A 135,820-nucleotide genomic window follows, 5' to 3' on the forward strand; every position below is an offset into this window, starting at 1 on the left:
ATCCTGCTGGCTCAAAGCCTGAAGGCCAGCCAGGGTTTCTGCAGGTCTTTTCTGAACTTGCATCCAACCCTGGGCACCCATGTGGCCTTCTCTTGATTCCCAGGTATACATGGGGGCTTTAAAAGTCCTTATTCCCCCACATATCTCCTTTCTTCCCAGGCCTTTGGTCTATTTCTTGTTCTGACTGTTTTGTCCCTTGCCCCAGACTGCTACAGCTAATACTTGTGTCTTTGAATGCTTTTGGTAAAAGCCAGTTGGGACGCTACCCCACTCGTGGGAACACTCTGAGTTGGGTGAAACAAAAGTAAGCCTTGCCCAGTCTTTTAGAGAGCCACAAGATAAGTTTAAACCCACAACTACAATTGTTTGAGAATATGGTCTATATTGCTCCTTTTGGCACTAGCAACTTGCACCAGGAGTATATGTAGACTGCCATCCTCATTGCTGCCATCAATCTGGGGTGTGGGGAATTGTAGTGGGTGCTCTCTCACCACAATGCAGTAGCTTTTGTCTTCACTAAGCCTTCCCTTGGTTGTTTATAAGTGTTTGACTAGAATCCAAAGTTCTATAGAAATTATTATGACAGTTTTTGCCAGCTCATTAGTTGTTTTTATGGAAGGACAGAGTCTTAGAGTATCTCACTCCATAATTTTTGGTGATGTCACTCCTTAATACACTTTCATTTGAATGTGTTTGGACATAAATACATAACTATGTAAAGATATAATAAAATCGTCATGGTGGTATATACCTATAGTCCCAGCTATGCAGGAAGACTGCTTGAGCCCAGGAGTTTGAGGTCAGCCTGGGCAACATAGTGAGACCCCATCTCTAAAAACAAAATTTTTTAAAAGATATAAAATGAAAGGCTTTAACTTTAATTTCAAAATATAATTAGTCTTGGCATATTAAATATCATATCAAAGTTACCATTTTAACAAACTAACAATTTCTTTAAGTAACAGTCATATACATTTTCTTGTGTACATATTTGTATTTTATATAATTATTATACTATTCATAGTCTTAATTATTTTTATTGTCTCCTTTAATGTAAGTAGCCAACTTTTGTTTTCTCTAGACCCAGAGAAAACCACTAAGCCAGAAACCAAGAACTATCTAGCTAATTTTCTCTGAGTACACTTTTTAGATTTCCTTTTTAAATTTAAAGGTAGCAAAATAAGCAAATAACATCATCCAAAGCACTGGAGCATTCTGCTAACTTATGACCGTTTTATAATATATAAGGGTGAATTGAAACTATATTTAGCAACCAAGGTGTTACACATTTTTGCTTAGAAACCGTCCAAGCATCCAAAAATTGTTTGTCAAAGAATTCAACCTAATATTTAAAAACTTAGCAAATGCTAACTAAAGATCTGGAAATTACAATTTTAGCTAACACATTAAACCCTTATGATCTATAGAATTATAAGAAATTTATAAATGTAAATCCTTTTAAAAGATATGTCATTAAAATTTCATTTAGTGAAACCCATTTTATATTTTGTAATAATCAACATTCTGCAGAAACAATAACTTACTTGAATCATGTGACCAATATAGGAAATTCATGAAGTTTAAATCTTGAGAAGTTTGGCTTTAGTTATATATAAACTAGAACACTGGCTTGCATCAATTTTATAGATTTAAACCAGGAGAAGATAGTCTTCTTATCTTGTAACTATAGTAACAAAAGCTATTTTTTAAAAACCTACTTGTCTATATTTTTTAAAGTGGGAGAAACACAGTTTATTAAATTTTTTCTTCCTTTCTCCTAGACAACATTTGTGACTATTTATCTCTACTAGATATTCCTGGAATATGCACATGACAGAATGATTTTTTTGATCAATTATCTTTAAAATTTCCCATTGCTTGGGGAAGGACAGGATAGAAGGGGTGGGAAAAACAGGAGACTGGCACTCTGTATCTGTCACTTCATCCTGACAATCTCCAGCCACTGCCCACCCCTTCCCCAACCCCTGCTGGTCCTAGTGCCTGGGAAGCCTGACTGGTTTCATTTTAAGGTAGCAATTAGGCAACAGGGGGAAGGTGACTGTACCTTTTTGCTTCTGCTACCACTTGGTTTCAGTTGTTCGGTATGGAAGAGTGCTGACCGTGAGGACAATAATCAGTTGGTGAAATTCATGAACCCCTATGGTGTCTGCCTGGGCAATGTTAGAGGGCATTATGGGCTTTTGAAAGTTCTACCATCATGCCCAGTTCCCATGAGCCTTTGCCCATCTCAGTGAAGGTGGGGGACGGTAGGGTGAAGGGAAAAAATAGTGGCTACTAACTTAGACAAATGGACTATGTGGCCATAGAAAGAACAATAAACCTGGTACCTGGAGAAAGAATACCTTAGTCCTTATGAGGTGTGGGGAGGGGGAAAATATTTAATGCTTTCTTTTTCCCCTAGATCTAGCACTGTAGCATCACAAAACAATCACACGGGATGCCTGAGTCAGGCAGCAGCTACAATTGGCAATACAACCCTGCTGCTGGGTTTACCATCCCCATCCTCATGCTATGAAAACAGAAACATTCATGTAGGCATGGCTAGATTTGAACTATTTTGCTGTGTATGACACCCTCACAATAGCAGGACTGTTCAGTTATACCTGACACCCTCACAATAGCAGGACTTTTATTTAACTTTTTATTATGTATATTCTCAAACATACAGAAAAGAAGAATATAATGAACTCCCATCATCAGCTTTAACAATTGTCAACATTCTGCCAATCTTATTTCATCTACCTCCCCAACTTTCTTTCTTAAGTACTTTAAAAGAAAATCCTGATACTCCATTTCATGTAAATATATGTCAATCCTAACCCTACAAAAGTTAATGCAATACAAATAGAACTACAATGTATAAATGAAGGGATATACCTGTCTTGTCCCATTCATTTGTTAAAGCCAGATAGCTAGGCACTATGCTAGGTGTTGGGCATATTAAAAACATAGCCACATGAGGACAGGAGAAGACAGAAAGTTCATATGTTAAAAAAAAAGAAAGTTCATATGTTATTAGGTGAATAAACAAATACAAGACTTACTGCTTTTAAATGACGATGATGCTGATAATAGTATTTATGGATTACTTACTATTTTAAGCCCTTTGCAAATGTTAACTTATTTATTCTTCACAATCATCTTCTGTGGTAAGTACTATTACTACAGATGAGGAAATTGAGACCCAGAGAAGTGAAGCAACTTGCAGGAGAGAGTTCAAATCGTATGTGGTTGAGCTTGAATCTGAGCAGTCTGATTTCAGAGGCTGTGCTCTAACTTGGGGGGGGGGGGAGGGAAAGAAGAGACTACTTTAATATTGTAGTAAAAACAATGCTATTTGTTCATCAAACCATTTCATTCTCTTTAATGAAGCCTTTAATATATAGGCACACAAGAAGACCATATTTCCCAAGACAGAAGGAACCTGGATCTCTGAGCTACTACTAAGAAGACAGCCTCCCATCAGGTACATCTTTATTAAACTTTGTGAGCATGAGAAATGAACTCTTACTGTGTTAAGTCACTGAGATTTTAGAGTTTGTTTGTTATGCTAGCTAGTATAAATTATACTAATGGAAACATTTTAATTTAAATTTTTAAAATTATGAAATATTTAAAAAATATTGAAAAGAATATATTAACAATCATATCTCTAGCCCAAATTTAATAATATTGTCACATTTCCTTCATGTTTTTAAGAAATCCATTAGATATAACTAATAGCTAGTAACCAATAAAGCATCATCTCATTCCTTATCCTTCCCTACAAGTAACTGAAGGTTATATATATCATCCTCACTTACATTTTTTACTTTTACAATATATTATAGAGTATTTTGTGTGCTTTTAAAATGGACAGAAGTGATATCAAAAACATTGTTTTTTCATTCAGTATTGTTTTTGAGATGTATCCATGTTGGTACATGCAGCTCTAATTCATCTGAATAGTTATACAGAAATATACTAATTTACTTCTCCATTCTCCTACTGAGGGACAGTTAAGATTGTTCATGTTTTTCTGCTTCTACAAACAATGCTGCAATGAACTTCCTTGTACACGTTTAATATAATATAGTCAGGAAGGCCACTGTGAGGATTTTCTCATTTAAGCTGATACTTGAAGGATAAGAAGCCAGCCATCTGAAGAGCCAGGAAACAAGTATTTCAAGTGTCTGCAACATACCATAACATATCTGCAATGACAGGGAATGGCATGTACTAAACCCAATGAAATTACAGTAAGGGAAAATGTGGCAGGAGATAGGGGTAGATGGAGAAGCAGGCAAGGGCTACTCTGTTAATAGCTTTTGAGGCCACAGTAAGAAGTTTGGGTTTTATTCTAAATGCAAAGCCATCGTAGTGTTCTCATTTCTTCTAGGTTGGTCAGACCACACCCATGGTATTGTGAGTTCCTTCCCTCAACTTCACTGTGACTGTAGCATCTGTTGAATGAATGCAGTTACTGCTTTTGCTCTCCATTTTGGAAGAATTGATTGCAATATCTTATAAAAAGAAAGAAAAAATTACTTTTCATTTCCTTTCTCACCTTTTTGTGTCTGAGGGACAGCTGTACATAAAATGAAAACATATTGTATCACAATTTCATTTTTCTTTTTGAGACAGAGTCTCGCTCTGTTGCCCGGGCTAGAGTGCCGTGGCGTCACCCTAGCTCACAGCAACCTCAAACTCCTGGGCTTAAGCAATCCTTCTGCCTCAGCCTCCCGAGTAGCTGGGACTACAGGCATGCGCCACCATGCCCAGCTAATTTTTTCTATATATATTTTCAGTTGGCCAGATAATTTCTTTCTATTTTTAGTAGAGACGGGGTCTCGCTCTTGCTCAGGCTGGTCTCGAACTCCTGAGCTCCAGCGATCCGCCCGCCTCGGCCTCCCAGAGTGCTAGGATTACAGGCGTGAGCCACCGCGCCCAGCCCACAATTTCATTTTTCTATCAAAGGGGCTTTAAACAAAATGCCCTTTTTTCTCCATGTTTTGCAATCAATTTGTTATTCCTTTTGTTAAAATCAGATTGACCTCATGAAAGATCAAAAGCATTTAAGTCAATTTAAGAGCTGAGAAAATATCATGCTGCTAGTTCTGAAACTATCTGAGGTGTGACAGAATCAGGTGATCACCAAAAGAAAAACAACTGAAAAAAAATGAGTGAAAGAAGTATGTACCTATACTACAGTGTCAAGTACTGTACTGTAGGCTTTAAAATGATAAATTATAAACTATTTACAAAAGTAATGGTTTGAATGTGGTTATTCCTTTAGTAACTCAGCCACATATGCTAATATTTTCTCTCCTTCTTCATTCATTTCTTCTACTAGTCCTTCCTATGTTTGCCAAGTGGCTATATTATCTGATTGAGAGATGGGAAATCACCCCACTTTACCTTACCTCCCTGATCTCCAATAATTCAAGCACAGCAAGTCTCAGTCCTATTGCTATATTTTCACCCTGTTTTTATTTAGAACATTCTTTCTGATAACTAATACTTTTCCATTTTTAAGTATATGTATTCAAACTCACAGAAATTTCAGTAAATTCTAATCTGATTGATGTGGGTGAAATTTTCTCTTTTCTAAAACAACACCCCACCTGTTAATTTTTTCTTTTACTTGCAAGTTGGTTGTACTCTTTCTAGGTAAAACCTTACTTACTGCCAAACAGAATGAATATCAAAAGGCATGGTGTTTAACTGTGTTTAATATATGCAATAAGGCAGAATTAAAATCCTATCAACATCACATAGAATTAGAATCTCCGTGTTGGAAAAGACCTTAAGGACCATCTTGTACAACCACTTATCTTTTGTGTCTTCATGACAACCAGGGTTTCTTTTTTTTTTTTTTTTTGAGACAGAGTCTCACTCTGTTGCCCAGGCTAGAGTGAGTGCCGTGGCGTCAGCCTAGCTCACAGCAACCTCAAACTCCTGAGCTCAAGCGATCCTCCTGTCTCAGCCTCCCGAGTAGCTGGGACTACAGGCATGCGCCACCATGCCCGGCTAATTTTTTCTATATATATTTTTAGCTGTCCATATAATTTCTTTCTATTTTTAGTAGAGGTGGGGTCTCGCTCTTGCTCAGGCTGGTCTCGAACTCCTGAGCTCAAACGATCCGCCCACCTCGGCCTCCCAGAGTGCTAGGATTACAGGCGTGAGCCACCGCGCCCGGCCCAGGGTTTCTTAACTGAAGTCAATATTGCTTTCAAAAGATAGAGGGAAAAAAATTCGATAAAACAAGTCAAAACAGCTGCAAAAGAAATGGTCCCATTCTATTCTCAAAAAGATGAAAGATAACAAGTGTTGGTGAAGACATAGAGAAAAGGGAACCCTTGTACACTATTGGCGGGAATGTAAATTAGTACAGCTATTTTGGAAAACAGTATGGAAGTTCCTTAAAAAACTAAAAATATTTGGGATGAATGTATGAGTTAAAAAAACTAAAAACAGAATTACCATGTGATGCAGGAATCTCACTTCTGAATATATATCCAAAGAAATTGAAGTCAGTATGTTGAAGACATGTCTGTACTTCCATGTTCATTGCAGCATCATTCACAATAGCCAAGACATGGAATCAATCTAAGTATCCATCAATGGATAAATGGATTTTTTTAAAATACAGAATATATACACAACGGAATACTATTTGGCCTTAAGAACAAAATTCTTTCATTTTGACAACATGAATGAATCTAGAGGACATTATGATAAGTGAAATAAGCCATGTACAAAAAGACAAATACCACATGATCTTACATATATGTGGAATCTAAAAAAGTTGAACTCATAGAAGAAGTAGACAGTAGAATGGTGGTTACCAGAGGTTGAGGGTGGGCAGTAGGTGGGGAAAGGGGAAATGTTGGTCAATAGGTACAAAGTTTCAGTTAGACTGCTTTTGAATAAATTCTGGTGATCTATTGCCCAGCAAGGTGACTATAGTTAATAATAATGTTTTGTTTATTTCAAAATTGCTAAAAGAGTGGATTTTTTTATTTTTATTTTTTTAATTTGAGACAGAGTCTCACTATGTTGCCTGGGCTAGAGTGAGTGCCGTGGCGTCAGCCTAGCTCACAGCAACCTCAAACCCCTGGGCTCAAGCAATCCTCCTGCCTCAGCCTCCCGAGTAGCTGGGACTACAGGCATGCGCCACCATGCCCGGCTAATTTTTTCTATATATATATTTTAGTTGGCCAGATAATTTCTTTCTATTTTTTTTTCTTTTTTTTAGTAGAGACGGGGTTTCACTCTTGCTCAGGCTAGTCTTGAACTCCTGACCTTGAGCGATCCACCCACCTCGGCCTCCCAGAGTGCTAGGATTACAGGCGTGAGCCAGCGCGCCTGGCCAAGAGTGGATTTTTAAATGGTATCGCCACAAAGAAACAAGTGTGTCAGTTGATAGATATGTTACTTAAACTGATTTGCTCACTCCACAATATATACATGTATCCAAGCATCACATTGTATCGTATAAACATATACAATTTGTCAATTAAAAATAACATTTTAAAACCTGTTTGTTTCCTGAGGTAGCTTGCATAGGGATGAATGATAGTCTCTGCCTTCCAACAACTGCACTTGCAGGGAGTATAACTGATCCTAATGCATTATTTATTTATTTTTTTGAGACAGGATCTTGCTCTGTTGCCCAGGGTTTAGGGTACAGTGGCATTACTATAGCTCACTGCAACCTCAAACTCCTTAACTTAGCTCAAGGGATCCTCTCATCTCAGTCTCTCTGATAAGGAAAATCCCCATCTATTACTTAGCACAGCAGCCATCTGAGACCCCCCACCCCTCAGGGAAGACCCACATTAGCATAATATTAACCTAACACCTGGCACATCAGCATAACACTAAACCTATTACCTGGTGCAGCAACTAACCTAACCTATTACCTGGAGGGATCACCCCAACTTAATAAAAATGGGAAAAACTGGGTAGAGGGTAGCTCAGAATTTGGTGGCGAGACCCCTCTGAGCCCCCGGCGAATAAATCTTGATTCTCCGGACTCTCCGTGTGCTGCTCGGTTTGCCCTCGGGACCACTGGCTGTAACACTTGCTGTAACATCCCCAGTAGCTGAAACTACAGGCACATACCACCATGCCTGGCTACTTTTTTTTTTTTTTTTTTTCAGTAGAGACAGGGCCTGGCTTTTGTTGCTCAAACTAGTCTGGAACTTCTGGCCTCAAGCTTTCTTCCAGCCTGGACCTCCCAGAGTGCTGGGATTACAGGCATTAGCCACCGCCTGGCCTTTCCTAACGCATTTTGATAAGTACCATAACGCTGATATTCCGTGTAAATGTGCTTTAGGACCACAAAGGGAGGGAACAAGTGATTTACACTACAGAGATTACACCTTCAGAACACAGGTGAATGGCTTTCAAGAATGACAAATAATTACACAAGTGAACGACAGTGTTAGTATTCTAACCTTAGGGAACAGCACGGGCCTCTCTGCGTCTCTTACATCTAAGAGTTAGAGATGAAGCTGCAAAAAGATGTTTGAAAAGGGTCGCAGCAACTGACGCTTTTAACAGTGAATCTGGGGCCGGGCGCGGTGGCTCATGCCTGTAATCCTAGCACTTTAGGAGGCGGAGGCGGGTGGATCCCTCGAGGTCAGGAGTTTGATACTAAAAAATGGAAAGAAATTATCTGGCCAACTAAAAATATATATGAAAAATTAGCCGGGCGTGGTGGCGCATGCCTGTAGTCCCATCTACTTTGGAGGCTGAGGCAGGAGGATCACTTGAGCCCGGGAGTTTGAGGTTGCTGTGAGCGAGGCTGACGCCACTGGCACTCTAGTCCAGGGAAAACAGAGTGAGACTCTGTCTCAAAAAAAAAAAAAAAAAAAAAAAAAAAAAAAAAAAAAAAAAAAACAAGAAAAAAAACAGTGAATCTGTTAGCTGCACATTACAATCACCCGGGAAACTTAAAAAAATCCCCAAACCCAGACGTCCCACCATATCAATTAAATCTGAATCTATGGCAGTGAAACCCATAGGCCTAAGTATTTTTTTTTTTTAAAGCCCCCCAGGTGATTCCAAAATGCAGCCAAGGTTAAGAATCAGTTTTAAAGCAGGCGCAAAAAATTAAACTTGGATTTTGAGAGGAAAAAGTGGCGGTAAGCATACAAGACTAACTGAGAGTCCCTGAGGGCAGGGCGGCTACCCCAAGAGCAGGGACAAAAACTGAATGAGAGCCTTGAACTGATGGGATTTGGGGGACTGTAACAAGCTCAGCATATACCTAGCTCTATTAAAGTTAAGTTATTCTGCCAGCCGCCCTGTCCCTACCCCCAATCATATTTTCTCGCACCTTTTCCCACAGTTTAAAAAAAAAAAAAAGACGCAAACGTCCTCTCTCCCACGAAATGCGTCTCGGACGTCTGCGGGAGGAGCAAAGGCCTGAGAAATCACGAGAGGGCTGCCACGGCATTTCTTCGCGATGCCAGAACCAGAACTCACGAACATCTAGAGAAGGCCTTCCCGGCCGTATTAGTGCCTCACTTAGAGAGCGATGATCGATTACCTCAAGGCAAATTGTCGCTTTTAAAACGCTGGGGGCTGGAAGAGGCAGAAAGGGAGAGCGGCGAGGGGAAGGGCGGGACACCTGCTGACGTTCGCAGTGACGAGACCGGCTCCGCCCGTCCCCTCCGGTCGCCGCTTTCCTGCTCGCGCCGGCTCCGCCCTACTCCCACGCGCCGCTGTGCTAGACAGAAGGGAGAAAAGACGCAGGCTCTGTCGGAAGGCCTCCCCCCGCGGGTTCCCCTTCCGTTCTGCCAAACGACTTCCGCTTTGGGCCGTCAACCCGAACGTTGCGGCTCCCTGGCGAAAGGGCTTCTGAGCAGTCGCGGAGACGCAGCGTCTCCTCTGCCGCTACCGCCCCGCTTCGCCACCCCTCCCTCCCGTCACTGGGGCCGGCGGGCTCATCGGTACATGCAGGCGGGCTTCCGCGGTCGGCGCGCGGCTTCCTGTTCAGAGGCGGTCCGGCGATAGGCGTTGGCTACTCTGCCCCATTTGGCGCGGTGACCGAGCTCCCAGGAGGCTTGAGAGCCACATCTTGTGCCGCTGCGCCAAGCCCGACCCTACGCCACTATGGCCCCAGTGCAGCTGGAGAACCACCAGCTGGTCCCGCCTGGAGGCGGCGGCGGGGGCAGCGGCGGTCCCGCATCAGCCCCAGCTCCTCCTCCTCCCGGAGCCGCCGTGGCGGCGGCAGCTGCCGCTGCGGCTAGCCCTGGCTACCGGCTGAGCACGCTCATTGAATTTCTGCTGCACCGGGCCTACTCGGAGCTCATGGTGTTGACGGATCTGTAAGTGCCGCGAAACCAAAGCCTGTTCCCGCCTAACCGGCTAAGAGGTTTGCGCTTCCCTCTCCCTAAGAGGCTGCTGCTTTCTCTGCTGGGCTGCTTATTCTAAAATTTATAACTCTTGCGGTTCAGCAGAGGGAGAGGAGACGCTTTGTATTTGGGGTCTTTCTGGCGACAAAGCAACCGAGACTTGTTAATTTTGCGTGTTGTTAGACTTTCACTGAAGATTGAGATTTTTGTCCAAGTTCCTAACAGAACTCTTTGGTTTCTTGGCTGGAAGCTTTTTAGTCCAAAGCCCAAGATCGTAGAGTTCAGGGTTTAGGGATACATAATATTCGAGCTTTAAAAAAAAAAAAAAAACGTCTTACAGCTTCTCGAGGATACATTTTACTTAATGTAGGCTGTAACTGTTTCTAAATTTGAATGCATGAGATACATTGTATATAAAATCCAAAATTTTGAATTTCCAAGTATTTTTTTCTGACAAATCTCTGAGAATGTTTGAGATCTTCACGAATTTACTGTAAGTAAAATATTTTTTTGTAATTAGCCTGTTATTTCTTGGAGTATGAAAGGAATTTATAAATCACCTAGTTAGTTACCCATAAAATGCCTTGGGGCATGATTAAGGTGTTAATCCCTTCAGAATACAATCAGAATTCACTAATGATTTTCAGTATGTGAAGAAAGGGCACTATAAAATTTGGGGGCTCTGTTTTACATCTTCTAACCCAGGTTCAGAAAAAGTAAATCAGAATTAGTTTTTATCTAGATTAGTTTTTATCTTTTATCTATTGCAAGACTTCAGATCAGGGTTATCAATTGAAATACATTAGTATTTAGATACTACGCTGTAAAGTGTCAGAGTTATTTGTTACTAGAGACTGTTAAAATATTTGTTTGCATATGACTGAAAGAATTAGAATAGGTTCCACCTAACTCCTGTAAAACAGCATTCTCAGTTTTGATGTACTTTATTGAATGGGACAGAAAGAGGTAAAGAAGCCTACCCTTGTCTAATATGAAATTTAAATAGCTGTTATGAATAGGGATTATTGTAGTAATATACTTCTCTGTACCATTTATTGTTGGATTTCATCAAAATCCAAGAATATCCATGAGAAAGTTTTGTGTATGTGAAGGTCACCTGTCCTATATAGAGCTGTGGGAAAAAACAAAAACTGCTGCTATTAGTGGTTCTGTAATTTGCTTTTCCATAGGAGATGGGTAGAAATTTCTCGAATTATACTTTGTTCATTTTACTATTTTAGGACTTGGTTTATGAAGAGAGAAACATCTGTTTATTGCTGTAGAATAAGTATATAGTCTACATCCTTTATATGATGATGATTCCCATATTTATATCTCCAGCACAGACCTCTCTCATGAACTCCAGACTCTATCCACATGCCTACATTTCAATATCTAATGGGCATTTCAACATATCAAGTCCAGAACCAAACTCCCAATTTCACTCTCCGCCTCCCCACCAAAACTTCTTTGCTATGTCACTAAATAGTATCTTCCATTCTTGCTGTTGTTCAGACCAAAAATTTTGGAGTAATTTCTGGCCCCTCTTTCTTCCCATCCACACCCAGTAGTACATCAGCAAGTTTTGTCGTCTCTGACTTCAGAATGTGACCACTTCTCAACACTTGCACCAAGTGTTGGTCCAAACCACCTACCTAATCCTTCACCTGTGTTACCATAATAGTCAGCTCATCGGTATCTCTACTGCTACCCTTGCCCCTTGTCCCCCTACAGTTTCTTCTCCATAAAATAGTCAGGATGATCCTTTTAGAATATCTCTACTCAGAAACCTCCAATGGCTCCCCATCTCACTTAGATTAAAAAGGTTTTATAATCACCTGTAAATATGGTGACCATAAAATTTATGATCCAAACCAGGACACTTTTGAGCATGAAAGGTAAGTGCCTGTGGTCATCTTACCTTTAAGACTGTACATGATCTGTCTTCTCTCCCTTACCTCTTTAACTTCATGTCCTAAAACTCTCCTTAATTATTCTTTTCCAGCTATATTACCCTTGATGTTTCTTGATAATGCCTGGCATGCTCCTACCTTAGAGCCTTTGCTCTTTCCCCAGAAATCTGTGTGGTTTGCCTTCTCATTTTCTTTAGGTCTTTACACACACAACTTATCAGAAAGACTTTCTCTGACCACCCATAAAATAGTACTCTGTCTCTTCACTCTGTCCATCTTACTGCTCTTTCTTTGCAGCATTTATTGCCACCTGACATCATTAGTTTGTTTTCTGTCCCATCCCTCCCCACATAAACTCCATGAAGACAGAGATTTTGATTTGTTTGTTACTTTCCCCGTTGCCTAGAACAATGCCTGGCACATAGCTGGGGCTTAAGTATTTATTGATGTAATTCATAAATGAATGAAATTTTAGAATTGTCATAAACCAATATATGGTTTGATAGAAATAAGACTAAATGTTCAATAGATCAGTAGGATGACTATAGTTTACAATAATAATCTGTTGTACATTTCAAAATAGCTATAAGAGAATAATTTGAATGTTTCTAGCATAAAGAAAAGACAGATATTTAAGGTGATGGATATCCCAAGTACACTGATTTGATCTTTACAAATTATATGAATGCATTAAATAGTACATGTACCTTGAAACTATGTACATCTTTTGCACATCAATAAAATTGTTAAAAAAAAAAAAAAAAAAGAATTGTAATTGTAGCACTCTGGGAGGCCGAGGTGGGAGGATTGCTGGAGGTCAGGAGTTCGAGACCAGCCTGAGCAAGCGAGACCCCATCTCTACTAAAAAGTAGAAAAAATTAGCTGGGCAACTAAACATAGAAACAAAAAATTAGCTGGGTGTGGTGACAAATACCTATAGTCCCAGCTACTTGGGAGTCTGAAGCAGGAGGATCGCTTGAGCCCAGGAGTTTGAGGTTGTTGTGAGCTAGGTTGATGGCACTCTAGCCCAGGCAACAGAGCAAGACTCTGTCTCAAAAAATAAATAAAAGAATTGTCATAAGCTGTGGAGAATTTAATGGTAAAAGTCACTGTTGCTCTTGATATAGGTATATTAAATAACTTTTTCCACTTTTGATTTGTGGTAACCAAAAGTAGTTTAAGAACTTACTAGGAAAGTTCCTAAATGGTGTATTTTTCCTTGTTCCAGGTAGAAACTGTCAAAAGATTAATATGTTAATGTAGAGCCAGTGTTCTAGGTATGCTTTATAAGAGTCTTTAGGGACATGGTTACTTATTTCTCTGCAACGTTTTATGCTTGTCTGTGAGCCATTGAATGTAAAAATGACAGTCTTGTCAATTTTTAGGTGGTTTGGTTTTGGCCCCAGATTTCTGTTTTTTTTCCCCTTCTGCTTATCTACTTCCCTTCTCCCCCAACATGTATGCTTGAATCCTAGAGTTTATTCTCTGCCTTGACTTTTTAGGGACCTAGGTTCTTCTCTTTTTAAAAAACTTTTTTTTAATTAAAATCAGAAAATGCCAGGATCTCAGTCATGTAAACCTATCTTATTGCACTTTGGTGTAAATAAGTTTCTGTGCCTTACTTCCAAACATTAGCATTTTAGGGTTTTTGCCCTAAATGGTGGATTTCCTATCCATAAAAGATTTTTAGGGGATATACATACATAATGAGTGCAATGCGTGCACCGTCTGGGGTATGGACACGCTTGAAACTGTGACTCGGGGTGGGGGCCAAGGGCACTATACGTAACCTAAGCTTTTGTATCCCCATAATATGCTGAAATAAAAAAAAAAGAAGAAGTTATGACAGCTAAACGTACCATGGACAAATACATCCATTAACTAACATTTTAGTAAGGATGCACCGGGAGTGAGTATTCAAGGGAAAATAGCTCGAGCAAAGGAAGCCATGGAAATTCATCAACAGAAATGTTCCAATTTTGGAAACATGTCAGATATGGCACCATGTGTGAGATGGGATTTCCAAAACTGCTGCCGAAGGTTGAGTTTTCTTAGCCGGGCTGGGACTACGTATCCTTTCATTACATCAGTATCTGCGGTATTTGAAATAAAAGTGATCTCGCTGAAATCCTTCATTGTCATCACGCCCAAAGTGACTTCGAAGATGACTCTGCTCTGAATCGCGCTATCCTCCCAGAAAGGTGCGGCAAAGAGGCAGCTTCTGAGGTAGTGGGACAGACAGAATTAATTACCTTCCGCTGGGCATTCCCTGTTGGGTGTCATTGGTTGCTTGAACACATTTTTATCACATTTGTAACTTTAAACATAGCCATGCTGGTGGCGTCAAAAGGACACCTAACCCACAAGCATTTTGGCTACTTTCTCAATAACAGAGTAAAATAAAGTAGTCTTAACAACAATAACAAAAAAAGATTTTTAAATAGATTAGGAGGAATAGGGGAAAGGGGAGGCAGGCAGCAAAATCTGTCCTTTGTCCCTGAAATGATACCACCTCTGACATTTGATGATCCTTTTAGGGTCTCTGGGGCAGGTGGAAGGAGCTAGAACAATGATTCCTGTTCTTTCTACCCATAAAGGTTCTAGTTCCACCCCCGACCCCAGACCCATCATTCTCATTCTCATTCTCTTGAGAGAGAGGACAAGGGCTGTGGCTTCTCAAGGAGTCTTCTCAGGAGCTTTGGCAGGTAAAGGAACTTGCCAGAGGCGTTTTTATTTGCAGTCTTCTAATAGGGCCTTAATTTCTGTTTTATGCTTTTGGTATACTGGCCCTTCTAGCCCCTACCTAGTTCCTTTTATCACTCTGATCATAAATTTAGCTTTCATCCCATTGTCTACCCTAAGAATAGTAGATAACTACAAACCAGAGCTCATTTTAATAGTTTTCCCTCCTTGTACTTTGAACCTCTGGAAGTAGTTTTATTATAGTTTTTCTGTTCCTGTGGCACATGGAAGATCTAAGCGACTGGGCATGTATCTTCAAGAACTGATAGATGTGGGGTAGGCATGAGAGTTGTTCAGGCCACTTAATCTTGGACCATGGGATAGAGATTAACAGAATGGTGATTCAGGAGGCAGATCAGGACCTTTCTAAACATCAGTCGATGTGAGAGTGTTAAATGATATAATTTATCAGGGAAGAAGTTGACATTTGGTTGCTGGCTATCAATATTGGAGAACTAGCAGAAAGAAATCAAAGCCCTATTGGAGCTGTTTAAAAGTAATACAGGCTGGGCATAGTGGCTCACACCTGTAATCCCAGCACATTGGGAGGCTGAGGCGAGAGGATCACTTGAGGCCAGGATTTGAGACCAGCCTGAGCAACATAGCAAGACCCTCTCTCTACAAAAAGTAAGTTAGCTGTGCGTGGTGGCACATAACTGTAGTCCTAGCTACTTGGGAGCCTGAGGCAGGAGAATTGCTTGAGTCCAGGAGTTCTAGGTTGTAGTGAGCTATGATTGTGCCACTGCACTCCAGCCTGGGCAACAGAGTGAGGCTGTCTGTCAAAAAAAAAAAATTAATGAAAAAGATAATACAAATCTTTTCATCTAACCACCATGCAACACTATAATTACTATAAAACCCTTGACTGGAACTGGCCCTTTTGTGTGCTTCTAGTTTTGCCCATTGTAACAAAGCGTGGAGGGATTATTGCTTGGAAGCAAGGTATCCATTGGATACAGGGAGGCTAGCAACTAAGTAGCACTTCTACATCTGTGACCATTTTGGTCTTAAAAGAATATTTTCTTTCACTCTCTGATATAGTGTGCTAATGTGATATTTGGGCTTTTTAAGTGTTTGAGGTTCATGCAATTATTTTTGAAGCATTTTGAATGGACAGAAATGTTCCTGTGTTGGTTTTTCTCTTACGGCCATATTGCTGGAAACTCATAAAAAGTAGTTAGCCACAGAAGCCTAGTTTTTCTGAACCACTAAGCTATTTAATAGTGTCAAAGTAAAAACCTAAATTATCACATTCTGATTAAGGTGATATGTATCATATGTTTAATCAATTTCTTTTTCTCTTCTTAGACTGCCGAGGAAATCTGATGTGGAAAGGTAAGTATGAAAAAGCCTTAAATCTTTCTATTGATTGATCTATGAGTGTGGGTGTGTGGATATGGGTGGTATAGGGCTGTGGATTGGAAACCTAGACCTAAAGAGCCTAGGGTGATTTTTCACACCATGTGTTTAGGGAGTCCTGGGAAGTGTAATCTCCTCATTCTTGACAATACTTGGTGTGAGACAAGTTCTAGACCTTTTGTTCTACAAACCTTTATTGAGTGACTGACCTGGTCAAGTCCCTCAGGGGGATAGGAAGATACAGAAGATACAGTGTATAGTGAAAGAATCTAAGGAGCAGACTGGCTTTAGAAAGTTGGCTTCTAATTTACCATTTGCTACAATGATGCTATTAGATATGTTTAGAGAATTGACATTTGCCTATTGCTATTACTGTTTTATAGTTGAGAAAATTTTAGTTCAGTTGGAGTTTGGGGCTTAAGACTTAACTAAACACTAGTATGTTTCCATAGGCTAAAAGAACAAGATAAATTAAGGTTTCAGAGACATCATGTGATGGAGATTTAAATTGTGACCACAGTATAGGCTAACTTGACTGTATCTGTGGCACTAATGCTCCTTGGTTGATTTATTTGTTTAATACCAAGTCAACAGGGGAAAGGGGAGGATTTAGCATTCATTAGTGGCCACACTTTACTGCCAACCCCATCTGACCTTTTTGGTAGAATTAGATCAGAAAGCTAGAGGTGGAAGAGACAATTGAAGCATACCTGTGTTATGGTTTGGTTGGTCAGTTTTAAAGGAAGAAAACATTAAGTCAAGGGTTCGTTCTGTCTGCTCTGGGGTAGGAAGGGAAACTGGGCCTTTAAAAAACCGACACATGCTCCCTATCACTCGAGACAGCATGATATCAGCAAACCATGTTATGATAATTTACAAATGGGGACATCTCCATTCTAGTAGAGAAGTGCATTTGGAAAACTGAATTAACAATGTACAAGTATGTTTGCTCTGAGAGAGAAGCAAAAACCTCATATCCTCTGTAAGCTGTTGGTGAGTTAGAGTGACAATACTGAGGTTCCTTGCCCTGAGGTGGCTGCCAGATCTTAATGTACATTTAATATTTCTTCTGTGTCTCAGTCTTGTCCATGATACTCTGCTTATTTTATGTCTTATGATCCTTCAAAGACACTGACAAAAGAGTCATAATTGTGCTCTTGATTCTTCTTTTTGTAGTACCACTAATCATATTGCTAGCAGGTCTTCAAGGAAGGCTTTGAGGTTGTTTGTATGCTCTCTCAATAGGAGGTAGACTGTGTAGCCTTTAGTCAGGATTGTACTTCAGTAAAAACTTTATTTTGGTGCATTGCATCATGATGGTGTTATTGGCAAGATGCAGAGCTATGGGTTGGATCTGTAGGTCATTGAACAACTGTACTAAGATTAATAGGTCAGAGTCCATTTGGAGGGACATTGGTGTTCTGCTGGGTCTTGGCAGCAGTCCTGGCCTGTTGATTATTTTTTTCAGTGTCTTAAAGTAAATTATGAAAGGTATTTTTATCAGTTTTATAGCTGCTATGAAGTTGAGAGGTCTAGCTAACACATTGATTTTGGGACTTTAGGAGTAGATAATAAAAGTACTGATGAGTATTGGGGAAAAAAAGCATAGTAGTAGGTATAGCATAAAAATAGATGTGGACAGACCTTCTACATTTTATTTTTAGTACTCAACATACTTTAACTTGCTTGGATAATTTTTAATATGTCCAAGTTTGTCATTGAAATTAGTTTGGTAAAGAGTTGCATAGTTAAGGTCTTTAATTATTTAATTTTTTAAATCATGCTGTTGCAAGATGGGAAATGGGCCCTTGCTTTTGTAGGAAGAATAGTTTCAAGCTTTGGCAAAAATCTATTTTAATTCCCTTCTCTTACCAAAAGGATTACTAATTATTAGTTAAATTACTCCTAATTTCAGTTATGAAATTCATAATTCATAGCTCTTAATAATTTGATCCCCTCTGTGAGCCAGTTAACTTCTGCCATGTGTCCATGAACTTAGTATATTTTAGTAAACAACTTTTATTACAATATGAAACTAATTTTAAAATGTGATTCGTTGGTAAAACATTCTGTCGGGCTTATTATTCTGAGGTGAAAAATAAAGCATTATGCAGATGGTATACAAAACGACAATTCATATTTAGATAAATATTTTAGGTGGTTCATTTTGTTGTAGTAGTTATAAACAAAGATTGATTTATTTTTTGGCTCAGATGAAATAAATTGTGAAATACTCTTTCTAAAATGTTGGTTTATTAAGAGTTGTTTTATTTTATAGGAAAATAGAAATAGTGCAGTTTGCTAGCCGGACACGCCAACTCTTCGTTCGATTATTGGCTTTAGTAAAATGGGCTAATAATGCTGGCAAAGTAGAAAAATGTGCGGTGAGTTAAACTTTTGATTTTACTTTGTATAAAATAATGTTTTGAATGCCATAATAGACATAGTTTCTAATTTTAGCTTTATGTCTACTGATTTGTTTTGAGTGACATTACTTATGTGAGTAATCATATTTCTTTGTGATAATATATTTCTGTGGAAACTTAGAATTTGTTTATGGAGACCTGATCAGAAAGAAGAATAGGAGCTATCTGGAGACATCATTATATGAGGAGACTTTAGATATGAAACTGGAACTAAAGGGGGGGAAATGATTAGTTTATATTTGTATGATTTCTTAGAATTTGCAAGGTTCTCCCTTAAATTTTGCTTATCGATTCTTGACAACTGCATGAGAATAGCAGAGTCAGTATTTTCTTCCTATTTTACAGATGAAGAAATGATAAGGTTCCAAGAAGTTATGTGGCTTCAAGGTCACAGAGGTGATAACAGCACTTACGTTTGTTTATTCATTTACTAATTCTCCAAACCTCAACTTAGCACAGAGTATAGCGCACGGCTGACGGGGACTTGGATAAGGCACTGTCCCAGCCTTCGAGAAGCTCATAGTCTTTTGACCTTTGAAATCACTCTTTTGAATTCGAAGAAGTGACATGGAATGAAGTGTACCAAAGATGCTAAAAGCTACCAAAAAAAAAAAAAAAAAAAAGCTTTATGCTATGTTCAAGAAGCATTCAGGAGGAAAAACATCAGTAGGGATCTTGTGTTAACTCGGGGAGTATGATGTGGTGTTAACAGATGAAGCACAACAGTTACTCCTGTTTTACTTCAGTTCCTTCTAATGAGGAGAATGAAGTTTGTATTGAAAAGTGTAGAGTAATTATCATAAAATGAGTAGTCTTGAAATAATGAGAGCATTTACCCACTTTCATTGAGGTTAACTCTGGGCCCAGTTCTGCAAGGCCAAGTAAACTAGCCACAGTCAGTTGTATTTGGGAAGCTGAGGGGAGTAAGAAGAGTCTCTAAATAAGCTGGACATTGATGCTCACATTCCTTTTTTATCATTCAGTCGTGTAATGGCATTTAAAATTTTTATCAGTTTTTGTAGGTTAAAGCAGAAAAAATAATTTTTGTTGGTTAAATTATATTTGAGTGATTTTTAAAATTTCTTAAGTTTATCAGACTTCCTAGATACATTAAAATTAGTAGCTACCCAGTATAGAGGTATCATAATAAATTTATTTTTAGCACCCTGTCAAGCTAAGATGAAAATGTTTTATTAATATGGTAATTTTTTTATTTGAAAATCTATAAGTGTTAGCCTATTCCATAAAATTCCACTTCGGAAAGAAATCTACAAAATCATTTTTCTGTGCATGATTTCCCTGACATCTCACCTCAGTTTTAGCCAGCTGCATTTGCTTATTCTCTGTTCCACTAGGTTATCTTATCATTGGACATCTTATGTGACAGTTGCCAAAGTGAAAGGAGAAAAAAGGTTATGAAGAAGTTGAGAAGTTTAAATTCTAGAATGCAGATTCCTTCTTTTGAAACTTAAAAACTGATTTTCATTGAAGTTAATGCAGCCCTGGCAGCTAAGCCAGTGACAAGGCTGGAAGAATTCTATAGGACACATCCAGCCACACATCTTCTGACTCTAGGAACAAGCTAATATCATCCTTCTATATAACGTTGATCAAAGGTTTATTGAGGGGGAGAATATTTTGTACCGTGTATTAAGTTTTTCTTGTGGGGGGTGAAGTTTCCATTTACTCATCTGTTATTATCTGTCAATATGATTGGGAAATTAAAGTTTGTAAACAGAAAGTCTTGTATGCTGTAAACTATTATTCAAAGGATAGTTTTTGTCATGAATATTAATAAACAGGCTTATTCCAAGTTTATTTATCAAAAAGTTTATAATTCACTTCACTGTTTTGGAAATCTGGGCACCAGGTCTAATGAATCTATTTTGGCTGCAATGAAGAAGAGAAGCATGGTATCATATTTCTGAAAAGCCTACATTTTCTTTTTATTAATTAGTTAATTTGGGGTAATAGTTCATTAAAAATGTTCAAATTTTTAGTGAAAAGTTAGGTATCTGGTGTTAAATTCCCAATTATACCATGGGTATTTAAATTACTTGTTTGATAGTACTGAGCTGTGATTCAATAACATAATGTCCAGCAGAATTTAAAACACTTGGTTTTGATATTGAACCATATTGTATTCATCTTTCACTAATTCATAGTATAGTATTTTTCTATTCATTTTTTGAATTGTTAAATTATATTCTAAATAAAATCTTATACCAAACTTTTGGCATTTTTATTTTGTGAATGTAGGTACAGGTGTGTTTATATCAGGGATAAAGTCCGTCAACTGTAGAATTAGAGGATTGTTCGTGTTTTGATACTTATGTTCTCAACTCATGATTATTTAACTAATCTCATTAGAGGTTCTTAATAGATAATGTTCCTTAGCCATGCCAGACATATTATGAGTGTGTAAATCCAGTTTATAGAACTCTAATGGTAAAACAGTCTGGATAATGTTTTGTCTAAGGAAAAGAGAAAATATCTCTCATTCTCCTAGAGCTTTTTTAAAAATGGCTTTATTGAGATATAATTTAAATACCATATAGTTCACCCATGTAAAGTATACAATTCAATGGTTTTTGCTTTATTCACACATATGCACAACCATCACCACAGTCAACTTTAGAACATTTTAATCACCTCAAAAAGAAAACCTGTATAGCTATCACCCCATACCTCTCCTTTAGCCCTAAGCAGCCACTAATCTACTTTCTGTCTCTGTAGATTTGCCTATTCTGAACATTCCATATAAATGGAATCTTATGTGTTCCTTTTTTTTTTACTTTTAATTTTTAGAAACAGGGCTGTGCTCTGTAGCCCAGGCTAGAATGCAGTGGCTCACTATAGCTTCAGATTCCTGGGCTCAAGCAATCCTCCTGCCTCAGCCTACCCAGTAGCTGGGAGTACAGGCACATGCCATCACACCTGGCTAATTTTGAAATCTTTTTGTAGATATGGGGGTCTCACTATGTTGCCCAGGCTGGCCTCGAGCTCCTGGCCTCAAGTGATCCTCCTGACTTGGCCTCCCAAAGTGCTGGGATTACAGGCATGAGCCATGATGCCCGACCTGTGTTCTGTTTTGAGTGGTTTCTTTAATTTAGCAAGTTTTTTTTTAGCATCATGTTTCCAAGGTTCATTCACGTTGTAGCATGTATCAGTATTTCATTCCTTTTTATGGCTAAATCACATGGATACATTAATACTACATTTTATCTGTTCATTAGTTAATAGGCATTTGGGTTGTTTCCAGTTTTTGGCTATTATGAATAAAGCTACTGTAAATAATCATGTCCAGATTACTGTGTGAATGTATGCTTTTATTTCTCTTGAATATATACCTAGGAGTGAAGTGGCTGGGTCACATGGTAATTCTATATTTAATCATTTGAGGGAACTGCCAATCTGTTTTTCAAAGTGGCTGTACCATTTTACATTCCCACTAGCAATGTATGAAAGTTCCAATTCCTCCACATTCATGCCAACACTTTCTATGAGTCTAGCCGTTCTAGTAGATGTGAAGTGGTATCTCATTGTGGTTTTACTTTGCATTTTCCTGATGAGTAGTGATGTTGAACATCTTTTCATCTGCTTATTGACCATTTGTATTTCTTCCTTAGAGAAAAGTCTATTCAGTGTTAAATTCTAAAGGAGATTATTATTAATCATATTAACAGCTGATATGTGAATACTTAAAAAAAAATGATCATAGGGACCTACATGGATTCGCTAATAAGTTACTCAAAACTAAAGTTTTATCTTTGTTAATTAGATTTCTAAGTCAAAGGAATGTAGCTAAAGCTTAAGTATTGTGTTCAGTGAGGTAGTTCAGAGAGTGTTTCATTAATTATTCATGTTTAAGGTGGAGTGATGTGGATTAGATAAACTGTGGCATCCAATAGGGTTGGTGCATGTCTTGCTGGAGGGAGGTATTTGGTACTGTTTGACCTGGACTTTATTGTGTTAAGCAATTTTATAGTGAATGAAGGGAGATTTGGGATGGCCTAAATATGAGTAAAAGCCAACTCAGAAGTTGAGAGTATAGCAGTGTCGTGGCTGCTAATAAGTTAGTATTGGTAGCATTGATAGAAATCGATTGTACTAGTCATAGGTAGCATTTCTACTGGACTATGCTGTACACTGGGTCTAACTTAAGTGTTAGAAGAAACTTTTTTTGGTTTCAGCTTCTCTGATTATTGACTTTCTTTGGGCAAGTGTCTTAACCTAATCCTCAATTTTTCTCATCTCTAAGGTGATATCAATAGTAATTATCTAGTTCTGTTTCCCAGAGTTGTGAAAATCATAGTAAAATAAGCATGGAAATACTAAGAAAATGTAGAGCATTGTGTATGTATGATGTGCTATTAATTCTGGGTGCCAGGTTTAAGTTGGCCCCTGTGACAGCCTGTTTGAAGGACATAAGAGAGAAGACTAAGTATTGTTCTAGAATAGAACTAGAAGATAAAAGTTTAAAGGAGGTAGATTTTCAGCTCTCTAATCTCTACTAGTTCAGACATCCTTATGAAATGCATTGAGTAGAAAACTGATTGAAAGGATTTCTGTATTAGGGATGAAGTTGGCCTGTATTTCATAATGGACAACATTTTTGAATGTTTCCTATGTTCCAGGCACTATTCTAAAGGTTTTATATGCTTTTTTTTTTTTCATTTTTTCCGATTAATATAGTTGTACGTATTTTGGGAGTACATGAGATATTTTGATACATGTATACAATGTGTAATGATCAAATCAGGATAATTGGGATATCCATCACCTCAAACATTTATCTCTTCTTTTTCTTGGGAACATTATAATTCTTCTAGTTATTTTGAATTATACAATAAATTATTAACTATCATTGTTCTTTTTATGGCTAATTTTCCATTGTGTATGTATACCACATTTTCTTCATCCATTGATGGACACTTAGCCAAGATATGGAATCAACCTATTATGAATAGTGCTGCAATAAACATGGGCATGCAGATATCCCTTTGATATACTGATATCCTTTTTTTTTGGATATATACCCAAGCAGAGGGATTGCCGGATTACATGGTAGTTCTATTTTTAGTGTTTTGAGGAGCCTCCATACTATTTTCCATAACTGCTGTATGACTTTACATTCCTACCAACAGTGTACGAGTGTTCCCTATTTTCCACATCCTAACCGGCATTTATTTTTGTCTTTTTGATAATAGCCATTTTAACTGGGGTGAGATGATATCTCATTGTGGTTTTTTCTTTTTTAAAGACAGAGTCCTGCTCTGTGGCCCAGGCTGGAGTGCAGTGGCACAATCATAGCTCACTGCAACCTGGAACTCCCAGGCTCAAGTGATCCTCCCGCCTCAGCCTCCCAAGTAACTAGGACTACAGGCATGCACTACCATGCTCAACTAATTTTTAAAATTTTTCATAGAGATAGGATCTCACTATGTTGCCCAAGCTGGTGTCGAATTCCTGGACTCAAGCAATCCCCACCCTCCTTGGCCTTCTAAAGTGCTGGTATTACAAGAGTGAGCCATTGTGCCTGGTCCCCTCATTGAGGTTTTGATTCGCATTTCTCTGATAATTAGTGATGTTGAGCATTTTTTCATATACCTGTTGGCCACTTGTATGTCTTCTGAGAAATATCTTTTCAGGTCTCTTGCCCATTTTTTAATTGAATTAGTATTCTTTTTACTGTTTGAGGTCCTTATATATCCTGGTTATTAATCCCTTGTCAGGTGGATAATTTGTCAGTATTTTTTCCCATTCTGTAAATTGTCTCTTCATTTTGTTAGTTGTTTCCTTTTCCATGCACAAGCTTTTTAGCTTGATGTAATCCCATTTATCTATTTTTGCTTTTGAGGTCTTACTCAAAAAGTCTTTGCCTAGACCAGTGCCCTATAGCATTTCCCAATGTTTTCTTGTAGTTTCATAGTTTTGTCAGAATCCCGGATTTTGACACCAAAGATGTCAGGATGGAGTCTGCCCTTGGTTCTTGGTGTGCTCTTGGCCAAAGAATGATTAGACACAAAGTATCAAGTCCAGACTATTATTCCGGTCCTCTGACTCCTTTCTTGGAAAAATCACCAGCCAGGCCAATACAACAGAGTAACCTCAGGCAGGGAGCAGTTTCACAAGAGCAGCTCTTTAATGTAGAATAAAACGGGTCTGTCTCCACCAGTGGAGAGACAGACCAATTCATTCACTCACTGACTCACTCACTTTCTTCTAACTTCTCGGATTGTTTCCTTTTATTGCCCAGTCTGGAGGCGGGCTCTTGACAGGTGTAGGCTGTTATCAAATGATCAACAGGTGTCCTCAAAATTCCATCTACATATAAGAGTTCACTCTAAGATAAAGCCCACCTGGATGGGGGGTGAACCGCAGTGCAGATTCGAGCTATTGGTATATTAATTACCCTTATGTTACTCTAAATCACTTTCTAAATCTTAAGCCTGGGCTGGGGAATTGCTAGACTGATAAAGCATTCCTCCTTTCCCAATTGCTCATGATAGGATTCAGGGTGGGCCAACACCAAAATGGAGTGCCTGCCCTTATCCTTCTTCCCAGGTGAAGCTATTTGGTGCTATTTAAAACAGCACCAAAAAAGGCAACCCTTGTCTCGAGAAGAGCTGGAGATCCTGTCTCCCTAACAGTTTTAGGTCTTACATTTGAGTGTTTAATCCATTTTGAGTTGATTTTTGTATATGGTGAAAGATTGGGATCTAATTTCATTCTTCTTCATGTGGATGTCCAGTTTTCCCAGCACCGTCTGTTGAAGAGACTGTCCTTTCCCCAATATATGCTCTTGGTGCCTTTGTTGAAAATGAGTTGACTGTAAGTGCATGGATTTATTTCTGTGTTCTCTATTCTGTTTCATTGGCTTTATGCATTAACTCTTAATCCTGAGAACTTGATGAGGTTAGGAATCATTATCATCTCCATTTTACAGCTGAAAAACAGGTACAGAGAGGTTATTTGCGCAAGGTTACAGGGCTAGTAAGTTGCAGAGTTAAAATTGAGACCAAGGCAGTCTAGGTCTACGAGTCCATGCTTTTAACTACTTTCCATTACTAACAAACTCTAGAAGTCTGTAAGAGTAAAAAGCATTTTATTCTGTTTACTTGTCCTAACTGTTGATATTATGTATGTATGATATTAAGAATGAAGAAATGAATTAGAAAGCTTTTTACTTACGGTGACAGGAAATTATTGTTTTTAATGTCAAATACAAATATATTAAATATTCTTTCTTCAAATTCCTGGCAGAGGTTTTGAAGAACTATTTTGAAATATGTAAAACTTATATTAATTCTCCTTGAAGTTTACTTTGGAATGAATATATGTTATTTAATGTGAAAGGCAGATAGCTTTCAAGGAAGCTTAATACATTTACCCTTTGCTTTAAAGATGATCTCAAGCTTTTTAGATCAGCAAGCCATTCTGTTTGTGGACACTGCTGATCGACTGGCTTCGTTAGCTAGAGATGCTCTGGTCCACGCACGCCTGCCTAGTTTTGCCATCCCATATGCCATTGATGTGCTGACTACTGGGTCTTACCCACGGCTGCCAACCTGCATTAGGGTAAGTGCTTTGCCCCTGTACTCCAAAAAGTTGAAGGCTTTGGCATTTGATTCTATTATTAATATATTATTAAGTAGCCCAGCAAAAAAAATATTTTAAAAAAAGTAGTTTATATAGTTTGCTTTTTTCTCTACAACTAAAATTGTGTGTTTTTTGAAATACATTGGGGCCAGAATGTGAGTAGGTATCAAAATGGGTGAATCTTTTTTTTTTTTTTTTTTTTGGCAGAGGTGAGCAGATGTGCAAACTTAACGTCTATTTCAGATGTGATAGGGCTGCATGCTAGTTGCTTTTTGAAAGTGTTTTAAAAATTTATCGTTGTGGTAGTTTACTGACTTGGTGCTATATTATATTTTATATTTTAAGAAGTGGTGGAAGTCATCTGGTAACATAAAATTGGTTCATAAATGGAGCATTAAGAATATCATTATGGTCTTAGCTAAATGACTGGTAGAATCATTGGCACTCTAAAACATGATAGTAATGGTCACTATTATTTGATGTAGACTGCAGAAATGAGTGTTGAGGTTTTCTTGGGTAACGTAAGAAAACCTTGTATAAAAACAAACAAAAAAAATCCTTCTTTGTACGTTATTTAAAATTAACTTAAAATTTTTTGTAGGATAAAATTATCCCTCCAGATCCAATTACAAAAATTGAAAAACAAGCCACACTTCATCAGCTGAATCAGATTCTTAGACATCGGCTTGTAACCACAGATCTTCCTCCTCAGTTAGCAAATCTTACAGTTGGTATGTAACTGCAATTTATTTTTTAAAGATTGATTTGTTAGACTATTTTCTTAAACAGCTTTTTGGGCTTTATTCAAAGAAATACCATGAAGTTTTGACTCACAGTTTTGGTAGTATTCAAATCCATGACTTGTCAAGCGTATCATTTCTCTTTAGTATCTAGACAAGCAGTGCTGGTATTTGAAGCCTGAGAGTGGGTGAGATCACCAGGGGCTGGAGGAGAGAAGAGGTCTCAGAGTTGAGCCTTAAGAAAATATTGCCCATTTGTCAGAAAAGTTGCCTTTGGTTCTTGATGACCTGGAAGCTGGCTACTACTTATTTGGGGACCACTGAATTGTTTGCACATTTATGAAAGAACCTTCAATCTATTTAAATTTCTTGTAAGCGAGACTGAAAGTTCTAGGTCAGCAGGAAGCTGTTTATTTTCTAGCAAAGTATACCACCACTTCTACTTTTTCTTCTTCTAAAAGCAAATGGTCGGGTGAAATTTCGAGTTGAAGGAGAATTTGAAGCCACATTGACTGTAATGGGAGATGATCCTGATGTTCCATGGCGTCTTCTCAAGCTAGAAATTCTAGTTGAAGATAAGGAAACAGGAGGTAAATCATAAATACTGATTTAAATCATAAGTATGGAGTTAAGTGTTTGATATTTTTATATTATTGAAATATTCCTGCAGGATAATATAGCAATTTATCCTGTAATTTGAAACAAACTTTATGATAATCACAACTACCTACTGACCATCGAAGTTTCAGTGTTTCTGAGTATAATGTTTTCTAGTTTCCATATATAATTTCAGTTCTTTTGAAAAAATTCATTGTTAATATATGCTTCCTTAGTTGGTACTGTAACACGACCTGTACACCTTTCTAATTAGCTACTTTCTTTTCTCATGCCAATGGAAGATGGACGAGCATTGGTTCATAGTATGCAAATCAATTTTATCCATCAGCTGGTACAGTCTCGGCTTTTTGCTGATGAGAAACCTCTTCAGGACATGTACAACTGCCTACGTATCCTTCTGAAATTTGAGGCATATATTTGTAAGGATTTTGTGTCTCCCTCCTCCCCCAGCCCCCCACCCCCCATTTTTCATTTGTCCTTAGTCCTGAACTGTAGCAGCCTAAATCCCCCCACATTTTGGGGTAGAAATAGGGCTGGGGAACTGGTCAATGTGAAGAAAAGGGATATGTCTATAATCCAGATTTAAAAGTTTACTGTTGACTTTCCAGGTAAAAACGAAAAGTTATTAGTTAAAAATAGTACTAATTGGGGGAAAAAAATAGTACTATTTGGTCAATCCATAATCTCTAAATTGTGATACATTAAAGGGCAACCTAGGCCTTATGGTTTGTTTATATTGGTTGAAAATTAAATCTAAAACCTTTTTCTGAAATTATGCCACAAATTATAACACTTTTTAGAATGAGTCATCAGAGAAATGAGATCCCAGAAATTTCCTTCATAGCCAGTTTTGCAGGAATAGAGCCTTTGTTAAGTGAAGTTTACCTGTATTTGACTGATTGTTAGAGTAATATATTGTATTAGATTTACTTAACGAGATCTATCAGATTCTTTCTGCCTATCACTTCAGTTAGAAGTGTTACATTCCCAAACTCTAATGTTAATCCGAGAGCGGTGGGGAGACCTCGTGCAGGTGGAAAGGTATCATGCTGGAAAGTGCCTCTCCCTCTCGGTCTGGAAGTAAGTAAAATTGGTTCTGGTGGATTCGTGCTATGACTTATAAATAAATACTTGTTTTGTTTCTCTTTTTCTGTCATACATCTGATTTATTTTTTATTTTTATTTTATTTTTTTAATTTATTTTTTTTTTTTTGAGACAGAGTCTCACTCTGTTGCCCAGGCTGGAGTGAGTGCCGTGGCGTTAGCCTAGCTCACAGCAGCCTCAAACTCCTGAGCTCAAGGGATCCTCCTGTCTCAGCCTCCCAAGTAGCTGGGACTACAGGCATGTGCCACCATGCCCGGCTAATTTTTTCTATATATATTTTTAGCTGTCTATATAATTTCTTTCTATTTTTAGTAGAGATGGGGTCTCGCTCTTGCTCAGGCTGGTCTCGAACTCCTGAGCTCAAACGATCCGCCCACCTCGGCCTCCCAGAGTGCTAGGATTACAGGCGTGAGCCACCTCGCCCGGCCAGTCATACATCTGATTTAATATGCAGTTGACCCTCGAACAACACAGGTGTGAACTGTGTGGGTCCACTTATATGTGGATTTTTTTCAAACAAATGGGGATTGATTCATGGGATGCAAAACCCATGTATGGGAAGGGCTGACTTTTCTTATATGCAGGTTCCTCGGGGCTGACTGTGGGACTTGAGTACGGAGTATGTGTGGATTTTCGTATGCTCGGGCAGAGGAATGGGGGGATGCCCTGGAACCACCCCTCCCTCATCCTGCATATAACAAGGGATGACTGTATGCCATTACTATGCACCTCTAGTAACATGCTTTTGTATAGTAAGGTCCCATAGTATGGCATAGACCACATAGGACATCTGTAATTCCTTTCTTAGAACATGGCATGTTTTATTTTTTTTATTTATTTTTTTTTTTGAGACAGAGTCTCGCTCTGTTGCCCAGGCTAGAGTGAGTGCCGTGGCGTCAGCCTAGCTCACAGCAACCTCAAACTCCTGGGCTCAAGCAATCCTCCTGCCTCAGCCTCCCAAGTAGCTGGGACTACAGGCATGTGCCACCATGCCCGGCTATTTTTTTCTATATATATATTTAGCTGTCTATATAATTTCTTTCTATTTTTAGTAGAGATGGGGTCTCGATCTTGCTCAGGCTGGTCTCGAACTCCTGAGCTCAAACGATCCGCCCACCTCGGCCTCCCAGAGTGCTAGGATTACAGGCGTGAGCCACCGCGCCCGGCCAGAACATGGCATGTTTTAAATACATAGACATTTATGTTTGTACTAAGACTTATTCTTAAAATGTTTGAGAGATTAGTTTACTCTGGGCTTATACCAAATTCTTAAAAGACCATTAGGTTAGATTGTTGGGTACAATTTTTTTTTAACACGCATGCTTATCACAGTTTCCCTTTTTGAATTGTACCTTTTAAAAACTGTTTTGGGGGAGGTAATCAGTAACTGGCTGTTTACAGTCCTTGATTCCTTGTTTGGACTTTGCTTGATTCCCATTTTCTGTAAAGGAATCAAAAGTGAATAGATACCACTTAGAAGACAGGTTGTTTTGTTTTGGTGTTCTTTTGTGTGTGGGGGGTGTGTGTGTGTGTGTGTGTGTTTTATTTTTAAATTCTATGTTTTTTTTAAAAAAATGCAATAAATCAAATATTGTATTGGATTACAGAATAGCTGTCTTTCCATTATTCCCACTACAAACATTGAGGGCCTGCCATATTCTAGCCTCTGACTAAAGTGCACAGTAGATTGTCTGTATTTTATTCTAAAAGTTAGCAGGCTGTGTTGAAAAAAATTCTTAATATTTCTTTTTTTCTCTTCAGTCAACAGGTTCTTGGGAGAAAAACAGGAACAGCATCTGTTCACAAAGTTACAATTAAAATTGATGAGAATGATGTTTCTAAGCCTTTACAGATTTTTCATGATCCTCCTTTGCCAGCTTCTGATTCCAAATTAGTAGAAAGAGCCATGAAGGTAAAAGATATCAATATATTTTAATGTTGGTTTGATTAAATAAATATAATTTACCATTTATACTTAAAATTTTAGCACAGATTCTTTAAAATACCTTATTATTCCTAAAACCCTTTATGAAACTTATTTTAAGTGAACATTATACTTCATTTGTTGGGGTTTTTTAAATATCTGACACTATAATGTGTAATTTTTATGATCTTTTAAATTTTATAATTTAGATCAGATCACCATTTTATTTTTAAGGTCTGGCATTTTAGCGTTATGATAACTGATGTATATAGTATCTTCATCTATACTCATCAAAATGTTAGCTATAGTTTTTAAGCTACCAATACCATATAAGTTAATTTTTTTTTTTTTTTTTTTTTTTGAGACAGAGTCTCGCTTTGTTGCCCAGGCTAGAGTGAGTGCCGTGGCGTCAGCCTAGCTCACAGCAACCTCAAACTCCTGGGCTCAAGCGATCCTCCTGCCTCAGCCTCCCGAGTAGCTGGGACCACAGGCATGCGCCACTATGCCCGGCTAATTTTTCTATATATATATTTTTTAGTTGTCCATATAATTTTTTTCTATTTTTAGTAGAGACGGGGTCTCGCTCTTGCTCAGGCTGGTCTCGAACTCCTGACCTTGAGCGATCCACCCGCCTCGGCCTCCCAGAGTGCTAGGATTACAGGCGTGAGCCACCGCGCCCGGCCCATATAAGTTAATTTTTAACTCAATACCATATAAGTTGATTTTTAACTTTATCTGAGTTTGCTTTGTTTTGACAGTTAACACTTAATCAATGTGATTCTAAAAGGAAATATCTTAAAGCACAGTAATTTATTCTCAGGCTTTAAAAAAATGCTTATACATATGATTCTGTTCTTTTTATTTATGCAGATTGACCACTTATCAATAGAGAAACTCCTGATTGATAGTGTCCATGCAAGAGCTCATCAGAAGCTCCAGGAACTGAAGGCCATTCTTAGAGGCTTCAATGCCAATGAAAACTGTAGGTACTTTTAAGTTGACATTTCTGTTTTTCTTTTGTTGACTATACATTTTTATTTTATGAAGAATCTTTCTCAATATGACCTTTTTCCTGATACACTGCTTTTGTTGTGGAAGCTGCGTATTTCTGCATTTTAACTTGTGATCGACCAAACTTGTTCTGATTTTCTCCTTATTTTCTTCTTACTTATTCAGCTTGGCCTCATTTTTTAAATATTAGCCTATTGTCTCTTTATAAAACTTTTTTTCTATGAAATGGAAGCCATTTTAACATTTTAATATGAATCTTCTTTTAGTTTTTCTTCAAATGATAAAGCAGTATTGCAAATACTTATAATGTATTTATAAAATATACCTCTTTGAAGCAGAATTTAACCCCTTTTTAAAAAATTTTTTGAATTGTTAATACATTACCAGGGATCAAAATTAATGCAGATAAACACACATAGTGAAAAGTCTTCCCAGTTTAATCACTAGTAAGTATATTCATAGTTTTGAGGGACAGTCAAAATCTTTGAGAAAGTAAACTCTTTCATTCTGGGAATATAGTTTCACAACATCATAATAAGCACATTCACTCTCCCTGCCCTCAATTGTTTTGGGCCATGATTACCTTGTGCCCAAAGTGCGTAGTCTTTAATTAAGTGAGATGATGTAAGTCAAGTGCCTTGTAAGTAGGAAGTCTTAATAGTGCTAGTAGTAAAGGTACTGCCTTTCATCATCACAGAGGCCAGCTCAATCCATTATACTTAAAAGAGCAGCTTCTTAGGTGTGTACTAGTAAGCCTGGTTTAAAACCACTTTGACAAAGTAGATAAAAATTCTGCTTGAAGAAAAGACAGAAAGAAAAATAAATTTGTATTTAGAATACATATTCATTCAAGGAAAGTGAACGATTAGAGGTGAAAAAGGGTCTAAGACAAGCCAAAGCATTAGTTTATATTTTTAGAGTCTTAAGGAGAGGGACAGCTTAATTTAACAAAAATGTGAATATGAGCCTAAAAAAGAAAGAAAGGATGTGCCAGAAATCTGGTGAATGTATTGGTTAAATCTTTCTTGGGGTGGGACATGTCTACTACCCTCATCAAGGTTTAACGTTAGATTCATCAGCACTTAATTAATTATGAGCTTCAGCAGACTACTCTTCTCCCCTCTTAATCCCTCCAAGATGTTGAATACAGACCTAAAAATTATGATCAGAAAGTATAATTGAAACACTCATTGGGGTTAGAAAGGCCACTACCCCCTTCTTTGTTCTTTTTTTCTTAACAGCTTTATTGAGAATTCACATACAATTAACTCATTCAGTGGTTTTTAGTATATTCAAAGAGTTGTGCAACCATCACCACAATCTAATTTTAGAACATTTTAATCATTCCAGAAAGAAACCTTGCACCCATTAGCAGTAGCCACTCCCCCTTTTCTCTATCTGTCTTTCTCTCACACACACACATACCCCCACTGTACCCTACCCCACTCCTGGCAATCACTAATCTATTTTCTGTCTCTGTAGATTTGCCTATTTGGATATTTCCTATAAATGGAATCATATAATGTGTGGTCTTTTGCATAGTGTTTTTAACATACTGTTTTTGAGGTGCATTCATGTTATAGCATGTTTCAATACTTCATTTTTATTGTCAAATAATACATTGTATGGATATACCACATTTTGTTTATCCATTCATCATTGATGGACATTGGGGTTGTTTTCCCTTTTTGGCTATTATGGATAATGCTACTGTGAACATTGGTGTCCAGGTTTTTGTGTAGACATATGTTTTCATTTCTCTTGAATGTATACCTAGGAGTGTGATGGCTAGGTCATGTGGTAACTCTTCGTTTAAACTTTTGACATGTTTCACACCACTTTACAATCCCATCAGCAGTGTGGAAGGGTTCCATTTTCTCCACATCCTCACCAACACTTGTTATAGTCTGTCTTTTTGTTCTAGCCATCCTATTGGGTATGAAGTAATATCTTATTGTGGTTTTGACTCAGATTTCCCTAATGATTATTGAGCATCTTTTTATATATCTTCTTTTTTTTTTTTTTTTTTTTGAGACAGAGTCTCACTCTGTTGCCCAGGCTAGAGTGAGTGCCGTGGCGTCAGCCTAGCTCACAGCAACCTCAAACTCCTGGGCTCAAGCAATCCTCCTGTCTCAGCCTCCCGAGTAGCTGGGACTACAGGCATGCACCACCATGCCCGGCTAATTTTTTCTATATATATTTTTAGCTGTCCATATAATTTCTTTCTATTTTTAGTAGAGATGGGGTCTCGCTCTTGCTCAGGCTGGTCTCGAACTCCTGAGCTCAAATGATCCACCCACCTCGGCCTCCCAGAGTGCTAGGATTACAGGCGTGAGCCACCGCACCCGGCCTATATATCTTCTTTGTAGAAATGTCTATCCAGATCTTTTGCCTATCTTTATAATTGGATTATTTATCTTTTTGTTGTTGAGTTGTAAGAGTTCTTTGTCTATTCTGGATATAAATCCATTTTAATACATCATGATTTGCTAGAATTTTCTCCTATTCCATGGGTTGTCTTTTCTTTATGGTATTGTTTGCAGTGCAGAAGAGTTTTAATTTTGAGGATGTCTAATTTATCTGTTTTTTCTTTTTTCGATTATGCATTTGGTATCATACCTAGGAATCCATTTCCTAAACCTGAGGTTATGAAGATATACTCCTGTGTTTTCTTTTGAGAGTTTTACATTTAGCTCTTACATTTAGATCCACGATTCATTTTGAGTTAATGTTTGTGTATGGTGTGAGGTAGAACTGCATTCTTTTGTAGGAGGATATGCAGTTTTCCTGGTAACGTTTGTTGAGGACTTTTTTCCCCTATTTAATTGTATTGTCACCCTTGTTGAAATTCCCATTTTTCCTGGCTACTTGGGAGGCTGAGGTGGGAGGATCCCTTGAGCCCAGGTGTTCTAGTCCAGCCTGGGCAACACAATAAGACCCTGTTTCTTTAAAAAAAAAAAAATCCCCTCTTGTTTTGAAAGAAGATGTTAAGCATTTTGCAATCTTAATTTTTTGTAGTTTTTCTTGTTTCTAATTTTTCTAAATAGTAAAATTCTAAAATTTCATTTGTTGTGGTTCCAGAAAATAGGAATTTGTGATCTTTTGATAGGCTCTGGTTTATTTTAGTATTATCTGTAAACAAGGCTTAGTAAGAAAAAAAAAACTCGGTATGATTGCTCAGGGAATACTTAAATTACTTCGAAAAATAAACTCTGAGCATGTTTTCATAGGAATGGCTTCATGCACCAGTAATCTGAGTTCTGAAGATTTCTCTTTAGCAACATTTTGTAGAGATGTCACTGCCTGGGTAGTCAGAAGATCTGAATTCAGCTTCATGCTCTTGAACAAAGTCATTTTTAGGGCCCCATTCTCCTCATCTGTAATTTGAGGACATTAGTCCAGGCTCTTCCTTGATCTCTAACTCTAGTAGGAGTATGCTACAGCAGTGGTTTTCAAGCCTTAGGTGTTTGTAGAATCCTAGGTGTTAGAGAAAGGTGCCTCAGGGACTATGATTTGAGGAGGGTGGAGAAGCTTGCATGTGTGATTGGTTCCCCTAGTCCTGCTTTAATCAGGACAGTTCTGGAAATGAGGACTGCTAAAGGAAAGGGTCTGCTGACCCGCCATTTTAGGGCATGTACTTTAACTTGTCTTTTAAATTAATGTTCATGCATTTATACTCTTTATATAGTCTTGATCCCTTTTGTGATGGGAAAGCGTGCTTTATTTAGTAAGTTTCTTTACTGGGAGCAAGAACTATAGTTTGTTTTTGGAATCCCTTAGTGCAGCAGTCCCCAACCTCTTTGGCACCAGGGACTGGTTTCATGGAAGATGGTTTTTGCATGATGGGGAGGGGATGGTTTTGGGATGATTTAAGCGCATTACATTTATTGTGCACTTTATTTCTATTATTATTACATTGTAATATATAATGAAAGAATTATACAACTCACCATAATGCAGAATCAGTGGGAGCCCGTAGCTTGTTTTCCTGCAACTAGATGGTCCCATCAGGGGGTGATGGGAGACAATGACTGATCTGACAGGAGGCAGAGCTCAGGTGGTGATGTGGGCAATGGGGAGCTGCTATAAGTACAGATGAAGCTTGCTGGCTCACTCACCTGCTACTCACCTCCCGCTGTGTGGCCATGTTCTTAACAGGCCAAGGACCAGTACCATGGACTGCTACTGTACCAATACCGGTCTGAGGCCTTGGGGTTGGGGACCTCAGCCTTAGTGCAACCACCTTTAATCAGCTGGCTTTTCTTCCAACTCCTAACTGGAATAACCTGAGGAAATGAGTAGCTCAGAGAATGGAGCACTTCAAGGGAGGGCTAGGGGAATGCACAAGACTGCAGGTTTTGGATAGCCCAGGTGGCAGTGTGTGGTTTTGTAGGGGTGCGAATGGCTTAGGGAGAGGAGGCAGAACTTTGGAGAGCGGTTCAAAAAGGCAGTGCAGGGCACTAAAAGTAACTTGAGATATGGCCCAGTTTGCAGCAGTTCCTTTTCTTTGAGACGTAGTCTTGCTCTGTTGCCCCGGGTAGAGTGCAGTGGCATCATCATAGCTCACTGCAACCTCAAACTCTTGGGCTCAAGTGATCCTCCTGCTTCAGCCTCCCGAGTAGCTGAGACTACAGGCACACATCATGACGCCCAGCCAAGTTTTTCTATTTTTTGTAGAGAAGGGGACTTGCTCTTGCTCAGGCTGGTCTGGAGCTCCTGAGCAATCCTCCCACCTCAGCCTCCTAGAGTACTAGGATTACAGGTGTCATGAGCCACTGCGCCCGGCTATCTTTTTTATTTTTATTTTATTTTCTAAAGCCAGGGTGTTGCTCTCTTGTGTTGTATTTGACCTGTCAGCGCCAGTAATCAGGGCATCATGATCAGTTTGTAAGCTGTGAACCACACACTGCCATTCCTAATTGGGCTTCGTTGTTTCTCTTTAGTCTTTATACTTTATATTGCTGGCTATTGGTCCATTCCTCATCTTGTCTTCAATAAATGTTAGGGAGAAATAAAAGAGGAGATATGTATATATTCTTGCTGGAGGAAAAAGCAGCAAGTCCTGTCATTTTGTACTGCCTTTAATTCCCCTTCCTTTATTTTCTTTGTAGGTTTTCCCATTTTTGGATACTTTAAAAGCCATTGCCATTAAATGCTTTAGGGCCTTGTATATTTTATTTTCTGTAAAGAAAACTATAGATGTTGATGGTCATAAAATACGTTTATTGGTATACATCAAATTATTTTGTATCTTTTGGACTATGTTCTCTGTATTCTCTGATGCCCTATTTTTCTAAGAATTCTCAATTTTGATAATTAGATTGAAATTATAATTATTATGGTATTCCAATTCCCAGAGCTAGTTTTACTTCCTTGCTACACTTTAGAAATGGTGTTGCTTTAATGAATATGTTCCTACCCCATTAGGAATCATAACAGTATCAAAATGTTTTAAAAAATCAACAACACTGTTTCAAATCTGTAGTAACTTTTTATCATACTAACATAGTAAGTTCAGCAAAACATCACTGATTTGGACTAATTTGTAACACTGGTCTGAATTATAAAATATTACAAAAGAACTTTCCTATTTGTACCCTTTTTTTTGTGTGTGTGTGTGTTGAGACAGAGTCTCACTTTGTTGCCCAGGCTAGAGTGAGTGCCGTGGCGTCAGCTTAGCTCACAGCAACCTCAGACTCCTCGGCTTAAGCGATCCTACTGCCTCAGCCTCCCGAGTAGCTGGGACTACAGGCATGTGCCACTATGTCCGGCTAATTTTTTCTATATAGATTTTTAGTTGTCCATATAATGTCTTTCTATTTTTAGTAGAGATGGAGTCTCGCTCTTGCTCAGGCTGGTCTTGAACTCCTGACCTGGAGCAATCCACCCGCCTCGGCCTCCCAGAGTGCTAGGATTACAGGCGTGAGCCACCGCGCCCGGCCTGTACCCTTTTTGTTTTTTCAGGTGAAGAGTTCTGCTATGCCTGCATGTTAAACATTTGTATACAAATATGTATTAGATATACAGGTTGAGTATCCCTTATCCGAAATGCCTAGTACCAGAAGTGTTTTGGGTTTTGGAATATTTGCACTTAAACTTACTGGTTGAGCATCCCAAATCTGAAAATCCAAAACCCAAAGTGCTCTAATGAGCCTTTGAATGTCATGTGAGCACTCAAAAAGTTTTGGATTTTGGATTTTCAGATTTAGGATACTTCACCTGTACTTGAAAGCAATTTATTTTTGTCTAATTAAATATGTCTCCTGCAATCTTTCACTTTACTAATTTGTATGATAATTTGTTTGTGTAGACAGTACCAAGGGTAATGTCACCCATTTGAATTATTGCAGAGTCCTAAGAGGTTTTGGTTTGTTTCTTTGATTCATAAAGGAATACAGATATGTACATTCATTGAGCACTTTGCTTTATAAAGCACCTTCACAAACTTGTCATTTCTTCCTCTGAATGACCTGTGGCATGGAGGGGAAGGTTTTTGTGGTCCTTGTTTGACAAAGTAGCACAGAGAAGTCACGCCTGGTAGAAGACCTGCATCAGCACTCTCTGCTTCCCCCACCCCCGTCTACCTTTTTTTGTCTGTGCTGTAGCTTTAGAGGAACTTGGTAATAAGAAGAAGATATTCCTTTTACAACCTCTCAATCTGATCAGCACTTAATGTGTTTTCAATGCTTTGCTCGTTTACTGGATTTTTTTTATACCAACTTGTGGGATTAAGGGAAAAGTTAATTGGGCCTGGTGGAAATACTATGAAACTTTAGATCAAGTATATTGTCAGCTTTGGGGATTTGTGTTTAGCAATTGCCTACGTTCTTATTTTATCTGTGACTGGAAAATGAGGTACACAAATGACTTGAAAAAAATTTTTTCCCTATATAACCAATAATATTTAATAGTTTTCAAGTGTTTCTTTAAGCACTCAGGCCCTAACCACCAGAAAATCTCTTTTTATGAAGAATGGCATTGAAAATCATTAGGCCATACATGAAATTTGTTGTTTACCAAATAATTTTCTTCCCATTATATCAAAAAGAAAATCCTTAAAAATTAACTTATTAGTAACTACCAAATGAAAGTAAAACTAGAACTCAGCTCACTGATGGGGTTGAATTTTCACTAGCTATTTTAACCCATCTTAAGGAATCTTGGATTTTTTTTTGCTGTAGAATATGAGACAGGTATGTTTGTTTCAAGTCAAGTTGAAAATTACATTCTTCCTTTTGAGCTACTAATTGACATAATAGTAGTGTTCCAAATTTTACAAAATCATATTTTTCCTCTAACATTCAGGATCCTCCAATAGTTGGTTTGTTTATACTTACTAAGAAATAATTTTTCTGGGAAATATTTAGATAGAAAAGTAATTTTTAATTCTTAACTATTCAGCTTCTATAGAGACAGCACTTCCAGCTCTTGTTGTTCCCATCTTGGAGCCCTGTGGTAATTCGGAGTGTCTGCACATTTTTGTAGATCTGCATTCTGGAATGTTCCAATTGATGCTTTATGGACTTGGTAAGTTACTAAATGATATAATCACTCAATATAAGAAAAATATTTTTAACAAAAGCCAAATATTTTCAAATGTTTTATTTTTTCAAATAAAAATTTTCTGCCATTAGGTATTAGAGGGGGTGATGTATGTAGTATTAAAAGTAGGTATGGAAATAATAACTCTGGCTGATGGCAGTTTCTTGGGCCCTATTTTGACTCTACTTTGGATTTTCTTGTACCAGAAGTTAAACTTCCCGATATAAAATGCATTCATGTTTTTCTTATGTAGAAGCAGTAATGCTGATGGTTGGTTTTTTAGGTTAACTTATCTATCTAGTAGCTCAATATCTATTTTACCACTAATAGTTGGATGATATGGAAATGACTACAAGGGATTCTAATGTCCTTTATGGCTAAAGAACATCTTTATGACAGTAGAAACATCTAAGATGGCTTGGGGTACAGAGTCCTAGAGGAAAGAATTTTTTTCTGGCTTAAACACAATAGAAATTAAAGTTTGATTTCTAACTTGTTCTGTTACTGAGTTGGTGTTCCGAAATGATGAAATACTAGGAACTTAGTCTTTTTATATTGCTATTGGAACAGCGTTCTTGAATATATTAGCACATTTGCCATTTGAAATTAATATTAAGCTAGGCAAATTGAAAATAAAGGATTTCCTGGTTATATTGTATGGCTATTTTCCTATGGGCTGTTCATGGAAAACTAGATTCACTCCTTTGAATGACATCACATTTATGATGGCTAAATGGCACATTTGTGAATTCTTTTAACTATGATTTCAAACCAACAAGGCAATTGTTGTTTTTTAAAACTTTTTCCTTTGACTGTTTTTCTGATTATTAACATAGTACATATGCAAATAAAAATGTGAACACATAATAAGGAGAAAAGCAGCAGAAAATAGTCTTTTAGGGATGTATGCTTGTCTTAGCGGCTCAAGCTGCCGTAACCAAATACCATAGACGAGTGGCTTAAATAACAGAAGTTTATTTTCTCATAGTTCTGGAGATTAGGAATTCAAGATCAAGGTACCAGCATGGTTGGTTTCTGGTGAGGGCCCTCTTCCTGGCTTGTAGATAGTCACCTTCTCACTGTGTCTTAACATGGGTGGGAGAGCAAGCTCTCTGGTGTCCATTATAAGGCTACTAATCCTAAAGGCCCTACCCTCATGACCTCATCTAAACTAATTACCTCCCAAAGGCCCCTTCTCCAAATTACTATCATATTGGGGGTTAGGACTTCCAACATATGAATTTTGGGGAGACACAGTTCACTCCTTAAGAGTGAAATTCTTCTTATTTTTTCTATACATTTTTTTCATTAGTTGGAATCATTTTGTATCTCGCTTTTTTGGTGAATATTCTATTTATTAGTACTTTCTGGTGTCATTAAAAATTCTAAAAGAAACATAATCAGCAAGCCAATCTTCAGCCAATAGCTCTTGCATATGCCAGAGACCATTTGTGTTTAGTAAATAAACAAAGTGGAGTTTTTTAGGTTTTATAATTTTTGAGGTTCTAAGTCTAGTAATATTAGGAGTTTTAGATACTTAAAATTTAAAAATACTAATTAACTAGACTAAAAGTTTGGGGAAATAAATATAGGCAAAGACTTAATTCATGTGTTTGTTACTTGTTCTTTCTGCCAGTGTACATTTGCTATTAATTAGTTGTCTTATCTATAGCTCTCCCTAAATGTTAAAGAGGGAAAACAAATTAGGTTGGTTTATATCTAATGGTGCATTTAATTAAGTTTTTCTCTGACTCAAAAATAATGTGATTTTCTGCCTAAAATAATAATTTTCATTTAAGTTTTAGGCTACCTAGATAAAGATACATTTCTCATGCAAGCAATTACTTAATGAAGTGCTTTATTTTGTAGACCAAGCCACTCTGGATGACATGGAGAAGTCTGTGAATGATGATATGAAACGGATCATTCCCTGGATTCAGCAACTTAAGTAAGCTTATTTATTTAGCTCAAATTAAAACTGGAAACTTATTTGGACAGGATATATTTCTTTTCTATCATTATTCTTGATCAGTCAATGTCCTTTAGGGTTATGACATGAAACTTGAGTGCCTTTTGGTACCTTAGAATCTAAATTCTCTTGGAATAGATCCAAGATGGCGGTGCCTCATATCAAATTCCCCTCTAGAACAAATATAGGTGTGAAGGGCATAACACTCAACTTTCATCCTTGCCACATTTTCTTCTGTACAAGCACTTTTCAAAATCGCTAACACAATGAATTTTATTATACCAAGTGTTTTATGTAATAGAGTCTTATTTGTTCTTATCCAGGATAATCTTCATGGTACGAATCTACCAGCTGACATTTTCAGAACAGTCATTTCTGCTTCTCTAATACTGTTATTCAGTTTGTCTCAAAATCCTTTGAATGCTTCACACTGTTAAACTAAATAAAATTGAAAACGGAGCTAGAAATAATTGTATGGGGTTTCATTACCACCCTGGTACACAAAGGTACCCTTATGGCAACTCTAACAGATTCTCTTTTAAAATTAATAAATAAAAGTTCCAAGGATAAAAATAAATTTTAGAGATTAAAACCAAAACTGGCAAATGGAAATGGGAGAAGGGGGAAGACTAGAAGACCAAAACATTTTTTAAAAGACTATTTAGTGGGATCCATTGTTTTTGTAATCTTTTTGCCTCCTCATTCTCCTTTTGCCAATTTTGGTTTTATAAATATTTGAAGAATTCAATATAATCAAGTAAATTTTTCATTAACAGGCAAGATTTTTAATGTCAGTAGATAGATAATATATGAACCTTTTTTTGGAGGAGCTATTTAGTTTATCTGAGGAAAAAATAGTCATTAATCTAGATAACAATTTCTAAAATTTTTAGTGTTTTAGCATCATTTTTGTGCATTTTGGTTAAACAAGGAAGGTTTAAATACCTGTGTCATGCTTTATAATTCACATCTTGCATAACTTGAAGTTGTTTATCTGGTAATTCCAGCTATCAGAAATAGGAACTAAAACCAGAAAGCTAAGTCCCAAAAGCCTTTAACTTATCAAAATGTGTGTCTGTACTTAAACAATTTATTTATAAGAAAAGTCCTGTAATTGTCACTTATCAATAGTCCTTCTCAAATGGTATACGGTGAATGACCAACTTTATTACTAATCTATCATGGGACATTATTTTTTTCAAACTACCTTGAGATATAATTTACATACCATATAGTCCATGCATTTTAAGTGTACAATTCAATGATTTATAGTAAATTTTTTTGCAACCATCACCGCAATCCAGATTTAGAACATTTCCATCACCCTAAAGAGATGTCCATTTATCATTAAGAACCATTCCCAGCTCCAGACAACTATGAATCTATTTTCTGTTTCTGTAAATTTGCCTTTTCTGGACATTTCATATAAGTGGAATCATAAAATATGTGGTCTTTGTGACTGACTTGTTTCACTTTGCATAATGTTTTCAAGGTTCATCCATATTGTAGCATGTATAGGTACTTCATTTCTTTTTATGGCTGAATAATATTCCACTGTATGGATATACCACTTATTGTTCATCCATTCATCAGTTGATGAACGTTTGGGTTGTTTTCACATTTTGGTTATTATGCATAATGCTATTATGAACATTCATGTGCAAGTCTGTGTGTGGAATTAATGTTTTCATTTCTCTTGGGTAGACATGTAAGGAGTGGAATTGCTGGGGCATACATACAGTAAATTTGTTAACTTTTTAAAGAAGCTGCTAAACTGTTTTTCATGGTGGCTGTGCTTTTTACAATCCCATCAGCAATGTGTGAGGGTTTCCATTTCTCTACTTTCTTGCCAGCACTTGTTACTGTCTTTGAATATAGACATCCTAATGAGTGTGAAGAGGTATTTCATTGCAATTTTAATTTATACTTCCCTAATGACTAATGGTATTGAGCATCTATTCATGTGATTACTTTTTAAAATAATATGCAATAAAAACAAATTCTAGAAAAAAGAAATGAAAGAACATGTACAAAATATAAGCCCTGATGTTTTTTATCAAAATCAACAGATGTAAAATTATACTTTAATAAATATAATCAGAACAAACATAGGAAAAAAGAAAGTTATAGAAACTGCACATTCTTCATTGAAAGTGTACATATAGGCAATTAATACAGAAAATCATTTATTTTAGACTCAATATTTTTTTTGTTCCACAGAATCATACAAAACAAAAAGTCAAGAGTGAAATTTTTATTTTTTAGAGACAGGGTCTTGCTCTGTCACCCCAGTTGAAATGTAGTGGCGCCATCATAGTTCACTGCAGCCTCTCAAAGTCCCGGGTATTTCAAGTGATCCTCCTGCCTCAGCCTCCCAGGTGGCTGGGACTGCAGGCACACGCCACCATGCCTGGCTAATTTTTCCTTTTCTTTTTTGTAGAGACAGGGTCTTACTATATTGCTCAGGCTGGTCTCAAACTCCTGGCCTCAGTAGTCTTCCTGCCTCGGCCTCCCAAAGTGCTAGGATTACAGGCGTGAGCTACCACGCCTGGGTCAATGTTTAGAATTTTTAATGTGACAAATGAGCTTGTTTCTTGCTTGTAACTTGTCTGGGTTGGAATAATGATAATGCTAATCATGAGAGCTAATATATATCTTAACCGTTGCTGTTTTTCTTTTAATAACATACATAGTAGAGATACTCTCACAAGGGTATATTGATGAGAATTGAAGTAAAAATTTGAAAGCAGTTAACTTTTATCTAGAATGACGCTAGTTATGGTACATTTTCAAAATTTATCTTCATTCCTTCATCAGTAGCCAGGTTCCAGCATTTGATCCTATAAAGTGGTAGTTAAATTTTTCTTTCAATGAAAAGATTGGTTTCCAGATTGTATACACTTTTGGGTAACAGTTGACAAACGACCCTTAAAATGTCATATATTATAACATGGCTTTACTACGTGTTTCTTGTATACAGTTTGTATCACATGCAGCTCCCCACACAAATGCAACAGCACCTTAACTGGTCAATACCCTATTCATCAAGACAAGTCTTCTGATCATGAGCTTGGATGATGTGGCATTGTTATGTTGCTGTGAAAATTCTTATTTTCTGTAGTTATTTCATTGTGCTTCAGTGAGTTTGTGAACCAGACATTTTATCCGTTTTTTACATATTTTATTATATGGCATCCTAGCCCCAAGAATAGATAATCAAGTAAAGTCAAATAAAAGATTTATTTGATTGCTTTTTACTGTAATAAAAGCATCAAAGTGAAATCTGGCAGCTTACCTGAAAAGGAGGAGGGAAAGAAGTTCATTAATACTTACTAGCACCTGCTAGGTATATTAGATACTTTACATATACACAATATAAAAACTGGGGCTATTCCAGTGATACCAGAAAAACCATAAAAACTGGGGCTATTCCAGTGATGCCAGAAAAATAAGGTACTTTTATACTTACATTGTTTTATGAACACATGGCATTTTATAAAGCAGCGGTCCCCAACCTTTTTGGCACCAGGGACCAGTTTCATGGAAGACAATTTTTCCATGATGGGGGATGGGGGAGGTGGTGATGCCTGGCCCCATTTTCCTGATAGGACATGGACCGGATCTGGGCCAAGGCCTGGGGGGTGGGGACAGCAGTTATAAAAAATGTTAAAATTAGTTTGTGCTGTCTTTAAACCATAGTAAATTTGTCATTCCATATAATAAACTAATATAATGCCTTGGCCTTATAGTTAATTTTACCTTATAACTAATCAGAATCATTCATGTTGCAGTTTAAACTAGAACTAACAGTCCAATATAAAAGTATTGAGAAATGGTTCATCATTATGGTCATGTGTCCTTTTAGTAGTTCAGTTAAATTTCAATTAACTTTTTTTTTAGTGGTCTTTATAAATCAGTAGCACACAGTTAATCAGAAAAGTCTGTAATTTTATGTGGATTATTTTTTTTAATTCAGGTTTTGGCTTGGACAACAACGTTGCAAACAATCTATAAAACATCTGCCTACAATAAGCAGTGAAACATTGCAGCTTTCCAATTACTCAACTCATCCTATTGGAAACCTTTCTAAGAATAAACTGTTCATTAAACTTACCCGCCTTCCTCAATACTACATCGTAAGTATGCAAAGGGGTGGTTTGAGGTGATTGAGTTCAGTAATTCTGTTAGTATCGTGAATCATTAATTTTTAAATTTGTAAATGAATTTTACTGAATATTTGGCTTTGATATAGTGATTCTTAACCCAGGGGATAGAGGTGGGGGAGGGAGGAAAGTCATGTCTCTTCTATGGAAGAGCTGGGAAGGAAAAAAAAAAGAAAGTCATGTCTCAGTTGCAGAATATAAGGTATACTCCCATCTGTTACTCTAGAATCTCTCCTGTAGTAAGGCCTAGTTTCTGATTGGAATGAGGCATCTTTTCTGTAAGAAGAAAAAATTTGAGAGCAACTGCTATGAAGGTTTGGAGATGTTTTATCTCTCTTCCTGCCTCCCTTCTCGCTAGCTTCCCTTCCTCCCCAGACAAGAAAGCATCACACTGGTGATGTAACCTCAGGAAATGGAAAAACAGTAAAATGGACACTTTTTTGGTGTCCATTTTGAAGATGTTTTGGTGTCAGATAAACTCATTTGGTTTCAATTGAATATTAACTTGACTAATGCAGCTTTTTTATTTTATTTTTTTATTTTTTTATTTTATTTTATTTTATTTTATTTTATTTTTTGTTTGTTTTTCAGCTCATTAAGGGGGTACAAAAGATCAGGCTATATACATTGCCCATGCCTCCCCATCCCACCTAATGCAGCTTTTAAAATGTGGACTGGCAGAAGTAGCTTTATTTTCTCATCCTTAATTGATTGAAGGCATATTCCATTTTATTGATTGCATGTATCTTTCAGTGTACAGTAAGGTCCTTTCTTATTCCTTTTCACTCTTTCTAGGTGTTTTCCAATTAGTTTCTTTGAGCTCTTTGAATTGATGAAAATTTGCAAGAATTTGAAATATGACCTCACCCTGAATGTATTTTCTTGCTTGTAGAAACTTCTGTGTAAACCAAGTAGATACTTTTGGCTAAGAATCTAAGATACTGGCCGGGCGCGGTGGCTCACGCCTGTAATCCTAGCACTCTGGGAGGCCGAGGTGGGCGGATCGTTTGAGCTCAGGAGTTCGAGACCAGCCTGAGCAAGAGCGAGACCCCATCTCTACTAAAAATAGAAAGAAATTATATAGACAGTAAAAAAAATATATATAGAAAAAATTAGCCGGGCATGGTGGTGCATGCCTGTAGTCCCAGCTACTTGGGAGGCTGAGACAGGAGGATCCCTTGAGCTCAGGAGTTTGAGGTTGCTGTGAGCTAGGCTGACGCCACGGCACTCACTCTAGCCTGGGCAACAGAGTGAGACTCTGTCTCAAAAAAAAAAAAAAAAAGAATCTAAGATACTTAAAAAATTTTAATTCAGGATTGTTGGTTGAAGGTAATGGGAGTGAATTTTAAAACATCAGCTATGGCACTAGATTTGGTACACCACCAAAGGCTATTGTTTCAGTTCTCAGTTTGCTTGGTCTACATGTGAAATGATAATGCAGAATATATACATTATAACCAAAAAACTGTGAGCATACAAAGATCTCTTATACTTAGCCACATACAAAATAAAATTAAAATGGTTATAATTTATTATTTTCTGACCTTATTTGGCATCAATAAACAACCAAGCTTTAGTGTCAATGACCAGTGATTTATTAAAAAGCAATAATTTGTTTCGTGTGGTTTAGACCAAAACTGAATGTAGGTTACTCTCCATCTTCCAGATTTATCACTTAGGCATGATACATTCATAGAAGTGGAAGGAACTACTACCAATGGACATTAAGAGGAACAGAGGAAAGGCTTGCTGCAGTTGATTTCTCTTTCAATGTCTTTCTGCCATTTTATTTTATTTTATTTTTGATTAGCTTTATTGAGGTATAATTTACATACAGTAAAAATTCAGACTTTTTAGTATGAGTTTTGATAAATGCATACAGTTGTATAACCTCCATCTTAATCAGGACACAGAACAAATCCATCACCTCCCAAAATTCCCTCATATTGCCCCTTTACAACCCCTGCCCCCAACCAGTAACCACTGACCTGTTTTCTGTCTCTGTAGTTTTCCCTCTCAGTCTAGTTTCTTTCACTCAGCATAATACCTTTGACATTCATCCATATTGTGTGTATGATAGTTCTTTCCTTTTATTGCAGAATAGTATTCTGTGGTATAGATGTATCACAGTTTGTGTTTAATCAGCCATTTATTGAAGGACATCTGGGTTGTTTCCAGTTTGGGCCAATTGTGCCTAAAGGTACTATAAACATTTGTATAATAGATTTTTGTGTGAACATAAGTTTTCAGTTTTTTTTGATAAGTAAGTAGGAGTGGTGGTGTTGGGTCATATGATAAGTGTGTGTGTAACTTTATTGGAAAATGCCAAACTGTTTTCTAAAGTGATGTATCATTTTGCATTCCCACCAGCAATGTATGGGAGTTCTAGTTGCTCCTCATTCTTGCCAACAACTGATATTATAATTTTTTTTTAATTTTAAGCATTCCGATAGGTATGTGGTGGTATCTTATTGTAGTCTTAATTTATACTGTCATGATGGCTGAGGATGTTGAGCACTTTTCATGTGCTTACTTGCCATCTGTATATCTTCTTTGGGGAAGTGTCCATTTTACCTTTTTTCCATTTCCTGAGGTACATCATCAGTGTGATGCTTTCTTGTGTGGGGAGGAGGAGAAGCCAGTGAGAAGGAAGGCAGGAAGAGAGACAAGAAAGAGGTGTTGGTCAGGAGTTTTTCTCATGGCATTTATTTCTGTCACTAAAGTATTTAGAGGACTTTTCTTAAATTTTAGCTAGACCTTGTAAACGGTAAGAGCAAGGTCTCTGGAGGCAAACTTCTGGGATCAAAGCATGAGTTCATCACTTATTAGCTGTGTGACCTTGGGCAATTAACCCACTTTTTTGTGCCTCAGTTTCCTGATCAGAAAAACAAAGATAGTAATACCTAATTCAAAAGCTATTGGGAGGATTAAATGTGTTAACATGTGTAAAGTACTTAGGACAGTATCCGGAACGTAGTAAGCTCTGCATCAGTGTTAACTGTCATTGAGGTTGTTCTCCTAACAATGACCATATTTTTCAGTTGAAAAATTAAGATTTATTTTTACATATTTCCAGGTATGAGAGATAGTTATTTTTTCTCTGTCTTAGTAATGAAATTTTTGAGATGTTTGAATGGTTAAGGGAAATAGCAGGGCAATTTAAAATAGATACCATTCTAGAAAATCTAGCAGACCCATTAGACTTAGGCATAAATGACTATCAAGGAACACCTAATGCTAACAGTTTAAGTGCTCCATTTGCTGTACTTTATTGTTGCTTTTACTTTCATCATTCTTCTTTGGTCTCATCAATGTTTTTGAAAACATTATATATTTACTAGGAATGCTTTCTTTGACATCATGCTTGATTTGTCCTTGTTTTTTTTTTAAAAAAAAAAAGACATCTACATTAGGTTTATAATTCTGAGCGTTACTTGATATAAGGAAGAAAATATCTGACGCTTCTTGTTTCTCTGAGTCTTACTTCTGATTTGGGCCTTTTTAGGTTGTAGAGATGTTGGAAGTTCCTAATAAACCCACACAGCTGTCGTACAATTACTACTTCATGTCTGTGAATGCTGCAGATCGTGACGACAGCCCTATCATGGCACTGCTGCTGCAGCAGTTCAAGGAAAACGTCGAGGATTTCGTTTTTTGTAAAAAAACAGGAAAACAGACCAGAACCAGTACTAAGCGCAAGGTATAGAAATGAGCACAGAATTTGTGTGTCTTAACTTTGTGTGTATTTACTTATTTTTAATATGGGAAGGAATCAGATACGGTTTTTAAGAGACTAGGCAGCAATAAGGCTCAAGTGACAATTGTCTACATTTTATTGAAAATACCTCTCTTTTTTTTTTTTTTTGAGACAGAGTCTCACTCTGTTGCCCAGGCTAGAGTGAGTGCCGTGGCGTCAGTCTAGCTCACAGCAACCTCAAACTCCTGAGCTCAAGGGATCCTCCTGTCTCAGCCTCCCGAGTAGCTGGGACTACAGGCATGCACCACCATGCCCGGCTAATTTTTTCTATATATATTTTTAGCTGTCCATATAATTTCTTTCTATTTTTAGTAGAGATGGGGTCTCGCTCTTGCTCAGGCTGGTCTCGAACTCCTGAGCTCAAACGATCCGCCCACCTCGGCCTCCCAGAGTGCTAGGATTACAGGCGTGAGCCACCACGCCCGGCCAAAAAAAAAAAAAAAAAACCTCTCTTTTAATTAATAATTATCCACCATTTTCCACAAGAGAACTTGTTAAACACACAATATTTACTCCTAAACTACCAGTGTTAAGGTCAGTATTTGCTCAATAAACATTTGTTGAAAGAATATAATAACATTTGTTTTGGGTAACCCTGAGCTTTATTTCAGTAGTTTAATCACTTTAATGAGTTATGTCACATGTACTTCTTTACCTACTTGTATTCTTTACTTAAATTCTAGTTGTCTGATGATCCGTGTCCAGTAGAATCCAAGAAAACCAAACGATCAGGAGAAATGTGTGCCTTCAATAAAGTTCTAGCTCACTTTGTCGCTATGTGTGATACAAATATGCCATTTGTAGGACTTCGGTTGGAGGTAATTTTTTGGAACAATTCTGGATACCCTAAATGAAAAAATAATTTTTAAAATGTGTTGCTAAAGTTACATGGATTCCACTGGGAGAACCAGAATGGTTGTGATCCTATTTGTTTTGGGAAGGCTGGGGTTGCAATCATAGCATCCCATGGTATATATGTAAAACATGACTTAAACTATTTCATCTCTCCAATTCCAGATTCTGGGCCTTTTGTTCTTTTTGGAAATGAAAAGTAAATTCTTCCCAATTAAAAAAAATGGACAGCTTTTAAGAATTAACATCTTTTATAACTTTTAGTAGAAGCATTGTTTAAGCCTATCAGTGATGGTTACTTGATAAAGATGTGGCTTATTTTTTGAGTTGGTGAAGCTATGCATATTGCTTCAGCACTAATAAAACTGGACTCTTTTCTGAGAAGCAGATAAGAAAGAATATTAAACTAACCTTTTGTCACATGGAAGAAGCAATAAACATATACACAATTAGTCTTTCAAGAATATACAGTTGTGATATCCAGCATGATCCCAAACATGAAAGAGAGTTAACAGAACCTGTATTTTTTATATTTCCAAAAAGGGGTTTGGCCAAGGATTTACAGCCCTTCAAAAATGATACAGTATAACCCTAATTATTTCTCTCTAGTTTAAAGTTTTACTTTTCATAAGAATCCCCTCCTCTGTAAGTTATTAAAAATGAAGAATAGACCTAAAAACGTGGAAATAGACTTTTTCAGTTGGGCTAATGATGATGGCTTTGGGAAAACTTGTTGAAAATAGCCTTCAGGCTTTAGAACAGGAGCTGGCAAACTTTTTCTATAAAAGGCCATATAGTAAATGCTTTAGACTTTGGGTCAACTAGTCTCTGTTTTAGCTACTCAAATCTGTTGTTACAATGTGAACCAGCCATAGTTGATATTTAAACAAATGAGCGTAGCTATATTACAATAAAACTTTAGACAGTAGGTTGAATTTGGCCCATGAGCTGTTGTTTGCTGACCCCTGCTTTAGAAGGCTTTGGGATTTGTGGGCAGAGGAGGATAAGGTATGAAATTGTGAAGAGCCCATAGAAAAACCCAAGCCCAGAAATGGGCACCTAAAAAAAGTACTCATGACCTTGATGTCCCAGATCCTAGAACTGTGAGCTTGATGAATATCCTCTTGTCTGGGTACTGGCCATAATAACTCCTAAACTGTACAAAGTGCGTCCATGTTTCCCATGCACTTGACTGTATTCTTGACTCCTTCATTGCATCATTTGGATTGATTATATGACTGTCATTCAGTTACTACCTTTGCAATGGGAAAGGAGGATAGATACATGGTGCCAGGGCAGCGCAATGCATCTGTCTTCTCTCCCTCTACCCACAGGTCAGAATTTGTAAAAATGTGCCTTTATAGGCCCACATAGGCTAAAGACTGTAGACATAATGTCCTCTCTATCCTCATTCTCTGTATTCCTATACCTGTTATACACATAAGATACATAAGAACATTCTATAGTACTTGATTTAACTCAATCAACCTCTTAATACCTTACCTGCTTTTTCTTCTCTCAGTGAAAATTCTAGCTATGTTAAAGACAAAAGCAAGCATATTTTTTGCTTAAAGTAAATTATAACAACATGTGAATAACTGAACTAATCTTACCAGGGACGTTTGTATCTCTGATTGATAGAATAGTGGCAACGTTTTTTAGCCGTCCCACACTTCGCTTCCTTTTATTTATTTATTTATTTATTTTTGAGACAGAGTCTCACTCTGTTGCCCAGGCTAGAGTGCTGTGGCGTCAGCCTAGCTCACAGCAACCTCAAACTCCTGTGCTCAAGCGATCCTCCTGCCTCAGCCTCCCGAGTAGCTGGGACTACAGGCATGCGCCACCTTGCCCCGCTAATTTTTTCTATATATTTTTAGTTCAGCTAATTTCTTTCTATTTTTTTTTTTTTTTTTTAGTAGAGACGGGGTCTCGCTCTTGCTCAGGCTGGTCTCAAACTCCTGAGCTCAAACAATCCGCCTGCCTCGGCCTCCTAGAGTGCTAGGATTACGGGCGTGAGCCACTGCACCTGGCCTTCGCTTCCTTTGAATCTGAACCCCTATTGCCTATTTGGTCAGCAGCTATTTTCCTAAACCTCTGCCTTTCCCAGGCCCAAAGAGCAGGGTTCACTCAAATACTTAGAGTTCCCTTAAATCCTTTCCAGAACAAGATGGGTATAAATAACAAATAGTGTGTCATAGAAGACCTGGGAATATCTGCCAAAGGCAGGCATTTCTTTGTTAGATCAGATGACTTTCTGCCATACCTTAGTAACTTACAGTTCCATGGAAAGGGTTTCAGACAAACCCAGGTTCTGAATCCTCCAATTGGGAAAGAGATCTTATTGGGTAAATGCACAAATTGGAATCTTTTCTTGGGTTTCACACAGGATATAGTTTAATTGTTAAAAATAAAAATATATTTCAGAAAAGTTGTAAACTAAAAAATATTGTAAATAATTAGAAATGAGATATGACTGTGATTCAAACTTTGTTTTGAATAAACATAAGAGAATTACACAAGAAAACCATTCTTATTTTTTAGTTGCCTCATTTGGAACCACTAGAATTGATTCTAGGTTACTTTTGGCTCACTGCAAAAATCAGATCAGTCTCGTGAGTTTTGAATATTTGCCACCCGTGGGAGTATTTTTTTAAGCTAGATGCTCCGAGACAGCTTTGAGTTTCACTGGACTTAATGTAGTTTTCCAGGAAATCTAATCATGGGGATAATGCTCATGCCTTTTATGTTGTAACTTTGGGAAAGAATGGCCCTAGAACAGGTGCCATGAGAACAGAGACAGTAGTACTTAGAAAAGGTAGTTTCCTTTGTAAAATTGGTGATCTGATATAATTGTTTTTCTCTTTCTAGTTGTCCAATCTGGAGATTCCACATCAAGGAGTGCAAGTGGAAGGTGATGGCTTCAGCCATGCAATTCGCTTATTAAAGTAAGCCCCTTTCATATGTCTCACTTGGTTCCGCACATTGCAGTCATACTACAAACCTGTTTCTCTCCTTCTACGAGACAGCATAAAGCAGAGTTCAGAACCTGTGGGTGTCCTGGATTTCTGCTTAGATTTAATAAGGTCTGGGGGAAGATTCCCTTTAACCTATGGAATGGCAATCCAGCACCACTTGGTATTTGGGAATATCTTTGCTCTACGTTTCTTTGATTTATTCAACATGGAAAGAGGGGCAGGGGGTAGTGGGAGATCCTAATGAGGGGTTAACTGCTAATGTGAAGACTGGGAGAGAGGAGAGAGCTCTGTGTCCTGGAGCTAAAAGGAGTTCAGCATGGCAGGAGGTAGGAGAGATAAGGTTGGAAATGTAAGCAGAAGGAGTCAGATCCTTTAGGCCTTTCTGTGTGTCCTTAAGCAATTTAGACTTTATCCTAATGGCACTAAGAAGTCATCAGACAATTTTAAGCAGAAATTGACATCATTAGACAGATGTTTTTGCAGCTCAACCTGATGGCAATATGGAGAATAAATTGGAGAGAAACAAGACTGAAGTAGCAAAACCAATTGCTGAAATGGTTCACGCCAGAGTTGCTGGTAGCTTAGATTAGGGTAGGTTCCATAAGGACTTAGGTGATAAAATATTCATGGGTTGTGATTAGACTGGTGTTGGAGGTGAAAAAAAGGGAGAGGTCGCAAAGATTATTCTTGGTTTTATCTGGGGCAAATGATGGATGGTGGTGGTGTTTTCTGAGATAAGGGCTGCTGAAGATATGGGTTTGAAAGAACTTTGCTCAGTTTGAGGTGCCTAGGCACCCTTTGGGCAGGCAGGGATATGTCTCAAGCTCAAGTAACAGGTCTGGACAAGAGAGGTAGACATCACCATGGTGATAGTAATTGAGCTGGGATAGCAAATTAGATCTCCAGGAAAGAGTATGCAAAAGGAGATGGGCAGAGGGCTTGGTTCTACATGGACAGAGGACAAGGAGCCAAAGGATGCTAAGAAGTAAAGCTAATGTAGTGCATGTGCTTTATAAAGTGACCCAGTATGGACTTGCAAAGCTAGAGTACCCTCTAAGAGATCAGCCTTTTTGGTCCAGAAAACAGGGTTTTGGGGGAGAAGGGGGACATTTTATTGTTTTTTAGCTGTTGCTTAACAGTACAAATTACATAAACAATTTTTATTTATTGAATTCCTCTGACAAGACACAGCAGCTCTGCCATTTAAGCAAACAGGCTTTACTGTTTGTTAATGAGAATCAGTTTATTTCTGTGGAAGACGGAAAGGGCTGGCAAATAGTGTGCACATAACCCATGTGACATTGGTGCTCACTTTAGATGCTAAAAAATTGAAGAACTAGAATAACTCTTCTTCCTGGCTAACTATCTTAGTACCATCTCTACAAAAAGTTTTTTGGGGAGGGGAGAGCGCGCACACTGGTCCTATGATGGAAACCTGTAGAAAAATGTAATGCTTTTAATTGCATTTGGTTTTGAATTACTTTACCTAAAATATAGGCTATTATTATTATTTTTTTTTTACTTTCTTGGCACCCACAGATAAGTCAATGATGTTAACATTTGTGTTCTATTCTCTTAGTTGTATTTTTCATGGTTTGTAAGATTTTTAAAAGATGTTGTTCTCAGCATTTTTACAAGAGAAATTTCAGAGTCTACTTTCTTCTTGAACTCTAGAGAACTCATAAAGATTTCTACCTAGGAAGGAAGTACTTCATATTTCTTAGCTTCATTTTATAATAATTTTTAAAGAAAGTCTTTAATCCTGGCTTTTGTTTTCTTTATTTAAAACTGAAAATATATAGAAATGGGTGAGTTAAAGATACTTGTCCAATAAATACTGTCTATTATTAGGGTAGGCTATAGAAGTGAAGAAGGAGAAAGTAAATAATAACATGATTTTATTAAATTAAAATCCTGCCTAGATCTAATTAGTATGTAAGTACGCTAATGCATTTAATCTTCAGAAACTCTTTTAGTCCTAGATAGATTAATATTAAATAGGAATATAAATTGATATATCAGAGCTTCAAAATTGTCAGATTTTCCTCCTCTTTACTGAAAATATGTTCTGTTCTTGTTCAACTTTATCTCCTTGAAAATCTGTTAAGCAGGCCTCCTTGGTGCATCTCTGAAATCATAGTATCAGATATATCATAGTAAACCCCTTCTATTTCTGTGGTTCATGGACCTGTTTCCTCGTGCAGATTCAAAAAGAGTCTTGATCCTATGATACAAATGAGGCTTGGGACACAAGTTTCAAGTGCAGCATGCTCATGGTGCCTAGTCTTAAGAGCAAATCTCCCACCTTCTTCTGAATTTGCGTTACAGTAACAGGCAGTGGTACTGGTTCGCTGGCCAGACCCACGAGAGTTTTTTTTATCTCCTCCATTGTGTTTCTTTGCCTCCTGTGGCTTGTGAAGATAATGCACAGGCACAGCTCTTTTATGCAAGTTGTATGACTCATTTTACCCTTCTGCATACACATGTGCATCCTTTATGAAACCCTGTTCATTTTCTTTTTAGGCACACTTGTGCTTCTTTTACTAGCACTTTCAGTGACCTCCCTGCTTTTGCACTGTGGAGCCGTAATGTGATTAATGATGTTTGTAAAACCCCTCAGAACAAAGCTGACACAAATCTGCCCTAGAAGGCCATAGCCTAGTTCCTAGTTTGTCCAGTTCTCAGAAAAGTCAGGAGAAAAATCAGTCAGGAGCGGCTATGTAGATAGAAAAGTTTTTGAAATGGTAGATATTTTCAGATAAGGTTAATCCATTTTCCAGAAAATGTCTTCCTCGGTTCTTAAATTTTGGCTAACATACTATTTTGCAGTAATAGTATTTTGCAGTAATAGTATTTTGCAGTATTTTAAGTTTGTAACAATTTTGTCAGATTTCCTTTTGGGGAGCCTGGGTTTTGTTTTTTTTTTCACCTCACATGATCATGCTGGGAGGATTAAAGTTACAGTTTATTTTTATTCTCTCTGTTGCATTCCTAACCTTAAAAGCAAGTAAATATTTTGCAGGTTCCAATTATATCTTTATCACAAATTATATCTTTATCACAGATTAAGAAAGTGACAGAAGGTACTTTCAGTGTCCTGCTGTCCCTGAAGTCATAAGTTAAAAGGCTTACATTTACCTTAGTTCTCACTTAAAAACATGCTGGCTTCTACGCTTTCATTTTCTAACTAGATAGATTTCATGAAAAATCCTGTTTTATTTGAATGGAAGATAATGTGCTGCATTTATATTTTCAAACTTGAGATTTAAAAATCTATCTAAATTAGCTACTTTCTAACCCTTATGGAAAAGGTTATGTTGTGAGGGTTAAGGGCAGGCAAGTCCTCAGTATACTTGTCAAGTTGAAGAACATATGTGCAGTATATGCAGTTTCTATGATTACCCAAAATACAGTTGGACAGAATCTTTCTGGTGGTGGTAAAAAGTAGGTAGATACGAAAGATTAGCTTTTGAGAAACTTTACAAGTTGTATATTGAAAAGGAGCTGCTAAAAGTTTTAATTAATTGAGAAAATATCAGTCTTACATTAATTCTATTTTTATGCAACCTGTAGAGCTTATTTCCATCCTACAAATTTTATTTTTTACCACATGCAATCTCTGTCTCTTTTTTACTATCTTAAGTTATTTATTCTAGGTCAGTGGTTCTCAACCTCAGGGCAGTTTTGCCCTCCTGGGGACTTTGGCAATGTCTGGAGATGTTTTTGATTATCATTAGCTGAGAAGAGGGCGTAGGAGGTGCTGTTGGCATCTAGTAGGTAAAGGCCAGGGCTGCACAGGACAGCCCCCACAGCAAAGAATTATCCAGCCCAAAATGTCAGTATTGCTAAGATTGAGAAACTGTGTTCCAGGTGTTATATTCTGAATGAGAGGACTGAACCAAGATTTCATATTTCCAATTATTTTTATTGGTTTTTTTGCTTTGGTATAGATATCATTATACCAAATCTGAGAAGTAACTACCTTCCCTATGAATTATGGGTTAACTGGTAATTAAATAATATATTATGTTATATCCGTTATGGAAATAAATCATTAACAGCTAAAATATATTAATATTACCTTATAATATTTTATGACAAATGAGATAGTTCATAAAACTTTAGAAGGAAAATGGATAGATAGGTATTTTTAAGACACTAAAGCTACTACATTCCTCTTGGATACATGATATATATGTGACAATATATATGTTAAATGAGTTAACATGCATAAGGCTCCATCACAATAAGGGTACCTCTACAGAGGAGGAGGAGGTGGCGAAGAGGGGATAATGAACCCAGAATTTCATCATGGCAATTCAATCAGTCAGTAACTAAGATTTGGTTTCACTGCAAGGGGGAATTAACATACATGAATACCTGTTGTATCAGCCACCATAAGCACTTTCTCTGTGTTTTGTCATTTTTTTATCAGTAAACCATAAGGCAATTCTTTTTTTTTTTTTTAAGGCCATTATGTCATAGTAGTTTATAATTATTGTATTTTTGAGGTAAACATTGCTATCATATGGTGATCCTCTTTAACATAAGGTAATTCTTTATCTACATTTTATAGTTGGGAAACAAATTCAGAGAGGTTAAATGTGGCTGAGTCAGAATTAGAGTTCAAGTCTCTGACTCCAAAGCCTTTATTCTTTGTACTGTATCATCCTGTCTTCAAAGAGTGATTTTATAAATGTTTTGTTCCTCTTAGCTTTTTCCTGAGGATGTTCTGGATTTTATAGAAAACTAGCATTCTTGATTTTCATTCTATAGGATTGTGGTCTTTTTAAATAACCAGATTTTGGATATAAAGACAAACATCACCTTGTTAGAGTTCTAATCCATGTTGATGTGAATGGAAATGGGTTAAATACTATTAATTGCTGTGAGTTGCTTCCTTCCTTCCTTCTAGGTGCCTAGAAGTAGAGTTTGATCTAAAGCTCTAATGTCATACCCTGCCCATCATTGATTGTGTACATTGTGCTTTGTCTTTCTTTGTAAAGTACACTTCATATGCTATCTTTCATCACCAGAATTCCTCCCTGTAAGGGTGTAAATGAAGAAACCCAAAAGGCTCTGGACCGCTCTCTTCTCGATTGCACTTTCCGATTACAAGGCAGAAATAACCGCACATGGGTGGCAGAATTAGTGTTTGCAAATTGTCCACTTAATGGCACTTCTACTAGGGAGCAAGGTGAGATGTTTCACGAATTTTGACTTTCCATATTTCTGGGGGTTTTTTTAGTATCGATTACTATTAATCTTCTCTTTTGATCCTGTAGGACCATCCCGGCATGTTTACCTGACATATGAAAATCTGTTGTCTGAACCTGTTGGTGGTAGAAAAGTGGTTGAAATGTTTCTTAATGACTGGAATAGCATTGCACGATTATACGAGTGTGTGTTGGAATTTGCACGTTCTCTACCAGGTACATGTGATAATCTTCCTTTAAAATTAAAAAAAAAAAAAAAAAAGCTAGGCATGGTGGCTCATGCCTGTAATCCTAGCATTTTGAAAGGCCAAGGAAGGAGGATCACTTGAGGCCAGGAGTTCAAGACCAGTCTGAGCAACATAGCAAGACCTCATCTCTACAAAAAATTTAAAAATTAGCTGAGTGTGGTGGTGTGCACCTGTACTCCCAGCTACTGGGGAGGCTAAGGCAAGAGGATCGCTTGAGCCTGGAAGTTGGAGGCTATAGTGAGCTAGGATTTCGCCATTGCCCTCCAGCCTGGATGACAGAGCGAGACCCTGTCTCCAAAAAAAAAAAGCCCACCCCACCCCCCGCCCTTTCATAACTGAAGAGGTAAGACATGCGCATTGTTAAAAGTATGTTGAATTAAGTGTCCCTTTTACCTCAGACTTTAATTTCCTTCCCCCAGAGACAATCACTGTTAAGTTTCTTTTGTTTCCAGAAATGTTTATACACAGATATGCCATATTATTATAATAGTATTTATTTACTTTGTACCATACAATATAATAAACAGTTTGCTTGTGTTAACTCATTTAATCCTCACAATCACCCTATGAGATAGGTATTCCTCATTTAATAAATACAGAAAACAAGTCACAGAAGGTCACATAGCTAGTGAGTGGCGGAGCTGCTAGACTGCTAGACTGTTTCATTATATCTCACCCGCTGCCTTGCCGCCCACCCCCCCCCTTTTGTAGAAATGGAACCATACTATTTATGCTGTCACTTTTTTTAAAAAAAAAACAAAATTACTTAGAGACCTTTCCATCTAACCATATATTGCCAAAATGCCCTCTTATTCAAATTTATATTTTAAAATTTTGTATGTATAATATTAATCTCATTTTTATTTCCTTTCTGTTTAGACATACCTGCTCATTTAAATATTTTCTCAGAAGTTCGTGTTTATAATTACCGAAAACTTATCTTGTGTTATGGAACCACCAAGGGAAGCTCAGTAAGTATGAATTAAAATGCTGAAGTTCCTCTTGTATAAATCTTTTAAAAATCAGGAATTCAGGCCAGGAGTGGTGGCGTATGCCTATAATCCTAGCACTTTGGGAGGCCAAGGCAGGAGGATTGCTTGAAGCTGGGAGTTCGACACCAGCCTCAGACCCTGTTATCTACAAAAAATAGAAAAATTAGCCAGGCATGGTGGCACTTACTTGTAATCCCAGCTACTCAAGAGGCTGAGGCAGGAAGATCGCTTGAGCCTGGGAGTTTGAGGTTGCAGTGAGCTATGCTGACACCATTACACTCTAACCTGGCAACAGACTGAGACTCTGTCTCAAAAAAAAAAAAAAAAAATCAAGAATTCAAAAAACATGAAAACCACCTTAAAATAAGTAAGGGCGCAATTAAAAATCAGGGATCAAATGGCCAATTTTAAATGCTTTATTGTTATACTATAGTGTACTATAATGCTTAACTCTTTAAAATTGAAACCAAAAGTAATACCCCCTGATGGGGTACATGATCTTGAAGAGTTTTGGATGAGGTAATGTACTTTGGGTGCTTATACTTTTTTCTTCACTGATTCCAAATCTGCTTGGCTGTGTGATCATTACAATGAAGATTATGTATGAGTGGTTATGAACAGTATGGTATGTTTTTGCTTTTGGCCACATGAATGTTAACAGTGTTTGATCTTAATCTTGAATGTATTCCCTGTAATCTACAGTTTCTTACTTTTTTTTCCCTACCCCATATGTAAAGTCCTAGAAATTTGGTATAAAAATGGAGCCAGCTGGCTTCTCTCTGGACTCTTCCACATCAAGTAATGTCAGAAATTACTTGAATGTTTGAAAATCTAATAATTAACTATATGCATCTGTGTTGAGGGCAGCTTCCGTCTTTTTTATGATAGTGCTTCTTAGTTGATGGTACCGAAAGTGTGACTCTTCTTCAATTCAAGAGAAAAATTAAAAATAACACTAATGATAATTTTCAAATAAAGTTCAATCAATCAAAATTTTTTCTTTAATGCCTTCTTTTTCTGTTTTATTTAGTAGAAGAGGACTGACATGCTCAGGCAGTATACTGGTCCATGTTAACAGCACATCTGGAGTTTGAATCTAGTCTTATTTTATTACTTGTTTTTCAAAAACCCTCATTTAGATTTTTGGCATTTTACCTTTTAACATTTTTTTCTTCTACTTGAAATCTCTTACTTTCTCAGTTTCTGAAACATGTACTCTCTTGGATTTAGATTAGTATCCAATGGAATTCCATCCATCAGAAATTTCACATTTCTTTGGGAACCGTTGGCCCAAACTCAGGTTGCAGTAACTGTCACAATACCATTCTCCATCAGCTTCAGGAAATGTTCAACAAAACGCCAAATGTGGTTCAGTTATTACAGGTAATTAAGTTTATTTTCTGTCTAAAAATAAGAGTATTAGTGTCTCATGCGAAACTCCTCAAAAAAATCATGTGAACTTGTCTTTAATGACTAAGGCTGGTGACTTTGCCTTTTATATCTTGAATGCTTTAGGGGGAATTTTCCTTGATTCAGTGTGGACATACTGATCTAGTTTGCATTTTCTTCAAGGGAACGTTTTATGGAATGTGCCAGAAGGACATTGTCTCATTCGTGACAATTACACATTTTGAAAATTCTGAGGTTTTAGCATTTGTACAGAAACTGGTTGGTCTCAATTGCGTTTGGTCCTTGTAGGTACTGTTTGATACTCAGGCTCCATTAAATGCCATCAACAAACTCCCCACTGTGCCAATGTTGGGCTTGACCCAGAGAACCAACACTGCCTACCAGTGCTTCTCCATTCTGCCACAGTCGTCCACCCACATCAGACTGGCCTTCAGGAACATGTATTGCATTGATATATACTGCCGGAGTCGAGGTGTCGTGGCAATACGGGATGGTGCCTATAGTCTTTTTGATAACAGCAAATTAGTTGAAGGTTTTTATCCTGCACCAGGACTAAAGGTAACAGACTTTAGTGTTATAACATGAGTAAACGTGAAAATGATCTCTAAAATAATTCCTTTGAAGGGGAAATCATGGGGAGCAGCAACAAATTCCTGTTTAAACTGAGTAAGTAGCAATGTTAATTCATCATCGTTCTGAAGGACCTAAAAGTTCTGATACAGTGCTATGTCTTTGTATACGAGATGGCTAAAAGTCGTTTCCTCTATTTCTTTACCCTATGATGAGTAAGGTGAAGATACTGAAGAGAGTCATATTTGTTTGCTATTAGGAACTTTAAAAGTAGTCTTTATCATTGATTATCAAAAAGGTTTTGGTCATCAGTTCGACTATGATGCTTTTTTAAAATGTAAGGTCCTGGACCACAATCCCGGGAGATTCTGGTGTGATAGCTCAGTTATGCGTGTTTATAGTTTAGAGTCAAATAGTTCCAAAAGGCTTGTTTTGAAAAATCGTCTCCTGTCCTGGGCAACCTACTCTTGCCATTTTCCTGTTCCCCAGATGCTGCTGTTTTCAACTCTTATATAGCCGATTCTCTTGGTATTTATATCCTTATGTCTAAATAGCATGCTTACATGGCTGTTAACTTTTTGGTTGGGGACATTATCTGATTCTCACAATGGAAGATGAGGATTTAATTCTTTTTGAATTAGTTTTTGTGTACACTTTTCCCCCTTCCAGTCCACTACCAGTATGTAAACACATTGTTCTTTCCTCCTATCTTTATAACATAGGTAGCAATTTTGATTAGATTGTTTTCTGTGTTTGCATTGTTACGAATATGTAGGTACTGCTACTCTAAGTTTACTATGATTACATTTCTTTTCTTGCTCAACATTTTATTTTCCTGGGAATTAATTCGCTCTTTGTGTGTGTATGTGTGTGTGGGGGGGGGGATTGTTTTGCTTTCTCTTGGGGTTTTTTGTTTAGTTTTCTTACTCATTCAGTCTTAAACTCTCTCCCACTTACATAACTCTCCCTTCAGTACATTACATATCAGTTACCTTATTGGTTTCATCTTGAAGAAATTGAAGAAATCTCTTTTGACAGTCCTCTGACCTGATCCAGTTTGGACTGGTAGCGCTCCATGCCTTTTGCACAGTTTTGACTTGGAATTTGCAGAAGGATGAAGGGGAGATTCTTTCACTTCTCTCTTGTGTTGCAAGCCCTGTGGCTTAGACCCCACTTTTTTTCCTTGGTTTACTTCATTGTTTTAGTGAAGAGAAGGTACATGGGAGGTCAGTTTGAGGCCGTGAATGTCGGAAAGCATGTTTAGTTTACCCTCATCTAATTGAAAATGGCTATGTGTAGAATTCTAGGTTGCAATCATTTTCTGTAAAAATTTTGAAGGCATTGCTTCATGGTCTTCTCAATTCCATTGTGACTCTTGAGATGTTTAATGCTGTTCTAATTATTGAACCTTATGTGACTTGGGTGAGCTCTTTCAGTCTGAAAATTTACAATCCTTTTGCTCTGGGAAATTTCTTTGCATTATTTCTCGATTCTTCTTTGTTTTCTCTGTTAGCTCTTTCACGTACTCCTACTATTCTGATGTTGGGTATCCTGGACTTATCCTCTAATTTTCTTATCTCTTCTGTTTTTTGTCTCTTTGTTTCTGGGAGATACCTCATTTTTTTCTTCAAATCCTTCTATTTTTCATTTCTGCCAAGATTTTTTTTTTTTGCCATCTTTTAAAAATTTTCTAAGAGCTCATTTTTGTTTCTAAAAATTCATTTTGTGACATCCTGTTCTTATATGGCTACATCATCTTCTCTTACCTCTTTTCTTCCTACACAATCTCCATTTTATCTACCTTGCTTTTGGGGAGAGTTTGATTTCTTTCATGTTAGTGTCTCTCCTCAAATGTTAAGTGACTCTTAACTCTCTGCTCTTAGTTAAAGGTAAGACTGACTGACCGAGGTCTTCATTGCAAGATGATCTGCTTGGGCCATTTCTTTGGGAAACTCCTGATGTCAGTGGCTTTAGGTCTTTTTGTTGGGCTGGTATGAGTATCAAGAGTATCCAAGCCTTCTGCGTAGATGGTATGCATCTGGCTCCCAGTTTTGGAGATGTCGAATGAAAGAAAACTAATTTTTGCCAGTTTCAGTATGTAGACTTTAATCTCCATTTTTAATATAGTACTCCTCTCAATTGATGGAGTCTTCTAAATCAGAGATCCTCCTCAAGGGTAGGAGAGATCAGCTGAACTCAGTGAGAGTGACAGAGGATCTGGGTGGGTTTAAGTGTCTCTTAAAGGGACTTTCACCCAGTCCTTCTGTTTTTAGTCCCACTTTCACTCCCATTTTCAGAAGTATATGGTGCTGCCAGTTCCAGAGTGTCTCAGGGATCTGGATGGAAATAGCTTTGCTTCTTGGCTTGCCCCACAGCTTGCTTAGGATACAACTTTTTCACATCAGATGGTTCACTTACCACTCATCCGCCTGCTTTGCAGCCTCCAGAATGTGTTGCTATTTTTTCTCCCATTCTTTTTGTCTTTGTGACTTACTGCTTTAAATTTTCTCTTCAGTAGTTTTAGTGGGTTATTGGAAGAGGACGAAATGTATGTTGTGAACCCATCATTTTTAATTAAAAGTCAAACTGTGTGCTTTTAATAGCTTTCTAGTGATTCTGATAAGCTTATGATATACATTTTTGAAGACTGGGAAGGTGTGGAGAGTGTCAAAAGAAAGAGAATCTGTATATGAAATAGAAACTCTGGTAGCCTTGCTCAATTTTTGATGACATATCCTATAACACAAAGCTGTTCCACTCTTGATGGTTCAAGATTAAATTATATAATATAAAAAGGAAAAGGTTGGCTTAGTTTCTTATTCAGTTTTTCTGACATATTTTCTAGCTTAAAAAGTGAGAGCTTTCACTAAATGGGAAAATTTCCAAGCATTGAAGTTATGGCCAACATACATGTTTTCATTTTTCCTCCTATTTCTGGGTCAGAAGTTAAGAAGAAAATGTTTTGACCTGGTGGTAAGAGGTGCCAGGGTGTACTTCTTTCTTTGACTTTTTGCTTGCACGATACTTCTTATTTGATATGATTTTTTTTTTTACTGAAATGTTTTTATTGTTAATTGTTTTCTGCAACTTACCTCTTCCTTCACAGTTAGCAGTATCTCGTCTAGGTTGTCCTAATAATGGTTTTCAGGGATGGACATAATGTTTGTGTCTGTTTAAATACTCTCAATGATTAAAAATATTTTACTGAAGTTAGGTAAACTAATCTAAATTTTACCTGTTTATATCCACAGACGTTCCTGAATATGTTTGTTGACAGCAATCAGGATGCTCGAAGGAGATCTGTAAACGAGGATGATAACCCCCCTTCTCCTATAGGAGGAGATATGATGGATTCTTTAATATCACAACTCCAGCCACCACCCCAGCAACAGGTAATGTCTATTTGAAATTCCAAATGGTATCACATTTCTGTAACTTCACAAGTTCTACGGGTATCAGGGCTTCTTTGTTGAAAGGCAAAGAGATCCTTGGTGGGCCCAAGATGCCCAGGAATTTCTTGTGAAAAAATAGTTACAGAGGGAGACGAGGAGACTTGTAGTGATGGGAAGTGAATAGTGTTGGAAATAGTGTTAACCTCAGACACTCAGATCACCCATGCACTTAAAATGATGTTACGTAATTCCAAGGATGGAAACATTATCTGCAGGATATGAGATCTTTGGAAGAGCATCCTCACCGTGTCTTGAAAGGTAAGTGTTATTAAAGTAGAGCACAGTGAACTAAATATCTAGTAAGGATCAGTAGGGACTCCTACAGAGAACAGGTATACAAATTTCCAGGGTTCTGTCCTCAGACCATTTGGATAAGCCACATTATAGAATCTTAAGAGCTTTTAGTTCTATCCTGTCACCTTCACATGTCTGAGAGTTGAGCAGGCCCCTAGGTCAGTCATCCGCACACTGACCCTGCTTAAATAGAGGGTGACCAGTGATCTTTTATACCTTCAACAGTCCCATATGACTCCCTAGCCCGGAAAATACTTGTTGTGGCTGTGGACTCTGTGCTGGAGTCTTCAGTAGCTCCGTTTTTAATTGTGTGTGAACATACAACCTGTAGGCAAAGCTCTTTATTTTTATTTTTATTTTTATTTATTTTTATTTTTTTTGAGACAGAGTCTCACTCTGTTGCCAGGGCTAGAGTGCTGTGGCGTCAGCCTAGCTCACAGCAACCTCAAACTCCTGGGCTCTAGCAATCCTCCTGCCTCAGCCTCCCAAGTAGCTGGGACTATAGGCATGCACCACGATGCCTGGCTAACTTTATATATATATATATGTATATATATATATATTTTTTTTTAATTGTCCATATAATTTCTTTTCTATTTTTAGTAGAGACGGGGGTCTCGCTCTTGCTCAGGCTGGTCTTGAACTCCTGAGCTCAAACGATCTACCCACCTCGGCCTCCCAGAGTGCTGGGATTACAGGCGTGAGCCACTGTGCCCGGCCTAGGCAAGGCTCTTTGGCACATCTTTTAGATTTGGTTTACACTGCTTCTATGCAGAAGCTTTCATGAAACAGCATTGCTTGGAACCAGCTTGTGCTTGTTTTATTGTCTAGCTTCTGATCTGGCTGCTTAGTACCTGTGCCTTTCCAGTGTTTACATCTTTGACAAAGTACTAGATTCTTACCAGAAGGGAGGGTTTTGTAGAAGGTGTATTGTCCCTGGCAGCTATTTAGGGCTTCTTGCCTTGCTATCTATTTTCTTTCGTGACCTTCATGAAAATGCAGGGAAGCTCAGTAAAACCCCATGCCTCCGTGTAGCCAAGGTGTGAGGCTCCTGGGACAGACGTTGACTGAAATGAGGTACTAGCCCTCTGAGGATGCTGGGCTATGATGTTAGAGAAGTGCCTTGGCCCAGCAGATGCCAGAGCAATGTTTTTTGTTGTGGAAGCCACTTTCTTGCATTGCAGGTCTTTTCTTTACCTGATATGGATCAGGAGATGAACCGTGTCTTTCGGGTGAAAGAAGTAACCAAGATGGGCTGGCTAGTGATGACAGCCATAGTGGGGCCAATGTTATAGGGGGAATGGAGGGAGAATGTTATAGGGAGAATGGAGGGGAATGGAGGGAGAAGGTCCATCATGCTCTCTCCTCCTCCCCAAAAAAGTCATTTATTGGCCCCTCTACAATGATTTTTTTTTTTTTTTTTTTTTGGAGACAGAGTCTTGCTCTGTTGCCCGGGCTAGAGTGCTGTGGCATCAACCTAGCTCATAGCAACCTCAAACTCCTGGACTTAAGCAATCCTTCTGCCTCAGCCTCCCGAGTAGCTGGGACTACAGACATGTGCCAGCATGCCCGGCTAATTTTTTCTATATATTTTTAGTTGTCCAGCTAATTTCTTTCTATTTTCTAGTAGAGATGGGGTCTCACTCTTGCTCAGGCTGGTCTTGAATTCCTGACCTTGAGTGATCCTCCCGCCTCGACCTCCCAGAGTGCTAGGATTACAGGTGTGAGCCACTGCGCCCGGCCTCTACAATGATTTTGATGACTAAAAAAAATCATAGTCTGACACAGAGCGTACAGTGCTGGTTTATTACATAATCTGATTTTACTCAGAGATCTAAGTACCAGTGGCATTTCATATTGAATGTGAGATTGTTAACTAGGAAAACAGTTACAGGCTAAAGCAGAAGGATTAGAAATGTGTAGATGGGAAAAAAGTAGGATATTCTAGAAAAGTTAGAATAATTTCTCACTTTGTGAAAACTTTAGGAATTTTCTACTTTTTCTTGCTCTGTATCCAACCTGTAAGTAGAGCTTTTTGTTTTTAAATTAAAAAGTTTGACCTTTAATACCAGTAAGAATTCTTTTAAAAGAATATTCATCTGCTATGGCTAAACATCTTTAGTCAGTGGCTTTGGCTTTAGGTACTGTTAAGGATGGAGCATTTTATTGAACAGTTTCAGTTTCAATTCTTTTCTGTTTACCAGATATTTATTTTATACTCTTAATTGTAAACCATTAATCTCCCTGATAAGGCATTTGTGAGGAAAAAATGTTCATAAAGGGATTCATGTACATTTTGCTTGATGTTAACAGGTAGCTTTTCTTCTTTTATATAAAATACACAGTTTTACTCCATAAGCTAGTCCATGAGAAAGGAAAAGAAGAAAATATAAAAGCTTAGGAATATCATAGTTTTAATTATAAGGTAGCACGGCTTACATCTCCAAAAAGAAAAGTACATTGTACATTATTGGATAAAATAATACAGGTGAATATATGATTTTGTAGCTTATGAGTTAGCCTGAATTCTATAATTTCTTTAAAATAGTATAGGAAGAATCAGTACCAAAAAAAAAAAAAAAATAGACAACTCAGTTTTTTTATTTTTATTTTTTCTTTGAGACAGAGTCTCGCTTTGTTGCCCGGGCTAGAGTGAGTGCCGTGGCGTCAGCCTAGCTCACAGCAACCTCAAACTCCTGGGCTCAAGCAATCCTCCTGCCTCAGCCTTCCGAGTAGCTGGGACTACAGGCATGTGCCACTATGTCCGGCTAATTTTTTCTATATAGATTTTTAGTTGTCCATATAATTTCTTTCTATTTTTAGTAGAGACGGGGTCTCGCTCTTGCTCAGGCTGGTCTCGAACTCCTGACCTTGAGCGATCCACCCACCTCGGCCTCCCAGAGTGCTAGGATTATAGGCGTGAGCCACCACACCCGGCCACAACTCAGTTTTTAAAATGGGTAAAAGATTCAAGGCATTTCACTAAAGAGGATGTCCAAATGGCCAGTAAACACAGAAAAGCTATTCAGATACCATTTGGCATCACAGAAATACAAATTAACACACAGTGAGAGGTCCGGGTAGGCAGCAGGTAAGAAACCTCTACATTCCCCCAAGGCCCCATAGACTCTGGAACTGTGTATTTTATATATATATATATATAATTTAAGTTATATATGTATATGTGTGTGTATAATGAGATTAACCCAGCACAAGAAGAAATGTAGCACTTGGGCAGGGGACAGAACCACAATTGTCGGGGGAAATTGTGCTCTGAGTGCCTCAAGAAAACCAGATTTCAAAAGGAAGTTTGTTTTTAATTGTTTTTTTTTTTTTTTTTTTTTTTGAGACAGAGTCTCACTCTGTTGCCTGGGCTAGAGTGCCGTGGCATCAGCCTAGCTCACAGCAACCTCAAACTCCTGGGCTCAAGTGATCCTTCTGCCTCAGCCTCCCGAGTAGCTGGGACTATAGACATGCGCCACCATGCCTGGCTAATTTTTTCTATATATATTTTTAGTTGGCCAGCTAATTTCTTTCTATTTTTAGTAGAGACGGGGTCTCGCTCTTGCTCAGGCTGGTCTCGAACTCCTGAGCTCCAGCGATCCACCCGCCTCGGCCTCTCAGAGTGCTAGGATTACAGGCTTGAGCCACCGCAACCAGCCTTTTTAAAAATTTTTTTTTTTTTTGAGACAGAGTCTTGCTTTGTTGCCCTGGCTATAGTGAGTGCCATGGCGTCAGCCTAGCTCACAGCAACCTCAAACTCCTGAGCTTAAGCGATCCTCCTGCCTCAGCCTCCCGAGTAGCTGGGACTACAGGCATGCGCCACCATGCCCGGCTAATTTTTTCTATATATATTTTAGTTGTCCATATAATTTCTTTCTATTTTTAGTAGAGACGGGGTCTCACTCTTACTCAGGCTGGTCTCGAACTCCTGACCTCGAGCGATCCACCTGCCTCGGCCTTCCAGAGTGCTAGGATTACAGGCGTGAGCCACTGCGCCCGGCCTAAAAATTTTTTAAAGAAAAATAATTTTATGCATGTCAACATAGCTGGCTAGATTATTTAGGATTTTAAAATGATCCTCTTTGAAGTTGATTTGGATTAATAGCACTGTGACAACAAATGTTGTATTTTACTAAAAACAAAAATGTGAGATGACACTCCACACCCACAAAAATGGCTTTAAGAAAAAAATTGATAATTCTTGCCAGCATTTGGTATTAGGGGCAACCGAAACCCTCATTTACTACTAAAAGGTCTATAAAATGGTACAACTACCTTGCAATAGTGTTTAGCAATATTTCAGAGTGCTAAAGCTAAACATGCATACCTGTGATTTCACAATTCTACTCTTAGGTGTACATGTAACAGAAATGCATCACAAAACATAAGAATGTTTATAGTAACATTATTTATCTAAAAAATCATGAACAACCTAAATATCCAGCAACAGTAGAAGGAGTGAATAAATCAGCCTATATTCATACAGTGGAATACTTTACAGAAATGAAAAAATAGGCGAGGCGTGGTGGCTCATGCCTGTAATCCTAGCACTCTGGGAGGCCGAGGCAGGAAGATCGTTTGAGCTCAGGAGTTCGAAACCAGCCTGAGCAATAGCCAGACCCCGTCTCTACTAAAAATAGAAAGAAATTATATGAACGGCTAAAAATATATATAGAAAAAATTAGCCGGGCATGGTGGCGCATGCCTGTAGTCCCAGCTATTTGGGAGGCTGAGGCAGGAGGATCTCTTGAGCCCAGGAGTTTGAGGTTGCTGTGAACTAACCTGACGCCATGGCACTCTGGCCTGGGCAACAGAGTGAGACTCTGTCTCAAAAGAAAAAGCAAACTATTGCTACATGCAGCACCCTGGACAAATTTCACTGAGATAACGTTAAGCAAAAGAAGCTAGGCGCTATAGAGAGTACACTCAGTATTCATATGGAAGACAAACAGAGGCAAAACTAAGCTTGAGTGATGGAAGTCAGAATGGTGCTTACCTTTGGGGAGGCAATAAAGACCTGGATGGCATATAAGGGAGACCTCTGGGATGCTAGTAAGGCTCTTCAGTATCTTGATCTCTGTGGTATTTACATTTTTAAAAATTGATCAAACTGTACATTTAAAATTTCTGTACAATTTGTGATTCAAACCTGAGTTTTTAAAAGTAGACGAGGAAGGTAGATTGTCCTTGGTGTTTTATTACTAGAGATGAAGATAAAGGTGAGTAGAGTAGATAGATAAAGGTTATACTACCATATTTCATTGACTCAAAAAACGTTGCCAGTTAAAGTAATATGCCATGAATTGAAAGACACAACTTGATTTCTGCAATGTTAGAATATGGGAGAAAAATATCTTAGAATGAATGAAATGGTAGATAAATGATGCAGATAAAATCAGTGATACGGTAGATAAAATGAGCAAAAAACATCTTGAGGTATAGGAAGCGATGGCATCGCAAGGTCAGGAATGAGTATGTTGCTACTTTTAAAACATTGTGAAGAGTTTTTAAAGACTTGTGTTGTTGATGTATATTTTGCACACTTTCATAACTCATGTTTCCTATTTGGTAACCAGTGACGTATATAAATGTTAACACTAGCTATAATTAGGGAAGGCCATACTCTTATACTATCTGCAGTTGGCCATTTACCAACATTTAATTTTCTTCTTTGCAGCCATTTTCAAAGCAGCCAGGCACATCAGGCGCTTATCCTCTTACTTCACCCCCTACATCTTATCACAGCACAGTTAATCAGTCTCCCTCTATGATGCACACACAGTCTCCAGGTAAGATATTACTTATTCTCTTGTCATGTTCAATTTTCAAATCCAAAACACACGTACATATAACACATTGAGAAGCCCTATGTATCTAGCCTCAGGCTTCAGAGAGATTTTCCTTTCTAGTCTGTGGCTAGATAGTTGCCATTCATTCATTATGGCAGGGTTGCGAAATCTGTGTTCATGGTTGAGGAGCACTTTAAAAGGTCTGAATTAAGTGAAGGTGTCACCCAGAGCCAGGCTCACAGCACAACTTCAGGGAGTGCTAATCATGACATGATCTATGTGAGACTGTTAACAAACTCTAAGTCCTGTGGGCCAAATGCTGCTCACCAACTGTTTTCATAAATAGAGTTTCATTGGAACATAGCCACACCTGTTTATGTAGTATCTATAGCTGCTTTTCTGAAGAGGTTTGCCAAGCCCTGGTATATGTGAAGGGTAGCCTGCCCCAAGCCCGAGAGTTGGACAGTGCACAGCCTGCTTGTCCAGACAAAATGGCTTTGTCGGTGGCCGCATGAATTGTCCTATAAAAGTTCTTGAGTATGCCAACTTGTTACTTTTAACTGAATGATTCAGTGGGATATCTTGAGGACTTGTTCTGTGCCTAATATTGCCTGGTCTTGAGGATTCAGCAGTGAGCCAGATACCAGCCCTGCTCTCAAGCTTACTATCTAGCAAGGAAAATGGGTGTCAGATTTCTTGGGGAGATTACCCCTTGCCTGCCAGGTCTCATACTTAATCTGTTCTGCATTAATCATATTTCCAGAGCATAATGATGGTTTCTTAAAAATAAGTTTTAGCGTAAAAGATGTGATATGTGATGTGGGATGTACAATATAAGAAATAATTTTTAAAAGCATATTGTAGTAAAAACCTTTTATTTACTATAAATATATTAGTCCAATCAACATTAAGTAGTTTTGTACCAATTGAAGGCATTTGGGCTTATCAGAAAACAGGACAAACACGAAAATACATAAAATCCTGATTTTTGAGTGACAAACCTGACGAATATATTTGCTTTTAAGTTTTCACATTGAAAAGCAGAATTTGCAATGCATACTTTTTTCCTTTATAAAATACAAAAAAATCCATATGTATACATGTATGTATATATGAGAAATTTGTATTCAGCAGAACCTGCTACTTTGCAGATGTGAAGTGTAGGTACATCACCTGTTAACCAGCTAATTCCATTTGTAAAATGAGAATAATGTAAAACTTTTTGCTTAGAGATGGGAGAATTGAAGGAAATAATTCACATAAAATGTTTGGTCTGGACCCTGGCAGAAGACATATGCCTCTTTGACCAGCCCATTACAATCCGCCCTATTGCCCAGATTGGGCTAATGGATACAGCACTGCCTAGGCACTCACATCCTGGCAAATCCCACCCCCAATATATGTCTCAGCCTCAGCAATTCAAATTGCTCTTCAAATTACTTTAGTAGTGCGTTTTTTTTAAAAAAATAGATCTCCATTTAAAAAAAATCTTTTAAATTCTCTTTTTTTTTTTTTTTTTTTTTTTTTGAGAGGCGGTGTGCTTCCTCTGTTTAGATTCCTAGATAAAAAGTCTTCATCTGTAATGCACACAAAAAGTGTGGTGAGTCAGAGGGGGTCTCTCAGACTTGTGAAAGAGCATTTGGCAAGGGGGTTTGATTATTTCTTTTCTGGAGATGCCTTGCTTGCCTACCTCCCCTCAATACTGGTTAAGCTGAGACTTGAAGGATGTGTCAGAGTTATCCAGGTGCAGGAACACAGATAAGGAGGGTATTTCAGGTAAAGTGCTAGGGGTGTGTGGAAGCCGAAGTCCCAGAGGAATGATAGACTGTCCCGCATGAAGAGACAGGGCTCTGTTCAAGATTTTGGCCTTTATTGTATGGGTAGTGGGAAGCCATTGAGGGACTTTAGTAGGGGTTGGTCTGGGTTGTTTACACAACTTAGAGACAAGAGTGGTGGAGGGGCAGTTGTCACAGGGAGTGCTCTTGAACCTGTTGATTTTGCAAATCCCTGAAGACTTCCAAATACCCTGTAGGCATATGAGCCTGTGGCTCATCAGAGATAGTTGAACCACAGGTGATAGGCTCATTGAAGCCAGAGTGGGTAGGCAAGCTCAGGCCCTAGTAGTACCTGTCTGTCAGTGGTGAAGGAGCACCTAGGGAGGAAGTAGAAAAACAGGAGAAACAGGATCATAGAACCCCAGGGGAGTGTATCTTTTAGGATATGAGTTGAGATTACTTTTGCATAGTAGGAAGGGAAAATAATTATTTTGAAATAGTTACAGTAATAGACAGGCATATAGTGCTTACTATGTGCCAAGCCCTATTCTAAGCACTATACCTATTTTCTCCTCACAGCAAACTTGTGGTATAGGTCCTATTATTATCCCCATGTTTATGGAGGAAAACTTGTCCAGATCATACAGCTAAATAAGTAAATATAACACTTAAAGGTTAATCAAATTGATCAACATATGTATTGAATGTAAGGCATTGCTTTAGGTATTATAGAACATAAAAATATGAAATTATCTCAAATAACATAGTAATCCACCCTTATCCATGGTTTCAGTTACCCAAGGTCAACTGCAGCCCAAAAATAGACGAGTACAGTATAATAAGATATTTTGAGACAGACAGCATGAGCAAGCAAGTTCACATAACTACTATTACAGTCTATTATAATTGTTCTATTTTGTTACTTGTTATTGTTCATCTCTTTCTGTGCCTAATTTGTAAATTAAAATACCATAGGTATAGGGGAAAATAGTGTGTATATAGAAGGTTTGGCACTATCTGAGGTTTCAAGCATCCACTGGGTGTCCTGGAACATGTTCCATGGATAAAGAGGGGACAACTATAGTAGAGAATTTGAAACCTGATATTAAAGATAGTTATGGTAATGTAGCAAGTATTTAAATGTTGCATTTATTCATAGTTTTGGTAGCCATAGTTCCCCCTTTCATAATCCTAAATTAAAACTAGACTTGTGGCTTTGCATACTGTGTTTAAATTCATGTCTCCCAGTTTTTTTATATCTCCAATCTAGGCCTTTCCCTTGAATTTTAGCCCCGTATTTTCTAGCTATTCAGCATTTCCACATAATGTCTAGTAGATGGCTGAAACTAAATTCCTGATCCCCTCACCCACCAGTGCTGGTCTTCCCCCAGACACCCCAGCTGAGTAAATGGCATTCCCTTCCTTCCTGCTACTTGGGCCCAAACTCTTAAGAGTCATGCTGGGCTCTTCTTTCTTTGATACTCTCATTTAGTCACTTACCAAATAGTTAGCTCTATCTTCAGAATTTATGTAGAATCCAACCACTTTTCACTACCTTAACCTCTGTCACCCTTGCCCAAGCCACTAGCCCTCTCTCAGCTGGATTATTGCAGTCACCTCTAACTGGTTTTCCTACCCGTCTACCCGTTCCCTTGCTCTATAGTCTGTCCCACAGCAGCTAAGTGATCCTTCTGGGACAGAAGTTAGTTCATGACTCCTGCCCCAAGCTCTGCCCTGGCTTCCCATTCATTCAGAGTAAACCCTGAGTCTGTAGAGTGGCTTGCAAGTCCCCATGTGATCTAGGCCTCACCCCTCTACCCCCAACCTCTCTGGCCTCCCACTCCCCCCTCCCCCTTGCTCACTCTGTTCCAGCCACACTGGCCTCCTCCCTGTTATTTATAACTGCTTCCACCTTTGGGGCTTTTGCACTAGCTCTCTGTTCGCCTGGAATATCTTATGCCCTGGACATCCTCATGCAGTATCCCCCTTCATTTTCTTCATGTCTCGGTTCACATATCCCCTTCCTTAGGTCTTCTCTGATTGCTATATATAAAGAACGGTACCCACCTCCACCACTGCACAATATCACCCCCTCACTCTGCTCTATTTTTCTTCATAGCACTTACCACTACCTGACATATATTTGTTTTTCTTATTCTACTAGAATGTAAACTTCAGGAGGGCAGGAATTTTTGTCTCTTTTGTTAACTGCTGCATGCCCAGTGTCTATAACAGTGCTTTGTATGAAGTTGGCATTCAAGCCTATTTGTTGAATGAGTGAATAAAAAGTACACCAGATATATTTTTTTTCTCAGTCAGTCAATATAAAAGCTAGAATTTGGGCCCATGGAATTGAGCATTCTCTTTCGATAATGAAATCTTTCCAGTTTTTCTTAGCACTATTTATGGGAGCTTTACTACTTGCTTCGTTAGTCTGTAGGGAGATTTTTAATTTGGGGTCCTTGGACAGGACATAATACGTGTCCTGCAAGATCATCTATAATTATTTTCCTTTATTAGGAAATCTGCATGCCGCCAGCTCCCCCAGTGGGGCTTTGAGAGCCCCATCACCAGCGTCATTTGTTCCAACTCCTCCCCCATCCTCGCATGGAATCTCAATAGGACCAGGGGCCAGTTTTGCTAGTCCACATGGTGAGTCCGTATATGGAAATCGCTATAGCATAAAATCTTGACGTGAAAATAATTTTGGTTGAATAAATTATCTTACTGTAAAATGAGCACTTGTCTGTTGAGGAAATAGCAAAAGTATTGCTCAAGCAAAAAGAAAATAAATTTTTCCAAACCCCACCATGCAGAAGTAATGACCAGTTAGTCTGTCTCTGTTTTGGACTTTCCCTTTCTCTCTGTCTTCCTCTCTCTCCCTTGCTCTGCCTGGCTTTTCCTGTCACGCACTCCCTGCTTGCCTGCCCTCTGGCAGCCCTGTTGCTCTCACTTGTTCCCTAACCCATCTGCTTGTCTCCCCTCTCAAATACCTCCCACCCCTTACCCACCCAGCCCCCGCCAGAATGGGTACCCTACCGTATGAATTGTTTTGAGATTTGAATTTTCTTTACCTTTTGAACTCAATTTTATTTTGAATTGATTCAAATAGATAAAGAATAGAAGAGGCAGTCAATCAAATGTTTCCTTTCTGTTTCACCAGCCACATAGTTCCTCTTTGGAGACATTTAGTGTTACTAATTTTTTATACATTCTTGCAGAGCTGATTTATGCATACACAAATCATGTAAGTGTTCCCTCCCCCACACACACCCCACAGCATACTGTACATAGTGTTCAGAGCCTTTTTTCATTTCATATATCATGAATACCATGCCATATTAGAACATAAAGAGCTTGCTCAGTTTTTAAGCTATGTAGCATCTGTGATTTTTACTTCTTCTGTTAATATTTGTGGGAACATTTCTGTCAGTAAAAACTCTACATCATCATACCAAATGGCTTCATAGTATTCCCTCGTCTGAGCATACCATGATTTAACTGCTCTCCTATTATATGTTTAGGATGTTTTCACTTTTTTCACAATTAAAAGTGGTGCCATCTTTGCTCACATCCATGATTATTTCCTTAGGTAAGTTCGGAGAAGTGGAATTGCTGTCTCAAAGGGTTTGAGAAATTCTAAAGCTTTTGAAACATATTGCAAATTGCTCACCTGAAAGGCTGTACCAATTTCCTATAGCATCATATAAGAATGTCTGTTGTCCTGCATCATTGCCAACATGGGGTATTATACATTTTTTAAATCTTGGCCATTTTGATAGGTGAAAAGTATCTATTGTTTAATGTGTTTCTTTGAGTATTAGTGAAGTTGAACCTTTTTTTTGTTCATTGGTCTTTAGTGTTTCTTATTTTATACCTGCCAGTTTTATATGTTTTGCCTATGTTCTTGTGTTTTTCTTACTAATTTGTAAGATTTTTTTTTTTTTTAATATCAGTAAAGACCATTTACTTTCTTTCTTTTTTTTTTTTTTGGAGACAGAGTCTCACTCTGTTGCCTGGGCTAGAGTGAGTGCTGTGGCATCAACCTAGCTCACAGCAACCTCAAACTCCTGGGCTTAAGCAATCCTTCTGCCTCAGCCTCCCAAGTAGCTGGGACTACAGGCATGCGCCACCGTGCCCGGCTAATTTTTTCTATATATATTTTTAGTTGGCCAGGTAATTTCTTTCTCTTTTTGGTGGAGACGGGGTCTCGTTCTTGCTCAGGCTGGTCTCGAACTCCTGACCTCGAGCGATCCACCCGCCTCGGCCTCCCAGAGTGCTAGGATTACAGGGGTGAGCCACCACGCCTGGCCCTACTTTCTGATATATATGGTAGAAGTATTTTCTCAGTTTGTCATTTGGTTACAAAGGGGTATAAATAATATGTTGAGGTATATACAGGGTGAAATTTAAATACCAAATTGTTCAGGAAGTTGCTGCTTTCAAAACTTGATTCTTGGTTCACTTCTTAGCGTAGCCTTTACTAAATAAAGAAAATAGAAAGTTTCCCTCTCCTCATCCTTCTTTGAGTAGAATGAAAATATAATTTGTCAGGGTTAGTTTAAAAGTATAATATTTCTGCCCTCGAAGAAGGTTTGCAATTGCTTAATATTTTCAAGCATATAGTCGCATAAAGTAGATTGTTGCATATTACATATATTGAACCTTGGGTGAAGGTAAATTTTATCCTTTCTCAGACTTTTTATTTTTCTAATTCTTGTATCATGTTTAAAAGTACATTAACTACACAAAGTAGAGATTCAGGTGTGACATGTTAAGCATCAAGCTTCAGTGAAGCATCTTATTGAAAAAAAATATTATTACTCTGTAAGAGTTTGAATGTGGTCACAAGAATAGAGACATAGACCTTTGGAACAGGACTGAGAATCCGGAGATGAAACCATCTGCATGTGGTAATCTAATCTTTGACAAAGCAGACAAAAATAATTTCAGTTATTAAAGTACAGGTTTTCAGAATCATTTATTTCCTTTTTTATAGGAACTCTTGACCCTAGTTCCCCATATACTATGGTGTCACCAAGTGGACGAGCAGGGAACTGGCCAGGGTCACCTCAAGTGTCTGGCCCCTCACCAGCAACACGCATGCCTGGAATGTCACCAGCCAACCCATCGCTACATTCTCCAGTTCCAGATGCTTCTCATTCCCCTCGAGCTGGAACAAGTGAGCATCAACATTTTTATGTTCTTTTTTAGTATAACTAACAAGTGACCTAATTTATTCCATCCTCATTTGAAAGTCATGACCTACTTGCTGAGTGGGGATACTTAATAACTTAAACTTTTATCCATTTAGTAAATCAGTTAACAAAGTTAATTTGCAAAGTCAGGCAAAATGTAAGAAAGGAGGATATCTCCTCAAGAAGTAAGTCCAATACCTTCTCATGACTGCTAACTTTTAACTGCCATATGGGACCTTAAAAAATACCTTAAGTTAACAAAGTTATGTAAATTGTAGGAAAACCAAATTGTTTTTCCTCTGACCTCCGATCACCAAGAAGTATGTGGGGATTTGTCCCTACCAGCAACCAATCAATTCTGCAGTGGACACCACCTGGGTGTCCTCCAGTTCAATTCAGTTCTGACACTATCTACCTGAAGATAGTGTCATATCCCACAGGTTGACTATCCCCCGCTTCAGATACCAATTGCAAGCCCCAGGTTGTTTTACCTGTGCTTCTGACAGAATAGCTACTAACGGGGGTTCCCACAACCCCCTCCTCAGGTTCAGTTAATTTGCTAGAGCAGCTCACAAAACTCAGGGAAATACATTTACTGGTTTATTATAAAGGATATTACAAAGGATACAGATAAAGAGATGTATAGGGCAAGGCATGTGGGAAGGGGCACATAGCTTCCATGCCCTCTCTCGGTGCACCACCCTCCAAGAACCTCCACATGTTTAGCTATTGGGAAGCTCTCTGAACCCTTTTGGGTTTTTATAAGGCCTCATCACGTGGGCATGATTGATTAAATCTTTGACTGTTGGTGATCAGCTTAATCTTCAGCCCCTCTCCCCTCCCTTGAGGTTGGGGGTTGGGGCTGAAAGTTCCAACCCTCTAATCCTGCCTTGTCTTTCCTGTGATCAGCCCCTGTCCTGAAGCTAATTAGGGTCTGCCAGCTACCAGTCATCTCGTTAGCATACAAAAAGACACTTATCCCTTTGAAGATTACAAGGATTTTAGGATTTATTTGCCTAGGAGATGGGACAAAGACCAAATATATATTTCACAATATCACACAACACAGAAGAGAATTGTACAAATATATTGGTTAGCTTTTATTGCATAACTTTTAGTGGCTTAAAACAATCATATATTGGCTCATAATTCTACAGGTTGGCAACTTGGGCTGAGCACAACTGGGTGATTCTTCCAGGCTCTGCTGGGCTCACTCATGGTGTCTGTGGTCAGCTACTGGGTTGGCTAAGGGCTGGGTGGTCTAAGATGGCCTTGGCTGGCAAGGCTTCTGTGCTCTGTGTGGTCTCCTACTTGATCAGGGGCTTGTTCACATGGTGGCTAGACAGGGTTCCAAGAGAGGGGTTGGAAACCTAGGTTTACAACTAGCCCAGAGTCACTTCCACTGCAGCAAGTTGCAAGGCCAGCTAGATTCCAGGTGGAGAAATGGACTCCACCCTTTGAAGGAGTTGCTTCAAAGTCATATTGCAAGGGGACCTGGATATAGGAAGAATAATTTTGCCTGTTACTGCTAACAGGGTGTTAACATATGATTGTTACACCACAGGGAGTTACTAAAACAGTACAGATTGATTTAGAATATCAAAGATTTATAATGAAAGCAAAACAGGAAACAGTGAGATGGCATGTATTCGTAAATGAAATGACATGTTTTCCTTCCCAAAAGGTTCCCAAACAATGCCAACGAACATGCCTCCACCTCGTAAACTACCTCAGCGCTCTTGGGCGGCATCCATTCCTACCATCCTCACTCACAGTGCCTTGAACATTTTACTGCTGCCCTCTCCAACGCCAGGCCTTGTGCCCGGCCTGGCAGGTAGTTACCTTTGTTCTCCACTTGAGAGATTCCTTGGATCAGTCATCATGAGAAGACACCTTCAAAGAATCATTCAACAGGAAACGGTATGGGTACCTAATGACCTTCTAAGTGGTGATTGTCAAAGGCAGGATGCTAAATTGTCCTGCAGGATAGGATCTGAACTAAAGTAACTTTCCCTTACTTCTTTTAACCAACTTGTTAGAATTATGATTTTCACCTTACCCTAGCATTAAAAATGGACTCCATTATTTTCATTTTTATTCTTACATTGACATATTTTTGCATTTTATAGTTTGCTGGGCTCTGGCTGCCATGTCATGTGGCTAACATGAACCTGAAGATAGGTCACTACAGTACATAGGACCAGTGCACACAGGATCGGGCCTTGCAGAGAATAGCAGATGAGTAACTGTTTGCCCTCTGGACTGCTCTTGAAGGCAGGCTGATTTTGAATCTGAGTTTCCATTAAAATGAAATTACTGATGATCACAAGGATGAAAACTGCTTTTTAAATGCACGAGAACTTGAATATTTTTAAAACCCTTATAGAAAAAGACTTCTGTGGTGACACCCATGTGAAATAGTTCATAGTTGAGAACACCAGTTCTAGGGTCAGATTACCTGGGTTTGTAGCCGGGCTATACCACCTGCTAGTATGTGCTGGGGCAGATTTCTTCACCTTTCTGATAATAGTATCTGCCTAATCGATAACAGTTGTGGAAATTTGAGATACTTCATTAAAGCTCTTAGTATAATGTCTTGGCATTCAGTACATACTAGTTATTTATAATTATTATTATTGATTGATGTATATAGGTATTAATGAGGTAGTCAAAATGGTAAATGTTTAAAATATCCACTCCAGGGTTCGCATGAAGGCATTTTGCAACCTTTATATTCAGATTTGGAAAAAAAAAAAAAAAAAGTTAAGTTGAATAAATTACCATTCCAAATGGTAATCATCAGACCTGGGATCTAGCCTCAGCTCTGCCATTTACAATCCATGTAAATTTTCAGCTCTTTGAATGTCATTTTGCTCAGCTACATAATCAATGTACTAGGCTAGAACAGGGGCCAGTAAACTATGGCCCTTGGGGCAAAATCCTGCCCACCACGTCTTTTTGTAAATAAAGTTTTAGCAGAACGCAGCCACACCCAGTCATTTATGTATTGTCTATAGTTGCTTTCTCGCTATAATGGCATCACTGAGTAGTTGTGACAGAGACCGGAAAAAGCCTGATGCTTTATAGAAAAAGTTTGTCAACCTCTGGGCTAGAATAAGGGCCCAATCCAGATTTAACCTTTTGTAATTTACTCTTTATTCTTTTTTTCTAATGTGCCATTTTTTTAAAAAAGAACTTATTGTGGAAAATGTTCAGCGTAAAAGTAGAGAGAATAGTATAATGAACCTCTATACTGTCATCATCCACCTCCAACAATTACTGCATACCAATACTGTTTCATCTGTAACTCCTCCCCCTAGATTGTTGCACAGCAAATTCCAGACGTCATTTCATCCATAAAAGTTTTGCATGTATCTCTAAAAGGTATGAGCTCTTAAAAAAAAATAACGTGTATCATTCGTATACGTAAAAAAAATTTCTTTATCATCAAATATCTAGTGAATGTCCAGATTTCCCAAGTTATATCTCATTTTTTACAGTCTGAATCAGAACCCAAATGAGTTATTTTTAAGTCCCTTTTAAACTGTCAGTTCCCTGCCCCACCCCACCCCAATTTCTCCTCCTTTCTCCTTACACAATTTATTTCTTGAAGAAACCAAGTCATTTGTCCTATAGAGTTTCTTAGTCTGGATTTTGCTGGTTGGTTCCCTTTGGAATCATTTAAAATGTTCTTTTGGACCCTTGTGTTTTCTGTCACATCGGTCTGGATCAAGCTACTAAATGAATTCAGGCTGAAGTTTTTTGTTGTTGTTTTGCAAGAATACTTCATAGGTAGTGTTATGTTTTTCCATCAAGAGGTACATAATGTCTCATTGCCTCTTTTCCTGATGTTGCTAGCAGCTGATGCTCAATGCCTAGGTGCCTTTGTTTTGGAACTGGTATCAGCTTAGTTATATTCCTTTTGAAACAATTCTCCCAATAACCTCTTCATTTTCTCTTTGACTTACATGTTAATTTGTTGCATCCTTCTTGTTTTGCAGCTGCAGCTGATAAATTCCAATGAACCTGGAGTGATCATGTTTAAAACTGATGCGCTGAAATGCAGAGTAGCCCTGAGTCCCAAAACCAACCAAACACTTCAGCTAAAAGTGACACCTGAAAACGCAGGACAGTGGAAACCTGATGAACTTCAAGTTTTGGAGAAATTCTTTGAAACAAGAGTATGTGTTTAATAATGCATAATTTTTAATATAGTTAATGAAACAGAACGGTCAAGGCAAAATGAAGAGTAACTTGCTTTTATTTATCCCTGTAGGTTGCAGGACCACCATTTAAAGCTAATACGTTAATAGCCTTCACCAAGCTGTTAGGAGCTCCTACACACATCCTCAGGGACTGTGTGCACATTATGAAGCTGGAGCTGGTAAGTTACAGAGAAACACATACTTTTCTAGTAAAGATCTGTTTGAGGAGGTTAGAGTTGACGGGAGCAGTGTTTATTGGTCTTCATTCATTTTTATGTACTTCTATTTTTCTCTTAAATTCTTGATGTTTAACTTAAACTGTGTCATTGAATAGGTAACACAATTCTGGTGTGTCTTTTGAATTTAAAACAAGATGATACAGTGAGACATTTCCCATCAGTCCCTGTCCAGCCATCCTCTGTCCAACCAGAGTTACCAGTGGCTTACTTCTCCTTCCAGGGATGGTCCATTCATCAAACGAAATACTTTTAAATGAAATCATTTACACATCCTCTTTTGTACTTTTTTCTATTTTTATTATGAAATATTTTATATATATACATTTACAATATAAATTTTTAAAAATCTGACTCCCTACCTTTGTTGGTTCTAGACTTTGTGCCCTCTGAATAGCTGTTAAAACTGAAGTACTAAGTCAAGCAGGATGCTCCATGGGCAGAGGCTGCCTTCGGAGCACTGGGCATCCGCTTTTGGTTTGTTTTTGGCCCTTTGGGGACTTCACTTAGTTTCTGCATAGCTCAGTCTACATTTGTATTAGTTTTCTAGGGCTGCTATAATAAATTACCACAAACTGGTGGGTGGCTTAAAACAACAGGAATTTATTCTCTCACAGTTCTGGAGGCTAGAAATCCTAAATCAAGATGGAAGTGGGTCCGTGACTTCTCTGAAGGGTATAGGGGAGAATCTATTCCATGCCTTTCTCTTAGCTTCTGGTGGTGCCAGCAGTCCTTGTTCCTTGGTTTATAGATTCATCACCACAATCTCTGCCTCTGTCATCATGTAGTGTTCTCCCCATGTGTGTCTCTGCCTGTGTTTCTTGTCCTCTTATAAAGGACAAAGGCCATATTAGATTAGGGCCCACCCTAATGACCTCATTTTAACTTGATTACATCTATAAAGACCCTATTTTCAAATAAGTTCGTATTCACAGATACTGGGCGTTAAGACTTCATATCTTTTTCAGGCACACAATTCAACCCATGATAGTATTTGAAAAGATGCCTTCCCACCCCCAGTATTTGTTAGTGTTTGTGGTAGAAGTGATTTCCAGAATATCTAGCTTGACATATTGCTTGAAACAGAGGAGCATCTTGCTTTGTTCACTGAACAAATCTTGGAGATCTCTCCATATCAATATAGATAGGGTAAAGGGTGTCTTTTTTTTTAACAAAGCTTAGTATTTCATTATATGAATGTATTAAAATGTCTCAGTAGTCCCCCTCTTGATGGTCATTTTGGTTGTTTCTAATACTTTGCTGTTAGAAACAGTGCCACAAAGTCTATGGCCACACCACCCTGAACGCGCCTGATCTCGTCTGATCTCGGAAGCTAAGCAGGGTCGGGCCTGGTTAGTACTTGCATGGGGGAAACAGTGCCACAATAAAGTGCCTTTTTACGGATGTGCCAGAGTATATCTGTAGAATTGCTGGGCCAAAGGATACTTTTAATTTTGTTAGATATTGCCAAATTGTTCTCCACAGGGGTTGTGCCACTTTATGTTCCCACCAGCAATTTATGAGAGTTCCTGCTTTCCCACATCCTTGTCAACAGTTTTCTCAATCTTTAGAGTTTGGGTCTTTCTCTTACTGATTTATAGGAGCTCTGTGTGTATTAGGGAAGTTAATAGTCACTTTTTAACAGTGAAATGTAGCAATACTGATTTTGTATCATTGTAACAATGTAACCATCCTTCCTGGTTTTGTATCATTGTTAAAGAGACTCTTCTCACTCCCAGATTTTTGAAATAATCCTCCCATAGTCGCTTCTAATACTGTTAAGGATTCATTTTTTTTTAAATTATTTAAATTTTTGATCCATATTAACTTCATCTTGGTGTCAGATGTGAGGTATAGATCCAGCTTTTTCAGATGCCCATTTATCGGAAAATGTCTTTTCTGTTTGGAGAGATTTTGAATTCTTCTTTCTTCTGAAAGTATACAGTTATATAGATGGAATCCAGGTGGCAGCTGATTTTTTCAGTCTTACAGTAGTCCTTTCATTTTAATGTTTCTAGTGTTGATTTGAATAACTTCAAATACCTCACTCCTTTTTTAAGTTGATGTTTTACTGTTCATATCAGGGCAGCAGTGTTCTTTGCTAATAGTCTCAACATTTGCCTTCAGATCTGATAAGCTGTAGGAAACATTATTTATATCAAAAAGAAATCCAGTTGAGTTTTTAAAGGAGTAAATATTTATGTGGCTAAAATAGCACCAGTGGATATAATTTAAAATCATTAACACAGTTTGACTAGTTTGTTTAGGGAAGGAGTTGGAAATAGGACTGGAAAAGTCTAGATTGGCACCAGTTAAGAAGGGCCTTGAATGCCAGGTGTTGGTCCTTAGTTGGGGGGGTGAAGTTGGACAACATGTGTCACTAAGTGTCACTGAACATTTGTGAGCTTAGTTAGAACCATGCTCTAGGACTTGTGTCTGACAGTGGTATAAAGATGAACTGGGAGAGGCAGCCACTAGATAGAAGGGACCATTAGGGGGCCACAGGAGAAATAATGAAACCCTGAGCTCGGTGGCCTCAGTGAAAATAGAGAGGAGGGAATAGATGTCAGAGACACTGCAGAAGCTGAATCCATAGGCCTTGGGAATTAATGAAGTGGGAGGGAAGGAAGGGGAACATATTCCATAAATCCAGAGTTGGCTTTTCAGTGAGCAACTTCATGTATATATTTCTTTTGAAAAAATAGGTTATCAACTTTTTGTTCTTTTAATAATGGGCTGTGAAATAAATTCTAACCTTTTAGACTCACCTTACTGGAATATGATTTTAAATGTTCATATGACTTTATCATGATTTTTTCCCCTGACAGTTCCCTGACCAGGCAACACAGCTAAAATGGAACGTTCAGTTTTGCCTGACGATCCCGCCCAGCGCACCACCGATTGCACCCCCTGGGACGCCTGCTGTGGTGCTGAAATCCAAAATGCTATTTTTTGTAAGTACCACCTGGCATCTGTGTATGTACAGAGCTTCTGAGGAAAAAGTCATGTGAGGATAATAGAGCAACTTTTGAATAACTGTGTAAATTATCTATTGCTGCCAAATACGGGCCAGGATTCCTTAATCGTTAGTTCAGACTTCTTGGGATCCTGGTTCCTTTAGTAAGAACAGAACTTTATTGAACTAGGTAATTGTGTGACACAGTTGCATCTTAACCATAATATTCAATTGTTTGTCACATTTCTTGTCATGTTTAATTTTCTTTTGCTTTACCATATCTTAATCTGAAAGTACAGTAAATGACAATACCTTTGATAAGTTTAGACAGATGCTTTATTTTCTTATGCTCTTATGTTTTTATTCTCTTTGTGTGTGTTGTGTGTCTCCAGCTTCAGCTAACTCAGAAAACATCGGTCCCTCCCCAAGAACCTGTTAGTATTATAGTTCCAATCATTTATGACATGGCTTCAGGTACAACCCAGCAGGCAGACATTCCCAGACAGCAGAACTCTTCTGTTGCTGCTCCCATGATGGTCAGCAACATTCTGAAGAGGTTTGCAGAGATGAATCCACCACGACAAGGTACATGACCAGTAGATAATATTTTATTGCATATATGTTATCAAAGTTCTTTTGAGAGAGACTCTCTTCCCCTCTCCTCTTCTCCCTCCTTACCCACTTCATGCGCCAATCCTAGTAGTAGAGCTCTGGTTGCTGTGGCCCTCTTAATGTCTGCCTGTCGCTTTCTTCCTTTCTCACTGGTTCTTCATTTTTGTCCATTTCTCTGCTGCCTGGACTTTATTTTTGTTAGTGATTTACTATTGGGACTGACCCAGTTGCTAATGCCAGAAGCTTGTATTTATAGCACACATTGCCACAAAGCCCTAGGTTAGGATGATAGAATTTTCCATGGCTGTGAATTCCTGCGCTACCATCAATACCTGCCACTCTGTACATCACAAAGTTGAAATGCATGTTGGTTTCTCATATTTCATGGTTCAATCATGAATAGAATAATACCATTAAAAGTTCTGTATCTTCTAAATGTTTTGTGAAGAATAAACGCTGATACAAATGGCATCACTGCTTTTTTGGGCTTCTTATATAAGTGTCAGGTGGGTGCAAGTGAACCTTTTCACCAAGTGCACAATGAAGCTCTCAAACTGAACATTTCCGAGGAAACCAGAATGTTTCTAATAAGATAAACAAAGTCCCTTCAATACTGGAGTAGCCTACGCTTAACATGTAACTCCTGGCAGTGCTAAATTTGGGGTTACAAAAGATAAAGCTCAGCAAAGAGAACTTTTCTTCCATTTTGCTCATTTCTAATATTAAGGAAATTTAAATTAAATTTAAATTTTTCTTATTTCTAATATTAAGGAAGTTCTCTATCTCTGTTTAGAATAGTTTGATAACAGAATTATGTCTTTAAATGAGGGAAAGTTGTTCTCTGAAACATTTTTAGGTACTACAGCGTCAAAATTTTACTAGAAATAGGAATCATGAGAGAAATGATATTTTTAGCTGTTTGTTTCCCCATATTCTATACATAGGCAAGTTCTCACTTTATAAGGAATACACTGGGCAGTAGAGAAGGGTATGCTTCTTTTGTTGTAAAATTCTTCTACTTAAAATTTTCTGCTTTCATCCTTTGACTTCTCTCTTCTTTCAGCTAAAACTAGTACTCAAGAAACAAAGTTTAAAGCTATCAGAATTCTCAAAGTAGCAGTCCAGTAGAACTTTGATAATAAACAACATTCCTTCACAAGCAGATGACTATCATTATCTTCTTATGTGTTTTTATGTATTATGTCTTGTGGAATTTAAAATTTAAAAGAAAATGTTTTGATCCTATTGGGATCAAGCAAGTTTTTCTATCAATAATGAAAATGTGTTTTTTAAAAAAGAAACATAATTTCTCCTTTTATTTAAGAAATTGTTGAGATATTTTGGAAGTGTTTTCCTTTTTTTTTTTTTTTCCTTCCCCTTGGCTGAGCAAACCTTTGGATTTCCTTTTTTCCTGCACCTTAATTTTCCAGTAGTTGGAGAGAAGGGCGGCAGTAACTTGCACAGGATCACTGCACATCCTGCCCGTTGCCGGAAGGCCACAATTCACATGAGGTCTTCAGTTCTCCCACTTTCAGCCACTGTAGTGTTAGACCATGCTCTAATGGAAGGGATCCAGCTTTTGGTTTATAATATTTAAATATTTGTAAGATTTACAAGAAGCAAGAGACAAGAGTATTTGGTTTCTGAGCAAAGGGGAAATTGAGAGGATGAATCATCAGCACCCTACCCACCAACAAATCCTGTTTGGGATCATTGGTCCTCCATACTTCTGCTTCCCTCCCCTCCTCCCACACCCATCACTTCCCCCCTGGTGAAGTGCGTTTAAGAAAAATTACTTTATTTTTGCCTGGGTGAGGTGGCACGCACCTGTAGTCCCACCAGCTACTGGGAGGCTGAGTCAGGAGGATCGCTTGACCACAGGAGTTTGAGGCTGTAGTGAGCTCTGACCATGCCACTGTACTTCAGCCTGGGTGACAGAGTGAGACTTTCTCTCTTTAAAAAAAAAAAAAAAAAAAAAATCACTTTATTTTTATATTTAATTGATTTTAATGTTGAACTCCAGAAATTGACCATTTCCTTGAAATTTGGGAGAAAATTCCAATAGATGTCATAGACCTGCACTGTCCAATATAACTGCTACCAGCCACATGTGGCTATTTAAATTTAAATTAGATTTTAAATTCAGTTCCTCAGTCACACTAGCTGCATTACAAGTACTCAATAGCCATGGCACACATATGCAACATTTCTATCATCACGGAAAGTTCTATTGGACAGCGCCGTCATAGACATTTTTATCTAGCCTTTAACTTAACATTAGAAGGACACCACTGAAGTTGTAACTAATGCATAAATATAAACTAGATCTCTTCATTAGATCCAAAATGCATAAGGAGTCAGAAGCCATAAAGCCCAACCTCAAAGGCATATACGATGCTGCAGTGTTTCTGGACAGAAACTCTAGGCATATCTTCTTAAATTCAAACCTAACTGGGACTTGCCCAAAATTTACCCCTGAGAGAAAAACAAAACCCAAACCAAATATAATCTGATATTTAACACCACAGCTTAATTCCCTATAATCTGGGCAGCTAAAAATTGTTTTATTTTGATCCTTAAAGTTCTTACTAATTTTAGATTTAATTATCCCTTCCCCCACCGGTGTGTTAACATCATCTTTCCTGTATTGCGAATAGCTAATGACCATTTTTCTCTGTTGCAGGTGAATGCACAATATTTGCAGCTGTTCGTGATTTAATGGCTAATCTTACACTGCCCCCTGGTGGGCGGCCATAGACACTATTGTTTTTAAACCAGGAAGGCTGACAAATGAGACAAAACAACAAAAAAAAATCTGAATTCAGCCTTCAGTTTAAAAAAGAAAAAGGACTTTTTTTTTTTTCTTCTTCTCCTTCTTTTTTTTTTTTTTTTTTACTTTAAGAGCTAAATATTCTAAACTGGCAGAAATTTTCAGGGTGCACTTCTTTTATCAAAAAGAGCATCAATCTTTTGTATAGTGAACTTGTATAGTGTGTTTAAATGGGACACATTTTAAGCTAGGAAATACATCACTGTCTGCTTGCCAGTAACAGATTTAATATTCTGTTTTATACTATAAAATTATGAAAATGCCAATCTTGTTTATTTAATTGTTTTCTTATGTTTTGGGTGTAATAGGATCCTTTTTTGGTTTTTATTTTGTTTTTTAAGGCAGGTCTATCATTTTTGAATACTGTAAAACTGTGATAAACTTTATATTGAAGCTGTATTTTAATATGACCACTTTGAATCTTACATGAAAATGTTCTGGGAGTTGTTATAAACACATCCCAAAGGAGCGATATTTAACGAAATTAGGTTAAAAATAAAAAAAAAAAACAGTGACACTCACTTGTGTATGTACAAGCTCTATAGACTTCTTAGGGCCTCCCTTCATCTTTAACCTGTTGGGGCCAGTAATTAATTTCTAATAATGTCTGAAATTTGACCAAAAACATCTGCTTCTTTAAGATTAATTTAATTTCTTCGAACATTCCTAACTTGGCTAGTGTTTAACACTTAGCACTTCAGTTGTCTTTCAGTGTAGGATTTGGGTAAAAAAGAAAGAACCTAGTCTTTTGAGAAGAGACAGTAAGTGGTTCATGTTGATCAAGGACCCCAAATAATGCAATTGTTCTCATCCATTGGGGATGTGGGAACTTTTCTCTTAGGCAAATTTAGTTTACAGGATACTTCTGCATACAACGTTAATTAGGAAACAAAGAACTTTAATGTTCTACCCTTGTATGAAGTTTCTGTGATGTTTCTTTATCTTGCTTAACTTCTCCTCCTTGCCTTCCCCACCAAAATTGGGGTTGTTCTAAACAATCTCAATTTAATTCATTGTCAACAAAATCATAGAATATTTTGCTTGGAAGAAACCTGGCCCAATCCCCTCATTTTGAAGAATCCAAGATCCAGGGCCTGTCCAGGGTCAAATGGAGTTTTGGGTACTGACACATCTCAGCAGGGTTTCTTTTTGGAGCACCATGCTGTCTCTCCCAGTTAGGGACTTTTTAAGCTTCAAAGAACATGATCTGATGCAAAGGTCTTCTAGTAACTTGATGTTATTTGGAAACATTTTTAAAATTATAATACCGTGCTGAGTTACGTGGTCACTGTAATGCTTACTGGTTCTCCATTAAATTGTAGATGCTTTATCTAAATCCACTTTAAGATGATTTAATTGAGCTTCTATAACTGTCAACTACCAAATTCTAGTTTCAAGCATCTCAGTGCAACTGTATCATATCAACTTTGCTTGATTCCATTTCCAATCAGAGTTAAGGCCTTCTTTGCCTTTCTTCTTTGTCTTATTTCTGCCTTCATCTCCTGCTTCTCACCCAACTCTGCCAATATTCAGAAGCAGGTAACTAAACTTTTATCCTTTCTTTAACTTACTTTTTTATTCTTCTGTTTTCAGTTCTCCTTACAACAGTAATCATGTCATTTTGGCAATCTAAAAATGTCTTTATCAAGTGTCAGCCCTTTTCTATTTGGAGCTGAATCCTTTTCTTTCATGTAGTAATCTACATGTATATATAAGAAATGTATTTTTATCTGCAGAATAATGTTTCAAATTTATTAATAGAGTTAACTTTTCGGGTATTTTCTCTTTTATGTGTGATTTTGAAATGTTAATTGCACTTTTACACATAGTGCATTCAATGGACACTCTTTTTTCCTAATCATGACTCATCTCTGAATTTATTGTACGAATCAAATATAGGATTCAGCTAACAGAATTTGCTTTTGATGCTTATTAAGAGTAAACCCATGAATTTGAACTTTGATATTATGCTTGGTACTTGGAATTGGTATATACCTTATTAAAGCTTGAAAACATTTAGCATTTGAACCGTGAGTTTCATCACAAACCATGTCTTTTGCCTCTTTTGTTACCCAGGTTCAGTCAAGGAACTGGATGCCCATAGTGATTTTCCCTAATAGATGATTTGGGACTTTAAGGTGTTTTCAATGTGATTTTAGTATTTACAGTAATAAATAAAATCTATACAAGTTTCAGAGAACTACCAACTCTCTCTAGTCAATTTTGGTGAGGATATTTTGGATAATACTCTGGTTTATCATCCAAATGTTCTTGATATAAAATCAATATACAGAAAATTTTAAGAGGAAAGAAAGGAGAAATGTTAATGTATATTTCATTGTTTTTTGTGGAATTTTTTTTCATTTGGTTTGATGGGAATGGACAGTGTGTCTAGGGAGTATGGTTTGAATCTACTTAGGATAAATTTAGTATTGAGGTTATTAAGACAAAGTTAGCAAAGGCCAGCCAGCACTGTGCTGCACAACTTCAGGAACACCATGATCTGCTCACAATTTTCTATAAATTGCCTCCACTTCCAAGTGGCCAGCGATTTGTTAAAATACATTGCACAAGAAATATGATTGATGAAAGGGCATATTTAGGTCAATATAAAATAACAGCTAATAACTAAAAGCTTACTATGTGCCAGGCACTGTTCTAATTATTTCAATGTGTGTTTAATCCTAACAATCCTATCAAGTAAATATTAATATCCTCCTTTTACAAATGATAAAATGAAGGCCCAGAGAAATGAAGTGATTTTCTTGAAGTCAAATTGATTGCTTAAGATCAAACTGCTAAGAAGGAGCAGTTTGAGTTCAGAGCCAGTGCTCCCTAAACACTGCCTTTCTGCTGTAAACCATACAATCAGGGGAAGGCTTCAATGTTTATAGACTCTTCCCTCCGAGCCTTTTGACTTGACACAATTTTGACTTGTTTTCCAAGCTCAAAAAGTTCACTAAAAGCAAGTTTTAGTGAACAAAAAGTTCACTAAAAACTAAAACTGATCTGATCTCTTGTCACTTGGAGTTGACAATCCACTGCCTTCTGAACTCTGTGGCACTTACTTGGAACTTAAATGAGACTGCCCTGTTCAAGGAACACTAATTATCACATAACCAAGAATACTCGATAATCATCATCTAACCTTTACTCCACACTTCAGGACACTCTTACCTGGCTTGGAGCTGTGCAGCCCTCCAGAATCCAAGTGATGCGTTTCCCTGTTTGCCTTTGCTAGGTGGCCCAGTGGCTGAGGTTTTTGAGCTTTATGTCAGCTTGGCACACTGCAGGCGCATCACAAGTGGGCAGTACACAGGCAGCTAGCAGTCACGTTTCGCTAATACCTATAGCGAAATACCCATAGCTATAGCTAGTTAGTCTGTGGGCTTAGGAACCAGCTAACTTTCTAGAGTTGTATAATGCAAAGAACATATGCCATTCAAGAAATGCAGCCCAGCGTGGTAGCATGCGCCTGTAGTCTCAGCTACTAGCGAAGCTGAGGCAGGAGGATTGCTTGAGCCCAGGAGTTTGAGGTTGCAGTGAGCTATGACGACGTCACTGCACTCTAGCCCGGGTAACATCTCTACAATAAAGAAGTTAAAACAGAGGTGCCCGGACATCAGGAGAGGAAGTCGAATCGGGGACTCACAGGGTCTCAGTTTGTAGGACAGAGAACAGGGCCAAAGGGTTCCAGGTAGAGGTTGCCCCCGCAAGCACCAAAGTGCTTAAAACCGTCACCCAAGTGGGGTGTGGGAACGACGTGCCCCGGAAGCCTAGACGCCCCGCCCCTGGGTCAGTGGCGCAAGCGGGGCTCTCTGCCATCCCCGCCTCTGGGCGGGGCCGCGCCGGGGCAATGGCGCCCGCGCAGCTGCCTCTGGCACTGCCGAGGCTCCCGCGCCTGCGTACTGTTGTCCGCCACGCCCCTCGCCTGGCGGCTTCCGGGGCGCGAGCCGGACATGGGGCTGTCTGAGCTGGCCGTGCGCCTCAACTGCGCGGAGTACAAGAACTGGGTGAAGGCAGGCCACTGCCTCCTGCTGCTGCGCAGCTGCCTGCAGGGCTTCGTCGGCCGCGAGGTGCTCTCCTTCCACCGCGGCCTGCTCGCTGCAGCCCCCGGCCTGGGCCCCCGCGCCGCCTGCAGCGGCGGCTCACGATGCAGTCCGCGCGCCCGCGAGGTGAGCACCTGGCTCGGGGCCTTGACCATCGCCCCCCCGCTAACCCCGTCCCTGTCCGGTTCCCTCCGTGGGGCAGGGCCTGGCCGACCGCGATGCCCCTCCCTCCCGGGCCCCTCCTCACAGCCTGCCCTGTAGTTTCAGCCTCAGTGTCAGGTGTGCGCAGAGTGGAAACAGGAGATTTTGAGACATCACATCAACAGAAATGGAGACGTGTACTGGGGAAACTGCCGGCCAGGCCGCTGGCCCGTCGACGCCTGGGAGGTGGCCAAGGTAAGCACCTGCGGCTGGGAGGGAAGGAGGAGGGGGCTGGTCACCTGGTGCTGGGAGATCCGGTCTTGTGGAAGCCGGGACCTCATAAACAGATGCAGAGAGAGAGATTGGTTGGTTGATCAAAGGTCTAGTATCTAGGCAGTTCCGGGCTGTTATAATGGACCCAGCTCAGTGAAGTAGACAGCTTTCCTTTACCGATCTGCTTCCTGAAGGCATTTGAGTTTGCTACCCCTGCTTGCAAAGTTATAGGAAAGATTTCTGCAAGAGATGCTGGGGCAAGATACAGAGCGAGCATCATGAACGCAGACATAGAGGGAGAATCTTGTAACGTGTGTTTGAGGTTAGGCTCACTGAACAGCTCATTTTGACAACAGGGTGCTGTGAGGATGGTAGAGTAAGCTAAGGGAAGTTAGGACTTAAATAGAAGGGACCTTAAGTGCCCAGCTAAGGAATAAAACTTTGGGGAGGTAGGGATGGGATAGGCAGCCAGATCTGTCTTCAGATCTTAGCAATGGGACTTACTAGCTGGGCCTATTGGGAAACTTTTTTGACTTTTTGATGTTTGCCGGAAGCCCAGTAGGGAGTGGGGAGGGGCAGTCAGAAGGGGCTTCCTAACACAAATTGACATTTGGCATCGGTCTCTGTGCTAGTTAGCAGCAGGCACAGGTGGGCACCTGGGAAGGAGCAGTGCCTGGGACGCAGGTGATCTGAGTCTGGCTCACCAGCTGTGGTGTGGCATTGGGCCAGCCTCTGTTCCCTAACCTCAAAAATGAGGTAATTGGACTATATCGGTGGTCCCCAAATTTTTTGGCTCTCATGGACCAGTATGCCCACCTCACCTACACCCTCTTCCCCATTTTTTTTTTTTTTGCATCGCCACCATAAAGTTTCTAACTTGTACTTTTACCTAGAAAAGAGAAACGACTTAAAGAAACAAAACTCTACCCTTTACTGTCACTATCCCTCACCTGTTTGCAGAGGATTTACTATCCCCCTAGGAATCCTCTTGAAGCCCTTGCCACCTGCTTACACCATTCTTTTCTCCTCTTGGTTGCTGTCACCTGCAGACTTTCTAGTCCAATCCCATCCTCTCGGTTCCTGGGCTCCCTATTCTAGCATCCTCTGCTCCAACCACCTCAGTCTCCCATTTGCATGCTCACATCCTGGACCCTATCAGCACAGGAAGTCTCAGCGTCTAACATCCGGCTTGCCTTTGGCACACTTACTCAAACAGCCCTGCTCCCACTCTGTCCCTGTACTACTTCCACTTCTTTGAGGCTTCCACTGCTTCCCCAATACCTCCTGCCTTGCTTTGTCACCTCAGCCAGCTCAGATTCCATGGTCCATCATTAGAGTCAGTCCCTTGCAGTTATCTCAGCTTTTTTTCCCTCCTTTCTCTGAACTTGCCTGGCCCAACCCCAGCCATGATGACACCATCATGTGCCTCTGCTCAGAAGGAAGAATCTCACAAGGGAACTGACTGGTTTCGCTTTCATTCTTGATCTCGAGCCCCATTTGTCTGGCTACATCTGTTTCTGGGCTCTTGTTCCTGGAGACGACTGTTTCTGCCTTTCCTTGCCAAGCTCCCACTCCCATTCCTCCACCCTCACTCCCAGCTGCTAACCTTGGTCACACTTCATGAAGTTGATGGATGCCCCCAGCCCAGTCCCTCTGTATCCGAGGGGGATTGGTTCCAGGAGCCCCCCTCCGATAGCAAAATTGGCAGATGCTCAAGTCCTTGATATAAAATGGCATGGCATTTGCATATAGCCTCCACACATTCTCTCATATACTTTAAATCATCTCTGGATTACTTGTAATACAGTGTAAATGCTATATAAACAGTTGCTATATTGTATTTTTTTAAATCTGTATTTTTATTGTTGTACTGTTATTTATTTTTTTTAAATATTTTTCATCCCTGGTTGGTTGAATCCATGGATGTGCAACCCACGGACGTGGAGGGCCAACTGTACTTCCTCATATTTTGCCAAACCTACCAACCTATCTCCATGTGTACCATCTTTTTCCTTCTGCTACAGAAGAGGAAGGGTGTCTCTTTCTTATTGCCCTAAACCTCCACTTGTGTGTTGGATCATATCCCTTTCCACCTGCCCAAGGAACTGTCTACTCTTCCTCCCTCCCTGCTTATTCCCATCACCATGTAAAAAGCTTTAATGTAAATAGTGCCTTGATTTATTTAAGTTCTTTTAAAAAGAAAGGAAGGATTAAACAGAAGTACCATATGACCCAGCAATTCCACTCCTAGGTATATACCCAAGAGAAATGAAAACATACATCTGTTCAAAAATGTGTACACAAATGTTCATAGCAACACTATTCACAACAGCCAAAAGGCAGAAACAGCCCAAATGTCCATCAGCTGATGAGTGGATTTTTTAAAAGTGCAGTATAGGCTAGGCGCGGTGGCTCACGCCTGTAATCCTAGCACTCTGGGAGGCCAAGGCGGGAGGATCGCTCAAGGTCAGGAGTTCAAGACCAGCCTGAGCAAGAGTGAGACCCCGTCTCCACTAAAAATAAAAAGAAATTATCTGGACAACTAAAAATATATATAGAAAAAATTAGCCGGGCATGGTGGCACATGCCTGTAGTCCCAGCTACTTGGGAGGCTGAGGCAGGAGGATTGCTTAAGCCCAGGAGTTTGAGGTTGCTGTGAGCTAGGCTGACGCCACGGCACTCTAGCCAGGGCAACAGAGTGAGACTCTGTCTCAGGAAAAAAAAAAAAAAAAAAAAAAAGTGCAGTATATCCATACAATGGAATATTATTTTGCCATAAAAAGGAATGAAGTACTGATACATGTTACAATATGGATGAATCTTGAAATCATTATGCTAAGTGAAAGAAGCCAGTCACATATTGTATGATTCCATTTATATGAAATGTCGAAATAGGCAAATCTATAGAGGCAGAAGTAGGTTATTGGCTGCTAGGGCCTGGGGGATGAGGGATGATAGCTAATGGGGGTATGGGATTTCTTTTTGGGATAATGAAAATGTTCTAAAATTCACAATGAGGATGGTTGTACAACTCTGAATATACTAAATATCACTGAATTATACACTGTAGGTGAGTAAATTGTATGATATGGGAATTATATCTCAATAAAGCTGTTTTTAAAAAACACTTGAGGCCGGGCGCGGTGGCTCACGCCTGTAATCCTAGCACTCTGGGAGGCCGAGGCGAGTGGATTGCTCGAGGTCAGGAGTTCGAGACCAGCCTGAGCAAGAGCGAGACCCCGTCTCTACTAAAAATAGAAAGAAATTATCTGGCCAACTAAAAATATATATAGAAAAAATTAGCCGGACATAGTGGTGCATGCCTGTAGTCCCAGCTACTCGGGAGGCTGAGGCAGGAGGATCGCTTGAGCCCAGGAGTTTGAGGTTGCTGTGAGCTAGGCTGACACCACGGCACTCTAGCACTCTAGCCCAGGCGACAGAGCGAGACTCTTGTCTCAAAAAACAAACAAACAACAACAACAACAAAAAAACACCCTTGGATGTCTTCCTGATGGGCTTAGAATAAAGTCCATACTGCTTTCCAGAGCTGAGCACGATCTGGCCCCTGTTGTTTCTCCTGCCTCATCTCCTCCTGCTCAATGAAGAGACAGTGGAGGACAGAGAGAGGCAGTAGTGTGTGTTTCTCACCGCTGCGCGTGTCCTGTACGGAACATGGTGGAATGCAGTACAAGTTTAAGAAACTGCTTTCCCTGCAAGGAGGCAGCAGAGCCTCCCTGTTGGCTTCTAGTTCTGAAGAAAGGGAATAATTACTAAAATAAAATGTTAACATGGAAGAGACTGGTTGATACTGGTGAGAAAATGCCAGAGAGGACCTAGCTTATAATGGGAAAGAAAAACTATGCCTGGTTTGGAAGCAACTAAGGCCCCTCTAACTTTGCGTTTTCTTCTCAGCAGCGGGTGAATTAAGCAATATTTCTTTTCTTCAGTTTCACTGCATTAGTTTGCCTGTGATAAGTCAGTTAGCCTCTTTGTTAACCTTTGTAGCATTCATAATAGACTTTTTTCAGAGGGTTGGCATGTCAGTGGCTGTTAAGGCATAGAAAGATAGTGATGGTACTGGCTACTGTACCTGCTGATAGGGGCCATTTAATGTATACAGAATTTTTCTTAATCATGTGAGGCTCAGGTGTATGATTCCAACACCATCAGGAACATAGCCCTAAATCTCCTTGGGGTACGTCAGCACTTACCCCGGCCTTTTCAGAATACCTTTGTGAGCAGCCCTGTCGGAGCCATTGTAGCTGCTTGTCTACTGAAATGTGTTTGTTTTCAGTGGAACGGGTCTCTTTTATTTAGAGTTCTTATCATGTGTAATTTTTTTGTATGTGGTCTGTTCTAGTACCTTGGCAGGAATGTACCCATGAAATTCTCAGCCTAGTATAAAGTTGTTGTATCCAGATGTAAGTTGGGAAATATTTCAGGAAAGAAATATGCCCGAGCCTTGCTATAACACCATTTTGGGGGGTCCATGCCATAAAATCCTATTAAAGGCAAGATCATGCTAGAACAAGACCCTTCTCGTATATGTAATATTTCAAATCCTAGGATTCTTTCTGTAACCCCCATGTGGATCCTACGCACCTTGCACCATCGACTTGGTAGTTGCCACCATTTATGGCCTGTTTATTAGCGTGTGTAAGACATCTTGCTAGGGCTTTACCTGCATTCACTTATTTAATTCTTGCAGCGTCCTTTGAGGTAGATGAGGACAGTTATTCCCCATTTACTGATGAGGAATCTGAGGATAAATAACTTGGCCAAGGTCACACATCTGACAAGTGGCAGAGCTGGCATTTGAACCTAGTTCTGTTGCACTCCAAAGCCCAGACTCTTAATACTACTGTACTGAGCTTTCTCAAGTCATTTAGAAAGTGTCCACTTTAGAGTAACTATTATTTTCAAATCTTCAGCAGCTCTCAGATACTGAACATTTTTTTTTTTAATATGGTACGCTTCACGAATTTGCGTGTCATCCTTGCACAGGAGCCATGCTAATCTTCTCTGTATCATTCAAATTTCAGTGTATGTGCTGCCAAAGCAAGCACATCAGCCACTGAAATGTCAGTAAGGAAGAAAAAAAGTTGCCTCCTACCCCATGCTTTCTGCTTAAGTGCCATTAAGACAGGACAGAAAACCAGCTATGTCAGGTGTATCTAACAGCAGAGGGATATAGTGCAGCTCTTCAGCTGTCGCCCTCTGACCAAGGCTTAGCTGTGACACTGTTTCCCCACTTGCAATTTGGACTCATGAGGCCCCAACCTGAAACCTCAAGGCATAAGAGAATTTCAGTGAGTCATCATTTGGAAAATAGGCAAGTAACTGTTGCCTCTCCAGCTCCTAGAGTTGGAGAAGACTCAGGTCCCTCTCGTGCCTCCCTGTGCTACAGGCCTTCATGCCCCGAGGACTGACAGACAAACGAGGACCCGAAGAATGTGATGCAGTTGCTCTTTTAAGTCTTATCAATGCCTGTGATCATTTTGTGATCGATCGAAAGAAAGTCACAGAGGTAAGAGCTGTCAGAATTCGAAACCATACACTGAGTCAGTTGGGTGGATATTGAGGACCAGCCACGCAGGCATAACACACAGTCACTCCCCAGAACAGTGGTGTGCAAAGAAAATTTGACTTGTGTTTACTTATCATGCACACCTTCCGTCATGTCCAAGAATCCCCAGTGAAAATGTAATCAAGAAACTAATTCTTAGGCCAGGCGCGGTGGCTCACGCCTGTAATCCTAGCACTCTGGGGAGGCCGAGGTGGGTGGATTGCTCAAGGTCAGGAGTTCAAGACCAGCCTGAGCAAGAGCGAGACCCCGTCTCTGCTAAAAATAGAAAGAAATTAGCTGGATAACTACAAATATATATAGAAAAAATTAGCCGGGCATGGTGGCGCATGCCTGCAGTCCCAGCTACTCGGGAGGCTGAGGCAGAAGGATCCATTGAGCCCAGGAGTTTGAGGTTGCTGTGAGCTAGGCTGACGCCACGGCACTCTAGCCAGGGCAACAGAGAGAGACTCTGTCTCAAAAAAAAAAAAAAGAAACTAATTTTTCAGTTCTCCTTAATTAAAGTTTCCTGACAACTTGTTATTATGCCGTTTGCTGTTAAAGTAGATAAAACCTAAACTTTTTCTTCCCTGTTGTGTCATAAACAGAAGCAAACTTATTTTGCTTATTTATTTGTCTACCTATTTATAGACAGGGTCTTGCTCTGTCGCCCAGGCTAATGTGCAGTGGCATGATCATAGCTCACCATAACCTTGAACTCCTGGGCTCAAGTGATCCTCCTGCCTCAGCCTCCTGAGTAGCTGAGACTACAGGCATGTGCCACCATGTGCCCGACTAATTCTTCTTTTTTTTTTTTTGTAGAGACAGGGTCTCACTATCTTGCCCAGGCTGGTCTTGAACTCCTGCCTTCAATTGATCCTCCCACTTTGGCCTCCCAAAGTGCCGGGATTATAGGTGTGAGCTACCACGCCCAGCCAGTTCTCCTTATTTAAAAAAATACAGAATAATTCACCATTCTGCCTGTTGCATGCCAGCATTTGAGTCCTGCCCTTCTAAATCTCATTGACTAAACAGTTAGTTGCAAGACCAAATTACATAGAACTGAAGAAAATGTGAACACTAATGGGTAACAATGTCAGAATAGGTCGCTATGTTTGTCAGATTTCCCCTGGGAAGTTTAGATTTTTTTCTAGTTCACCAGAGAACAGCTTCTACACATTTATTACTCTGAGAATCACTAAGAGTATCCAGGTATAGATAGCTATACCTGGATTATTTATACTATGTAGAGAAAATGCATGTATATTTTGTCAACTAGAAGACTTAAGAATCCTTTATGATAGCAGCAGAGACAACTATCACAGTAGTTGACCCCTTTGATATCTTTTAACCAAGAATATGGAAGACTTTATGTGAATTATATATTAATATATGATTAGATAGCACCATTTTTGTTAAGATAAAGGCAAAAGTAGATTTTCTTTTCATCATGCTGTCCACATCAGAAAACTCCCTTGACCCAACTTCTTCACGCTGCAACAATATTTAAAAGATTTTTATCTTATCTGCTTCAGCCTGTGGTATTGGTATACCCAGAGCCAATACACTTGCTCTTTGGCAGGTTGTTTTAAGTTAAGGGACTTGGGGAAATGTGTAATATCCAGCCGGCCACAAGATTTCAAGGGCCAAGGATAGTTGCAGGCTTATTTGTATTTCTTGCCTTGAGTAGTTGATTATTTAAGTGGTAAGGGGTTGAACAACCCCTCAAGCCTTGACAGCATCTCCAGACACCTACAGGTCATGTCAAGAACTTCTGGATTGCTTGGAAATCTGCTCCAGAGGCTCGAGAATGGGGAAAAGGCAGAACCACTGTTGCCCAGGAGCCATCTTTTTGTTCTTGGGAGTCTTGTGGCCAAAATCTGGTTTATAGCCATGTTTTATTTATCCTGCTTGGTTTTTTCTTTTAATTTCAAATTAGTTGTCATAAAAATATGAATTTCCAGGTTTTCTTAAAAAAATCAGAAGATCTAGCAACACTAGGGTCATATAACTCCCATAGCAACAAGCTGCAAGTTCAGCTGAGGTTACCCCTTTAGATAGGGCATCCATGCCCCAGTTTGTCCCAAACCCGTCTCTCCTTTCTCCCTACTATTGCGCCTGGCCAGCTTCACTCAGGTTACCTGCCTGACCCTTGAAGGCATTTCAGTTTGTGACGCAAGGAGGACTCCATTTCCTGGTGTCTGCCAGGATGAAATTAAACATGGATCTGATGTGGGGAGGCTGGAGGGCTAGAGTATCCTCTACCCCATACAAATACATGCGAGATTATGCACATGATCCCAAGAAAGCTCCAGCCCTTCTCATCTAAAGACCACACTGGTTGATTTTGTCATTAACAAAGCCTTTCTTTGATTTTCTTTTGAAGCCACACGATCTGTTTTACCCCATTGTTTGACTTTGAAGCCTTTTATCTTTTTGTCTTGCTGTAGGTGATTAAGTGTCGAAATGAGATCATGCACTCTTCAGAAATGAAAGTATCTTCTACGTGGCTTCGAGATTTTCAGATGAAGATCCAAAATTTTCTGAACGAATTCAGGAATATCCCGGAGATTGTGGCGGTATACTCCAGAATAGAACAGGTAAAAATCGTATTTAACAATTCTGACATACAGAATTAAGGGGGAAAAACAACCACAGTCACTCATTTAGAATTTGAAGTTTATTAGATTTAAACTAAATTTTAGAATGTAAGCAGGGGAAAAAATGCTGACAGAAATCTGGAATTATGCCGGGCCAATAAGCTTTTCTGTGGCCACAGTGTGTTATTAAAATGGATCTAGTTAATGATGTTGAATTATAAATTCTTTGAATAATCCAATGGAATGTCTTTTCCATGAAATTGGTTCATATAAATATATCCACAGCTTTTGACATCTGACTGGGCTGTTCATATCCCCGAGGAAGACCAGCGGGATGGGTGTGACGGTGAAACAGGAACCTACCTGAGTGAGAGCCAAATCAATGGAATAGAAATGCAGTTACTAAAGGAAAAACTTCAAGAGCTGTATCTTCAAGCAGAAGAACAAGAGGTGCTGCCTGAAGAGGTAAAAGAAAAGAAAAACATTACATCCTCTGTGTGAGTAAACATCACAAGGAAAGGTGCCAGGGAGGAAGAGTAGCTCATTTTAACATATAGCCCACTGTGTTTCTGATTTACAAGTCAATTTCCAGAAGCGAGTATTCTTTTGGCTGATTAATGTTTAAATATTTTCACTTAATCAGCAAACATTTGAGTGCCTAAACTGTGCCATAAAGTAGAAAAACGTGGTAAAGGCACAACAGAATTCTGGGGAAAAAAAAAATGCTCTGGGGTTCTCCGCTGGCAGAGGGGATTGCCACAAAAGGCTTTGCTGAGAAGGTGCTGTTGAGCCGGCACCCATAGAATCAAACTGCCAGTTTGACAAATTGGCGAGTGAAAAAGGCCATTCTTGGCAGAGGGCACAGCACTTGCAAAGGCATGAAAGAATAGTCCGAGCCTGGGCAGTGACAGGCGAGCAAAGGAGGTATGGTCAGGCGTGAGGGTGGCAAAGTAGGTCGAAGTCGTATGTTGAAAGGTTGTCTGTCCCAAGGGCTTTGAGCCTTATTCCCAAAAAGCAATAGGGGGCTGACAGATGTTTTTAAGCAAGAAACAGTGATAGGATCAGATATGGCTCTTAGAAAGTTAACTCTTGCGGCAGTTGGAGGTCAGACAAGTGGTTAGCGACTAGCCATGAGGCATTTGCAGTCATGAGAGGGTGAGAGAGAGAACAGAAACTAGAGGATATGGAAGAGGAGCTGGATTCTGGAGGCATCGCCTGGGCAGACCTGATGGATCCTAGTAGCTGGTTAGATTACTTGGAGCATGGCATGGGGCTGTAAAAGGATGGAGAAAGGGTGGAGGTTTAAAGGTTCATCAAGATTTCTAGGCCGGGCGCGGTGGCTCATGCCTGTAATCCTAGCACTCTGGGAGGCCGAGGTGGGTGGATCGCTCGAGGTCAGGAGTTCGAGACCAGCCTGAGCAAGAGCAAGACCTCGTCTCTACTAAAAATAGAAAGAAATTATCTGGCCAACTTAAAATATATATAGAAAAAATTAGCCGGGCGTGGTGGCGCATGCCTGTAGTCCCAGCTACTCGGGAGGCTGAGGCAGAAGGATTGCTTAAGTCCAGGAGTTTGAGGTTGCTGTGAGCTAGGCTGACGCCATGGCACTCACTCTAACCCGGGCAACAGAGCAAGACTCTGTCTCAAAAAAAAAAAAAAAAAAAGATTTCTAGCTTAGGACCTTCAGGCTAATGATGGTCTAAAGTCCTGATAGGGAATACAGGAAGAGTGAATCTCCTTTGTTACATGCAAGGTAGAAAAGGAACTAACAGTAGTAGAATTGTAGTTTGGCAAGGTTCAGAAATATCCCAGCACTGGCTGGATTAGAATTCTAGATCACCAGGAAACCTTGGACAAATCATTTCACCTCTCCATTCCTCCTTGTCCAAGGAAAGTAGTTTTGCACATTACCTCATTAAATGTAGGGGGAGTGTTTATTGAATACAAAGTGTGTATTTCATTCATTAAGCCAGGCTCCTTACTAGTAAATATGCCTATATTGACTCTTCTGACTTTGATCCAAATGCTTTATTAAGCTTGGTGAGCTCCTTTAGCACAAGGGCTGGATGCCACTGGTTTTTGGGTATGCCCGTGCTGGCACACCATAGGTATTTAAAATGATGAATTTGAATGTTAAATCTTTTTCTTTTCTTTTTTTTTTTATTTTGAAACAGAGTCTTGTTCTGTCTCCCTGGGTAGAGTGCATTGGTATCATCGTAGCTCACTGCAACCTCCAACTCCTGGGCTCAAGCGATCCTCCTGCCTCAGCCTCTCAAGTAGCTGGGACTACAGGCATGTGCCACCATATCTGGCTGATTTTTTCTATATTTAGTAGAGATGGGGTCTTGCTCTTGCTCAGGCTAGTCTCAAACTGAGCTCAAGGGATCCTCCCACCTCGGCCTCCCAGAGTGCTAGGATTACAGGTGTGAGCCAGTAATCCACTGTGCCTAGCTCTGAATGTTAAATCTTTTCTAAGTCCATGTGTTTGATCTGGCTTTATTTTAAAATGCCATTAGAACCAGCCTCACAGTTTTCTTTGCACTGCTGCTTTCAGAAGCACAGTAGACCAAGAGAAGACATCCAGAAGACACGCTCACTGCCCCTGAATAGTCAGTAGTTCTCACCACTCTCTTGAGGAAGCTGTAGTTCTTTCCCTGTTTGTGTAACAAAGAGCAAAGTATATCAGTAGCAACACACTTGAGCCAGGAGTCTGTGTCATTTGAGAGCTGGATGGGAACCTGGCAATCGTCATATCCCCTGCTTTACAAGTGAGGCAAGGGCCCCAAGCAGCTGGCACTGGGGTGTGAGGTCTCTCCCTTCTGGTCCTGTGGCTGTCTACTTGGTGTGCTGCAGGTCTTGTATCACTGAGGAACTGGCAAATGTAAATTTTGAACCCTCATTATCTCTGTTTTACAGAAAGGAAATAGGGGTTAATTGGCATATCCTCTGGGTCACAAAGTCTCTAGGTGGAGTTAATAAATTCTCATTTTTCATGCTTTTGTTCAGCAGACCATGGCATTTCTCTTAATATTTCAATTGATCAAAGTGTGAGAATTGATTGGTATGGTATCTCAAAGTTGAAGGTCGGCTTTCCACATGTATGGAACTTGACCTCTTCTGAAAGTTCAGTATCATATATGATTATCCATGTCCTTTAGGGTTAGTCTCCAAAGTCAGAAGATTCCATAAGACCAGATTTCAGTGAATCTAAAATGCCATCGATTGTAAAACATGCCATTATTTCAGTTACTTCTAAGAAAGAAAAGAAATGAGGCCAGGTGCGGTGGCTCATGCCTTTAATCCTAGCACTTTAGGAGGCCAAGGCGAGATGATTGCTTGAAGCCACGTATTGGAGACCAGCCACGTATTGGAGCAAGAGCGAGACCCTGTCGCTACAAAAAAAATTTTTTAAATTAGACAGGCTTGATGGTGTGTGCGTGTTCCTAGCTACTAGAGAGGCTGAGGCAGGAGGATCCCTTGAGCCCAGGAGTTTGAGGTTGCTGTGAGCTATTATCATGCCACTGTACTCTAGCCTAGGCAACAGAGTGAGACCCTGTCTCAAAAACACGTGTAAAGTATTTGCACATACTGTAAAATCATTACTGATTTCTTAAACTTGCTGAGGGAACTGCTTTCACAGAGATCCATGAGGAAGCATAGGGAGAAGGGGCAATGACAAAGTGTACTCAAGGCCATTGGTGAAAGGATAGAAAATGTCACTTCATATGTTATATTCCAGAAATATTTATTGAGCACCTACTATGGCATGCATCACTGAACAAAACAGACAAGAGATCTCCACAGTTGGAAGACGGACGATAAGCAGTAAACATAATAAGTGATGTGGAGCAGTAGAAAAAGGAGAAATGCAATGTAGAGCAGAGTGGGGACAAATGTCAGGTTGCAGTAGGGTGGTCAAGGTGGCCTCATCAAGAAGGTGAGACTTAGCAATACCTTGAAGGAGGTGAGGATTAGCCATGTGCGTATCTGGAGGAAGAGCATTTGGGCAGAGGGAACAGCTAGTTGAGAAGTGTGACTGGAGTGGAGGGAGGGAAAGAATAGCAGGTAAGGAGGTCAGCAAAATGAAGGGGGAGGAAGCAGGTCTTGTGAGCCATTGGAACAACAAGGAGCCTGCTGGCTGGGTGGTGAGGACACCCTGGGGTGGTTGGTGGAGGAGAGGGGCAGAGGTAGAAGCAGGGAGGCTATTTAGTGTCCAGGTAAGAGATGATGGTGGTTTGGACGGGGGTGGAAGTGTAGAGGCGGTAAGAAGGTAGGTGGACGTGGCATGTGAAAGACAGAAAGAGGTCAACGACGAGGCCAACAGTTTTGGCTTAAACGACTGTAAGAATGAAGTTCCTAAGCATCTTTTGCTTAGAACAGTAGACCAGCAAGCACATAATGGAGTGACTATCAAATTAAACATTTACTAAATGAGTGAAGGAAGGAAGGAATGTACCAGGCACAATGCTAAGTGCTTTTCATGGATTATTGCCAGTCCTCAAAGAATCCTAGGTGGTGTTGGCGTCATCATCCTTAATTTGCATATAAAGAAGTAAGCTCAGGGAGGTCAAATGTCTTGCCCAAAGTCACAGAGTTAAGTGACAGAGCTGGGCTTCAGTGTCCAAGTCTGTATGACTACATTCTATAATTTTTCTAATACTTTGTTTTTCCATCTCTATTTCCTCTTCTCTCTTTATATATAAACATGCAAAGCCTGCCCCATTCTTTAAAAAAGCCTTCTTTTGACTGTGCCTCCCTCCCTTGAAGCTAAAATAATCACCCCAGCCAGAACACCTCTTAAGCAAGTGCATTTATTGCTTTTCACAAAAGGGAAAACTAAAGTTCTAAGAAACATCAATTATGAAACACTCCTATTGGAGATAATGAGAAAGGCGATTCGGAATGGAAAAGAGAACTGAGACCTTGAGCAAAGGAAAAGAAACTAAGTGGGATAGAGCAAACCAGGTCTATAGAAAGGACCAGGAGGAGACAGCACAAATCACAGGTCCTAACTCATCAAGTGAGAAAGTCTCCACACAGCGGAGAGGGGGATGCCACTGAGGGCCAAAAGTCCATCTGGAAGCATGTATGTTGTGCAAAGACCTGGCCAGTGCAGTCACAGGCATCTGATGGGAGCCACAGGAAGGCACTGAGGTGTGTCTAGGATACCGGGCATGGCCAATAAGAGCTAACAGTGCAGTGCCCGCAGTTACTAATGCACGCTGTGAATGATGTCATTGGTGTGATCTTCATTCACATTTCTGTGGTTTCAAGATCTATTATTTAAAGCCCAGGCATCTTGCAGGAGCTCTAGGCTGGTTTCCAGCCATGAAATAAACCGCTCCAGCTGAAGGGCACAACCCCAGTCTACTTACTAACCAATCTGAAGCCCTCCAGTCATCTTCAGCTACTCCCTGTCCTTCCCTGCTCCCTATCCATCCTGGCACAGTCTCAGCCAGCCTTCCGTGTCCCTTCCATCCCCGGCAGCCATCATCCAGCATCTGGCTGTTTCATTCACTTACATCACAATAACCTGAGTGCTTGCTTAGGTTCCACCCTAGACCTGCTGCCTAAGAATCAGTTGTGTACACCCGCTGGGGTAGGGTACTCCATCATTTTTCTTCATTAGATTTAGATAATCTTGACTTAGCTTGGACCCATTTAAAAACATTCACCACACCCAAAAATATGAGTAACTCTCATCATTGTAATAAGCACAGTAACCAGTGAGAGTATTCTAGGACAAGGCCAGTGAAAGCACTTCCATGCTACTAGTCCATGAGTACTTTTATTAACTTAAAAGTTAAAGTCTGTTGCTGGTGGGAGTTTAAATTGGTACTCTCTATAGATGGCAGTTTCGGCAAAATCTATTAAAATTTTGCCAAAACTTAAAACACGATCGCAATTGAAACTGCATTTCACTTCTAAAAACAGATCCTACAGACTTGTCACTTATGCAGAATAACACATGTAACCAAATTAGTTACTGCACCATTATTTGTCTTAGCAGAAGGATCAAAATACTATATTAAAATATGAAATATCCATAATTGGAATATTGTTCACCCATTAAAAAAGATAATGAGGATACTATTTATAATCTCGTATAGAAGAGATCAGTTGGAGAGCAGTGTCTAGCATGCTGCCATTTTTGCTTTTAAAAATGTGTATATACACATGCTCACATGTAACTGCATAGAATATCTCTGGAAGAAACATGAGAAACTGTTCATTATGGTCACCTCTAGGGAGAGGAGCTGGGTGACTGGGGACAGTTTAGAAGAAGACTGACTTTTTTTTTTTTTTGAGACACAGTCTCACTCTGTTGCCCGGGCTAGAGTGCCATGGCATCAGCCTCGCTCACAGCAACCTCAAACTCCTGGGCTCAAGCAATCCTCCTGCCTCAGCCTCCTGAGTAGCTGGGACTACAGGCATGTGCCACCATGCCCGGCTAATTTTTTCTATATATATATATTTTTAGCTGTCCATATAATTTCTTTCTAGTTTTAGTAGAGACGGGGGTCTCGCTCTTGCTTAGGCTGGTCTCAAACTCCTGAACTCAATCCGCCCACCTCGGTCTCCCAGAGTGCTAGGATTACAGGCGTGAGCCACCGCGCCCGGCCGAGGACTGACTTTTTACCTTGTATGCTTGTGTTGATTTTGAATTTATTTATTAATACATATGTGCATGTATATGTATATTTAATAGTAATAAATGCACGGGTTCAAAATTCAAAATGAAAGAGCTTCATTCTATTTTTATATACACACATGTACGTGTGTGTGTGTGTGTGTGTGTGTATAAAATGAAGCCCTTTCATACAAATGCAGGAAGTTTTAAAAGCAAAAAAATGTGAGGAGACAAGCAAACACCCCCTTGTTTGGTCCTAGAAGCAGCTCCTCTCCTGGATTGCGTTATGGGTTTTTGTTTTTGTTTTTTGGTTGGTTGGTTTGTTCTTTGAGTGGAAGAGGCTTTGTTTTATAGAGTTTGTTTTGTTTTCTAAACTTTTAACTTGTCTGTGGACAGATGCCTGTAGCCAAGATTCTGTCTCTTGGTGGACACATGAACAACAAGCCATTCTTGGCACTAGTAAGTTTTTCATTTGAATTATAAGTCTGCTATAAAAATGCCTAAGCTGTGCATTGTATGTTTTCTTGCAGATCTCAAATCAGATGGAAGTGGTGACAGAATTTCTGAGAAACAATGAGGATCTTAGAAATGATCTTACAGAAGATATGCACAAGCTAGACAGCCTCCGTCTGCAACATCAAAAACGGTATTCAAAGGAACCTGAGAGACAGACACCTGAAAGGAAGGCCTGAGGTGAGACATATAATGTAAAATAAAGACAGATAGCCTCATTGCTTTGATGTCTGTTCCCTATGTGAGGCCATAAGGAACACACAACAGTCTAATGTGAAGTTTCCCCATGTCCTCATTATTTCAGAGAAAGGACACTGAGTTTTGTGCTCTTTTGTAATTAGTGGTTCTCACATCTGTGAAGTAATTCAACATCAATTCCCTGCAACTTTGTTTAGCCAAATACACCTGAAGTCACTGGTGGTCTAGAATTAAGTGAATCAACCTTATCACATGATTAAAAAGCATTTCTGCCTTAAAATGATACCATCGATACTAGCTCTTACTGTGGCATTAATAGCAATCGGCTAGTTTCCATAAGGAAAACTTGTTAAAGTAAGTAACTGTCTTCAGTATTTTACTTTTTCCCCCCCTCAGATAAAGAAAATTAAAATACTCTCTTTCCTTTTAGGTTGCCCTTTGAGAAAAATCAGGCACGTTTCTGAAAGTCAGCATGGCTTCCATCTCAGACATCCTTTTCTGTGCAAAAGGAAAAAGTTACCAGAGGATTGTACCCAAACAAAAAGGAATGTTTATTGTTTTATCCTGGACTTTCCTTTGACTCTTTGGGAGTATTTTTTTAATATTCATAAACTTGGGGCTGTATAATCTATACCAATCAAAAAACATTAGATACTCTTGTGCCAAAACTTGCTACCATCCAGGGACCTTTTGCTATTTAAAAGGTGAGTTTTAGCCAGGTGCTGTGGCTCACGCCTGTAATCCTAGCACTCTGGGAGACCGAGGTGGGAGAATCACTCGAGGTTAGGAGTTGGAGACCAGCCTCAGCAAGAGCAAGACCTCATCTCTACCAAAAATAGAAAAAATTAGGCAGGTGCTGTGGCATATATCTGTAGTCCCAACTACTCGAGAGGCTGAGGCAGGAGGATCACTTGAGCCCAGAAGTTTGAGGTTGCAGTGAGCTATGATGATGCCACTACATTCTACCCAGGGTGACAGAGTGAGACTCTTTTTTTTTTTTTTTTTTTTTTTTTTTATGAGACAGAGTTTTGCTCTGTTGCCTGGGCTAGAGTGCTGTGGCGTCAGCCTAGCTCACAGCAACCTCAAAGTCCTGGGCTCAAGCAGTCCTTCTGCCTCAGCCTCCTGAGTAGCTGGGACTACAGGCACGCACCACCACACCTGGCTAATTTTTTCTATTTTTAGTTGCCCAGCTAATTTTTTCTATTTTTGTTAGAGACAGGGTCTCTCTTGCTCAGGCTCGTCTCGAACTCCTGACCTCAAGCGATCTTCCAGCCCAGGCCTCCCAGAGTGCTAGGATTACAGGCATGAGCCACCTCACCCAGCCGAAACTCTTAAAAATAAATTTAAAAACTTAAAATAAATAGAATAAGATAGAATATAATAAATAAAATAAAATGTTTCTTTTCTGGTCCTAAACTATAGCTGCTTAACATAGCAAAGGCTATGTTTGGCCAGGCGTGTTCCAAAGGCTCACACACACACCCACTGGCAGACAATCCTATTCCCACTGCCTGCTGTCTGTAAGTCTCACTCATGAGGATGCCCAAGGCTGGGCTGGGATATAAACGTTGAGATCGAAATCCTTCCTTTTTAGAAGGCAAGAAGAAAAATAGCCTAAAGGGGCATTTTGTAGCCATTTCCAATTAGCACAATGACTCCCAGGTTTGAGTAGCCCAAGGCAGTAGAGGAGGGGGTGCGGCCCCAGGCTGGTCAGTGGGGGGCTACAGAATGGTGACTTGACTGACTAATGCAGGGGGTGAGCCCAGGCATCACAAGCAGGGATGTCAGGGGAAGGCTTCTTAACTGACAGCTTGTTTAGGAAAAGTAAGCTCCCCAAAATAAGCTTACTAATTTTTTTTTTTCTTTTTCTTTTTTTTTTTTTTGAGACAGAGTCTCACTTGGTTGCCCAGGCTAGAGTGAGTGCCGTGGCGTCAGCCTAGCTCACAGCAACCTCAAACTCCTGGGCTCAAGCAATCCTCCTGCCTCAGCCTCCCGAGTAGCTGGGACTACAGGCATGTGCCACTATGCCCGGCTAATTTTTCTATATATATTTTTAGTTGTCCATATAATTTCTTTCTATTTTTAGTAGAGACGGGGTCTCGCTCTTGCTCAGGCTGGTCTCGAACTCCTGACCTTGAGCGATCCACCCGCCTCGGCCTCCCAGAGTGCTAGGATTACAGGCGTGAGCCACCGCGCCCGGCCAAGCTTACTAATTTTTGTCCAGTTATATCCCCAGTGCTGAGCTCAGGGCCTGGCCCTCATGTGCTCAGTGAATCCTCACTTGACTGAGGGTCATCTGTTAGCTTAGGAGTGTTCATAGACCTAAATGTTAGTTAGACTATTCACTAAGCCTGGTCCTTTGTTATGAAATTGAAGAATAAAATTTCAACATTCTTATGGAAATTTAAAGACATCATGTTCTTTCAGCAAATTCATTCATACTTCCTCTATTTCTTTTACCCAAAAAGCCATCCACTCCTGACTTCATCTTGCCGATTTCCTGAACTGCAAGCACTGCCCCATTGTATGCGGTGGTCTATGGGGTCAGCCTCACTTTCACCTTCCCCTACATCTGCTCACTTCCAAGGCTAGTGGTACTTAACTGGGTCATGTTGCCTTTGGACCCTCAGGGACAGAATTGCTGTGTTCCCCACTGCCTGGAGGAAGTGCTCCATTCTAACCCCAAGTAAAGATCTGCTTTTATTCCTATTCAGCTACCCACCAAGGATGTAATCTGTTGAGAATGGTCAGAGGGTAAGGGTATATTTGGTATATATTTTTACATTAAAAGGCATTTAATATAATTCTATTATATAAAACCTAGATGAATACAAATGTGCCTATAACTTCCTGCTTTAATCTTTCCAATTACTATTAGTCTTACATTTTCTTTCTCCCTTCATTTCATGAAGTTCCTTGAGAAGACTTCAGTAGTAAAGAATTTTCATTCATCTTGCAACTCTTTCAAACTAAGAAACTTAATGAAATATTTCCTATCTTCTAGATACAATGTAACAAAACTTGGGATCAAATGGAATCTTGATTCGCTAACCAATTTAAGACCTAATTTATAACTTTAGGAATTTTGGGTTATGAACACTTCTATTTTATACCTGTGTCTAGTTAAGCTTTTCCTTATTTATCCAGCAAGTATTTATCAAGTCAACCATGTGCCAGACACTGAAGGAGTTACAAATATATAAGGATTTGTAGGGTGGGTGTTGATGATGCTATACAAGCTGTCATCTTATTGGATTCGTCTGCTGTGATAAAGATATTGTTCAGAAAACTTTATACCGGCAACATTTAATTACACTGAAATGGAGAAAGGAAGACATGCCCAGAGAGGGCTTTAAAGCAAATGTATTAATAGCATATACAGAGACATCAGCCTATGAGCATCTCTTCACAGAACTGTGCACAAAAGGATGTGTACAGCAGAATGCCATCAATAGAGGACTGGTTTTAAAAAGCATAGCACATCTGTGCTACAGAATATTATGCAATTGTTAGTAAGAATAAGGTAATTCTGCGGTGCAGTAATATGGAATGATCTCTAAGACATACTAAAAAAGCAAAATGTTTAACAATGCATAGCATGCTATAATAACTCTTTGTATTCGTATTTTAAAATAACAGAGGTCTGGAAAGTTGTGTGCTTTTCCCAAGCTCTTTTGCTGTGATAACCCCTGTGAAAGGAATTGGGGTAGAGGGGGTAGTTAGAAGGAAATTGGCTTTTCTGTTTTATATACTCCCATGTGAAATTTTTACAACAGACATGCACTCGTGTGTTTTGAAATTTTGTAATTAAAATTTTTAATTTCAAAATAATAAAGAAGACATGAATATAAATTCAAACTGCAAGATGTCTGTGTCACATTTCCTGGAATATGTTGTAGCCTCCTTTAGTAGCTCCGGTCACAGGAAGAAGCCCAGCGAGTGGATGCTTTTCTGCACAGGGCTGTCTTTGTTTCATCGTGGAGTGCCTTGTGATCATCCGGCAATATGATTTGTTCTCGGCCTCTCCCTAGGACACAATATGTGGTTCATAGTTTTGAAAGAAGTAGAGGGAAAAAATGGTTTTAGCATTATAGTTGCAAAGATAAGGCAGTTTTTTGGATTTACCCTGTTCTTTACCAGGGAGCTCAGAGAACCTAAGAAGGAAGACACTACATATTAAACTCAGAATAAAACACCTGAATTCTGGGAAATACCTAAAGTGTGTTCGTGACAAAAACTTAAGGAAAACTAGCTCTACCAATTCAGAAAATGTTACTGGCTTCATAAATTAGTGGTAAGATCTGTTTAAGTTAAATTGCCAAGGTCAGAAAGGATTATCTTTGAGAGTTTGGGGAGGTTATGAAATGATAACCCTGTTTGAAAGGTTCATTTTTATTAAAGTATTAATTATATGGCTTGAAACACTAATATCCTAGGCAACAAAGGGTTAGATCTCTTAGTTGGGTGGGCATATTACGAATTAGATGCAGTAAGTGGAGCACTGCATTGGAGTAGAGGTCTTGCAATCTTTCGGATGTTTAATCATTTGGACCTCTAAGTTATAACTATAGAGTGGTAGGAAATTATCAGCAGAGATTACCTCCTTTCCCCTTACCAGATTAATTAGAAACCTCCCTTCTCTGAAATGTCTTCAACGGTGGCCTTTTATTGAAACATACTCAAATTACAAAATACATTTTGTTAAACAAGCCTAAAATATATTAATTTTTACTCATGAAATAGTGAACTGAAAAAATTCCTTTAATATTTTAATAAAAATCTTGATATGAGGTTTTGATTCATTTCATAACTTTAAGAACTGATTTTTATTACTGCATTACATAGTCTGGAAGATAATAGTAGGTCTTAATGTTTTAGACAATTCAGAGACTTATGCTTTCAAACCCATGCTCTATGATATATCCACATTATGACCACAGAACTCTGAGCTGTTTTTTTTTTTTTTTTTTTTTTTTTTTTGAGACAGGGTCTCACTGTGTTGCCCAGGCTAGAATGCAGTGGCATCATCATAGCTCACTGCAACCTCAAACTCCTGGGCTCAAGCAATCCTGCCTCAGCCTCCCAAGTAGCTGGGACTGAGTAGCTACCACGCCCGGCTAATTGTTTCTATTTTTAGTAGAGATGGGGGTCTCACTCTTGCTCAGGCTGGTCTCAAATTCCTGAGCTCAAGCGATCTCACCTTGGCCTCCCAGAGTGTTAGGATTATAGGCATGAGCCACTGCTCCCAGCCCCTAAACTGAGCATTTTGTGACATCTCTTTGGAAAAGTGGGCAATGACCTTACATACTTTATTACTGAGTATCAGAAAGGCACGAGAATCTTATTTCAGAACCATGTGTGGTAGCCAGCCTCCAAGTGCCTGCCTGCCTCCTGCTATTCCCACCCTCATATTGTCCTCCCACAGTGTACCAGGGTCTGTGTGAACACAGCATAAGTGATGGTATGTCACTTCCAAGATTAAGCTAGAAAAGACTAGGACTTCCATCTTGGGCGGTCTCTTGGAGCACCACTCTGGGGGAAGCCATGTCGTGTCACTAGCAGCTCTATGGAGAGGCCTGGATGACAAGGAACCGAAGCCTCCTGCAAGCAACTGTATGAGGAACTTGGAAGTGGATCGGCAGCCCCAGCTGACAGCTGAGTCCCTAAACCAGAAGCACCCCACTAAGTCACTCCCAGATTCCTGACCTTCAGAAATTGTGAGAATTGTTGTTTTAAGCTGTTAAGTTTTGGGGTGATTTGTTACACAGCAATAGATAACTAATAAACTATACTTTCCCATAGTTTGGGTTTGTTCCCCCCATATACAGAATGTGAAACAGAGGCTGCCCACAAAGAGGACTTCTGCTTAGATACCACAGAAAATAAAGGGGACTCTTCCAGAGTTCTACTAATGTTGCACCTGTTTTATCCAAGAGCTGATGTCTTCAGAACCTTTCAGATAGTTGTTTGCAATTTCTTTGCATTTGAAATATTTATCAAAAGCCAGGTTTAAGCACTTCTAAACACAAACGTTGGGGTCCCCCAGTAACCACTCTGGAACGTGCTGCATCCTCCAGATGCAAGGGCAGGGGGAAATTGAGTCAAGTCCTAGAAGGCAGCCTCTGCTGTGGAGATAATGGCCTCACTCCACTGCCCCACCATTCTCTTTCCCCCTTCTCATGCTCCCTGGTTTAAGAAAAGTCAGTAGCAACCACAGGATTCCTAGGGAGATACTCAGGGCTACTGCTGTTGACCACAGACCCTCAACCCCCCAACCCCAGCTAGCATTCAACACAGAATGATTGGTTAACCAGTTTTACAAAGTGTCATTTCCCCGATTTTTAAGGATAAGGAAAGGAGGAAAGAATAATGATTTTATTGTTTTTATTTTCTGTTTACTCAGAATCCAGGTTGACAGTAACCATCCTCGGAGTTGTTTATCCTGTTTCCATAGATTCTATAATTGCTCTCAGTCGCCAAGAGATTCTAGGTTCTCTTAAGTACTTAACTCCAGTTTAATTTCACTACATTCATTTTAAACCCACCTCGAAACATTTCCCTCAGTAGGAATAGCCCCCAGACCTTTTTTGGTGTAGAGATATGTGACTGTACCAAGCTTTAAGTCATGTGTGATACTAAGCACCCTTATTTACCCTGGACACACAAAACAATAAAAACATGTTCCCAAGAGAGCTTTAAAACCAAACTACAAGTTTGTGAATAATTTGAAGTGTTTTTCATGCAAAGTCTTCCTCACCCATATAAACAAAACACTCAAGTTGCAGGTCCCGTGAAGAGGAAGACCAATCTACCCCCACTTTCTAAACACTGTTGCCAGTTCACAAAATAGGCAACACTCAAAAGCTTAGTTCAATTCTATTTTATTAACCAAACTGCGGGTTTAAATGAGATTCGCAGTTTCAGCGTCAAAACAAGTCTTCGTTGGGCTTTCTTCAGGAGTGATAGTTCAGTGCTTGCAAGCCGCGAAGATTCGATCAGGCTCTCAGCCATTAAGAAGCTCGTTTGGGATATTGCGCAGTGGGGCTGCCTTCGGCACCGGTGGTAGCTAGAGGGTCGCGGACTTCCTGAGGGTTGTGGGCTTCCCCGCCGCCGTAGTGGTAGCGTAGGTAGCGGCTTGCCTGAATGCTCTGCGCCACCACGTTGGTGCCATGGCAAGCCATCAGCAGCAAGTTTCGAGGCTGTACGCGGTAGGCGAAGCGCATGAAGATCATGGAGTAGAAGATGAGCGCTGTTGTCATGCGGCCGCTGATGATGTCCGGTGACCTCTTCATGTCATTAAAGGCGGCCATAGGAAGTCCCCAGTTGGCCACAGGACCCCAGAAGTGCGTGCTGGTTAGGTAGTCTCGGAACTCCTGGGTCTTCACGTAATCTCTGGTCTTCCGCAGTAGTGCTGCCACTCCCGCCATGATCGCCGAGCTGTTCGTGCGCCAACGGACAAACAGCCAGTCCACAGCAACTTGGAATGTGGAACCCTTAACCTGTGGCTGACCCTGACGCAGCGTCCGCCCTCGGCCTCGCGCCCCCATAAAGTGTGTCATGCCACGCGCGCCGCTGTCGTGAGTGTGCCTGTGACGGCAGAAAGGCCTGGCTTAGCGCTCCCGCCTTTGCGTGACTGCCGTAAAGCGCATCAGACTGCACGTGCTGTTGTCGTGCGTTCCTGTGAAGAGCGAGGCGCGCCCTCGCCCTTGCGCCTTGATGCCTTCCATGGACTACCGTAAAGTGTGTAGAGAGTGCGTGGGTTCGTGTGTGTCCTCCACTGGCAGAGGTGGAACCGCAGCCTCGCCCTTCGTTCCCTCATGCTGCAGCCACCTTAAAGTGCCCAAGGCTCCACGTGCTACCCAGGAAGGTGAAGGTCCAGCTTCCAGCTTCTCCTCAGCTGTGCAGAAGGAAACTGCTTGTTCTGTTCAGTCTCCGGACAGTGTTGTCCAGATGTTGATACAAAATTCTTCGACCAGGTACAGAATTTTAGTCCTCACACAATTTGCCTGAATGTTACTTGCACACACAGTGACATTTCACCCCTAAATATTTTAACATCTGCCTCTTAAGAACAAGGGCATTCTCATAATGAACTACAACGCGATAAACTACTTAAATAATTAGCATTTAGTTCACCATTTTTTATGGCTGAGTAGTACTCCATGGAGGGAGGAGGAGGGGATGGGTAAATTCACAGCTAACGGGTACAATGCACACTATCTGGGTGATGGACACACTTAGAACTTTGACTCAAACTGTACAAAAGCAATTCATGTAACCAAAACGTTTGTAACCCTGTAATATTCTGACATTTTAAAAAATGTAGTACAGCACTATTGTCTAATATCTAGTGTATATTTAAATTTTATAGCTTTATGGCTGTTTTTTTCTTGTTTTGGGGGGAGAGATCCAGGATCCACTCAAAGTTCACATTTAGTTAACTCCTTCAATTAATCATCTTCAATCTAGAAGTTCCCCAGCTTTTTTTTTTTTTTTTTTTTTTTGGTCTTTTGTGACATTGACATTTTTGAAGAGTCCAAGCCAGTGATTTTTCAGAATGTCCTTAATTTCGATATGTCTGTTTTCTCATAATTGGATTTAGGTTACACATTTTTTGCCAAAACAGCTACACAGGTGATGTGTTATTAGTGCATCACAGTGGGAGGCACGTGATATCACTATGTTCCATCATTGGTAATACTAAGTTTGATCACTTGGTTAGAGAGTCGTTGGCCAGGTTTATCCATTTTATTTATTTATTTATTCATTTATTTTTTGAGACAGAGTCTCACTCTGTTGCCCAGGCTAGAGTGAGTGCCGTGGCGTCAGCCTAGCTCACAGCAACCTCAAACTCCTGGGCTCAAGGGATCCTCCTGTCTCAGCCTCCGGAGTAGCTGGGACTACAGGCATGCACCACCATGCCCAGCTAATTTTTTCTATATATATTTTTAGCTGTCTATATCATTTCTTTCTATTTTTAGTAGAGATGGGGTCTCGCTCTTGCTCAGGCTGGTCTCGAACTCCTGAGCTCAAACGATCCACCCACCTCGGCCTCCCAGAGTGCTAGGATTACAGGCGTGAGCCACCGCGCCTGGCCAGGTTTATCCATTTTAAAGGTAACTTTTCCCCTCTGTACTCAACAAATAATCCAGGGGAAGCCATTGGAAGAGTGTATAGATATTCTATTTTCCAGCACTCTTTCACCTAATAGTTTTAATATCCATTGATAAAAATTCTTTAACAACAAAACTGGTGATTTTTTTAGTGTTTTCTACTTTTTCCAATAAAAATAGTAATTGTTGAGAAGTAATTAAATACACATTGAAATATTATTAAGACTTTAGTAATTTACACACAAGCCTATTCTACCTTAAATTTTTTTTTCATTTCCCTGCTCTTTTTATTCAATTTCAAAATATCAAGGGGGTATAAGTGTTTTTGTTACATGGATATATGGTATAATGCTTAAGACTACCTTTAAAATTAATATTCATTATCTGTGGTTATTTACATTCTAAATAGTTTGCAAATGTAGTTTAGAAATATATACATTGCCATTGCTCAAAAGGAAAGTAGAATAATTTTTAGATAACTGTTTTAAAATGCTGGGTTTCCAAATATGAATGACTGATATAAGTCAGTTTAGCATAAATTAGAATTAATAAATCAGCAAGCATGTATTGAATGACAGTTTAGGCCTACACTGCAAGATGTTCCAGCGTCCTAAAAGAAATAGAAGCTACCACTCCTTGTCCACAAGAAGCTTTCAGTACTTGTAGATCATCTTACCTAGCCTCAGGAGTCACACCACATCACTTTCTTCATAGTCACAAACCCACCCAAATTAAAGGGGAAGGGACATAGACCCACCTCTCAAAGGCAGGAGCGTCAAAGGCACACCTCAAGAAGAGCATATAAGCTGGGTGCATTGGTGCATGTCTGCAGTTCCAGCTATTTGGGAGGCTGAGGCAGGAGAATCACTTGAGCCCAGGGGGTTCAACACCAGCCTGGGCCACATAGCAAAACCCAATCTCTAAAACCTTTAAAAAAAAAACAACCATATTAGATGGGAAATATTGTTGTGGCCACCTTTGGAAAATACAATGTACTGTATTACTTGAAATCACATAATTATAGAACTCTGGAGTTGATCTCATGGATTATCTGTAAGATGAGGATGATAGTGGTACCTACCTCATAGCAGTGTTGTGAGGTTTCAATGCCTTAATTCATGGTAAGTGCATATACTTAGGAGACTTTTACATACTTAGTATAGTATATAATAAGTGCTTAGTGAATTTTAGTGGTTATTATGATCATCCAATCCAGTGCCCTCATTTTACAAAGAAGGCAGGAGGCCTTAGGGGATCATGTCATTTGCCATGGTGACACAGTGAATTCACTGGGAACCAGGATTAAGGTTTCCTATTTTTCACATCAATCCTCTGCACAAAATCACTGTTTGTGATGTGTTTTTGTTTTTCCACCTATGCTGTAAGTTCCTTTAGGCCAGGCCAGGAAAGATATCACCAAAGGAAATATTCCTTCTCCCTCCAGGCCTTTCTAACATATTGACGGGATATGAAATCAAACGCGACAAGGTCTGCCCATTCAGAGAGTCATTTTACAGAAATTTTAGGGAAATGGAGGTACAGGCAATGTGTAAGTAGCTTTCTTGGTAGATGCCAGACTATATATATCCTTTATATAAGATTTGTGCCTGGTAGATGTTTGCTGATGGTTATAGTTACAATGAACGGGCTGAACCTGCGCTAGAAATGGAGGGTAAAACGTTATAATGGAACTTGGCCAGCAGTTGAAGGGAGACAGAGAAGTAAAAGGGTCTCCAGGGTAGATTGAGAAAGATACAGGGCTAGGGATGAGCAAAGCTGTAGACAGTTTCACCTCTTTGAAGCAAAGGTAGTGACAAAAGAGTTGTAGCATTAGAGAACATCAGTAATGCTGTCCTGTGATTACCCCTCCCCACAGGTAAATTAGTTCTGCTGTATATTTCACAGTGTTTTAATAGATGGGACTAAACAGCTAAAAGTTTATCATTATTTTAAATAATATTTCTTTACCATTAATGTTTTTGGAAGTGGCATTTCTACTCTTTGCATTGCCTCTAAAACATAAAGTTGTCAGGGCCTACTGTGTGACTCAGTAAAGAGACATGGCCAGCCTGAGCAAGAGCGAGACCCCCTCTCTACAAAAAAATAGAAAAATTAGCCGGGCATGGTGGCACGCACCTGTAGTCCCGCTACTCAGGAGGCTGAGGCAGAAGGATCCCTGGAGCCCAGGAGTTTGAGGTTGCTGTGAGCTGTGATGACGCCACTGCACTCTAGCCTGGGCAACAGAGTGAGACCCTGGCTCCAAAAAAAAAAAAAAAAAAAACATAAGAACATGAACATGGCTGACAAGTCCACTATCATCCTTTGAAGGAAAACAATGGGAGAAGACAAGCAAATACAAAAGTAGATTCATACATTTTCCCAGTCGTGAAAATTTGCTGTTGCACACTTTCTTATAACCAAGATTCTTGCTCACAGGTCCTATGAAATCCTGCTTGATATGAATGACCCTGGACCTACAGGGCCAGAGAGTTCTAGTACAGGGAATCATAGAGAGTGCATCTTTTGATTTTAATTGTACTTTTTATTTCAAAATAATTTCAAACTCACAGAAATATTAGAATAGTCTAAAATGGGAATAACAAAGCAAGAAATGTAAAAAAAAAAAAAAAAAAAAAGCACACCCACCAAAACTCTTGTATACCCTTCACCCAAATTTACCAACTGTTAACATTTTGCCACATTCACTTTGCTCTTCTCTCTTCCTCTAAAAGTATTTCTTAAGAGTGTCAGTATGTATTTCCTAAGTATATAGATATTCATGGACTTTTACATTACCACAATACACCCATCAAAATCAAGACATTTAACATTAATATAATACTATAATCTACATATTCAAATTTTGCCAGTTGTCCCTGTAGTGTCCTGTATGACAATTTTATTTTTCTAGTCCAGGATCCAGACCAGGATCACACATGGCATTTAATTGTAATGTCTCTTTAGTCTCCTTTAATCTGTCTCTTTAGTCTCCTTTAATCTGCCTTTCTTCGTCATTCATGACTTTGACATTCATGACTTTGACATTTTTTAAGAGTCCAAGCCTGCGATTTGATAGAACACTTCTCAGTGTGAAGCTCATTTGCTGTTTCCTCATGACTACTACCATGGTCTGTATGTGTGTGTATCTGCCCCCCTCCGCTAAATTGGTATGTTGGAATTTAATCCCCAAGGTGATGGTATTAAGAAGTGGGGCCCTTGGGGGAGTGATTAAGTCATGAATGGGATTAGTGCCCTTATAAAAGAGGCCCGAAGGAGCTTGTTCACCCTTTCTGCCATATGAAGATGCACCAAGAGGATGCCATCTATGAAGCAGAGAACGAACCCTCGCCAGACACCAAATCTGATGGCTCCTTGATCTTAGACTTCCCGACCTCCAGAACTGTGAGCAGTAAATTTTCTGTTTATAAATTACCCAGTCTGAGGTATTTTATTATAGTAGCACAAACAGACTAAGACAGCTACCTTCGGTGTGTTCATTTTTGGCAGGAACACCACAGAAATGATGTGTCCCCAGTATACCACATTGGGAGGCACGTGATACCTGTTTGCCAGGTTGTTAGTGATGTTAAGGTAGTGTCCACCAGGTTTCCCCACTGTAAAGTTAGTATTTTCCTCTTTGTAATTAATAAATAATTTGTGGGGTGATACTTTGAGACTCTGTAAATACCTATTTCCTCATCAGATATTTAACCCACTAGTTTTAGCATACATTGACGATTCTTTCCTGAATCAAGTATCACTATACAGATTACAACATTATTTTTTAATGATTTTTTTGTCTTGTGGTTTAAAATAATAAAAATACAGAAATGTAATTCATTAAATTTGCCTTGGAATGCTGGCCAACATTTACAAAAACATATAGGTGTTCCTGAATTATGGCTGTGAAACAGAACATTTAGGATTTGAGTATTTGATGAAATTTTTTTTTGCTTGGTCATATCCTGTGCTGATTTCCTTGGAATATTTGCTGTTAAATTCTACCAAAGGGAATAAATAGCATTGTGCCTCAAGAGAAGCTGAATGAATAAAACAATAGGCAGATATATTGGCTCTGCTATTTTCAGATACTGCTGAAAGTAATTTTAGAGCCATCTGTGGCCCTGATTCTAATCTTTTGCTGCCTTCGCTGTTTTTGTCATGTGAATACAGTGGTTGAAGGCTGGGTGGTTATCCAGCATCTCTCAGTAGCTATGAGAATGTTAGGTAAGTGTGTTGTACCTCAGTTTCTCGTATAAAATGTGCCTTGCGTTGTAGGCTGGTCTGGGTCCCTTGATGCAATGAAGTAGCAGAAGGGAATTGGTTGTGTTCAGCCCCCCTTGGATCACTGTTTCCTCTTAATATTTTGTTTCATCTCTCTACCTTATTGTAGATTAAAAGAGACTGCTAAATTCCATGCATGATATTGGACTGGATCCTCTACTGAAGAAAAAAAATACTATACAGGGCATCATGGGGACAATTGACAAAATTGGAATACAGACTATAGATTAAAGTATTATTTCAATGTTGTATTTCCTGAATTTGATAACTACTAAGGTTACATCAGAGGATATCTTTGTTTTTAGGAAATATACACTGAAGTATTGAGGAGTAAAGCAGGAAGATATCTGCAACCTACTCAAATGGTTCAGATAAAATACATAGTAAGTAATGTGTTTGAATATATATACGTACATATACACACACATTTGTGTGTATACATACATACATCAATAAAGAAAATGATAAAACAAACATGGCAAAGTTTAAAATTGGTTTGTACTGTGTCAGCTTGGTGAAGCTGGAACCGTGTTTCCCAGAATCCTCTTCCCTGTATGGTTGCAGGTAAGAATTGGCTCAGAGATAACTGTGAGAGATTGGGGCACAGAAGGGAGACATCACTCTCGGATGACTGACCCTTCAGGTCAATGGTGAAACAAGCAGAAGGCCACAAAGTCTTACTCCACCCGTGCTCCTGCCAGGGCCTCATTTGGAGGATCCTGCTGTAAGGGAGGCAAAAATTTATCTCTGCCCTCTTAGGGTCCCAGCTGGGCCTGCGATTTAAGTTGACATAAGATGGATTAACAAGAGAAAAGCGTATATATTTAATACAAGTTTTACATGACATGGAAGCCCTCATAAGTAAATGAAGACCCAGAGAACTGGCAATACCTGCATGCTTTTGTATTAAGTTGAAAAAAGAGAGGCAGTTGTGGAAAAGTAACTAAATTATGTGGGAAGGGAAGATAATTATTTTAACAAGGTCTGTTTGTGCAGAATTCTCTCAGCTATGACTCCCCATCGTCAAGAATGTTTCTTGGCCAGGCAAGGTGGCTCACGCCTATAATCCTAGCACTCTGGGAGGCCGAGGTGAGAGGATCACTTGAGGCCAGGAGTTTGAGACCAGCCTGAGCAAGAGTGAGACCCCATCTCTACTAAAAATGGAAAAATTAGCTAGGTGTGGTGGCACATGCCTGTAGTTCCAGCTGCTCAGGAGGCTGAGGCAGGAGGATTGCTTGAGCCCAGGAGTTTGAGGTTGCTGTAAGCTAGGCTGACACCACGGCACTCTGGCCTGGGTGACAGAGAGAGACTCTGTCTCAAAAAAAAAAAAAAAAAAAGAATATTTCTTTCTTCGGGTACAGGGAGGGCATCTTTCACATGGGAGTTTTTATCTCTTCTTTTCAGGAAGAAAAAGGGAAGATTAGATTGCCATTCATGCATCTGCTATTTTTCAAGTGCCTTTAGTTCAAAGTAATCCTTATGCCAAAGTGGCATATTCTGCCACCCTGCGCTGTCATGGGAAATAGGTCAGTGCCTCTCTAAACTAGGTGCAATACCTAGTCTTTGCACCAGATGTAATTTTTTTTAACCTTTTGGTGAGAGGATCATTCACTATTTTAAATCATAGAAAAACATATAAAAACATAGAACTTTAACTTTTTATTTTTTTTTTTATTATTTTTTTTTGTTGTTGAGACAGAGTCTCACTTTGTTGCCCAGGCTAGAGTGAGTGCCGTGGCGTCAGCTTAGCTCACAGCAACCTCAGACTCCTGGGCTTAAGCGATCCTACTGCCTCAGCCTCCCAAGTAGCTGGGACTACAGGCATGCGCCACTATGCCCGGCTAATTTTTTCTATATAGATTTTTAGTTGTCCATATAATGTCTTTCTATTTTTAGTAGAGACGGGGTCTCGCTCAGGCTGGTCTTGAACTCCTGACCTTGAGCAATCCACCCGCCTCGGCCTCCCAGAGTGCTAGGATTACAGGCGTGAGTCACCGCGCCCGGCCAACTTTTTAAAACTTTTTATTTTGCAAATATTTCACACTTACAAAAAAGTTGCAAGGATAATACAGAGAACTCTCATATTCCTTTACTCAGACACCAGTGTCAAACTTCCATCAGCAAAGCAGAGCCACTAAGTGATAAGGGGCTTATTAGAGGGATTAGATGGAACACAGTTATGGAAGGAGGGGGAAGGTGATGGTGTCTGAAAGGGGGACCTGGAGGATTAGAGGAGGCACTAAGCAGTCACTGTGAGAAGCCAGAAGCCAGAGTAGGGCCTGGGGCCCTGAAGGGGGAGGCGGGGGACTCCAGAGGTGGGGGAATCCAGAGTAGGGCCAAGGGACTGGTGATGTGTCCAGAAGGGGGTGCTGTTGGTTGGTAAGAATTGCATTCAGGAAGAAGAGCCAGACATCCAGTGGAGGAGAATGACAACAGCTGGAACCTGCCGACAACTCTGCATCTGTCTTCTGTCTTTAACCATGACTGCCTTCTGAGGGTGATGTCTCGCTTCTGTATTCTAAATCCCTCACAGTTGTCTCTGAGCCAACTCTCACCTGCAACCAAAAGGGGGAGAGGATTTGAGGAAACACAGTTCTAGCTTCCCCAGCCCACACGATACAAACCACTACAACCAATTTTAAACTTTCCCGTGTTTGTTTTATCATTCTCTTTATTGATGTGTATGTATGTGTGTATATACACATATACACATATATACATATGTGTGTATGTATTCAAACATAACATTACTTTTTATTTTATCTGAACGATTTGACAGCAGGTTGTAGACATCTTTCTGCTCTTTATTCCTTAATATTCAAGTTTATATTTCCTAAGAGCAATGATATCCTCTGATGTAATCATAGTAGTTATCAAATTCAGAAAATATAACATCAAAATAATACTTTATGGTCCATATTCCAATTTTGTCATTTGTCCCAATAATGTCCATATAGCACTTTTTTTCCTTCAGTACAGGATCCAGTCCAGTATCCTGCAGGGAATTTAGTAGTCCCCTTTACTGGAACAGTTCCTCAGCCTTTGTTTTTCATGACATTGACATTTTTGAAGAGTACAGGCCAGTTGTTTTATAGAAAAATGTTCCTCAGTTGGGGTTTGCCATTTTGATTTTCAGATTTGAAATGCTCAACCAGTTAAATGCAAATATTCCAAAATCTGAAATACTTCTGATTCCCAAGCATCTTGCATAAGGGATACTACTTACCCTGTATGTATATGTATGCTTCCTTATTTCCTCTTTCTTACACAAAAGGTAACAACGGAATATACAGTACTCTTTTTTACTTTTCTTTTTTCGCTTTACAATATATCCTGGAAACCACCCCATATCACTACATAAAGATATTCCTCATTCTTTTTTTTTATTTTACAGCTACATAGTACTCCATTGTGTGGATGTATCATAGTTTATTTAACCAGTATCCTTTATTTGGACACTTAGGTAGTTTCTACTGTTTCACAAGTATAAATGTGGCTGAATATCCTTGTATATAGGTATCTTCTGGTTGTTATAGGTATATTTTAAGGGTAAAGTCCTAAAAGTGGTACTGATGGGTCAGAGGGTAAATATATATTTAGTTTTGGTAGATATTGCCAAATTTGCCCTCCATTTTGCATGCCCACAATGTACAAGAGTGTTACCCCACAGCCGCCTTAACAGAGTAAGTTAGAACATGTTTGCTAGTCTGACAGGTGAGAAGTGGTATCTCACTGTAGTTTTTTAAAATAACAGCTGAATTGAGGTATAATTCATATACTATTAAATATATAATTCACCCATTTAAAGTGTACAAGTCAGTGGTTTTTAGTATATTCACAGAGTTGTGCAGCCATCACTGCAATCAATTTTAGAACATTTTCATCACCCTAAAAAGAAACCCCTTACTCATTAGCCACTTCCGTTCCCCTGTAGGCCCTGGCAACCACTAAATTTTTTGTGACTCGATAGAGTTGCCTGTTCTGGATATTTCATATAAATGGAATCATACAATGTGACCTTTTGTGTCTGGCTTCTTTCATTCAGCATTATGTTTTTAAGGTTTATCCATAACATCTTCAAGCTTCATTCCTATTGTGGCTGATCAGTATTCCACTGTGTGGATATACTACATTTCATTTATCCATTCATCAGTGGAGCACTTGAGCTGTTTCTACTTTTTGGCTATTATGAATACTGCTGTGAACATTTGTTTACAAATTTTTGTGTGGACATATGTTTATTTCTCCTGGGTATATACCTAGGAGTGGAATTTCTGGGTCATATTGCAACTCTGTGTTTAATTTTTGAGGAATTGCCAAACTGCTTCCCCAAGTGGCTGCAGCATTTTACACTCCCACTAGAAACTTGTGAGGGTTCCAATTTTTCCACATCCTCACCGACACTTTTTATTATCTGTCCTTTTTTTTTTTTTTTTTTTTTTGTTGAGATAGAGTCTCACTTTGTTGCCCAGGCTAGAGTGAGTGCCGTGGCGTCAGCTTAGCTCACAGCAACCTCAAACTCCTCGGCTTAAGCGATCCTACTGCCTCAGCCTCCCGAGTAGCTGGGACTACAGGCGTGTGCCACTATGTCCGGCTAATTTTTTCTATATAGATTTTTAGTTGTCCATATAATTTCTTTCTATTTTTAGTAGAGACGGGGTCTCGCTCTTGCTCAGGCTGGTCTCGAACTCCTGACCTCGAGTGATCCACCCGCCTCGGCCTCCCAGAGTGCTAGGATTACAGGCGTGAACCACCGTGCCCGGCCTCTGTCCTTTTAATTATAGGCATCCTAGTAGGTGTTCTCAATATAGTTTAATTTTCACTCTTACCAGGAATGAATTTGAACATCATTTCATATGTTTAAGGGCCATTTTAGTATCTTTTTAGGTGAATTGTCTGTTCATGTCTTTGGCTCATTTTAAATTTTTGAATTTTTTCCCCTCAAAATTTGAAAGTTCTATGTCAGGGACATTAGTACTTTATCTGTGATGTATGCTGCAAATATTTTCTCCCAGTTTGTCATTAGTCTTTTGACTTTTTAATGGTGTTTTTTAGCAGCATTGAATAATGGTATAACAGCCTGAGTTGTGAGTGGATAGACAGAATGTGGTATATCCACATGAGGAATGCTATTCAACAATAAAAGGGGCCGGTCATGGTAGCTCATGCATATAATCCTAGCAGTTTGGGAAGCCAAGGTGGGAAGATCACTTGAGGCCAGGAGTTCGAGACCAACCTGAACAACATAGGGAGACCTCATCTTTACAAAAAGTTTAAAAATTAGCCATGCATGGTGGCACGTGCCTATAGTCCCAGCTACTTGGGAGGCTGAGACAGGAGGATCGCTTGAGCCCAGGAGTTGGAGGTTGTAATGAGCTATGATGATACCACAGCACTATAGCTGGGGCGACAAAGTGAGACCCTGTCTCAAATAAATGAATCAATGAATGAACGAATGAATTAATGGAATCAGCTATGGGTACATGGGATGACATAAATGAACCTGAAAGCCTTTATGCTAATTGAAAGAAGGCAGATATAAGAGACTACATATTATATGATTTCATTTATATTAAGTGTCCAGAAAAGGTAAATATAGAAGCAAAGAGTGGTTGCCTGGGGCGGGGGGGGTCAGAGTAGGAAATGGGATTTTAACGATAAATGTGCATGAGGGATCTTACTGGGGCGATGAAAATGTTCTAAACTTATTATAGTGATGTTGTACAACTTGGCAAATTTACTAAAATATCATTGAGTTGTACACTTGAAATAAGTTACATGATATGTAAAATATGCCTCAATAAAGTTATAAAATTTAAAAAAAAATTTAAATTTTTAGGTAGTCAAATTTATCAACATTTCCTTTTATTGCATTTGGATTTCGAGTTAAGTTAGTAAAGCTGTTCTTACACTCAGGCTATAAAATAATTCACTGTTTTCTTCTGGCACTTGTATGGTTTCTTTCTTTTTTAACAATTTACATCTCTAATCCATTTATTCTTATGTATACTGGGAGGTGTGGATCTAGTTTTATCTTTTTCCAAGTGGGTATCCTGTTGCCCACTATCATTTATTAAAAAGTCCACCTTTGGCCGGGCACGGTGGCTCACGCCTGTAATCCTAGCACTCTGGGAGGCCGAGGCGGGTGGATCATTTGAGCTCAGGAGTTCGAGACCAGCCTGAGCAAGAGCAAGACCCCGTCTCTACTGAAAATAGAAAGAAATTATATGGACAACTAAAAATATATACAGAAAAAATTAGCCGGGCATGGTGGCGCATGCCTGTAGTCCCAGCTACTCTCGGGAGGCTGAGGCAGGAGGATCGCTTGAGCCCAGGAGTCTGAGGTTGCTGTGAGCGAGGCTGATGCCACGGCACTCACTCTAGCCTGGGCAACAGAGTGAGACGCTGTCCCAAAAAAAAAAAAAAAAAGTCCACCTTTGCCCAGTGATTTGAGATGCCACCTTTATCATATACTAAATTTCTGTGTGTATGTCAGTGTATTTCTGGATTTTCTAGCCTGTTCCATTGGTTTATGTATTAATGCACCAATACCACAGTTTTAATAATAGAGGCTTTCTAGTATGTTTTAATATCTGGTAGGGCTAGTTTGCCCTTGTAACTTTTCGTTTTTGGTGTTTTCTTAGTTTTCCATATAAACTTTAGGATCAACTTGTCTGGTTCCATAAAAACATTTTTGTTATTTTCATTGGGATTGCATTAAACTTGTTAATAACTTAGGGGAAACTAACATTTTAATGTTGTAGTTGTCAGCTGAATTGTGTCTCCCAAAAAGATATGTTGAAATTCTAACCAACTGTACCTCAGAATGTGACCTTATTTGGGAGTAGGGTCGTTGCAGATGTAATTAGTTAAAATGAGGTCATACTAGATTAGGGTGGGTCCTTAATCTGATAACTGTTGTTCTTATAAGGAATTCGGCCTCATGAGTGTAACAGAAATACTGCTGGCCAGGCGCGGTGGCTCACGCCTGTAATCCTAGCACTCTGGGAGGCCGAGGCAGGAGGATCGTTCAAGATCAGCAGTTCGAGACCAGCCTGAGCAAGAGCGAGACCCCCCATCTCTACCAAAAAATAGAAAGAAATTAACCAGACAACTAAAAAAACATATGTAGAAAAAATTAGCCGGGCATGGTGGCGCATGCCTGTAGTCCCAGCTACTCGGGAGGCTGAGGCAGGAGGATCGCTTGAGCCCAGGAGTTTGAGGTTGCTGTGGGCGAGGCTGATGCCACGGCACTCTAGCCCGGGTGACAGAGGGAGACTCTGTCTCAAAAAAAAAAAAAAAGAAAGAAAGAAAGAAATACTGCCGGCATGTGCTGGCCTGCGCTCACGATTACATGAGCTAATTCCTTAAAATAAGTATGTGTGTGTTCTCAGGACTGATAGAGATGTATTTTCTTATACAAAAAGATGTAGTGTCCTGTCATTTGTCAGATCTATTTTTGTGTCTTTTAGGTCTGTTTCAAAGTTGAACATTGTTTTCTATATATGTATGATTCCTAAAGGACAACAGGCTAGATATAAAATTCTTGGCTTGTACTTACTTTCCTTGGGTTTCTCGAAAATGCTGCTCTGCTCTGCTCTTGCAATACTTTGTGTATTACTCTTGAGAAGTCTGATGCCAGCCAAATTTTCTTTTTCATATAAGTAGTTTGACCTTTGCCTGGAAGCCCTGAGGATTTTCTCTTTGTCTTTAAAGTCTAAAATTTTATTAAGATGTCTCAGAGTTGATTAATTCAGGTCAATTTTCCCAAGCAGACAGTGAGCCCTTTTAATATGTAGATTTTTTTTTCTCTTATTTCTAGAAAGTTTTCTTGGATTAGAGTTTTAAGAAATTAACTCTCAACCATCCTTTCCTTGGAGCTGCACCACTGTCCGGTGAGCACGTAGTGCGGGCAGTCCTGCTAATGCCTGCACAACACGCCTGCATCAACTAGAACTTTGCTTTACCTTGGTGTAATTTTTGGAAAAAAGAAAAACCTCTTTTCCATGATTAAAAAAAGATTATTCTCTTCCATTGTTTTTCTTCAGGGATTCCAATTATATATATGTTGGGGTTTTCTTGTGTATTTTCCATTCCAACCACTTTTTCTCTGACCCTTTTTACTTACTTACCTGCTTTTCATTTTCTTTGTTTTCCCCCCATCTTTATTCAGTGTCCTTTATTAAATCTTCATTTAAATCTCTTCTTCTGTGAGTGACATACTTTATTCATTTCTGAGATGGTTGTCTTTTACTTTGACTACAATTTCTTTCCTAAGTTCAGTCAACTCCCATGCCCTTCAGTCAACTCTCTACCTGCTTTCTGTCCATTTCCATTCTTGGTTTTTACATTTCTGATTTTAGGATTTTTTTTTTTTTTTTGAGACAGAGTCTCACTCTGTTGTCCAAGCTAGAGTGCTGTGGCATCAGCCTAGCTCACAGCAACCTCAAACTCCTGGGCCCAAGCAATCCTTCTGCCTCAGCCTCCTGAGTAGCTGGGACTACAGGCATGTGCCACCATGCCCGGCTAATTTTTTATATATATTTTTAGTTGTCCAGATAATTTCTTTCTATTTTTGGTAGAGACGGGGTCTCGCTCTTGCTCAGGCTGGTCTCGAACTCCTGATCTCAAACGATCCGCCTGCCTTGGCCTCCCAGAGTGCTAGGATTACAGGCATGAGCCACTGAGCCCGGCCTGATTTTAGGATTTTTATATTTAAAAACATGTTTGAGAGTATTTAATTCAGTTTGGATTTTTGTATTAGAGTTTTCTTCTGCTTCATGGTTGGCTTTTATGGGGAGAACTTTCATTAGCAGATTTTTACTTTGTTTTTTTCTTAAAGTAGCTATGCATTAAGTTGATTTAATTTTTTTCATACCCTTAGGCATTTTGTGGACAGAGTTTCTAGTTCCTAATAAATTGCATTCTCTTTTTCCTTTGGAAGAGGAAATAAGGTTGGTGCCAGACAAGGTGGGGTGGAGGGACAGGCAGGTGATCAGCTGGGCCAGTCTTTTATTTTTAATTTCAAATCCATGGTGGACCAGCATTTTTGTAAACTACAATAAAAATGAATTACACTGAAAATAAAAATTTTTAAATGACATAAAAACACGGGCCCAATTGTTTTATTGTATTTAAATTGTACTTTAAATAATCAGAAGAAACAAGAAAAAAATAAAAACTAGTCTTTGAAAGTATATATAGGCAATTAAGAGATAATCAGGGCCAGGTGCAGTGGCTCACACCTGTAATCCTAGCACTCTGGGAGGCCGAGGCAGAAAGATTGCTTGAGGTCAGGAGTTCGAGACCAGCCTAAGCAACAGCGAGACCCCCGTCTCTACCAAAAATAGAAAAACTTAGCCAGGCGCAGTGGCAAGTTCCTATAGTCCCAGCTACTGGGGAGGCTGAGACAGGAGGATCACTTGAGCCTAGGAGTTGGAGGTTGTAATGAGCTATGATGATATCACAGCATTATAGCTGGGGCGACAGAGTGAGACTCTGTCTCAAAAAAAAAAAAAATCACTACTCATAATGTTGTCATTCCACAAATGTAATTAAAGTTATGAATCAAAGCAATTTTCCCATATGAAATGCCTATATGCACACTTTGAATAAAAACAGTGTATATCAAAGTTTTTTTTTTTTTTTTGAGACAGAGTCTTGCTCTGTTGCCCAGGCTAGAGTGAGTGCCGTGGCGTCAGCCTAGCTCACAGCAACCTCAAACTCCTGAGCTCAAGGGATCCTCCTGTCTCAGCCTCCCGAGTAGCTAGGACTACAGGCATGCACCACCATGCCTGGCTAATTTTTTCTATATATTTTTAGCTGTCCATATAATTTCTTTCTATTTTTAGTAGAGATGGGGTCTCGCTCTTGCTCAGGCTGGTCTCGAACTCCTGAGTTCAAACGATCCGCCCACCTCGGCCTCCCAGAGTGCTAGGATTACAGGCGTGAGCCACCGCGCCCGGCCTATATCAAAGTTTTTAATGTGACAAATAAGCTTGGTTGCTTGTTAACCTATCTAATTTAGGTTTGATTGACAGTGCTACATGCAGGGGATGATATATAGCTAAAGTAGTTCTATGTTGTCTTAATAACATGTATAGTAGAGCAACTAGTCTCACAGAGGTATGTTGACAGGATGGAAGGAGATATTTTAAAGTAATTCACCAAGCTCAGGATACTCATTTTTAATTTTCATCCAAAATAAAAAGCAGGTGATGACTTACTCTCAAAATATGTCTTCAAATCTTCATCCTGTTCCAACCATTTATGATGTAAAAGTTAGAGTTAAATATAAATTCTGGATTTTTTATACTGTTGGGTAACAGTTGGCAAACTAACCTTAAAATATCTCTCCCATGATGACATGGTTTTTGTTGTGCATGACTAGGTTGCAGGTTGTTCTATATGTGACTCACCATGCAAGCTTTGCAACACCCAAACTGGTCTGTACCTTGATCAGTGAGATGAGTCTATTGATGTGTTTGGATATCATGAAATGTCAAATTGCTATAAAAATTTCTGAACACTGATCTCAATTTTTATACTTACTACCTGGCAGACTGGCAACAGTCTACATGCCATACTTTGAGTAGCACACTTGGTCCATTGGCAAGTTACTGGAACTCTTCTTCTATCTTCAGGGATAGAGGGGTTTCTGTGATGAGTGAGAAACTCGCTGAGGTGTTAGCTGAAGCTAAAGGGAACATTGAAGGAGTAGACCAAAAAAGTCATAAAATCTAATCATGGCCTTGTTATCTTTTGAAGTAACAAGAACATCTACCCCAATTCCTTCCTCATTTTGTCATATATTTATATATTCCAGCTGACACTTTTTCTGTCCCCCTCCCAATCTCTCTCCTCATCACATAAAGGTTTGCTTGTGGTTAATTGAAAATTAGTCGATAGGCCAGGTGAGGTGGCTCATGCCTGTAATCCCAGCACTTTGGGAGCCTGGGGAGGGAGGATCGCTTGAGGCCAGGAGTTCAAGACCAGCCTGGACAACATAGTGAGACCCTGTCTCTACAAAAATTAAAAAAAAAAAAATCAGTCAATAAATACCATGTGGTGCCAGAAAGTAAAGAAGTGCTCAAAAAATAATGGGATGTGTCAAAAGGACATAGGAGCCAACTTAAAGGGGCTCCCAATGGCCAAATCTGGGACAATTGACAAACAAAATAAATGATAGTAATAGATTATATTGCAGAGGTTAAAACAAATATCCATGAGTTTACACTAATATAAATAATGGAATAAATGGGGAGAAGAAAAAGCTCTTCTTTACAGCAGAGCTCCAATTAATACAGAAGGAATGGTGGAAACAGAAAATCACCATTTATCAAATACCACAGTAATGATTGTTCCAGGAAAGAATCATCAATGGAAGCTAAAAATGGGTGAAAGTATGATAAGAACTGGGATATAAAGTTAGTCTTAAAGTGTCTAATTACATAGGAAAATAGTAGCTTTTATAGGGGAAAAACCTGGTAGATACCACCTTAACCAAAGTTAACATCACCAAAAATGACAAATAATCTGCTTCCTGATAATGGACACACCACCACTTCAGTGGTATTCTTCCCAAAAATGCATAACCTGAATTTAATCATAAGCAAACATCAGACAGACCCAGATTGAGGGATAATCTGTAAAATAACTGGCCAATACTCTTTAAAAAGTGAATTGTTGCAAATTAAAGGAAACTAAGGAAACATGACAACTAAATGCAATATGTGAAAAAGGAAAAAAAATGCAATATGTGTTCCTGGATTGGATACTGGTCTAGTAAAAGGACATTAGCAGGCCAGGCACTGTGGCTCATGCCTATAATCTTAGCACTCTAGGAGGCTGAGGCAAGAGGATTGCTTGAGGTCGGAGTTCAAGACCAGCTTGAGCAAGAGCGAGACCCTGTCTCTACCAAAAATAGAAAAAATTAGCCAGGCATGGTAGCGCGCCTGTAGCCCCAGCTACTCGGGAGGGGGAGGCTGAGGCAGGAGGATCGCTTGAGCCCAGGAGTTTGAGGTTGCAGTGAGCTATGATGACACCACTGCACTGTACCCAGGGTGACAGAGAGAGACCCTGTCTCAAAAAAGAAAAAGAAAAAGACATTAACAGACAATTGGCAAAGTTTGCTCCTATTGCTTACAAGCAAGAAACTGGCTAGTACATCTCAGTGGCACAATCTTGCGTCCAAGCAGAGTTCCTTGAATTTAATACTGTTATTATAGTTTATATTTATTAAGTATTCACTCACCTTGTAACATGTTCTCCCACTGAATGCCGATTTTCACAAACTGATATATTACCATCTCCATTATACAGATTAAAAACTCTGATTCAGAGAGATTAAGGGATTTGCCCAAGATTGTTCAGCTAGTTAAGTGGTGAAGCAGTGAACTGAATTCATCTGTATGATGCTTGATGCATTTTCATCACAATGCTTCTTACTGATGGCCTTCTCTGACAAGTCTTTATTTTCCCAAGAAACTACTCAGTATTCAGTCATTCTGACATGGAAAGGCTAGAACTACCTAAGTCCAAGGTTAGAAGGCTTAATGCCCCTCATGACTCAGTAGGCAAGGCCATTGACCCTGGTTCCTACATTGGAAATTGTTGGTTTGATCATCCATTAAAAAGTTATGGCTTCCATATTACTTGGTATCAATGAAAATGGATTCAGATAATCATTCCTCCAAAAAAGATCTAGTCACAGAAAATAAAAATCATTTCTATATTATTCCTAATAGAATTAGGCCATAAACAATATCTACCGCATGTGGAATCTCAGATATTTTATAAACTTAGTCTACCAATTCAGTGTAAAGTGATTGAGCTTTCTCTTTTCAATGTCAGTGGAATAGTCTGCTGCAAGTCTGCCTTTCCTGCCTCTCACACAAATCTCGACACTGTGATTTATGTTCCTGAACAAATTAGACTTAATTTAAGAGCAAATCATCAGCAACAGGTATAATAATCTTGGCAGAACATTTATTTTAATTAATTGCTTTCTGCCTAACATAGATAGAAGGATGCTGATGCCATTTACCCTATAAGGATTAGTGCTATCATGTAATTAATTTTTTTTCTTCCCCTAGAACTTAAAGTCTCATCAGTTTTAAATTACAAAGGCATTGGTTTATTTCATATTTAATTATAACAATCTAACTTCTATGGCAATGTTTATAGAAGAAAGTTGTGAAAGAAAAATGGATTCCAACTACTCTGTGCCTTTATAGATTCTTGTTGCCTAAAGATAGGCCCTGTTGGGTTCCATGCGGGTCAGAGTGGTAACTGTTTCAGGACTGGGCAGCTGAAAAACCCTCACTTCCAGAGACTTGGCAGGGGATGGGGTAGAGGAGTGATTTTAGAACAATGTAGTTTTCCTTCCTTGTGAAGTTGAGTATCAGCTTCCCCATTATTTATACTTTGGTGAGAAGCAAAAAGAAAACAATTTCCCTCCACTTTATGGAGATTTAACAGTGCAGTTATCAAGGGCATCTTGCAACAAGTGGCAAAAAACGCAACTAAGTAGACTCTATCTTCTCAAACCTGCCAAACTCAGTGTTACTTAGAAATGATTTGATGATCTTTGGAAAGAAGAGGTA

General features: G+C 39.2%; 3 protein-coding genes and 2 non-coding genes across 5 annotated transcripts; 3 read left to right on the plus strand and 2 right to left on the minus strand.

The window, feature by feature from the left end:
- The first annotated feature begins 9,854 nt into the window (after positions 1–9,854).
- On the plus strand, positions 9,855–88,853 carry MED14 (mediator complex subunit 14). Its single transcript, XM_069464511.1, has 31 exons — positions 9,855–10,340; positions 16,331–16,357; positions 18,660–18,765; positions 26,215–26,388; positions 27,011–27,140; positions 27,611–27,739; positions 28,049–28,156; positions 28,715–28,847; positions 30,634–30,784; positions 31,667–31,778; positions 39,209–39,334; positions 41,219–41,297; positions 45,295–45,454; positions 48,987–49,181; positions 49,922–50,056; positions 52,959–53,035; positions 58,102–58,262; positions 58,351–58,497; positions 59,409–59,500; positions 60,752–60,904; positions 61,220–61,489; positions 64,753–64,893; positions 70,928–71,039; positions 75,335–75,466; positions 77,814–77,996; positions 79,697–79,932; positions 82,014–82,193; positions 82,289–82,396; positions 85,282–85,407; positions 85,802–85,994; positions 88,705–88,853. The coding sequence occupies exons 1-31, from the start codon at positions 10,126–10,128 to the stop codon at positions 88,776–88,778; spliced, it is 4,365 nt and encodes a 1,454-aa protein (XP_069320612.1). The 5' UTR covers positions 9,855–10,125; the 3' UTR covers positions 88,779–88,853.
- A 3,832-nt stretch (positions 88,854–92,685) lies between these two features.
- On the plus strand, positions 92,686–110,120 carry C30HXorf38 (chromosome 30 CXorf38 homolog). The gene is made up of 7 exons (XM_069463394.1): positions 92,686–93,026; positions 93,162–93,296; positions 98,722–98,841; positions 101,328–101,477; positions 101,763–101,942; positions 108,639–108,801; positions 109,250–110,120. Exons 1-6 carry the CDS (start codon positions 92,811–92,813, stop codon positions 108,798–108,800), a joined length of 963 nt encoding a protein of 320 aa, XP_069319495.1. The 5' UTR covers positions 92,686–92,810; the 3' UTR covers position 108,801; positions 109,250–110,120.
- Positions 98,274–98,380, minus strand: LOC138379263 (U6 spliceosomal RNA). Its single transcript, XR_011232042.1, has one exon. It is a non-coding gene; the product is annotated as a U6 spliceosomal RNA (small nuclear RNA).
- Positions 110,121–115,829: 5,709 nt separating the features above from the next.
- Positions 115,830–116,246, minus strand: MPC1L (mitochondrial pyruvate carrier 1 like). Its single transcript, XM_069464103.1, has one exon. The coding sequence runs from the start codon at positions 116,244–116,246 to the stop codon at positions 115,830–115,832; it is 417 nt and encodes a 138-aa protein (XP_069320204.1).
- Positions 116,247–130,078: 13,832 nt separating this feature from the next.
- Positions 130,079–130,204, plus strand: LOC138379361 (U4atac minor spliceosomal RNA). The gene has a single exon (XR_011232125.1). It is a non-coding gene; the product is annotated as a U4atac minor spliceosomal RNA (small nuclear RNA).
- The last annotated feature ends 5,616 nt before the right edge of the window (positions 130,205–135,820 follow it).

The sequence above is a fragment of the Eulemur rufifrons genome, chromosome 30, assembly GCF_041146395.1.
Source record: "Eulemur rufifrons isolate Redbay chromosome 30, OSU_ERuf_1, whole genome shotgun sequence".
Taxonomy (NCBI): Eukaryota; Metazoa; Chordata; class Mammalia; order Primates; family Lemuridae; genus Eulemur; species Eulemur rufifrons.

What these genes read in the sequence shown, in the direction of transcription:
- MED14 (XM_069464511.1), top strand. Translation starts at nt 10,126, where the DNA reads ATGGCCCCAGTGCAGCTGGAGAACCACCAGCTGGTCCCGCCTGGAGGC. An exon ending in TGAAGATAAGGAAACAGGAG is followed by an intron (nt 27,740 to 28,048) that starts GTAAATCATAAA and finishes TGCCAATGGAAG; the next exon opens with ATGGACGAGCATTGGTTCAT. An exon ending in CAGTTTTGCTAGTCCACATG is followed by an intron (nt 75,467 to 77,813) that starts GTGAGTCCGTAT and finishes CCTTTTTTATAG; the next exon opens with GAACTCTTGACCCTAGTTCC.
- MPC1L (XM_069464103.1), bottom strand. Translation starts at nt 116,246, where the DNA reads ATGGCGGGAGTGGCAGCACTACTGCGGAAGACCAGAGATTACGTGAAG.
- C30HXorf38 (XM_069463394.1), top strand. Translation starts at nt 92,811, where the DNA reads ATGGGGCTGTCTGAGCTGGCCGTGCGCCTCAACTGCGCGGAGTACAAG. An exon ending in ACGCCTGGGAGGTGGCCAAG is followed by an intron (nt 93,297 to 98,721) that starts GTAAGCACCTGC and finishes CCTGTGCTACAG; the next exon opens with GCCTTCATGCCCCGAGGACT. An exon ending in ATCGAAAGAAAGTCACAGAG is followed by an intron (nt 98,842 to 101,327) that starts GTAAGAGCTGTC and finishes GTCTTGCTGTAG; the next exon opens with GTGATTAAGTGTCGAAATGA.